At 44.9% G+C, this 142,406-nt stretch overlaps 12 protein-coding genes and 1 pseudogene across 16 annotated transcripts; 5 read left to right on the forward strand and 8 right to left on the reverse strand.

Annotated features, from left to right (window-relative positions):
* Window positions 1-14,769: 14,769 nt before the first annotated feature.
* LOC125524307 (cytochrome P450 89A2) lies at window positions 14,770-33,247 on the reverse strand. The gene is given in 4 exon segments (XM_087531618.1): window positions 14,770-15,101; window positions 15,104-15,203; window positions 15,303-16,171; window positions 33,036-33,247. Coding segments are annotated over 4 exon segments (1,500 nt in total). The 5' UTR covers window positions 33,235-33,247.
* Window positions 33,248-38,781: 5,534 nt separating this feature from the next.
* LOC125520472 (flavonoid 3',5'-hydroxylase) lies at window positions 38,782-44,290 on the reverse strand. The gene is made up of 2 exons (XM_048685411.2): window positions 43,072-44,290; window positions 38,782-39,732 (listed from the first exon to the last, which is right to left on the reverse strand). Exons 1-2 carry the CDS (start codon window positions 43,981-43,983, stop codon window positions 39,103-39,105), a joined length of 1,542 nt encoding a protein of 513 aa, XP_048541368.2. The 5' UTR covers window positions 43,984-44,290; the 3' UTR covers window positions 38,782-39,102.
* Window positions 44,291-51,424: 7,134 nt separating this feature from the next.
* Window positions 51,425-52,152, reverse strand: LOC147957241 (uncharacterized). Its single transcript, XM_087537860.1, has one exon. The coding sequence runs from the start codon at window positions 51,927-51,929 to the stop codon at window positions 51,588-51,590; it is 342 nt and encodes a 113-aa protein (XP_087393986.1). The 5' UTR covers window positions 51,930-52,152; the 3' UTR covers window positions 51,425-51,587.
* A 7,176-nt stretch (window positions 52,153-59,328) lies between these two features.
* LOC125524112 (MADS-box transcription factor 50-like) lies at window positions 59,329-62,270 on the forward strand. Its single transcript, XM_048689185.2, has 6 exons — window positions 59,329-59,531; window positions 60,628-60,706; window positions 61,050-61,111; window positions 61,282-61,381; window positions 61,859-61,942; window positions 62,133-62,270. The coding sequence occupies exons 1-6, from the start codon at window positions 59,350-59,352 to the stop codon at window positions 62,268-62,270; spliced, it is 645 nt and encodes a 214-aa protein (XP_048545142.2). The 5' UTR covers window positions 59,329-59,349.
* Window positions 62,271-73,813: 11,543 nt separating this feature from the next.
* LOC147957242 (uncharacterized) lies at window positions 73,814-74,466 on the reverse strand. Its single transcript, XM_087537092.1, has one exon. It carries the CDS (start codon window positions 74,464-74,466, stop codon window positions 73,951-73,953), a length of 516 nt encoding a protein of 171 aa, XP_087393218.1. The 3' UTR covers window positions 73,814-73,950.
* A 2,170-nt stretch (window positions 74,467-76,636) lies between these two features.
* On the reverse strand, window positions 76,637-80,606 carry LOC125522502 (uncharacterized). 2 transcript variants are annotated; one of them, XM_087535143.1, is made up of 3 exons: window positions 80,333-80,606; window positions 80,000-80,245; window positions 76,637-76,844 (listed from the first exon to the last, which is right to left on the reverse strand). In XM_087535143.1, the coding sequence occupies exons 1-3, from the start codon at window positions 80,410-80,412 to the stop codon at window positions 76,652-76,654; spliced, it is 519 nt and encodes a 172-aa protein (XP_087391269.1). In that variant the 5' UTR covers window positions 80,413-80,606; the 3' UTR covers window positions 76,637-76,651. The 2 variants fall into 2 exon arrangements, with proteins under 2 accessions (XP_087391269.1, XP_048543517.2); XM_048687560.2 differs by lacking the exon at window positions 76,637-76,844 and having other exon boundaries at window positions 79,516-80,245; window positions 80,333-80,598.
* Window positions 80,607-84,863: 4,257 nt separating this feature from the next.
* LOC125522826 (SGNH hydrolase-type esterase superfamily protein) lies at window positions 84,864-88,457 on the reverse strand. Of its 3 annotated transcripts, none has more exons than XM_048687863.2 (8): window positions 88,218-88,457; window positions 87,499-87,653; window positions 87,287-87,408; window positions 87,121-87,198; window positions 86,898-87,035; window positions 86,237-86,313; window positions 85,760-85,924; window positions 84,864-85,290 (listed from the first exon to the last, which is right to left on the reverse strand). In XM_048687863.2, exons 2-8 carry the CDS (start codon window positions 87,581-87,583, stop codon window positions 85,134-85,136), a joined length of 822 nt encoding a protein of 273 aa, XP_048543820.1. In that variant the 5' UTR covers window positions 87,584-87,653; window positions 88,218-88,457; the 3' UTR covers window positions 84,864-85,133. The 3 variants fall into 3 exon arrangements, with proteins under 3 accessions (XP_048543820.1, XP_048543818.1, XP_048543817.1); XM_048687861.2 differs by adding an exon at window positions 88,083-88,143 and having other exon boundaries at window positions 87,287-87,653; window positions 88,218-88,451; XM_048687860.2 differs by having other exon boundaries at window positions 87,287-87,653.
* Window positions 88,458-100,571: 12,114 nt separating this feature from the next.
* LOC125523596 (uncharacterized) lies at window positions 100,572-102,647 on the reverse strand. The gene is made up of 4 exons (XM_048688618.2): window positions 102,492-102,647; window positions 101,190-101,288; window positions 100,886-101,047; window positions 100,572-100,791 (listed from the first exon to the last, which is right to left on the reverse strand). The coding sequence occupies exons 2-3, from the start codon at window positions 101,281-101,283 to the stop codon at window positions 100,902-100,904; spliced, it is 240 nt and encodes a 79-aa protein (XP_048544575.1). The 5' UTR covers window positions 101,284-101,288; window positions 102,492-102,647; the 3' UTR covers window positions 100,572-100,791; window positions 100,886-100,901.
* A 1,569-nt stretch (window positions 102,648-104,216) lies between these two features.
* On the forward strand, window positions 104,217-106,832 carry LOC125518171 (GDSL esterase/lipase At5g62930-like). The gene is made up of 6 exons (XM_087531619.1): window positions 104,217-104,327; window positions 104,431-104,508; window positions 104,612-104,749; window positions 105,354-105,430; window positions 105,774-105,938; window positions 106,531-106,832. Exons 1-6 carry the CDS (start codon window positions 104,217-104,219, stop codon window positions 106,685-106,687), a joined length of 726 nt encoding a protein of 241 aa, XP_087387745.1. The 3' UTR covers window positions 106,688-106,832.
* Window positions 106,833-110,970: 4,138 nt separating this feature from the next.
* Window positions 110,971-112,116, forward strand: LOC125522775 (uncharacterized; annotated as a pseudogene). Its single transcript, XR_015611778.1, has 2 exons — window positions 110,971-111,308; window positions 111,389-112,116. The product of XR_015611778.1 is annotated as an uncharacterized LOC125522775 (transcript).
* A 3,820-nt stretch (window positions 112,117-115,936) lies between these two features.
* LOC125523879 (uncharacterized) lies at window positions 115,937-118,444 on the forward strand. Its single transcript, XM_048688940.2, has 2 exons — window positions 115,937-116,926; window positions 117,029-118,444. The coding sequence occupies exons 1-2, from the start codon at window positions 116,836-116,838 to the stop codon at window positions 117,445-117,447; spliced, it is 510 nt and encodes a 169-aa protein (XP_048544897.2). The 5' UTR covers window positions 115,937-116,835; the 3' UTR covers window positions 117,448-118,444.
* Window positions 118,445-131,337: 12,893 nt separating this feature from the next.
* On the forward strand, window positions 131,338-132,479 carry LOC125520911 (uncharacterized). Its single transcript, XM_048685952.2, has 2 exons — window positions 131,338-131,661; window positions 131,786-132,479. The coding sequence occupies exons 1-2, from the start codon at window positions 131,576-131,578 to the stop codon at window positions 132,216-132,218; spliced, it is 519 nt and encodes a 172-aa protein (XP_048541909.2). The 5' UTR covers window positions 131,338-131,575; the 3' UTR covers window positions 132,219-132,479.
* A 1,560-nt stretch (window positions 132,480-134,039) lies between these two features.
* Window positions 134,040-136,677, reverse strand: LOC125520910 (uncharacterized). Its single transcript, XM_048685951.2, has 2 exons — window positions 136,377-136,677; window positions 134,040-135,445 (listed from the first exon to the last, which is right to left on the reverse strand). Exon 2 carries the CDS (start codon window positions 135,384-135,386, stop codon window positions 134,268-134,270), a length of 1,119 nt encoding a protein of 372 aa, XP_048541908.2. The 5' UTR covers window positions 135,387-135,445; window positions 136,377-136,677; the 3' UTR covers window positions 134,040-134,267.
* Window positions 136,678-142,406: the final 5,729 nt, after the last annotated feature.

The following is a 142,406-nucleotide window of genomic DNA, read 5'->3' on the forward strand; positions in this document are numbered from 1 at the left end:
CGCATGAATTAAGCTATGTGCAAATCTATGTACATATTTTTGTAACAAACGTATGCATTTTTTGTCATATACAGTTTGGTCCCATTGGGGATTGGGCCTGTAGGACTGAAAAATGCCTATGGTCGTCAAAAGAATGAACCGGAAACGCTCGCTGGGAAAGCTTACCACAGCGTAGGAAACGTTCATTGGGGCCTGCCCCTCAGCTGAAGGCAGACAGATATTGCACTCATTCAATAAAGCTAGTCATGATGATTTTTTCTATAAAAAAATTGCACGATAAGACATGTGAACGGCCACCGGCTGTCCGGCTCATAGATATGCTTGTCCAAGTCGGACGGTGGATGAACTGTACGTTCTGTCGCGCGCCAATGGTAAGACCGGACCAGATATAGACTCGACAAGGACGCCGTCGCCATGGATGCATCATCGTCCTTCCCTGCAATGTGGACTGCTGGAGGATTGTGCGTCACTCTCCTTCACCTACTCCCCTTCCCTGGCTCAAAGTGCACACCGCACTACCAATGCAATGCAATGCAAGGTGATGATAGCATTCTCCTCAACAGTCAACACTGCCCGCCCCACACACCACAACCACAACGCGTTATCGATCGTCTACCGGAACCACAACGCCATCGCCATGCCAAAAGCTTTGGACGATGGAGCTTATCACCTTGCTAGTGCAGTCTAAAACTGTTATTGAGGAGGAGTAGTAGTGAACACAACCGCGCCGCCGCCATGCAGCTCGCCGCTGTGTGCACCGACCCCTTCGTGCTCTCCTGCACCCTCCCTCATGTGCCTCCTGCTCCACCTAGCGCTCCGCTCCCTGAACCACCGCAGCTCCCGTCTCCCGCCGGGGCCTCCTGGCGTCCCCATTCTCGGCGCGATGCCGTTCGTCGGCTCGGCCCGCGGCGCTGGCGCGCAAGTACGGCCCCGTCATGCACCTGCGGATGGGCACTTACGGCGTGGTGGTGGCGTCGTCGCCATCGGCCGCGCGGACGTTCCTCAAGGTGCTGGATGCGCGCTTCGCGAACCGGCCGGCGGTGGCCAGCGCGGCGGACATCACGTACAGGCGCTAGAACATGGTGTTCGCCGACTACAGGCCCAAGTGGAAGCTGATGCGGAAGCTGGGGAGCGTGCACCTGCTCGGGCGCGCACGGACTGGCGCGTGCGCGCCACGACGAGGCCAGCCGCGCCCTGCCCGGCATGGTGGAGGCTGGGCGGGCCGTGGTTGTTGGAACTTTGCCCACAGGATCGATCACATCAAATCATAATGAACATACGCGCACAAAAACTTTGGCCAAAGGCACGTGTCGTACCTTGTTTTTCTTTTTTTATTTCTTTTCTATTTTCTCTTCACGATGCAAAACTGCAGCCCTCCACATGTATATATACACGCAGGGACCAGCCGACGCAAAGAGCCTAAATCTATATGGACTAGGACTCCAATCAGTACACGGACACATACTAAACCAAGCACTAGTACGTAGTACGCATTAACTACTAATTCTACCACGACTTGGACACATTTTGTCCAGCAACTACAAGGAGATGATCATGTCGCTGCTGACCGGCGCGGGGCTGTTCAACATCAGCGACTTCGTGCTGGCGCTGGTGTGGCTGGACGTGTAGGGGGTGCAGGCCAAACTGCGGGCTTGAGAGCATTTCGAACACCCGCAAAGCCCTTACACTTGTCCCCGGTTTGTGGGATAAAGTGCGTTCGGACTGCCCAGTGAACCGATACAGGTCCGCATTGGATGACACAATACTTGCGGACAATATGGTTTGAACGTGTGCCGGTGAGTTGAGGGTCTGTGTTGGAGATGCCCTAATGTTGTATTGTTTGCAACACAAAAAAAATATGGTTCAAGCGGCTACATGATTGTTATTACAAACATAACATTGAACTACATCCAATCCAGAGAAAATAACATTTGTTTCCATCAAACATTGCTTCCAGACTTTGTTTCCAATGAATATATTCAATCTGCTTCCAATGAAATTTGATTTTGCTAAGCAACAAGAATGACTTATAAGGATTGTCTGACCAATTTGACGAGACAGTTCACGTCAATGGCCATGGATGGCACAGGTGCATTATTATTGCTTAAAAAAAGGGCACTGGATGCTTCCCAGTTGTATCAGTATTGCTTCAAAATTTGAAGCAGTGCGTGAGGGTAATGGATAAATAGAATAAAATTTTGAGTTGTCCTAGTTGGTTATAGTAGGTTAAAGTAAACTAAGAGGTTAGGATTTCAAATTGTACCTCATGCAAATATTGTTTGAAGGTTAAAAAATAAGAAAAAACGGGCCGGTTTGTGCAACAGGCGGGTGGATCATTTGTGTACGTCTATGTACAGACGTGTCACATACGAAGGTTTGTACTCGGCTTACGCCGGTATAAGCCGAGTGGTCGATAAATGACACTCGGCTTATCCACAAACACAAGGCAGCATATGTTTTCCCTGTAATGATGTATCTTTAACAACCCAACTGAAGGTAGCGGAGAAAAGAAATCTCAGGTAAAAGATCCAGTGGGAAAAAGTGGACAACGATTACAGCATCTACTACTACGTATGACAAACAACAATATAAGGGACAAACACGACACAACAAATGACAACCCGCTTAAAAAAGATAAAGGTCTGTCTAAGTCTCAGTCGACTTAGACTTCGTGAAGTCTCACTCAGCTGATGTCACCTAAAGTAGATTAGGCCCATTTCTTGACTTGCGTCTCTTGGGCTGTATCAGCCTGATTTGTGGGCTTTCCTTGTTCCCGTTGTTTGTTTGTTTGTTTGTTTTTGGGGACTGGGAAATTCCCTTGTTAATTTGTTTTATACACACACAGGGAAAAGAGTGTTGAACAAAAAAATACAAGCCCGTGATAGAGACAAAAATGTGCATGACAAGTGCTTTTTGGCCAGCGATTTTTTATTGCCTCATGATTTTTCTGGGCGCTAATTCTTCTTGAAGGGCACCACTAGCCTACCGTTAGGTCCTTGTACGATTTTCCCATGTCTAGTTTTCTTGTTCATTTCTGCTTGTTTCCTTTTCTTTTTTTCTTTTTTTGTGTTTTTCTTTTATTTTCATTTTTCTTTTTTTCTTTTTTTGTGTTTTTCTTTTATTTTCATTTTCAGTTCCATGTACACTAAAAAGAAAAAAGAAAAAGAAGCACTTCTTTACATTTGTCATGATATTGTGGGACATGAAACTGGCAAAGTCGAAGTTGCAACCAAGTTATAAGACATGTAGTTGTGACCATGCTCGAAGATATGCAGTTGCGTGCCTAGTGTGGGGGATGCAACTGGGCCCCTCTCTCTCGACGCCGCCCCATCCGACAAAACGAAGGTTCCCCCGTTGCGACCAACTTAGAAGACATGCAGTTGCGTGCCTTTTGTGGGACATGCAAGTGGGCCCCGTCTCTCTCGACGCCGCCCCCTCCGACAAAACAAAAGGTCGCCCAGTTGCGACAAAAGTCAGAAGGCATGCAATTGTGTGCCCACTATGGGACGTGAAACTGGCAAAAGTCGAGTTGCAACCAAGTTATAAGACATGCAGTTGCGACCATGCTCGAAGACTTGCAGTTGCGTGTCTCGTGTGGGGCATGCAACTGGGCCTCTCTCTCGCCGTCGCCCCCTCCGACAAAGCAAATGTTCCCCCAAGTTGTGACCAAGTTAGAAGGCATGGAGTTGTGTGCCTAGTGTGGGACATGCACCTGGACCAATCTCTCTCGGTGTGGCCCCCTTTGACAAAACAAATCCCCCCCCCCAGTTGCGACCAAGTTAAAAGACATGCAGTTGCGTGCCTAGTTGGGACATGCAACTGGGGACCATCTCTCTCGACGCCGCTCCCTCCAACAAAACAAATGTCCCCAATTGCAACCAAGTAAGAAGACATGCAGTTGCGTGTCCATTGTGGGACATGAAACTGGCAAAGTTAGAGTTGCAGCCAAGTTATAAGGCATGCGGTTGCGACCATGCTCGAAGACATGCAGTTGCGTACGTAGTGTGGGGCATGCAACTGTGCCCCTCTCTCTCGACGCCGTCACCCCCGACAAAACAAAGGTCCTCCAAGTTGCGACCAATGTTAGAAGACATGCAGTTCCGTGTCTAGTGTGGGACATGCAACTGGCCCATCTCTCTCGACGCCGCCCCTCCGACAAAAAGAAAGGTCACCCGGTTGCGATCAAGTTAGAAAACATACGGTTGTCTTTCCTGGTTTGGGAAATGCAACTGGCCCCTCTCCCCATACAACAAAAAATGAAAAACTCAAGTTGGGACAAAGTTATAACACATGCAATTGTGACCATGCTGGAAAAAAAACCTGCAGTTGCGTGTGTATAGTTGAGCATGCAGTGGGGGCCTTCTCTCTCAACGCCGCCCCCTCTGACAAAACAAAGGTCCCCAGTTGCGACCAAGTTAGAAGACATGTAGTTGCATGCCTAGTGTTGGGACATGTAACTTGCCCCCTCTCTCTCGACGCCGCCCCCTCTAACAAAACAAAGGTCCCCAGTTGCGACCAAGTTAGAAGACATGTAGTTGCATGCCTAGTGTTGGGACATGTAACTTGCCCCCTCTCTCTCGACGCCGCCCCCTCTGACAAAACAAAGGTCCCCCGGTCGCGACCAAGTTAGAAGACAAACTCTGCAAAGCATCTCCTGTGCGCATAAATAAAAAGGCAAAAAACATAAATTTGTGCTACTGATATGCATACATATTCAGCTAAATGATTTTTAGTGCAAAAAAAACTTGTATGCTTCTGAAGAAAAAGGATTTCGTGATAATGAGAATATATCATTGGCGTCGCCGCTGATGAAAAAAAGGAACATATTTGCATTTGCAATGTGGAGATAAAAAGGATGATGAATCTATCAAAAAGACCATATTAATTCATATACAAAAAGAAAAAATGAACATCACATTAATTTCATATGGTTTTTAGCGCGAAAATAAGAAAACTAAAGAAAACATGCTGCTGCTGGAAACTTACTTTCATTAAATCATTCTCTTTTTGACTACGCAAAAAAATGATAGATTTGAACATGCTTCATAATTAAAAAAAGAGTCTAAGAAAAAGAAGAAAAAAACCACTCTAGTGATAGATATCAACAGTAATATCTCCTGTTTACAAAAAGAAAAGATTTCAGAAAAAACATGTTGCAGATTAGATAGTGGTTATGAGAAATAAAATAAACATACCACACTACTGCTAATACATTCAGTAATAAAAAATCTCTCTTGTTTCGAGAGAGAAGATTTCAGCGAAAAACCTAAGTAAAACAAACAAAAGGACTATACAACTCCGAATGATGGCCCAGTCATATATGAGGGGATTTGAGTTTAGAGATAATCCTCAAAAAACATGGAACTGATTTCACGAAAGTAATGTTTCAGCAAAATCCTATTCTTCGACTTACTAATCTCGACTAGAATAAAGCAAAACAAGGGATTGAATCACTCCTACTAATGGTTTCAGTAATGTGTATGAGGGGATATGAGAGAAGCACTTCTTGAGACACTAAAAATATCCCAGTAAAGAACAGTATAAGTGATAGCACTGACCAGATAAAAAAAAGTGTCCAAAAAAAGGATAACTAGCAGAGGTTGATATACTAAAAAACAAAAAAGAATGTTCAACTTAGCAAAAAAAATCCTAAACACACATCTGTCTTGTCACCTACTCATGAACAGAGGGTGTAAAAAAAGTGCACTATACTCTCTGTACAGAGGATGTACAGAGCGTGTAAAAATTTCTCTATAAGTACCTACAAGCATAAAAAAAACATGTTGATAAAAAACTACTTCCAGTACAATCCAGCGGAGAAGCACACTGCATCTCAGTCTCTTGGCCTAGTAAGAAATTTAGTACTGCTGGTTGTAAAATAATCTTTACTGGAAAGAACCTCAAAAAACGCAGCAAAAAAAGCAAAAAAAAATCTGAATGACAAAAAACGGTGACACATAAAAACAGGGCTTTATTTAGCGAGGTAAGTGAATCTAGCTACAAGCAAAGAATCCAGTTTCATCATAAAAAATCCACCACACCGACATTGCCGATAGACACACGAGAGCGAGAGACACTATTGCGCATGAACGCACAAAAAAATCAAACCTAAAAAAATAAGGTCTAAACTATGGGGGTGATTCTCTGCTTGAAACTACTAATCACATATCTGATACAAAACAGAAAAAAAAAAGAACAGGCGTGGGGGAAAAATATAGACATACAAAATCCCATCCACTCTATTGGATACATAGGCGCAGTGACGAACTCCTACAATGTAGCAGACATGAATTTTAGACTAAGAAGCAAAAAGAACTAAACTAACTGAACCTAACTGAAATCGAGAAATAAGGGATCCAGTGCTTCCCGCGCCTCCTCAGAGTTCAGTTGATTCTGGCCGTTCGATGCGTTTCTGTCCGTTGGATCGATGCGGTGAAGGATTCTTCTCCCCCTCCTTTATGCTCCCCTTCTTTCCAGAGCTAGGTACACGGTTGTTTGGTGATATGCTGGTTGTGCATAGGCTGGAGAATACGATCCTTCTATTTCTTGTCTTGTTTCTGATACAACCAAAAGTATCATTCACTTTGTGCAGTGGCTTTTTTTTGTGGTTGCCTTGCCTTTTGTCCCTTCCTGGTAGGGCCGACACTTGTTCTTTTGTGCATGGAATGTTGATGTTTTTGTTCTTTTGTGTATGGATAAGAGTACTTGGGGCTTGGCTTAATTAGGAAGGAAATTCTATGTGGATAAATTGTTACTTGGCCAGTTCTGTTGTTGGCCTCATGTTAGATAAATTTCAGGTTTCGTGCTCGCTTTATGAGCTTGGAGATGGTCACCTGTTCGGTTTTTTTTACTTTCTGCACTGCTCGATAAATCAATGACTTTTGATTCAATATCTGGCCTAGGTAGCTATTCATCTTGCATCCATCTATGTGTAGCTGAAGAATGTTGGTTCATCCATCTTGAGTAGGTTTTCTTGAGCTCAGTAATTAATTTTTATGGAAAGTGTGTTTTGCCGAGTAATAATTATATAGGCTAATGCATGTCCCAGTTTAGGATTGTTACAATTACTCCATTTGCGGTATTCCTGGAATCTGGTGATGTAGTTTCAGAATAGCCTTCTTTTGGTCTGACAAAAGGGGATTTTTCATTTGTACGTTAACAAGGTGTCTGAAGATATATATCTCGGCAAAAGATACAAAAAAAGGGAACGTCATACAGGGAATGGGAACACGATAAGATTACTGATAAATTACTTTGCTTCAGTTTAGGAGGTTCTGATGTGGTGGTCTTGATGTAACTACAGTATTCAGTGTAAAGTTTGAGGTCTGCACCTCTTTTTTTTCTAAAGAGAACAACTATATTTTTTATATCTAAAGAGTTACTGTGACTACCATGGGACTTGAGTATTCAGTCCATGTACTTACAACGTCTACATCCTAAATGAACCAAGCACTAGGACTGACATGTAACTTGAGTATTCAGTCTGTGAAAGGAAATGTAATGCTTGGTCTGAAGCCATTAACAATATTTCTACATGTAAGAAGTTGAGGTAATATATTTGTTTCCATTTGAAAAAAGAATCCTATTGTTCTTGTGGATACATGTTATGTATTCCGTCAAAGCATGTGTGCATGCAAACTTTGTTTTTTTAGTATAGCATGGTTGGGACTGAGGTTCAGAGTTTTGTTTGTGTCCAGGTATATATGTACTTCCCATTTCATCGGCTTCAGTTGGCATGTTACCTGAGGTAAATTCATTTTCCTCTTTGCCTATGCTCTGTAGAGTTGGTCGCCATGCCTCTGTGATCACATTACTTCCCATTTTCAGGGTCGTACTTCCCATTACAGGCCGACGATACGGCAGATTCGGTTAGTGAGAAGATCGTCCAAAAGAACATCTGACGAGCTGACGCAGAGAGGTGATTACTGTTATTCTGCCAGTCGACATCGCTTCCACTGAAAATGTACCCATGTTTGTTGTCTGATATAATTTTTCCCCCTTGTGTCCATGGTTTTCAGGTCTGAACCATCTGTTCCTGTTATTGCCTCAGTGAGTGCGGGCAAGAAAGGCAGGAAGTAGTAATCCCTTCTGTTAGGTATTTATCTTATCTGTTTACCTTGCTTTGATGTGCATGTTACTATTTCCTTGTTTTCCTGTGTACTGATCTGTTATCATTTTACCTTGTAAGAATCACTGCCCATTAATTGATTCTTGTGTCGTTTCAGGACAAACTCGGTATTCTGGTGACGTAAAACTTTTGCAGACGGTTAATGTAGATAGACGGTCTTTTATCAAAATGCCTGTACTAGCGATTTCCCTGCTTGCCCTCGGGCTCCTAGGCACTTACCGCCAAATCACTTGGTTGCTTCTGGGCGACGATGGTTGCTATGAAGACCATCTCGCTTTCCATCCGGACTATCGGGCTATGTAGATAGAGACTGGCATTTAGTCAGGTAAAGTTATACTTGGATTCCTTTCCATTCATTTATTCGAGTTCTCATATTTCCGTAAACTAACTTCTGCTCATTTTGTGCATATTAGAGGTGCGCACCTTATAAGTGCATGTCCTTGACTTGGCGGAAGGAGGTGAAACAAGTTCATCCAATGATGTGCAACATCCTTTGGAGTGCTTTGGGCCCTCGCGTTTCAGTTTACGGAGATATCCGTGTGCAGAGGGTCACGAAGACTTGCCTTGCCTATTTTGCATGTACTTGTGTAGACAAGCTGAACCTGCTGATGACTTTATTGCCTTGCCTATTTAGCATGTACTTGGTGGATATCGATGACTTTTATCAATTTGTGGCTCGGCGGTATCATTGTATCAAATCATGGAGTGCTTTGGGCCCTTGCATGATGTGCAACATCCTTTGGAGTGCTTTGGGCCCTTGCATGTACTTGCAAATAGATTTGACTTTATTGCCTTGCCTTGATACAATGGTCCTATAGATTTGACTCAGGCAATAAATTTGTGGGATTCGGAAACAGTGTGCATTACAATTGTATCAAATCTATTGGCATTTGTCATTATGCTTATTGATATATCTCCTCCCTCCCTGAACTATTATTGCAGCTGCTCGTGGCCAGGGGCGTAATGTACGTGGAGGTGTTCAATAGAGGGGTCATTATGCCGCCCTACAGCATCAGGAAGAGGAACAGCAGGACCGGGCTGCCCTTCACCTATTACGACTGTATCTACCTGAACTCGGTTAACCTGAACTCCATAACTGAGGCTATGTTTATTCTGGTATATAATCTGTCTTGCTCAGATTTCCAGTTGCTAGAAGTTAGCTTCTCTATACAGTCTGATATCGCTAATCTCAAATGAATCATTATTTATTTTTTGTTTAATTAGTGCACCGATTTTCTTTTGCCATGCAGTGCCTTTGAAGATGTATAGCAGTGCGCAGACGCACTGATCTTCCTGTTCGTACTCCTAGATTGCATATCTGAACTTGGCCAAGAATGGACCCCATGCTTCTCTTGCCTCAGAAGCATGGTGACCTGCTCCACCTCCCCCTAATTTCTATCTTCCGCTCCTTTATGCCCTTCTGATTCTTGATTTGATGTGCCCTTCTATCATGCTTCTTGTGTCAATTTACTTAATTTTTGCAGCTCTTGCTTTGTTTACCTCTTTGCTATGTTCTATGTCTTCCATATATATTGGTTATAAAACCCTTCTGATTGTTGCTCTTGATTTGAATTTCAGTTCATATGAAGCAAATAAAAGCATGTAGTGCTTTACGATTTGAGCCGCCGCCCCTCCGGCCTGCCCGCCGGCGGCACACTGCTCTTCCGGCTGCCCCTGAGCCCACGCGGCTTGCCGGATCATGCGCCGCCCCTGAGCAGCGTGCAGCTCTCCGGACCGATTCGTGCCACCCACGCCAACCTGAGATCCGCCTCTGCAGGTATGAACTCCCCTCCAATGTCCTCTTCCCCTCAATCCATTCTTTCTCTATTTTGTTCAACTTGTTAGCCAAAGGATTCAGATTCTTGCCATGATTGATTGTTAGTCTTTGTACATGAATGGATTAAGATGTGATGTGAGATGAGAGCTAGCAACAGATGTGCTTGTTCTACATATAGGTGCACTTCTTTAGCTGATGCTTGTTACAATATTGAAAACCTTTTACTCTTTACTGCACTAGGACGTGATGGCCAGATCGCCGCAAGCCCCTACCCTAACCCCAAGGTCGTCGGCAGCGTCAATCCCGGCGGCCAGGTCATCGTCACCCCCAACCTCGACCTGTGTTTTGGCTTTCGGTTTGTGAATTTTCTCGGCCATGACCGAGATGGCCGAAATTCGGTCATTTCAAATATTCCGGTAAAATCTCGGACGAAATTGTTAAACCAAAATTTGAATTTTGATTGAAATTTAACCAAAAAATTGAAATCAACTGATACCAAAGATAGATGTCCAACATAAATCTGGGAAGTAGAAAATATAATGATTAGCAGACTAGCATCGGGGATTAAAATCAGCATAAAAAGTTCCCTGTACACAGTCCACAACAACAGGTTTCGCAAACAAAGACGTGCAGATCGCCATGGAGCAGCCTTCAAGAACAAACGGAAAAGGAGAAGGTTTGTTAATTGCGTCGACCATCGAGCGAACAAGGCCTCACAGAAAAGACATGCACGTACCTCAGTCTTTAGCAGAGTTAGGGAGGAGTTGCGGACGGCTTCAGCGGCAGCCGGCAGAGGCGTGCGGCAGGGGTCGCGGAGGAGCGAACGATGCAGGAGCAGCAGTCGTGAGTTGGGGGGCCGACGGGGACGAGACATGGACGCGCGGCTGCTGTGCCCAGTGCGCAGCGCCGCCGCCGCACAACACAGGAGGAGAAAATAAGATTGTTTAGGGTTTGGGTGTTCGTTTCGATCGTTTTGGCTGAGGCAAGCGTAATGGGAAGCATCCGGAAGCTGGGCTGGGCCAAAAAAATCCAAACTGGGCCGAAAAATTCAGCTGACAAAGACTTTTACCGGGCCCAAGCGAGACGGCCGAATTTCGGCCGAAATCTGATTTTCTCGGCCGAAAATCAAAACCGTGACCTCGACGCCCAGGTCAACAGAAGGTACATTCGATTGCTGCTACATTTGTTGTCTGAAGGCCCAAAGTTTTTAAATCTAACTGAAACCAAAGCCTTGTGATTTATCCAACTGAAGATCCAAAGCTTGTAGTTAAAATGATAGCTAGGTGGTACAATGACCGGCATCATGTGTACCTCATTCATGTGGATACTAAAATGTGCTCTCATCCGCTATTTTGCTAGGACTTCTTTGTTCTCTTTCTTAATGCAGCCGTTGATAAGATAATTTCTGTAATGTTGTAAGACCATAGAGAACATCATATATACTAATGCAGATTAGAAGTAGATCGGCATAAAATTTGTGTTTTTGTGAAGTTAAATAAAATTGACATCATATATACTAACGCGTAGTTCTGCTACAATTGTGTATCTATGAAAATGTTGCTTCCAAATCTGCATTTATCTCTCTGCAGTATGCTCATTGGCTATATAGTTTTGAAGTTTACATATCATGTATATTTATTATATACCTCTCATGTTTTTTTCCTGGATTTTACTTTATGACGTGTGTGCTACCGTGTAGAGATTGAACGGAATCTGCTTAGACTATTTATTGGGTTCGGCAATAATAAATCATAAATCATGGTTATGAGACTATGGGTATACTTTTACAGTTTACTTAATTTTCTACCTCCGTTGATATAGCATATCCTCTTTATATTATTTCACAGGATTCTTTGCTAGCAGCTAAAATATCCTATATATACAATCTGGAAAAGAGATAACTTAAATGGATGCATGTTTTCTCAAATTAGGTTGCCCCTGCCGTGTATATAAATGTGATGCTTCCTTGCATGACTAAACAAGCCGATGTTTGGTGGATCCTTTATAGTCTTGCATTGTTAAATTAGTTCATGTGTTTTGCTATGGTCAATTCCTATGCATGTATTGTTTTGTTTCTCTGGTTTTAACTTATGTACGCCGATGCAGTGAGAGCTCGGTGTTGTGTCCGCCGGCTGAGCGGCAAGCTGGAGCTGCAGGTCGTTGAACAAGGTGGTCCTACTGTGAGGATCTCATCTCTCCCTCTATGTGTGTATCCCTCAGTCCCGTTCCCCTTTATGGTAATCATTCATGCCTGTAGGGATCACTAAGATGTTTCTTGGTTTTGTAGTTGTGGATTGCTTTGATTGTTACTGCAATAGTGGATCATATATATATACACTTGGCAACTCAGTTTAGGATATCGCTTGGTAAATGCTGATTGTTACTGCAATAGTGGATCATATATATACACTTGGCAACTCTGTTTAGGATATCGCTGGGTAAATGGTGATTAATTGTTAGTGGATCATATATATACACCATATATATACTAATTGTTGATTGGTTCTTCCATTTTGGTGGCAACCTTGCTGTTCCGTGCACTATTGGCTGTTGTTTTTACTGTTTGGTTCATGAAGGTTACTGTTGATCCATGGCTATTCTTTGTTCATCATATGTACCTCCGTTTGAGGCTGTCGCGGCCTACTGTCGATTGCCATTTCATTTTTACCTTCGAGAAGTGGTTGCTGATGGTTCTGTCATTGGAGGAGTTGAGATAGATAAATTTTTTAGTAAACGCGTTGTACGGTCTAGGACATGATTTATCTGGGAAGAAACATTGGACGGGGGTCGTTCTATGTTTGATCAAGCCGTTTTCAGGCGGTGAGCTTCTTACAACGACTGTATGGATTTGTTGTTGTAGACTACAACTACGAGAGCATGTTAGCTTATAGGGATGTTGCCCAGTTGGCTATGGTGGTTGCGAGTGCGCTTGCCCGCTCCGCCTGGCGTGCGGTGCATGCCGGTTGACAGGGTAGTATCGTAGGTATCCATGGACAGTTGTATGTTGTAGTGTCGCTGGTCATATAAAAAAAACTAAAATTACTTATGAAAGATTAAGATGGAAAATGTATGGAGACTCGGAACATTTTTTCCCCAAGGTTTATGCCTCAACTATCCCCTTTTAAGTTTATCGACATGGCCCTATAATAATTAGTAGTAGCCTGCGTTGTATTGTCTTTAACAGTATATCCTCAGATACATAATTTCTTTTTTTTCTTTTCTCTTTGGCTACTGAATTTTATTGCTATTCTTTTACACATACATGTGATGTGGTACATTCTTTCTCTTCATGTTTTAAGAAATTACTTTAGGATACTTCATGTTTTATTGTTATTCTCTATGATCATTAGATTTTCATTGTGCATTGTTATCCTCTGTCATTAGATAGTGTCTTGTAGCCTGTTTTCCTGATGTTTATTTGAATATGTTTTCTTTTATCCACAGATGAAGCCCATCCATTTGTCTGTTCTTCGTCAGGGTCACAAAGTCTTTGTGCCAGGATTCTTCCCTTTGTAAATATGAAAGCGGCTTGTAGGATCTATTCACAGACTTGCTCTGCGGCTTTGTAGCCCAACTGATTATGTACTCTTGATCGTCCTCATGGCATCTGTCAACTCCATTGTGAATCGTCTCTTTATGCTAGAATGATAGATGATATAGTAAATACATCTTTTCTTTTTACAAGGCTCATATAGTAAGGAATGTCGTGTCCTGTGAACCAAGTTCAGTATGTTGTCTATTAAATATATTCCTGTTTCTTGTTCAGAATGTGAAGCTCCAGCTCAGATAATCAGTAGTGCATATTTTGGCTGATATTTCTACTACAGCGCACTTGGTGGCGATGGATAAGTGTCAGACGGGTTGGGTTTCTTGTTTGAAGAGACTTGCATTATTGACTATTATAGCCTTTTTTGTGTAACGTAAGAAGTGTTAACATATTTTTAAAATATTACTATAATTTTGAAATATGTTCTCATGTTTTAAAAATGTTTGTTCAATTTTAGAAGTGTCCTCACATCTATATCCCGCTCCTATCATATTCTTCATTGCATGTCATCCATTATGATTGCATATATTAAAATTGAGTTAACACTAACTTAGCATTACTTGTTTCAAAAACGTTGGGACCGGCACCCTCGCGGCAGGGCACGAACCCGATCTAGTTAAACACTAAAGAGTGTAGTTTACTTGGCGTTACATCTGCAGCACCTAACAAAAAAACAAAAGCAGCCGCTCACTCTGGCCGCCCTTGATGCACTACAAAAACTACCCCAAACCTTACATCCGCATGAACCACAGAAAAAACACCTCTAATCTATTGACTGCCTGAACAATAATGACACGAAAAATAACTAACAATCATGTAGTCGATCATAGAATTAAAGCTATTAATCTTCGCTTGATCCACACAAAAAACGACCCTAATCTCTTCAGATCTATGGTGTACCACCAACAAGAACAGGACAAACAAGAAAAAGATGGAGAAGAATGGTATAGGGGGAAACTCACTCCACGGGGTGGCCGCTTCCCCTTCTTCACTTTAATGCGGCCCAAAAACAAACACAGAAAAGAAACACTGAAACACAGCATAGCCCCAGCCCATCAGCAGCGCTCGTACAGGGGATCACGGGTTTGACAGGGAGAAAACAAAGTGGGCCGGTCCACGTCTTAGACAGGCCGAAACAGGGACAAAGCACTCCCAGCTCGAATCTACAAGCTGCTAAAAATCAAACGGCTAGCCCGTCAACTGATTTTTAGCAGTACCGAAAAGATAACAAAGGCACTCTGGACTAGGCGAAAGAAGATTGGGCCTACCGCAAGTTAACTGAGCACTAGTCACACCGGTAATTATTACTAACTCCTTTCAGCCTATCTTCCTTAGGGGCCCCTCAAGTCGTGTGCTCACTAGGTGAGCACGCAACGGGCGCTTCATGACGGTGAAGAATCCGAAATGCTGGCGGAGATCCACAGCCAGCCCCCCCTCGGCCTCCCTCCACTCAAACTCCTTCACGAGATTGGCCATGAAGTAACCCATGTGGAGCATGGCCACGCCCATGCCGGGGCATCCCCTTTGGCCGGTACCGAACGGCATCATCCTGATCTCCCCACCGCCGCCTCCTGCCGCCGCAATAAGGTTCACGTTTTCCCCGCCTCTACATGCGAGGAACCGTTCTGGCCTGAACTCATCCGGGTTACCCACGCCGTCTTGTCTCGGGCTAAAGACTCCGGCGGGAAGAGCACATTGGTGCCCGCCGGAATACGTCGGCCATCATGAACGACGTCGTCTTCTTCCGATACCTTGTCAGCACAAAATTACAGTCATGAACTCATGATGCTGATTGACTAGGTAGTTAACCTCAATTGAGAGGTTTGTACGTCAGCGGTCTGTTTACTTACCTGCCTGACCACCAACGTCACCGTGGGGTATAGGCGGAGCACCTCCATGATAACAGCGTTAAGGTACTCTAGCTTCCCAAGAACCTGCTCGCCCACCTCCTCCGCGTCCGCGTCCACAGCAGCATCGATCTCGCTCCGGACAGCCGCTTGCATTTGTGGGTGTTTCACCAGGTTCGCCATGATCCACTGCAGCTCCGCGGCAACAGTTTCAGTTCCTGCACCAACGAACTCGGCGCACATGCCCACGAGTTCGCCGTCGGTGAGCCTGCGCTGCCGCCTTCGCTTTCCAGCGTTTCTGCCATAGGCCTTGTGGTCGTCAGGGACCCAGAGGTCGATGAGCGTGTCCACATACGCCGGCAGCTCGCCGGAGTGGCGTTGCCGGTTGCGGCGGGCGTGGATGAGCGGGAGGTACATCTCCTCCTGCTTCCGCCGTAGTGCGACTAGCTTGCTCCACCGTTTGCGGTGGATTAGCCTAGCCACCGCCGGTAGCCTCGCGAAGACGCGCAGCTGAGGGAAGATTTGGACGAACTCGAGCTGGGCGTCCGCCATCGAGCGGATGAGGCCCTTGTCTACGCCGTCGCCGAAGCACATGGTGGCCAGCAGGCCGAACATGGCATTGCGGATGCTCTCCGCCGCGAGGACTAGGCCGTCGGGGTTGGACGTGCACTGCTCCTTGAGGTCCGCGATGAGACCGCACAGCGCGTCGCGCCGGGCGGCAGCATAGCGGTGGAGGCGCAACGGGTGGAAGACGCCGGAAGTGAGGTTGCGGCGGGTGACGCGCCAGAAGGGGCCGTATGGCACCGAGGTTAGGTTTTGGTGGCGAAGGTGCGAGACGAGGGAGGTTGGCACCAGGGATGGCGGGCGGTCACTAGTAGAAAACAGGGCTATGGTCCAGGCCGGCTCAGCCCATTAGTCCCGGTTCAGTGTAGAACCGGGACTAATGTGGGCATTGGTCACCGTTCGTGAGCCCAGGGGGCCGGCCGTACCACGTGGGCCATTGGTCCCGGTTCGTCTGGACCTTTTGGTCCCGGTTGGTGGAACGAACCGGGACCAATGGGCCTCGCTCCTGGCCCACCACCATTGGTCCCGGTTGGTGGCCTGAACCGGGACCAAAGGCTCCCCTTTAGTCCCGGTTCTTGCCACAAACCGGGACCAATGAGGTGCCTATATATACCCTCGCCCGCGAGCAGAGCACTCCAGTGCTCTGTTTTTCTCTGGCCGGCGAGGGGAGGGGTTTGTGGTGCTCTAGCTCACCTCATATGCACATGAGGTGTTCGATGGAATGCCCGAGCCACACTACTTAAACTTTCTCCTCTCGAAGCTCGACCTCCAAGCTCCATTTTCCTCGAGATTTGTCTAGATTTAGCGGTCCGTCACGCCCCGTCCCCGTCTTCACCGCCGTCGATCACCCGCGCTGATCTCATCACCGACACCACCGTGGTGAGCCTCTTGTTCTTATCTTCTTTCTGAAAGGAAAAATATTCTTACTTGTCTGTTTAGATAGATACTTGTATCATTTTCTTACATTTATTATTGCATCTTATATAGTGCGATGGTTTTGGTATCCGCCCCCGTCGGCCCTCGTCCTGTCTATGATTCGGATTTGGTATGTATATTATCTTCATAACTATTGGTTCATTTATTGTTTATGAAAATTATGCCGACCAACGTGACATAGATTTTATTTATCTAGGATGTATGTGAATCGGAAATGCCAACCGACCCTATTGTCGAGAGGTTAAATTTAGTTGAAGAAGAAAACAATTTGTTGAAGGAAAAAATAAAAAAAATTGAGGAGGAGAAGATGATATTGGAGTTGCATGTTGCGGATGTCGTCGATGATCACAAGATCAAGATGGATGCAATGCGCTTGAAGATTAGAAAGATTAGAAAATATGCCATTCATACCGAGGCTTGGTATCATTATGCCGTTGGATCAATTGTTACCTTGGTTGCGATTATGATCGCATTTGTTTTCGCATTGAAATGTTTTACATAGTTTCAATGTATGGTTTAATTAATTAGATGCTCTGGAGAGCTATATGTTGTTAGATGAGAACTATGTATGCACTTTGGTTTTAATGTGATAATGAACTTCTATTAATTTGGACACTTAATTATATATAATGCACGCAGATGAACCGGCAATGGATGTACGGTGACAGACACACCCGCGAGTACATTAAGGGCGTGCATGAGTTTCTCGATGCGGCTGAGGCAAACAAGCAGAATGGTTTTATGTGTTGTCCATGCACTGAATGTGGGAATACGAGGTCTTACTCTAACCGGAAAATCCTTCACTCCCACCTGCTTTACAAGGGTTTCATGCCACACTATAATGTTTGGACGAGGCACGGAGAAATAGGGGTTATGATGGAAGACGGCGAAGAAGAAGAATACGATGACAACTATGTGCCCCCTGAATACGGTGATGCTGCAACGGGGGGAGCTGGTGAAGATCAAGAGGAACCAGATGATGTGCCCAATGATGCTGCCACGGGTGAAGCTGCTGAAGATAAAGAGGAACCAGACGATGTGCCCGATGATGATGATCTCCGCCGGGTCATTGTCGATGCAAGGACGCAATGCATTAGTCAAAAGGAGAAGCTGAAGTTCGATCGCATGTTAGAGGATCACAAAAAAGGGTTATACCCCAATTGCGAAGATGGCAACACAAAGCTCGGTACCGTACTGGAATTGCTGCAGTGGAAGGCAGAGAATGCTGTGGCTGACAAAGGATTTGAGAAGCTACTGAAAATATTGAAGAAGAAGCTTCCAAACGATAACGAATTGCCCGACAGTACATACGCAGCAAAGAAGGTCATATGCCCTCTAGGATTGGAGGTGGAGAAGATACTGTTGGAAATATGCCCTAGAGGCAATAATAAAAGCATTATTATTATATTTCCTTGTTCATGATAATTGTCTTCATTCATGCTATAATTGTGTTATCCGGAAATCGTAATACATGTGTGAATAACAGACACCAACATGTCCCTAGTAAGCCTCTAGTTGACTAGCTCGTTGATCAACAGATAGTCATGATTTCCTGACTATGGACATTGGATGTCATTGATAACGAGATCACATCATTAGAAGAATGATGTGATGGACAAGACCCAATCCTAACATAGCACAAGATCGTATAGTTCGTTTGCTAGAGTTTTCCAATGTCAAAGTATCTTTTCCTTAGACCATGAGATCGTGTAACTCCCGGATACCGTAGGAGTGCTTTGGGTATACCAAACGTCACAACGTAACTGGATGACTATAAAGGTAGACTACGGGTGTCTCCGAAAGTGTCTGTTGGGTTGACATGGATCGAGACTGGGATTTGTCACTCCGTATGACGGAGAGGTATCGCTGGGCCCACTCGGTAATGCATCATCATAATGAGCTCAAAGTGACCAAGTGTCTGGTCACGGGATCATGCATTACGGTACGAGTAAAGTGACTTGCCGGTAACGAGATTGAACGAGGTATTGGGATACTGACGATCGAATCTCGGGCAAGTAACATATCGATTGACAAAGGGAATTGCATACGGGGGTTGATTGAATCCTCGACATCGTGGTTCATCCGATGAAATCATCGTGGAGCATGTGGGAGCCAACATGGGTATCCAGATCCCGCTGTTGGTTATTGACCGGAGAGTCGTCTCGGTCATGTCTGCTTGTCTCCCGAACCCGTAGGGTCTACACACTTAAGGTTCGGTGACGCTAGGGTTGTGAAGATATGTATATGCAGAAACCCGAATGTTGTTCGGAGTCCTGGATGAGATCCCGGACGTCACGAGGAGTTCCGGAATGGTCCAGAGGTAAAGAATTATATATAGGAAGTGCTGTTTCGGGCATCGGGACAAGTTTCGGGGTTATCGGTATTGTACCAGGACCACCAGAAGGGTCCCGGGGTCCACCGGGTGGGGCCACCTATCCCGGAGGGCCCCATGGGCTGAAATAGGAGGTAACCCAGCCCATAGTGGGCTGGGGCGCCAGCCCCTATAGGCCCATGCGCCTAGGGTTTCCACCATGGAAGAGTCCATGTGGTGGAAGGCACCCCTAGGTGCCTTGGGGGGGAGGGAAACCTCCCCTTGGCCGCCGCCCCCCCTAGTAGATCTCATCTACTAGGGCCGGCGCCCCCCCCCCTTGGCACCCCTATATATAGTGGGGGGGAGAGGAGGGACTTCATACCAGCCCTGGCGCCTCCATCTCCCCCCGTTACGTCTCTCCCTCGTAGTCTTGGCGAAGCCCTGCTTCTGTGACGCCCTGCATCCACCACCATGCCGTCGTGCTGCTGGATCTTCATCAACCTCTCCTCCCCCTTGCTGGATCAAGAAGGAGGAGACGTCTCCCGTCCCGTACGTGTTTTGAACGCGGAGGTGCCGTCCGTTCGGCGCTGGTCATCGGTGATTTGGATCACGTCGAGTACGACTACATCATCACCGTTCTTTTGAACGCTTCCGTGCGCCATCTACAAATGTATGTAGATGCATCCAATGACTCGTTGCTAGATGAACTCCTAGATGATCTTGGTGAAACGAGTAGGAAAATTTTTGTTTTCTGCAACGTTCCCCAATAGTGGCATCATGAGCTAGGTCTATGCGTAGTTCTTCTTGCGCGAGTAGAACACAATTAGTTGTGGGCGTGGATTTGTCAACTTTCTTGCCGTTACTAGTCTTTTCTTGCTTCAGCGGTATTGTGGGATGAAACGGCCCGGACCAACCTTACACGTACGCTTACGTGAGACCGGTTCCACCGACTAACATGCACTAGTTGCATAAGGTGGCTGGCGGGTGTCTGTCTCTCCTACTTTAGTTGGAGCGGATTCGATGAACAGGGTCCTTATGAAGGGTAAATAGAAGTTGACAAATCACGTTGTGGCTTTAACGTAGGTAAGAAGACGTTCTTGCTAGAACCCTAATTCAGCCACGTAAAACATGCAACAACAATTAGAGGACGTCTAACTTGTTTTTGCAGCAAGTGGTTTGTGATATGATATGGCCAAAGTTGTGATGAATGATGAATGATCTATATGTGATGTATGAGATGTTCATGCTATTGTAATAGGAATCACGACTTGCATGTGGATGAGTATGACAACCGGCAGGAGCCATAGGAGTTGTCTTTATTCTTTTATATGACCTGCGTGTCATCGAGAAACGCCATGTAAATTACTTTACTTTATTGCTAAACGCATTAGCCATAGTAGTAGAAGTAATAGTTGGCGAGCAACTTCATGGAGACACGATGATGGAGATCATGATGATGGAGATCATGGTGTCAAGCCGGTGACAAGATGATCATGGAGCCCCAAGATGGAGATCAAAGGAGCTATGTGATATTGGCCATATCATGTCACGTTTATTATTTGATTGCATGTGATGTTTATCATGTTTTGCATCTTGTTTACTTAGAACGACGGTAGTAAATAAGATGATCCCTCATAAATAATTTCAAGAAGTGTTCCCCCTAACTGTGCACCGTTGCGACAGTTCGCTGTTTCAAAACACCACGTGATGATCGGGTGTTTTATTCAGACGTTCACATACAACGGGTGTAAGACAGATTTACACATGCAAACACTTAGGTTGACTTGACGAGCCTAGCATGTACAGACATGGCCTCGGAACACAGAAGACCGAAAGGTCGAGCATGAGTCGTATAGAAGATACGATCAACATGAAGATGTTCACCGACGTTGACTAGTCCGTCTCACGTGATGATCGGACACGGTCTAGTTAACTCGGATCATGTAATACTTAGATGACTAGAGGGATGTCTAATCTAAGTGGGAGTTCATTAATAATTTGATTAGATGAACTTAATTATCATGAACTTAGTCTAAAATCTTTGCAATATGTCTTGTAGATCAAATGGCCAACGTAGTCCTCAACTTCAACGCGTTCCTAGAGAAAACTAAGCTGAAAGATGATGGCAGCAACTATACGGACTGGGTCCGGAACCTGAGGATCATCCTCATAGCTGCCAAGAAAGATTATGTCCTACAAGCACCGCTAGGTGATCCTCCCGTCCCACAGAACCAAGACGTTATGAACGCTTGGCAGACACGTGTTGATGACTACTCCCTCGTTCAGTGCGGCATACTTTACAGCTTAGAGCCGGGGCTCCAAAAGCGTTTTGAGAGACATGGAGCATATGAGATGTTCGAAGAGCTGAAAATGGTTTTTCAAGCTCATGCCCGGATCGAGATATATGAAGTCTCCGATAAGTTCTTCAGCTGTAAGATGGAGGAAAATAGTTCTGTCAGTGAGCACATACTCACTATGTCTGGGTTGCATAACCGCTTGTCTCAGCTGGGAGTTAATCTCCCGGATGATGCGGTCATTGACAGAATCCTCCAGTCGCTTCCACCAAGCTACAAGAGCTTTGTGATGAACTTCAACATGCAGGGGATGCAAAAGACCGTTCCTGAGTTGTTCTCAATGCTGAAATCAGCGGAGGTAGAAGTCAAGAAAGAACATCAAGTGTTGATGGTCAATAAAACCACTAAGTTCAAGAAAGGCAAGGGTAAAAAGAACTTCAAGAAAGACGGCAAGGAGGTTGCCGCGCCCGGCAAGCAAGCTGACGGGAAGAAGCCAAAGAATGGACCCAAGCCCGAGACTGAGTGCTTTTATTGCAAGGGAAGCGGTCACTGGAAGCGGAACTGCCCTAAGTACTTAGCGGATAAGAAGGCCGGCAAAACAAAAGGTATATGTGGTATACATGTAATTGATGTGTACCTTACTAGTGCCCGTAGTAGCTCCTGGGTATTTGATACCGGTGCAGTTGCTCACATTTGTAACTCAAAGCAGGGGCTGCGGAATAAGCGGAAACTGACAAAGGACGAGGTGACGATGCGCGTCGGGAATGGTTCCAAGGTCAATGTGATCGCTGTCGGCACGCTGCCTCTGCATCTCCCTTCGGGATTAGTTTTAAACCTTAATAATTGTTATTTAGTGCCAGCTTTGAGCATGAACATTGTATCGGGATCTCGTTTAATTCGAGATGGCTACTCTTTTAAATCTGAGAATAATGGTTGTTCCATTTTTATGAGAGATATGTTTTATGGTCATGCTCCTATGGTGAATGGTTTATTCTTTATGAATCTCGAACGTGATGCTACACATGTTCATAATGTGAGTACCAAAAGAAGTAAGGTTGATAATGATAGTCCCACATACTTGTGGCACTGCCGCCTTGGTCACATAGGTGTCAAACGCATGAAGAAGCTCCATGCTGATGGACTTTTAGAGTCTCTTGATTATGAATCATTTGACACGTGCGAACCATGCCTTATGGGTAAAATGACCAAGACTCCGTTCTCAGGAACAATGGAGTGAGCAACCGACTTATTGGAAATCATACATACTGATGTGTGCGGTCCAATGAGTGTTGAGGCTCGCGGTGGCTATCGTTATGTTCTCACCCTCACTGATGATTTAAGTAGGTATGGGTATATCTACTTAATGAAACACAAGTCTGAAACCTTTGAAAAGTTCAAGGAATTTCAGAGTGAGGTTGAAAATCAACGTGACAGGAAGATCAAGTTTCTACGATCAGATCGTGGAGGAGAATACTTGAGTCACGAGTTTGGCACACACTTAAGAAAATGTGGAATAGTTTCACAACTCACGCCGCCTGGAACACCTCAACGTAACGGTGTGTCCGAACGTCGTAATCGCACTCTATTAGATATGGTGCGATCTATGATGTCTCTTACCGATTTACCGCTATCTTTTTGGGGCTATGCTTTAGAGACTGCCGCATTCACTTTAAATAGGGCTCCGTCGAAATCCGTTGAGACGACACCGTATGAATTATGGTTTGGGAAGAAACCTAAGCTGTCGTTTCTAAAAGTTTGGGGATGCGATGATTATGTCAAGAAACTTCAACCTGAAAAGCTCGAACCCAAGTCGGAAAAATGCGTCTTCATAGGATACCCAAAAGAAACTATTGGGTACACCTTCTACCTCAGATCCGAAGGCAAGATCTTTGTTGCCAAGAATGGGTCCTTTCTAGAGAAAGAGTTTATCTCGAAAGAAGTAAGTGGGAGGAAAGTAGAGCTTGATGAAGTATTACCTCTTGAACCGGAAAATGGCGCAACTCAAGAAAATGTTCCTGAGGTGCCAGCACCGACTAGAGAGGAAGTTAATGATAATGATCAAGATGCTTCTGATCAAGATCCTACTAAAATTCGAAGGTCCACAAGGACACGTTCCGCACCAGAGTGGTACGGCAACCCTGTCTTGGAAATCATGTTGTTAGACAACGGTGAACCTTCGAACTATGAAGAAGCGGTGGCGGGCCCGGATTCCGACAAATGGCTAGAAGCCATGAAATCCGAGATAGGATCCATGTATGAAAACGAAGTATGGACTTTGACTGACTTGCCCATTGAACGGCGAGCCATAGAAAATAAATGGATCTTTAAGAAGAAGACAAACGCGGATGGAAATGTGACCATCTATAAAGCTCGGCTTGTCGCTAAGGGTTATCGACAAGTTCAAGGGGTTGACTACGATGAGACTTTCTCACCGGTAGTGAAGCTGAAGTCCGTCCGAATCATGTTAGCGATTGCCGCATTCTATGATTATGAAATATGGCAAATGGACGTCAAAACGGCATTCCTTAATGGTTTCCTTAAGGAAGAATTGTATATGATGCAGCCGGAAGGTTTTGTCGATCCTAAGAATGCTGACAAAGTATGCAAGCTCCAATGCTCGATTTATGGGCTGGTGCAAGCATCTCGGAGTTGGAACATTCGCTTTGATGAGATGATCAAAGCGTTTGGGTTCACGCAGACTTATGGAGAAGCCTGTGTTTACAAGAAAGTGAGTGGGAGCTCTGTAGCATTTCTCATATTATATGTAGATGACATACTTTTGATGGGAAATGATATAGAACTCTTGGACAGCATTAAGGCCTACTTGAATAAAAGTTTTTCAATGAAGGACCTTGGAGAAGCTGCTTATATATTAGGCATCAAAATCTATAGAGATAGATCGAGACGCCTCATAGGTCTTTCACAAAGCACATACCTTGATAAGATATTGAAGAAGTTCAATATGGATCAGTCTAAGAAGGGGTTCTTGCCTGTGTTGCAAGGTATGAAATTGAGCTCAGCTCAATGTCCGACCACGGCAGAAGAAATAGAAGAGATGAGCGTCATCCCCTATGCCTCAGCCATAGGTTCTATTATGTATGCCATGCTGTGTACCAGACCTGATGTAAATCTTGCCGTAAGTTTGGTAGGAAGGTACCAAAGTAATCCCGGCAAGGAACACTGGACAGCGGTCAAGAATATCCTGAAGTACCTGAAAAGGACTAAGGAAATGTTTCTCATTTATGGAGGTGACGAAGAGCTCGTCGTAAAAGGTTACGTCGACGCTAGCTTCGACACGGATCTGGATGACTCTAAGTCACAAACCGGATACGTGTATATTTTGAATGGTGGGGCAGTAAGCTGGTGCAGTTGCAAGCAAAGCGTCGTGGCGGGATCTACATGTGAAGCGGAGTACATGGCAGCCTCGGAGGCAGCACATGAAGCAATATGGGTGAAGGAGTTCATCACCGACCTAGGAGTCATACCCAATGCGTCGGGGCTGATCAAGCTCTTCTGTGACAACACTGGAGCTATTGCTCTTGCCAAGGAGCCCAGGTTTCACAAGAAGACAAGGCACATCAAGCATCGCTTCAACTCCATTCGTGAAAATGTTCAAGATGGAGACATAGAAATTTGTAAAGTGCACACGGACCTGAATGTAGCAGATCCGTTGACTAAACCTCTCCCTAGAGCAAAACATGATCAACACCAGAATTCCATGGGTGTTCGATTCATCACAATGTAACTAGATTATTGACTCTAGTGCAAGTGGGAGACTGTTGGAAAAATGCCCTAGAGGCAATAATAAAAGCATTATTATTATATTTCCTTGTTCATGATAATTGTCTTCATTCATGCTATAATTGTGTTATCCGGAAATCGTAATACATGTGTGAATAACAGACACCAACATGTCCCTAGTAAGCCTCTAGTTGACTAGCTCGTTGATCAACAGATAGTCATGATTTCCTGACTATGGACATTGGATGTCATTGATAACGAGATCACATCATTAGGAGAATGATGTGATGGACAAGACCCAATCCTAACATAGCACAAGATAGTATAGTTCGTTTGCTAGAGTTTTCCAATGTCAAAGTATCTTTTCCTTAGACCATGAGATCGTGTAACTCCCGGATACCGTAGGAGTGCTTTGGGTATACCAAACGTCACAACGTAACTGGGTGACTATAAAGGTAGACTACGGGTGTCTCCGAAAGTGTCTGTTGGGTTGACATGGATCGAGACTGGGATTTGTCACTTCGTATGACGGAGAGGTATCGCTGGGCCCACTCGGTAATGCATCATCATAATGAGCTCAAAGTGACCAAGTGTCTGGTCACGGGATCATGCATTACGGTACGAGTAAAGTGACTTGCCGGTAACGAGATTGAACGAGGTATTGGGATACCGATGATCGAATCTCGGGCAAGTAACATATCGATTGACAAAGGGAATTGCATACGGGGGTTGATTGAATCCTCGACATCGTGGTTCATCCGATGAAATCATCGTGGAGCATGTGGGAGCCAACATGGGTATCCAGATCCCGCTGTTGGTTATTGACCGGAGAGTCGTCTCGGTCATGTCTGCTTGTCTCCCGAACCCGTAGGGTCTACACACTTAAGGTTCGGTGACGCTAGGGTTGTGAAGATATGTATATGCAGAAACCCGAATGTTGTTCGGAGTCCCGGATGAGATCCCGGACGTCACGAGGAGTTCCGGAATGGTCCAGAGGTAAAGAATTATATATAGGAAGTGCTGTTTCGGGCATCGGGACAAGTTTCGGGGTTATCGGTATTGTACCGGGACCACCGGAAGGGTCCCGGGGGTCCACCGGGTGGGGCCACCTATCCCGGAGGGCCCCATGGGCTGAAATAGGAGGTAACCCAGCCCATAGTGGGCTGGGGCGCCAGCCCCTATAGGCCCATGCGCCTAGGGTTTCCACCATGGAAGAGTCCATGTGGTGGAAGGCACCCCTAGGTGCCTTGGGGGGGAGGGAAACCTCCCCTTGGCCGCCGCCCCCCCTAGTAGATCTCATCTACTAGGGCCGGCGCCCCCCCCCCCCCCTTGGCACCCCTATATATAGTGGGGGGGAGAGGAGGGATTTCATACCAGCCCTGGCGCCTCCATCTCCCCCCGTTACGTCTCTCCCTCGTAGTCTTGGCGAAGCCCTGCTTCTGTGACGCCCTGCATCCACCACCACGCCGTCGTACTGCTGGATCTTCATCAACCTCTCCTCCCCCTTGCTGGATCAAGAAGGAGGAGACGTCTCCCGTCCCGTACGTGTGTTGAACGCGGAGGTGCCGTCCGTTCGGCGCTGGTCATCGGTGATTTGGATCACGTCGAGTACGACTACATCATCACCGTTCTTTTGAACGCTTCCGTGCGCCATCTACAAAGGTATGTAGATGCATCCAGTGACTCGTTGCTAGATGAACTCCTAGATGATCTTGGTGAAACGAGTAGGAAAATTTTTGTTTTCTGCAACGTTCCCCAACAGATACATGCATGCCCTAATGACTGCATCCTCTACCGCGGTGCCTACAAGGATCTGAACGAATGCCCGGTATGCGGTGCGTTGCGGTATAAGATCAGACGAGATGACCCTGGTGATGTTGACGGCGAGCCCCTCAGGAAGAGGGTTCCTGCGAAGGTGATGTGGTATGCTCCTATAATACCACGGTTGAAACGTCTGTTCAGAAACGAAGAGCATGCCAAGTTGATGCGATGGCACAGTGAGAACCGAAAGAAAGATGGGATGCTGAGAGCACCCGCCGACGGGTCGCAGTGGAGAAAAATCGAGAGAAAGTACTGGGATGAGTTTGCAAAGGACCCAAGGAATGTATGGTTTGCTTTAAGCGCGGATGGCATTAATCCTTTCGGGGAGCAGAGCAGCAATCACAGCACCTGGCCCGTGACTCTATGTATGTATAACCTTCCTCCTTGGATGTGCATGAAGCGGAAGTTCATTATGATGCCAGTTCTCATCCAAGGCCCTAAGCAACCCGGCAACAAAATTGATGTGTACCTAAGGCCATTAGTTGAAGAACTTTTACAGCTGTGGAATGGAAACGGTGTACGTACGTGGGATGAGCACAGACAGGAGGAATTTAACCTTAAGGCGTTGCTGTCCGTGACCATCAACGATTGGCCCGCTCTCAGTAACCTTTCAGGACAGACAAACATAGGATACCACGCATGCACGCACTGTTTAGATGACACTGAAAGTATATACCTGGACAAATGCAGGAAGAATGTGTACCTGGGCCATCGTCGATTTCTTCCGACCAACCATCAATGTCGAAAGAAAGGCAAGCATTTCAAAGGCGAGGCAGATCACCGGAAGAAGCCCGCCATGCGCACCGGTGATCACGTGCTTGCTATGGTCAATGATTTACACTACGTAATCTTTGGAAAGGGTCCCGGTGGACTAGCTGTTCCGAATGACGCTGAGGGACACGCACCCATGTGGAAGAAGAAATCTATATTTTGGGACCTACCCTACTGGAAAGACCTAGAGGTCCGCTCCTCAATCGACGTGATGCACGTGACGAAGAACCTTTGCGTGAACCTGCTAGGCTTCTTGGGCGTGTATGGGAAGACAAAAGATACACCTGAGGCACGAGAGGACCTGCAACGTTTGCACGAAAGAGACGGCATGCCTTCGAAGCAGTATAAAGGTCCTGCCAGCTACGCTCTTACGAAAGAAGAGAAAGAAATCTTCTTTGAATGCCTGCTCAGTATGAAGGTCACGACTGGCTTCTCGTCGAATATAAAGGGAATAATAAATATGCCAGAGAAAAAGTTTCAGAACCTAAAGTCTCATGACTGCCACGTGATTATGACGCAACTGCTTCCGGTTGCATTGAGGGGGCTTCTACCGGAAAACGTCCGATTAGCCATTGTGAAGCTATGTGCATTCCTCAATGCAATCTCTCAGAAGGTGATCGATCCAGAAATCGTACCAAGGCTAAGGAGTGATGTGGCGCAATGTCTTGTCAGTTTCGAGCTGGTGTTCCCACCATCCTTCTTCAATATCATGACGCACGTCCTAGTTCATCTAGTCGACGAGATTGTCATCCTGGGGCCCGTATTTCTACACAATATGTTCCCCTTTGAGAGGTTCATGGGAGTCCTAAAGAAATATGTCCATAACCGCGCTAGGCCAGAAGGAAGCATCTCCATGGGCCATCAAACAGAGGATGTTATCGGGTTTTGTGTTGACTTCATTCCTGGCCTTAACAAGATAGGTCTCCCTAAATCGCGGTATGAGGGGAGACTGACTGGAAAAGGCACTCTGGGAAGAGACTCAATAATATGCAGGGACGGATATTCTTGGTCTCAAGCACACTACACAGTTCTACAGAACTCTACCTTGGTGACCCCGTATGTCGATGAACACAAGAACAGTCTGCGCTCCAAACACCCGGAGCAGTGCGACGACTGGATTACATGTGAACACATCAGGACTTTCAGCAGTTGGTTGGAAACACGTCTCAGAGGTGACAACACTGTTTGTGATGAGTTGTACTTGTTGTTCAGGGGACCATCTTTGACTGTATTGACTTACAAAAGATACGAGATAAATGGGAATACATTTTACACGATCGCCCAAGATCAAAAGAGCACCAACCAAAACAGCAGTGTCCGCTTTGATGCAGCAACCGAGAGCGGAAAGGACACATATTATGGTTACATAGTGGACATATGGGAACTTGACTACGGACCTGATTTTAAGGTCCCTTTGTTTAAGTGCAAATGGGTCAATCTGTTAGGCGGCGGGGTACAGGTAGACCCACAGTATGGAATGACAACAGTGGATCTGAAAAATCTTGGGTACACTGACGAACCATTCGTCCTAGCCAATGATGTGGCACAGGTTATCTATGTGAAGGACATGTCTACCAAATCGAGAAAAAGAAAAGATAAGGAAGCGAATACATCATACGATGAGCCAAAGCGCCACATAGTTCTTTCAGGAAAAAGGGACATCCTGGGAGTGGACGGCAAGACAGACATGTCTGAAGATTATGAAAAGTTTCATGAAATTCCTCCCTTCAATGTCAAGACTGACCCAAGCATCCTGATAAACAATGAAGATTATCCATGGTTACGGCGCAATAAGCAAATGACACAAGCAAAGAAAAAGTGAAGACTTTCTCCCGCAATAAGCAAATGCTATGTGGGTGAAATTATGATACCATCCCAACTTTCAACTTTTTCAGAGTTCATTTGAAATGCTTTCATGTCTTATGGTTCGAAACTTTGATACTTCGAAAGTGATTGTCCATTTTGTACACGAAGTGCATCAAGTTTTTGGAACATGCTATGTGGGTGAAATGATGATACCATGCCAACTTTCAACCTTTTCAGAGTTCATTTTGAAATGCTTTCCAATTTCAGAGTCATTTAGCTCAAAGAATGAATTAATAGCAAACTGAATGAACTACAAAACTTTTATGAAAATAAAAACAATCAATTAAAATATTATGTTATGATCAACTAAAATAAAACTATAATATTCTTCAATAGCAAAAAGAATATAATTTGTGTGACCTAAAATCAAACTATAAGTATTTAATTGTAAGTATAAATAAAAAATAATTAGCAAAGAAGAAAAAATTCTAATTTTATAGTAAAGTTATTCATAAACTAGTGATTCACACAAATTTTTAAAAATTCAAATTTAAACTATTTAAAATTTAAAACTAATGGCACTAACAGAAAGTTTATAATTTTTGTGACCTAAAAGCAAAAAGAAATCACTAAAAAAAACTATAAGTATTTAGTTTTAAGTAGAAATAAAAAAAGAAAAAACCAAAAAAAATATAGAAATAAAAAAGATAAAACCAAAAAAAATGCCACCAACTGGGCCTCCACGGCCTGAATACGACTAGAAACCCTACATGGGCCAGGATTCAGGCCCGCAGAAGGCCCGCAGAAACCCTCCTCCTTCTCCGCCTCGTCAGCAAGGGCGGAAGAGACCTGCCGCCGCTCCAGCTGCTCCGGCGCGTCGTAGTCCTTCTCCTCCGCCGCTTAAGCAAGTAAAGAAGACAACCGCTACGTCTGCTCGGTCGGCGTCTAGCAGTACAACCAGAGGCGGGAGGACATACAGATTCGGTCCTTCTCTGAAGACTCCAGAGAAGTTACCATACGAGAGGACCCAGGAGGAGAACGCCGAGATCGCGCGAGAAGAAGTGAAGAAATTCTTTGAAGGGGTGAAAGCAAAGAAACATCCACCTCCGGAGGAGAAGGTAGATCGGGTGAAAGTGAAGCGCACTCTGGCTGCCCTGACAAAAACACCGAAGTCTGATTCGCCGAAAGAAAACTATGACCGCATTATTGGAAAGGAATTTGCCGAAGCGGAGCGGTCGGGAAGTACTGTCAGTGATCAAAGGCTGAAACAAGGACGAGCTGGGAAACAAATTGCCCAGCTCGGCGAACAAGCGAAGCAATCGTGCCCCCCGCTCAAGGTGCCTAGCCACAACGTCGATAATGATCCGAGGATGGTGCCCGGTTATAGCAATCCTGCAGATTACCTGCCCGACGAAGTACATTATGACCCCATGGACGTGCAGATACAAAGATACGAGTACGGGAAGCCTCTCGTCAAAGATGAAAGATCTCTATCAACGATGATGCGAAGATTGCATGATTGGTACTTGAAAATCTACAGAGACTCTAGGGGGAGGAGTACTTTGTATGCGAGAGTTAAACCGGAGCATGACCTCGTTGGAATTGATCTGTTGCCTGTTCCATTTGAGGAGTTCTATCAGTTCTTCAATCAATTGGCCCTCGATAAAGCAACTGTCACCTGCTACTGTCTGTAAGTAGTACTACTTCTGTCATTAAGTTTCTCTATATAGCTTAGCTCTTTCATTGCATGTATTTATAATCATCCTCACTATATTATGCAGATTGAAGATCATCGAATTGAAGAAAAGACAAGTCGGTGATATTGGGTTCATTAACACAAATCTCATAGATGCAACTCAGGTTAAATTTCATGCCGCAGAAACCGAGGCCGGCATGCTAGAATCGTTGATAATAAATCAAAACAAAGATATAATACTCTTTCCTTACAACTTCAAGTGAGTGTTACTGTCTTGTGTGTATTCGGTTTCCCTTATATATTAGTCAAGGTTATACTAATGTAATTGATGAGTTATGCATGCGTGTGCAGTTTTCACTATATTCTCCTACATATTAAGCTTGAGCAGGGACTAGTAACCGTCTTAGACTCAAGACGAAAAGATCCCAAGGACTATACAGACATGACTCAAATACTCGAGAAGTAAGTTAAATCGATCATTATCCACCATATCAGCAACTTTGTTCATTTCCTGATATATCAAGTAATTGTTTTCTTTGTCCGGCAGGGTTTGGAGAAAATTCACCAGAAAAGCTCCGGGACTGCCGAAGGAGCTGCAATTTAGACACCCGAAAGTAAGTACTAGCTATATTAGCATTTTAAGCGCATCTACTAGTCATTCAAGCGCTAGTTTCATCAATACCATTTGGCATTCTTGCTTATCAGTTTGATTAACCTCTATTTCTTGTAAAGTGGTTGTGGCGGCAACAAGGGAATGATTTCTGTGGTTACTATGTTTGCGAGTCCATCCGCCACACGACCTGTGAGCGGGGCTACACTGACGAACAATATGAAGTACGTAAATAACAACATTCACAATTTTATTTTATTACCATCATTTGTGTTGAGTTTCATTCATTCATATATATATGTATTGACCCCCTTCTTTAAATTAGATGTTTCGGAAGCGGGATGAACTTCTAGCACCAGCTCGCATGCGAGGAATTCAAGAGGAATTGGCGGCATTCTTTCTTGACCACGTGATCCCTGAAGACGGAGAATTCTATGTTAACCCTGAGTCCGTATGATTATATTTGTAAGAGATAATTACTGTATATATGTAGCCGGTAGTGTCAGATAGATATACGAGAACTTGTTTTTCGACCAATCTCTCGGAGAAGGAGAGGTGGTCGATATCACTTCTCTCTGTATATATGCATATATGTTCATGACGATCTTCTGTTTCCTTCGTTTGCTTACTAGCTAGCTAGCGTGTCTAGTCCTCTCTATATACGTATGTATAGTACGTAGCGTCGACCAAGCACAGACATAACAGAGGACACTTCTCTCTATTAATTATAACTAGCTAACACAATATATGAAACACCTAAATTAACCCCCTAAAACCCCCAACCCCCCCCCCCCCCCTTCAAAAAAAAACAAAAACCCCAGCCACAGAAGTGCTGACGCGTGGATGCCTATTGGTCCCGGTTGGTGCCACTAACCGGGATCAAAGGGTCTCCACGTGGGCAGTGCGCAGAGCCCAGTCAGGAGACCCTTTGGTCCCGGTTGGTGGCACCAACCGGGACCAAAGAGTCTCCTGACTGGGCTCTGCGCACTGCACCAACCGGGACCAAAGAGTCTCCTGACTGGGCTCTGCGCACTGTCCACGTGGAGGGCCTTTAGTCCCGATTCTGAATTGAACCGGGACTAAAAGGTGGAGGTATTAGTACCGACACTTTAGTCCCGGTTCCTGAACCGGGACTAAAGGCCCTTACGAACTGGGACTATAGGCCCTTTGTCTACCAGTGGGTTGGAGAAGGAGCCGCCGGTGCAGCCACGGACGAGAAGGCGGTGCGCTGCCGCTCGGTCCTTGATTACGACGGCTGGCTGCCGGAGCCGGCGTGCTAAAGCCGACTTGACGCTGGTGGCGAGGCGCGTGTAGACCGAGGCATACCGCAGGACGAGCATGACGACGAGGAGGAGCATCAAGGTGAGAATGAGTAGCTCTTGCATGGCTGACCTGATGGCTTCCCACTGCTACCTACCCTGCTCTCTGTTCTGCATATGGCACGGCACCCTATTTGTAGGCAGAAAATCTCATCGTTGGACGACAAAGGCAGCTGCTCTTTGTTTTTCTCATAGCATCTTTTAACTCTCTAAATAGACATCTCTTCAAATTTCTCCTCAAATATGAGGATTTTTAAAAAAATGTAGTATGAATTTAGATTGCTGAACCCTCAGATTTAACTCTTCAAATTCAAATTGTGTACAAACACCTAATTTGAAACTAGATTAACACCACACAATGCATAACTGTACATAGTAGCCAAGGTTTTTTATTTCGAAACAAAATAATTTCGGACCTCACTGAAATATGCAAAATTTCGGAAATTATTTCAGATCTTGAGATTTTAAATTTCAGTTAATTTTAAAGAAGTAAAACATAATTTAAATTTATTTTGAAATCAGTTTGAATCTGCCTTGAAATTTCAGGGTTAAAATTTTTCGGACCCCACTTAAATATGCGAAATTTCACTGAAATTCCGTTGAAATTTTTAACTCTGGCAACATTATAGTTCATAATTAAAGTAGATTGAACTTAGATAAAGCTAAAATAAGGAAATTTAAGCTAAAATGAGCACTAATCTGAGACAGAGTTGAGGTGTATCACCACTGGCAAGCTGGACCCGCCGCCTCGGCATCGTGGGTGCCCCGCCATGGCATCGGCACATCGCCGGAGTCGACGGTGTTGAGCTCGTTTACGAATGTGCCACACTCGTGGTCCACCACAGTCAAGTACTGGCTGTTGGCCTACACCTCGGCTCGTCGCTCGAAAATTCTCCAAACCCCCATCAACTCGGCGTTGCGGGGAGCCGAGCGACCACCTGAGCGTCGGTGCACTCCACCTCCCGGAGCTCCTCCTCCTTGAGCAGGGCCTCTGCCTCCTCCCATGAGAAGCCGGCGCCGGCGCCACCCTCCTCCTCAGCTTCGTCTGCCAGCTAGATGTTCTCTTCCTCTGCTTCGCCCCATCCTCCTCTTTTGTGCCTTTTTTCTTCTCTTTGTCGGCTCCCGACACCATGGCCGCCGCGAGCTGCGTCGCCTCCCGTTCGTCCTCCGATGATGATGATTTGATGGGGATGACATCCGTCGTCACAACACCCTACCTCTCGGCGCACAATAGGCGGCACTACATGGCGATTCGAGTGGCGGCTGCGGTGATTTGGAGAGAAATGCGGAATGGTGGGGAGGGATTTCGGGTTCGGGTGGGGAGCCAGCGTGAATTTATGGCAGTAGAGGGGGGGGGTCAATTTCGGGTTCGGGTGGAGTTGTTTTTCTTGCGAGTGGAGAAGAAAAAATATTTGAAGGCGGTAGAACTGGTGTTAGTCTCTTAAATTTGAGCCAAAAAAAACTTTTGAAACTTAACCAGTCAATTTTCTTAAGAATTATCGGTTTAAGAGTGCGATTAGGTGCAGTTTAACTCCTTAAAATATGCTGATTCGAGGAGTTATGGAATTTAAGGGTTGTACTGCTACTGGATTAGATGCTCATAGATTCTCCATCCACTTACACGAAGTACGCGCCAAAGTACCAGCGTAGGTCGCGGATCTTGTCTTGGACTGAAAGTGCATGTGGCCGCCGAGCCATCGTAAAACGTGATCGTGTCAGTTAGCTTAAGTATACTATATAGTTTCCCACTTGAGTTACTTTATTAAGCCAGAGTGGGTAATTCACCTACAGTTTAACGTCAAAAATCGTGTTAGAGCTTAAGCTACTCCATATGGTATATTTTTCCACTCGAGTTAGCTTAGTAGTGTTAGACTAATATTATCCATTACGTGTTAATTTTATAGACAAGTATATACAATCCTACCTAATCTTACCATAAATGGGAGATCACAAATATTCGATTCTCCTCAATTTAGGCGATTAGGATTATATCAGGATCCTGTAATATATTAGTCTAACAAGTAGTGTCAGAAAACAACGATCTTAATCTTCTGTGCCAAGATCGTCTGGTATGAGCTCGGTGGATCCGAGGCGGAGATCGTGCTCGATCCATGAGACCTGGGGCGTCCGAGTGGGGAGCTTTTTGGCGTGGCCTTTCTCTGCTGATCAGAGATGTGCATGACGTAGCAATAGACGTGGCCATTCCAGCGCCGCACAAAAGACTTCAGAATCAACCTCGAAGTGGAAGGTCTATGTTAAAGCATCTACAGTCCTATTTGGCAAATCCGGCCTCTCAAACGCCCGCGCACATGATCTGATGCGTCCGCGAACAGTGGCCGGTCACCTCTCAAATTAGCAACTCTGCATCTGCCTTCAGATCCATATTTCATCCTCTAGATCCATACAAAGCATGCAAAGAAATCATAATACTACATATTACGTACTACCCTATTTAGTCCTCATCGTCGGAGATGTCCATGACGATGGTGCCGGGCGCCGGCTGGACGGGCGGGTATGAGGCCTCCGGCTCATCCTCCTCCTACCCGACTTCATCCATGTAGGCGAGCATCTCCGCGGCCTCCTGCACCTCCATCTCCTGCCGGCGAGGTGTTTGGCCTTTGCAGCCAAGTTCGACCGAAGGGAATCGAGGATGGCATGTTGCTCCGCCTGCAGATCCGCGTCGCCAGCGTCTCCCACATCCTCCTCCTCTGGCTCATCCTCCTCTTCCTCTTCCTCATTCTCCTCAACCTCCTCCTCCTCGTCTTCTTCCTCCTCCTCCAACTCCTCCAGATCCACTGCCTCCGAAGGTAGCCCCGCAGCGATCCGGGCTTCGAGCCTAGCCCGGATCTGCTCAAGGAGCTCGAGGCGGCGCTCCGGCATCAGAAATGACTCACTCCTCACTCGGTGGCGTGGGGGCATGGCTACTAGGTGGACGGGTGGAGTGGAAAGTGGTGGAGGCGGTGGACAGGAGGAGGAGGAAAATGTGGATAGATGGTAGGTTTTCGGTGCCACCGGTTGACTTAAATAGTCGGGCTAGGCACGATGCGGCCCGCCGGAGCTTCCCCACGCGGCGCCACCGGCCCGATGGAGGAGACGAGCTTCAGACCAGCGGGTTTCAAGGCGTTTTTGGCTGGGACCCTTTCGTCAGTCCTACGTGACCGGCGTGCCCAGGCGCGCCAGGGCGCCCCCATATCCGCCCCATATTTGGGCTGGATATGAGGGGTGCCAGTCAGTCCGAGCGTTTGAGGGCTGTTTGAGGGGGGGGGGGAGGGAGGGGCGTCTAGGTAAAAAAAATATGACCGGACAGTGATCGGGCGGACCGCCCGGGCGTATGACGGATTTGAGGCGCACGACTGTAGATGCTCTTAGAGATATATTTGGTTTACCTGCAGAATCAACCACCAAGTGGAAGGTCTATGTTAGAGATATATTTGGTTTACATGTATTTGGTAGTTTACAATTTGTAATTCGGCTCCTATACCTTAATTCTAGGAGACGTTTTTCGCCCTCCAAGTCTATACTCCTATATATACTCGCTCGTGAGGTTCAATACAACATCACACACATTACGACACAATCCCTCTCTATCCGTTTTAACATGGTACTAGCCTAGCCAATCCAAAACCCTAGATGCCACTTCTGCTTCGCGCCGCCTCCAGGGCGGTCGATCTTCGTGATCACCGCTAGGGGCCGTGGCACATGTACATGTTGATCGGCTACTCTAGAGAGTCTTTTTTCCGATCCATTGATCCGAAATTTTCTCTCTCTCTCTTTTGCCAGTCACATTGATCGGTATTGTTATTTTAGTTTTCCGCCACACACTTTGATTTAGGTCACAGGGCTCATAGGACACGCAAGCAAGTGGGCATATGGACGAGGCATGGCTCTAACGTGAGCCCGGCATTGTATTGCTACTATTTCTGACATGTACAGCAGTACACATTGGTTGAGGCTGTGTACTGCCCAACCAAATAAGCACAGTTCACTTCATTAACCGGGCAGATACTGCATGAATCTCCAACCAATATCGTTTGATGTGAGCTTACCCGGTAGAAACCCAGACCGCTAGAAAACCACTCTCCATCGCCTCAGTGACTACCGCGCCTACTCCAGCTTCTCGACTTGGCTTCCATGATAACTGCTTCGACGTGAGAGGTAGTAACAAGAAAAATCAACGATGGGGGTGTGGAGGTGAGGGATGGGTGCACGGCGTAGAACTGAGCGATGACATCACACACTAGAATGTGAGCCCATTTATTATTATTTGAAGCAAGATAATTTTTCGATTAAATTCAACATGAGTATTATTGAATTTTCATTTGTTTCTTATTGGCTTTATCTGCGTTATAATCCAGCCAAATCTGAACTGATGAAACAATATTTCTAGAAGTTGAGAGGGACCAAGTGTGGCAAGGGGTACCCAATGTTTTTATATAAGAACAGTCGTGTGTCCTCGCCTACAGCGACGGGGGACCGCTATGACGTGGATGCTATAACACATCTATTTTGATTAGTGCTTGAATTCACAGGTCACGAAAATATTCTAACAAAAATGCACAAAGAGCAGGGCTCTAAGATGTGCCATGAGAGATAAATGGGAACTGTCACCAGAGAGTGCATTCTGCTACACCGGAAATGATTGGCTTCAAGTATTGCTCGATTCGAATCAGGAGGATATGAGAGCTAAAATACTCCTTCTGCTGTGGAGATGCTGGCATTTGCATGATGATTGCATCCATGGAAGTGGGAAAGGAACCAATTCTGAATTCAGTGTTGTTCCTGGAAAGTTATGAGGAGGAATGGTGCAGCTCTCGAGGGGAACTGTCAACGAGCTCGGGGCAAGGGGACGGGCTGCTTATCCAATCCTAAGCCCTATATATCAACGAACAAATGCATAGTGGACGGCGCCGAAGAGCAGAGTTGAAATTAAATTCAGATGCTGCTTTCCACGCCGACAGCGGCCAAAGTTGGGCTGGCGCGATTGCTAGAGATCACAGCGGGCATGTATTCCTGTCAGTCTGCAAAGAGTTGCCGCGATCTACAAGTGTGGAAGACGCTGAAGGACGTGCTGCACTCACCGGATTGTATGCACTTGCAGCAGTGTACATGGAAAAATTCAGTTGGAGGTGGACTGCAAGTGGATAGCAGATGCACTGAAGAAAAATGCACCGAACAACTATGGCCTTATCAGTGATCTGAATGATGCCCTCGCTACGTTCTCTGCTTTCGAGGTGACTCACACCGCGAGGGAAGGTAACAAGATGGCACATGAATTAGCAGTTGAAGCCCGAGTGCGTGGAGACCATACTTTCATGGCGAAAGCCCCAGATAGACTGAATCAGCTAATGTTGTTTGAATGTGTCCAATCCTAGAACTCTGCTGCTCTAGCCCTAAAAAAATGCAATATTTTCGGCATATACTCGAATGATTCTCCTACTTGTAGACTTCTTCAGTTCACACGTGTAAAATTAAATGCCTTTGATTTCAATAAACGAACAACTAAATCAATTGCGGGAATTCTTATCATAATTTTGAGCTACGTTTTGATACAGAGTTCGGTCACAGTGCTGAGTCTATAAATCAACCGGAATTCATCAATGTGTACCACAAACATCAACTAAAAATATGAATTTATTTGAACTTTATGTACTCACAATTAAAGGGGACTTCCCTTTTGAGGAGTAGAGATCCCAACTGTCAGTGAGAGCAAAAGGAAAAACAATCAACAGCATTTTCGGGAACTACTAGTATTCTCCAAAAAGTTGTCGTGTAACAACACTAAAAAAAGAGGCAAATGTACTTTTTGGCAGCTTAAAGCTGGTAATTTTATTTTGCGAGGAGGGCAAATGTTCGAAGCATGCAGCACACAAAGCTTGGGTCACACCCAACATAAAACACTACACTGATCGTCCTGAACTCCAGAAACACGAACAATCACGTGTAGGCGGCCGGCACGAGCCGCGGGGTGACGATGGCCTTGAGCGGGACGGCCTTGGGGAGCGCCAGCCCGAAGGTCTCAGCCATGTCCACCTTCTCCTCGCCGTCCGGCAGCCGCCACTCGAACGCGTGCACCAGCGTTCCCAGGAAGTACTGCACAAACACCATTCCGGCCAGCTTCCCGGCGCATATCCTTCTGCCGGCGCCGAACGGGATCAGCTCGAAGTTGTTCCCCATGGGGTCGATCTTGGCCGCCGGCCCGGACAGGAACCGCTCCGGCCGGAACTCCAGAGGATCCTCCCACGCCGCTGGGTCACGGCCGATGGCCCAGATGTTGATGAGAAGCCGCGTGTTGGCGGGGACGTGGTGGCCGTCCACCTCGCACTCCTCGAAGGAGAAATGGGGCAGGCTGAGCGGCGTGGAGGGGTGCAGGCGCATGGCCTCTTTGCATATGGCCTGCAGGTAGGGGAGGTTGGCGATGTCGGATTCCTCGATACGGCGGTCACGGCCGATGACACGGTCCATCTCCTCCTGGGCGCGCGCCATGATAGACGGGTTGTTGATCATCTCCGCCATTGCCCACTCCACGATGATCGACGACGTGTCCGTGCCGGCCGTGAACATGTCCTGCATGCATGCATATTTACACGGGTTTAAAATTCCAAGTGCTACTATGTTTTTGATGCATTTTTCTACAATCTACGTGTGCATGCTTATATGTGTTCGAGAGTGGATTATCCATCATACCCAATGTATGCATCCACCTTTCTTTCAGTTGTTGAGATTCGTGCCTCAAAATACATGCAAATTATTTCTCTTTCTTTATTATGTATAACCACCTCACCTATCGTGCCTCCTTTTCCATGCCTAGTGGGAGGTGACTATGTCATGTAGCAGTTACGAAATGATTGAGAACACTGTCCTAGCCACTGCCTGCCACCACTAGCCCACCACTCTCAGACTCACTCCATCTCTATCTCACAAATGTCATCACTCTTCTTTTTAGGAAAACAATATAAATGGCTAATAATGTTTTGAAGCATTGGCTGTGTGCATCACAATGATTGAGAGGCTGGGAGTTATCCTCCGTTTCTAAAAAAAAAAAAATGTTTTGAAGCATATGTTTGATTGATATTCTGTTTGAACAATTGTGTTTGTTCTAAAGGAGATATTTAAAAACAGTTTTGCTAAAGCACATCTAGATGTGCAATAAGTATTGCACATCTAAGTCCTATATCATTGATCTTACGTTGAGATTCATGTGGATATTTACTTTTTCTTTTGTTCCTCTTTATGCTTGATTCACTCATCTCGATGTGCCCTAGACACACCCATTTAAAAAAGACTAATGTTGAATATATTATTGGAATGATTTTTCTTACAACAAAAATACAATTCGTCTTTTGACTATTATTTTATTTAATGTTCTCAATGTTCACTCTCTTCTGGGGTTTACCACAATGTTTCATTGTTTTTAAATGCACTTTGAACTTGCATCATGCAAATTAGTTTTAGAGTGTACCATAATATTTCCTTGTGTGTCAGTGTGTGCTACCAAACCAACTCAATGTGAATAAGCTAGTGAGGGTACAAATCTCCAACTCAATGAATGGCCGATGCAAGCACGAGATATCCTGTGTACGGTACTCCTATCCTATGTGTGCATTTCTCCTATGTGTTATGGTCTGAAGCACTAGAATGGCAAGGTAGTAATTACTTACGAAAAAAGCATGCATCGACTCGGCGGCAAAGTAGTAATTACTTACGGAAAAAAGCATGCACTAGAATGGCAAAGTAGTAACTACTTGCGCACATGTAATCATCAACTCTTTGTAATCATCATCTCTGATTATCACTTGACCAGAGGGCACTACTAACGCATCATATTAAACTATATCATATACTATATATGTGTTTAGATACTACAACTTTTACAATGTGTTGTATCTTAATGTTGTACTCCATCTGAAGGTACTCTTATTTAGGCCTTCTTTGGTTTAGAGGAATTTTATAGGAATTCTAGAGGATAGGATTCTTACAGGATTTTTTCCTTTAGAGCCCTTTGGTTCATAGGAATGGATTCCTATTCCTACATAAAATTGGTTCCTATCCATCACATTTCATAGGAAAATAAAAAAGAGCCTAGACTCAATGGAAAAATTCCTTTGGTGTCAACCAAATGACATCTTGTTTCCTATTCCTACTCATAGGATTTGAGATACATGTCATCTCACTTCCTACAAGATTCATATTCTTATGATAATCCTATCCTATGAACCAAAAGAGGCCTTAATGTGTTTTGCGGGTCTAGTTTAAGATGCAATAGAACTCACTTTCCTTATTAAATAAGCCGCCATAACATATTTTACCTAGATGGCAAGTTTTTTATATAGCACACCGTGAAGCATTGGGACTGCCATGAGTGCACTTTGCTTGGCAATCTGATCAGTTTGGTGTACTCAATTATACTATTACCACTAGTCGTTGAGAATGACTTGTGCCTATATCATTTCAAGGGGAATCAAATCAAAGGCAAATTAAAGCTAAGGTACACCAACCGAGTACTAGATAAATCAGTATCACCTTCACTCTTATCTTCCCAACCCAAGTGACTAAAATCAGTTTTGTTTACAAGTGTGAGTGATTGCTATCAAGGGGAGGGGTGAGTGATTGCTATCAACCAATCAAGTGTGGACTTGAGACCGAGAGTGACAGATACGTAACCGTGTTTTCTTCCCCTTTTTTATTGAAAAAGGATGTATCCCGGCCTCTGCGTTTGTTGATGCAGATAGCACACGGTCATAAAAAGAGGAAAACCTCCATTTAGAAAGAAAGATAATCTTTTGAGACTTGCTACAGAGCCAGTTCTCAAATTTGCTCCATATTTCAAGCACTGCTTTTAGCTCTTGTCTAACTATATGGCACGTAGTGGTTTGGTTGCTTAAGTCATTTCTACGATAGCCTAATTCTTATATAATTGCCGTCGCATTCCACCAACAGCAAAGAAATGTGTGACGGCGATTTTCCAACACCAGCTAGCTAGGCTTAAAGTTCGCATATGATTGTCTTGATCTAGGTGGAAGACCGCATACTATGGGTGTACTCAAATTGTTGCATCATGGTAGTACGGTTGCTCGCATTCTGGGCCATCAGCTGTGTATGCCTTGACTGGTTTTGAACGTACTACGATAGCTATTGCTAGCACTCATCATGGTAACGAAACCACTACCCGGACGGCAAATCGTGGTGGTGCATCATTTTTTGAGGTATTTTTTGATAAATCTGGCCCCTTTGAGCGACTTGAGACATATCTAACCCTTGGGCAAAACTAATTTAAAATCTGGCCCCTGGGGTCGCGCCATAGAGCATGGCGTCGACTTGTACATGTCGGCGCTACACTACATTTCGCCGAGACGTACAAGTTTGACGCCATGCTATGTGGAGCCGAGCAAATCTGGCCCTTAGTGTTTCTGTGGGGCCATCTGAGGTCGGCTCCATGTAGCACGGCGTCGAACTTGTACAAGTCGGCTCCGTGTAGTGTGACGCCAACATGTACAGCTTCGGCTCCATGATATATGACGCCGACTCCAGAGGCCAGATTTCAAATTAGTTTTGCTCAAGCGTCAGACATGCCTCAAGTTGTGCAGAGGGGCCAGATTTGTAGAGAAATACTTTTTTGAGGGACTGTAGGAATCGTCTCGGTCTCTTCCCAACCACTCCACTAGCTATGCTCCGACCCCACAATTATATTGCACCGCCACCACAGCAGCTTCACTCGATTGCATGCATTGGGTGGGTGGTTCCCGTGTCGTGCACACGTATAGATGATGATGCGCATCGATCAGTACAAGTTGACGGAGAACCAAAATGTATGTTGAAACTTAAACTAATGGTCGTTCGATTAGATGATGCATGCGGCCGGTAATTAATCAGAAATGGCAGAGGGAATAAAGTGTGGGAGCTTACGAAGATGAGGCCCTTGATGTTGACCTCGGTGATGGTCTCGCCGTCGTTGTCGTCCTCGTCGTTGCTGCTGGCGCGGAGCCTGTCCACGAAGTCGAGCCGGCCCTCCCGGGCGCGCTCCTCGGCCGTCGCCGCGTGCTCCGCCAGCAGCTTGGTGATGAGCCCGTCGAACTGGCGGTGCACCCGGCGCAGCCTGCCCTGCACCCCCTGCAGGTCCAGCCGCGACAGCGCCGGCACGAAGTCGCTGATGTTGAACAGCCCCGTGCCGGTCAGCAGCGACACGATCATCTCCTTGTAGCTGCTGGACTCGTCGCCCTGCGCGTCGAACACCCGCTTGCTCACCGTGATCTGCCCCACGATGTTGGCCAGCGCGCACACCAGCGTCTCCGGCACCACCACGGCCCGCCCGGCCTCCGCGGCCTCCGCCATGCCGCGCAGGGCGCGCCCCGCCTCGTCGCGGCGCACGCAAGCCCAGTCCGCGACGGCGCGCGCCCCGAGCAGGTGCACGCTCGCCAGCTTCCGCATCAGCTTCCACTTGGGCCCGTAGTCGGCGAACACCATGTTCTGGCGCCCGTAGGTGATGTCCGCCGCGCTGGCCACCGCCGGCCGGTTCGCGAACCGCGCGTCCAGCGCCTTGAGGAACGTCCGCGCGGCCGACGGCGACGAGGCCACCACCACGCCGCAGGTGCCCATCCGCAGGTACATGACGGGGCCGTACTTGCGCGCCAGCGCCGCGAGGCCGGTGTGCGGGGCCGGGCCGACGAACGGCATCGCGCCAAGAATGGGGACGCCAGGAGGCCCCGGCGGGAGCCGGGAGCTGCGGTGGCTCAGGGAGCGGAGCGCTAGGTGGAGCAGGAGGCACAGGAAGGTGCACGAGAGCACGACGGGGTCGGTGCACAGAGCGGCGAGCTGCATGGCGGCGGCGCGCGCTGCAGCTGTGCAAAGTGAGATGAAGTCGCGGACTCCTCAATGGCAGCAGTCTTAGGCCGCGCTAGCTATAGGTTGTAGGTAGCATAGCAAGGTGATGAGCTCCATCGTCTAAAGCTTTTGGCATGGCGTTCTTCTTGTGGATGCGGTGAGTGGGGCAGGCAGTGTTGACTGTTGAGAATCATGATATGATATCACCACCTTGCATTGCATAATTTGCATTGCATTGGTAGTGCGATGTGCACTTTGAGCAAGGGGAGGGGGGTAGGTGAAGGAGAGTGACGGACAATCCTCCTCCTCCCCCAGCAGTCCACATTGCAGGGAAGGACAACGGCAGATCGATGATGCATCCATGGCGACGGTGTCCTTGTCACGGTTCGGTACCTTGACTACCTGCTCCAATCGCTGATTGCGAAAGCTCGACTGATTTACATTTGTTATAAAACGATATATAATTTTAAGCTTGTTGGACTTGTTGAACATGCGCATCGCGAGCTATGCAGAGGCCGGGCATCTTTTTAATACGGTTGTATCATTTTGATAGATCAATTCAATGAAAAAATACGCTGGCTGCTCCGGTGTTACGATTTGCCCACGACGGGACTCGAGCAAGCACATGAGCCAACCGGTGACCGTTCACATGTCTCTGCATGCAGGGAGGCACCCATCATTTGGACTCATTTTATTTGATAATGCACGACCTATGTGCGGATCTCTACTATATTTAAAAATAACATGAGGTTCCTATTTTATCTTTCTTTCCATCACCACTTCGTCCAACCTTTCATGTATATGATAATTAATCATCTTAATTCACTTATCTTCTGAATCAATTTCACTTTAATTTAATTACCAAACTTCTAATCAAAATATAGGGTAATTCATGGTCAGAATTTGACAAACATTTATTCACGCAATCACATTATTATTGAAATATAAATCACAAGCAAATGTACTATAATATTTATATCCCGTTGTAACGCACGAGCATTTTTCTAGTGAGTCCAAATGATTGCTAGGGTACTAAACAAAGTGGAATGATATGGCAACTTAATGTCATAAACAATGTATCTAACAAAAAGTTTTTTCAAGATGTCGGGCAGCACTATAGTGCGAATTCTAGGTCACGCTTACTGTGAGACTGTAGCAAGTGTCGCCTCAACGATCAGCGACAGGGGTTGTATGGGCAGTTTTGGCAAGGTTTAACAGTTTTTTTTTTTGAGAAACGACAAGGTTTAAGAGTTGTACGGGCAGTTTTGGCAAGGTTCCTAGGGCCCGTTCCACGAATGTTCCACCTGTTTTGGAAAGGTTCTATGTGTTTTTCTTTCTTTTTTCCTTTCTTTGATTTTCTTTATGGGTTTTTATTTTATTTTTTATTTTCTGTTTTTATTTTTTATTTTTTTAAACACACATTTGTTTGTTTAATAAGCGTTAAACATTTATCGTATATACGTTGACATTTTAAGATACACTTTGAACATTGTCCAAATACATATTATGTATAAAAAATACATAGTGAACATTAAACACACATTGGACTTTTTATAAGTTTTCATTATTATTAAAATGTCACAAAAATTATTTTTAAATATGTAGATATTTTTTAAATTTCATGAACATTTTTTTGAATGATATGAACTATTTTTACAAACTATTTGACTTTTTTTACATTATTACTATAAAGTGTCTTGAAAATCTTAAATGTGCGATGTTTTTCTAAATGTCACAAACATTTTTCGGAATGTCACGCACATTTTATAAAAAATGGAAATAAAAAAATTTAAAAGCAGGGTGAACACATTTTAAAATGTCATGGACTAATTTTGTAAATGTGTGAATTTTTTTTTGAAATGTCATGAATAGTTTTAGAAATCGTGCAAACAAAAAATTCGTTAACATTTTTTAAATGCATGGTGACCGCTTTTAAACATTGAAGTAACTTAATGTTTGTAATATACTCCCTCCGTCCGAAAATACTTGTCATTAAAATGGATAAAAAGGGTTGTATCTAGAACTAAAATACGTCTAGATGCATCACTTTTTATTCATTTTGGTGACAAGTATTTCCGGACGGAGGAAGTATATTCTTTTGTACATTTTGAAATATAAAGAAAAAATAAGGCAGCTAATGGAGATGCTCTCAGCGTTACTAGCACTGTTAATACCAGTGAGCTACACAACGGTGGTTCTCAGTGTTGATTTTGGGTATTGCATTAGGTTTTATTGATTTTCTCCAGAGTCTCCTATCTGTTTATGAATTGCTTTGTATTGTGAAAAATTTGTAGACAGCACATAATTCTTCAGCAGTACTACAAAGTTTCACTGCAGTGCTTGGGAAAAAACGCATACAGGTTTTGCAGCAAGGTTCTTGGTGTTACCAGCTTCTAATCTTGTCAAAGCTTATGACATGACATGATTCTACCTCCTTATTGATATCAAACTGATTATTACAAGATCAGTACGTAAGCAAAGCAAGTAAACGTTACTGATAAGCTGCACTAGTGTGACGCTAGAGTGATGAATGGGGATTATTCTGTTCTACTCCACTGCGGAAGCAGGGGTGGCAGTAGTACTAACTGGCTTACTGAAACTAAACTACAGAGGACTGACTGATCCATGGATCAGAGTTGCGCTAGAAGTTCCTGATGCTGTCGTTGACGTCTGCGTTGGCATTGGCCATGTCGACGGCGGTGGGCCTCTCGACTTTCTCCATCTCCTCCTCCCGGATGAACACTGCCTGGTCCAGCACCGACGCCGCCGACCCCTCGGTGGTGGCCGCCGTGGTCGTGGCGCCTCCGTAGAGTATCGAGTTCCTTCGTGCTTGCTTCATGAACTTTGGGGTTTGTTAAACGTCATCTGTAATTGGGTGGCTATTATGGTGGATTACGGGTTCACGGAAAAGTATGGCAAGTAACAAGATAGCTTAAGATTGGGATTTTTCTCCTCCGGTGATGGAGAGATATTCTCGGACCCTCTCGGTGTTACGGTATCCATAATCGTCTGGCCAGACACCTTGTGATTTGATCACTGGGATGCTGGAATACGGAAACGAGAAAAGAGAACAAAACCGGTAACGAGGTAACTTGCATGGTGGACAAATTGTTCGTCCACGGGGATGCAATAAATCTCACCTCGGGTGTTTGTGACATATCACAAAGCAACAGGAATAGCACACGGCAACTGGAGGTTCACTCGAATATTCATTCGTGTGGGTATAGGAGTCAATATGGGTGTCCACGACTCCGATGTTGATCATTGATCAGAAAGGGTTCCGGTCATGTCTATACTTCACCGAACCTATATGGTCACACGCTTAAGGGTCATCTACCAGCTGAATGCTAGACAGGGAGTCTGAGAGAAAATCACCAAAAAAGTTTCGGACACCGGAGAAGTTTCGGACAGCGGAAAAGTTCCGCAGAGAGAGGTCATCGGTTGAGTTTCGGTGAAACCGAAAAGTTATTTCGGGATATACTATTAAGTCAAATTGTTTTCGGCACATTCTTGATAATTCTTGGAGGGTGCCAGAGTCATTATGAAAACTTTCTGGAATTTTTCGGGATAAAAGCTGAAAATGCTCCGGAGCTGCCGGAACCATTTCATATGCTTTTCACAGATGAAAATCACTAATCCGAAATTGTTTCGGAATGCGTTGAAAATTATTTTAGTGGGTACTGGAAACGTTCTAAGCCCACATAAATATTTTCAGTTTGAACGGACGCTGAAAAATGTCGTCGTGAATAGTGAAAGTGCTTTTTGGGATATTTATGGAAAGCCACCTTTTGGGCCTTTTCCCAAAAGGTTTCTAGAAGGACTTGGGGATCAAGGAACCCCCTTTGGGGGCCCCCATGAAGGTGGGACGTTGGAGGGTGCATCTTCTCCATGGGGCTCCACTTGTCATCCCTTTATGCCCTTTATGTGTGACATAAAGTGTGAGCATTTTGGGTTTTTCATGTGCCCCCTACCCCTTGGGTTTTCCTATAAATAGAGGTAGAGAGACACTCTCCACACTCACTCTTTCTCATATACAAGTGCCATTGCAATGATCTGGCTTCTCTCTTCCTCCCCGCGAAATAGTTTCATAGAGCCGAAAGGCTGTCTGGGTTCCGGTAGGAACTAGTTCTGAACGGCGAAGCCTTGCCGGATAGATGACATCGTATGTGTGCAACTCTGTAGAGAGATCGTAGTTTCGGTCTTAGTTCGAGAGTGCCTCCCGAAGGGCAGTCCGTGTGACCGTCCGAGTTTCAAAGGTCCTCCCGAAGGGTTGTCCGAGTGATAGTCAGAGTTTCGAAGGTCCTCCCGAAGGGCTGTCCGCGACACCGTCCAGGGGACTGTCCGACCACCTCCCGGAGGGCTGTCCGAGGGGCAGATGAGGGTATACATCCTCGCGGATGGGAGGTTGTAAATCCTAGCTTTGGGGATCTGCACCGTCGATCGTCATCGACTCTACTTTCCGCTGCGCTACGAGTCGGTAACGAAAAAGATCAAACCTTGTATGCAGTCTCCATAGTGGTCCTGGGCTGGTGCGTAAGTCGGGAATTTTTTGTTTCTACAGCGTTACCCTACATAACATCATCCTCTGATGATGCTTCCTTCTGCAGCAACACTCTCACATTCCAAATTTGATACATATTTGAGGTAGTATAACTTGAACCAGAGACTACTTCTATGGTTATGTGAAAAATTCATAGCATAGCATATCACAAACAGCTTGAGCTCTTTCCCACTCTTCCAGGGATGGGAAAAATTTGTAATCCTTGCCCCGTTGCACCAAAGTACGAAAGGCTCTTCGAAATTGGAGCGGTGACTCTAACATAAGAAAGGTGGAATTCCAACGCATTGGTTTTGGGAAACATAGTAGAAAATAAAACAAAATCGTCCTACAATCCAACCAAGAACACTATGAAGATGAATTAACGGTTTAGATCTGATCCCTACCAACTCTGAGTTGCAATGGAAGAAGAGTCGGTGTAGATCGTACTTGATATCCCTCGAAGTGATCACGAACGATCCCTTGAAACGAAGACCGAAAGCACTGTCTCTCCATAGTTTGCAAGTGCACGGTCTTCACAATCCGACAGCGCTTTGCCATCCAGAGGTAATTGATGTTGGAAAATTAGAGGGACAAGATAGAACCACATTAGGCTTCTAATTATGAGGACCAGAGAGGATTAAGTCTTGCTCTAATTGGATCAATTAAAACTAGAGAACTAGAGGACGCTCGAAAACTTGTGTCTCCAAACGGCCAAATCCTCTAGTATATATATAGTTTGGTCAAGAGGGAGGGGGCGCCACAAGGGAAGGAAGGACGCCTCCCCCTTGCGCCGTCCATAGGGGAAGAGGAGTCCTCCCCCACTTCAATTCGGCCTCCCCTAGCTTGTCCAATAAGCTAGAGGCGCCTCCTTTTGTTATTGGGCCGGGACCAATAACCTCCCACCACCACTTGGCCTTATTGTATTTTCTTTGGCCCGTCGATATTTAATTAAATATAAAAGCTGCTTAATCATTATTAGAGCTTTTTATTATTAATTTTAACATCTTCGAAAATATTTTTCATCTATATATCAATTTTCGGTATTACCTGGTAAACCCCAAAACCTTTCCCGTAACCCCGGAACGCTTCTAGTTTCTCTCAGGACTATTTCTAATATTAATAAAACTACTTCATAATTATTTTCTCATAACTCTTGCCACTAATACTCAGCAGATCGTGATTCCCTTAAGCTTGTGACTCTGTAAGTTCGGTAAAACATAGTCCTCAACAAAACCTCTTTCATTTAATGACCAATAGTAGAACCGTGGACATCCATATTTATCCTTATGAATACATGAATGACATTCGAGTGGAGCCGTCTACACAGTTTGCACGGCACCCCCCCCCCCCCCCCACACACACACACTTTCTCCACCTTCTCCGCTATCATCCAGCCGCTCTCCACCCCAATTACCATCTTTTTCACTCTCACTCCCATGCCGCTCTCCACCCCAATTACCATCTTTTTCACTCTCACTGCCATGCCGCTCTCCACCTCAATTACCATCTTTATCACTCTCACTGCCATGTGGACCCGTATGAAAAGCTGTCGAAGACGGGTAGATGGAGGATCCGGCAAATGCGGCCACTAAATATCAACTCAACAACACCGCAAGCCCCAAAAAAGAAGGGCGTGGTCGCGGACCGGATGAAGGGCCGGGTGGGTGCAGGGCCGGGCACAGCCCGTTGTAGCATAAGTTTGAGTTCTGAAGTTTGGTTTCAGAGAGTCCCATCTGTTTACGGAATTGCTTTTTTCCTAAATGATAAGTGCCACATGTGCAGTGGCGTAGCTGTAGGGTGGCCAGGGTGGTCCATGGACCACCCTGGAATTCAGCCCATTAGTATACTACTTAGTCTGTAAAAAAAGAAAAAAGAAAAGCAAGCCCAACTCAGCCCATGTACACGTGAAGGATTGGCTCGTTAGTCTCTGCGTCTGTGCGCTGATTGAACGACACGAGAAGACGTTCCTGATTCCCGCCGCCTCTTTCAGTTCGGGAACCCTAGGAGCGAGCGGCCATAGCCATCAGCCATCGCCTAGCGGCCCCCAGCGGGCATCCGCCGGCCTACAGGACACTTGCCGGCGGCGGCAAACAGGCAGCCGGCGAAGCACGCACAATCTAGTTTGGTTGAGAACCAGTTGTTCAGTTTTCCATCCTACTACTCCGATCTAAAGTAAGATTTTTGTTCTCTGTTAATTCATAAATTCAAAGTATAAATTTCTTGCTACGAAGATTTGAACAAGCTAAGCTGAGACCTGAGAGTGCAAGATTTAGTTTTATTTTTTACAATTAATAATTGATAAATACTAGAGTAGAACTTTCATGGTCTTGAGAAGGCGTTATCCCGACAAATAAGATGTGTTATCTTCTTTTATGCAAATTTAAGACATAACCATGAATTTTATATTATTTGAAAGACCTATTTGATATATTCTGTATGCATATGTTGGTTTGTTGAATTTGTGGTGCAATTATTTTTCTTGGCAATTGGACCATCCTGGCATAAAATCCTAGCTACGCCACTGCACATGTGTGGCATGAAACAACACCATCCTGGCATTTATACAACTAAAATTGTCAAAAAAAGAAAAATGAAACCAAAGAAAATTGAAACTTGACATCCAAGTAGAAAGTTGCCATCCATCCATGAGTAACTAAAATTACCATCAAAAACGTTAGGGTGGAATTATTTCATGCCACACATGTGGCACTTATCAGTGTGGGTTTATTATCTTATGCACGGAATACTTCAGCAGTACAAAGTGTTTGGTTAATAAAGCATTTCAGCCAGGTTCTGAGCTATTAACAGCTTTGCTTCTACTGAAATCTAGATAGCAGACTTATATTACTATATCAGTAAGCAAGAAAGCGAAACACTAGAGAAATGGATGGGGATTTATTCTGTTCTAGATCAGTACTAACTGCTTCCTCTGTCTCGTAATGTAAGACTCTTTTTACACTATTACATTATATGAGACGAAGGAGTAGCTTAGTAAACTACAGAGGTTGCTTCATCAGAATAAAACTAAGAGAGATTGATCGATGGAGCTAAGTAAGTTGCACTAGTAGTTCTTGTTGATGTCGTCGACGTATGCGTTGGCATTGGCCATGTCGACGGCGGCGAGCCTCTCCACGTCCTCCATCTCCTCCTCCCGGACGAACACCGCCTGGTCCAGCACTGAAGCCGTCGACCCCTCCGTCGTGGCCGCCGTGGCGCCTCCGAACAGGTGCGGTGGCGCGGGATGAGTGCCGCCGCCTTGGGTTTCGACGTGGGCGGGGCCGAAGACGCCCGTGTCCTGGTCGGGCACCCACGACGCGTCCTCCTCGTCCGGCAGCACCGTGGCGACGTGGTCCTCGCCCTGGAGCACCCGGCGGCCTGCGGCGGTGAGTGCTCGCGCGGCCATGAAGACAAGACGCCGGCCCTGATGTTCTGGTGCTCAAGACAGCACGGATCGCGAAGGGGAGGGGCAGAGAGCACAGTGTCTTTGAGTGTGTGTCTGCGAGAGGCTTTGAGTACAGTTCGAGTAGCGCGAGTTCTTCTTCTTTCCCTGGCTGCACCTCGATGGGCGGTGAGCGGTGGCTTTTATTAACTCATTGCCCCCTATGCAACGCCGGTGCACGACGAAGCCTCGCTGGAGTAAAAAATAAACATGCGGCCGGAGAAATGGTGCGGCGACACGCGGAGCAGCGCCATTGAGGCCGGGGGCAGTGCAGATTTTTTTGCCCCACTTTACATCTCCATTAGATCATTTACCCCCTTGAGAGGCTGCCAGGTGGGGCCGGAGCAACTGGTCATTGAAACAACCCTGAGCCAAATCATCTAACCCCTTATAAAGTGGTGCAAATCATCTAATACCCCATATCAGCAGAGGGTCGGTGAGGATGCGGACGCCACGTGTCCGCATAAAAGAACAAGTTTTTTTTTTAAAATGGCAGTTATCCTACATTCAATAAGTAGAAAAAATTGCTCAGTTAATTAGAAAAACCAAGCAAAAACCAGATTACCCGGTTGATCATGAAAAACCGGACGAAAACCATCACAATCACTGAGCGGCACACACAAGATACCCCACGCACACCACTACAAGAAAGGCCCCACGAACAAGTTTTATTGTTTATTTTTACTTTTAATTTCATTATATACAGAAGAGTCTCATTCCCAGTTTGTATTCAGAGTAAACAACATGAGGATGTCTGCTTTCTGCTATCACACTTGTTCTTAAGCAAAGTGAACATTAATTACTGGTTAGTACTGTCTTTGGTTTATTTGCTTCGCATATTAGTAGTTTATTTACAAAGGGAATAGTACTACGACAGAAAAATAATAGTTTATTTCAACCAAAAATTAACTACAGCAAAAAAAAAGGTGCATATAGCAATGTACTACGACAGAAAAATAATACTCACCCTATAAACTAATACATATAAGGAAGTTCTATATTAACTTACAAAGGGAATTGTTTTGTGGAGAACGGCATTCTGGAGCTCGGCCTCCATGGAGGCTGTTTTTTATTAAAAAAAATCAAAATTCGTATTTTTGGGTTTAAAAAAATTCTGAAAAAGTTTGTTCAAGTATACAAGGATGTGATGTGTATGTGTGTAAAATTTCAGAATGAAATACCTTGAGATGCGATTTCTGCAAAAAGAACAAATTCATAGACTTTCGCGATCAATAGTATCATGTGTTAAAAGGCCATAGATTTGTCTTTTTTGCACAACCCTCGTTTCAATGTATTTTGTCCTGAAAATTTACACACGTGTGTGTTATGCCTCCATATATGTCTGTATTTTTTCAGAATTTTTTGAAATGTAAAAATATGAATTTTTTGGAATTTTGAGCTTTCAAAAACTGGCCTCCATGGAGGACGAGCTCCAAAAGCAATTTTCGATAGTTTTGTAGACAAGCACTACACGTAGGAGAAGTAGGAATCAACAATTCAAAACCTGTACAACTCAAAAGAAAAACTGTAAGGTGGACACATGTGGTGTGAGTGTGACTAGGCAGGCGAGAGGGCTTCACCCAAAAATACACCCGAACATACTTCATCGACAGCACATAGCTCACCGATAGTTTGGGGCAAAATCACACATCAACAGTGATGCAAAAGCTAATTAGAGCATCGGTCAGCACTCATATCTCCCAGAAAGGGATGTAGTATTACCATAAAACAGACTTTTGGAGCATGGGCGCATTGGAGCACGTTTTTTCAAATCCCTAAAGAATTATGCTTAATTTTTTTTCCACATGAATACGTATGCATGTGGTCTATGTAAATGTTTCGTTCAATATACGTTGTATTGTATGCTACAAAAAATGACAAATTCCAGCCCCCAAATCAAGGAAAAACAAGCCCATTATTTGCATGTATTTGTCTTTTTCCTGTCTCTCCCAAGCAAACATGTACATTGACGAAAATTTACACAGTTATTATACACTACTATACCTGCATGCACATAAAATTTTGGAATTTTTCGGGCTGTAAAAATCCATTTTGTTAAACACAAAAATGGGCTCAATGTGCCCGCGCTCCAAAGTCACTATTCGTGTATTACCACCATTGTTTATCTATAACAAACCTACTCTTTGACGACCAAGAAGAGCAATTGGCAACAAAATCAACGAGCATCACTGCAGAAAGAGAGGAGAAACCTCTCGATGAACTGGGAGGTGTTTGGTTCAGAAATTGTAACACAAATGGTAATGGAATCAGAATACACTTGTAAAGGAAATGGAATGATAGTGCAGCGATTCGGCAAAAAAGACAAATTTGAAGTCGGTTGAAAAGTTCACTGTTCATATGTTGTTTTGACTCAATTTGTCTTTTTTGCTAAGAGCTATTCGTATGTCCAGATGACCTGAAATTTGGAGCTCACCTCACACATCAAATTATCTAACATATATAAGAAAATGAATTTTTTTTATTTTTTTATGATTTTTTTTGGCCGGGTATAGATGAGCCTGGTCTCATAAATGGATATTCAACGGAATGAGAAAAACTCAACTTTGTTTGTCTTGTGACTTTAACGTCTGCATATATAGTATTTTCTTCAAATATACAAATTGAAGAAAAATCATCACAAGAACAGCCTTGCGTCAGCGTGAACATTGCAATTAGGGGAGCCAAATCATGCGCTACCATGGACGGCGCCTCGCTGCTTACCGCCGCGTACTGCTACCCCACAGCTGCCGCATCGTCCTTTTGGACCGTCGCCATGAACGGCTCGCCATAGCCGCCGGACAGGTTGAGCAACACCGCTGCGTAGAGCCGCTCTCACGTCCCACGCGTACCTGGGCGCCTCCGCCTCATGCCATCCCAATGGGAGATTTCGCTTCGATGGAGAGATTGAGGAGATAGTGGGACACAAGGCGAGAAGAAACGTGAGATTAGTTTGGCCTGGTATCGGCAACCATTTCGGCAGCGGGGTGGGCGGTATCGGCCGTGACTAGCGATGTAATTGGACCACGTGAACTAAACACGAGTAACACGTGAACTAAACACGAGTAACGTTTTCACGTTACGTGCCAAAATTGAGGAACCAAACACCTCCCATGAGGTTGCTAAAGCTATACACTGAGAGGCCGGCCATCTGGATCCTAGCTGGTGCAGTGTCTAAAAGACGAACAAATCCTTAATCTCCAGGAAACATATTCCGGTATGCTGCGAAAAGCACCAGGTGAAAGTGAACACATCATAAAGATGCAAAAAAGCCTAGTGCAAATGAATGTGCTTACTTGAGATTGACCGGCCAGCTGGGTTGGTTTGGGCATCCTTTCTTTTCTTTGGTGGAACACATCCGATCTATTCATCTTCAATTATGGCAGTATAACAAAAACAAAAAATAATAAAGATTACGTCCAGATTTTATAGGCCACGTAGCGACGACTATAAGCTCTGAAGCAAGCCAGAAGCGTGCCGCTATCATTGCCCCTCCCTTACCAGAGCCGAGCAAAACTTTTTGTAGTAGACAGTCGGGAAGTCGTCGTACTAAGGCCTCATACGACCAACGCACCAGAATAGCAACTGCCACCAACGAAGAGTAGCGCAGATCGGAAGGATCCAATCTGAACACACACGAACGCAGCCGAACGGCGAACAGATCCGCCGGAGACACACCTCCACACGCTCACCGATGGTGCTAGATGCACCACCGGAATGGGGGCTAGGCGGGGAGAACCTTATTCTATCTTCAGGTAGCCGCTGTCGTCTCGCCTTACTGAGTAGAACACAAACCCTAACAAAACTAAAAAAACACATCTAAAAACAGAGCCCTCCCACCGGCAAGAGCCGGGATCTACCGTGCTCCCATGGCCCTAAGGCCACCGGAGACGAAGCGGACCAGCGACGGCGTCGGCAGGAGGCGGAGGAACCCTGAAAATTAGGGGAGGACGTGGCTGCGTGAGCGCGCTGTTTTGGGGTATTCCTTTCTGTTGAAAAGGAGTCAGCTGTCTGCGCGAGTCAACTTCCTTAGACTCTGAGTCACCTTCTTTTAAGCTCTGTTGGACAAAACGACATTCTTATCCTATATGCCAATTATACTTAGGTCTACATTTCCATGATATTGTTCTATGGAGGTGGGTGGTTCACTTTTGTTGTTCAACCAGACAACCCTGCCAAACTAAGTGTATTGGGTGTTTTTATTACCAGGACAAAACAACCTTCAAGTGATACTACAACACAGCACAGATCTGTAATACAAGGTGTACCAATAGAAATGGCCATTCTAGGAAATAATTAGGGGGTATCATGATATATGCCACAACAACATGCTCAACTATTTTGAAGGGGTAAAAATGAACATGATACTTCACAATTCAAAAGTTCAAAACAAAATAAATAGTGAAATATGAGGAAAAGCAAAACTTCCACGCACAGGAAATGCACGGCTCAAACTAGAACATAACATGGCCCAAAATCTATTACTTCACTGGAAGGCCTTCTCCAGATGAATTCCATCGATTTGGGAATGATGAGGGAAGTCATGCGGCATATCTTCAGCTTTGAGACCAACACCTCTCAATGTCTCGACAACTTCCTTGTAGACCAGACCGTTTCCTTCCGGCCTCAGATGCAGTCCGTCACTAGGATATGAGGAAAATGATTATTCTATCAGTAAGTTTAGTGGGAAAAAATATATCAAAGTGGATACAAAAAGAAACTAATAAAGAAACGATATTCTTCGAGCTTTTCTTCTTCACATGGCATTCTGAAGTTTTCAATGTTCTCACAACATTTGTAGGGTCATCACCCACTGTTTAGATCAAATCCTCGGTAACTTTCACATGTGTATAATCATAAACATATTAGTACCTTAATCATTTTGTCATTAATCATATAAACCCGCAAAGGGGGCCCTAGAAGAACTTACATGAGTTGTGAGGCTCGCCAACGCAGGTAGCGACTGCGAAAGCCGGACTATCTCCGTCCTCGACAGAAGATTGAGTTGGGTAACGTGTCGTTGCGATGCGGCGGTGACTATGGAAGTCTCTAGTGAAATCTTGTTTCGCACGTGTGGGCAGTGGGTGATGCACGTCCATGTGGAAAGGATGAAACAAAGTGCAGGAAAAATATCCAATTGCTATAACACCCTTATTAAAAAAACTTCATATTTTAAAATGATTTTCTCACATCTAATGAAAGAAAATTTGCCTCACTCATTTCTCTGGCTTGCTGCCCGCGCCGTGTGGCCCCACCACCGCCTCTGGTCCAGCAAGCTCCCGACCGCCCAATACACGTCCACCACATAGGGGATGTGTGACCTTGTTCTCCCAACCTCGGAAGTGCACACAGACATTCCCCATGGTTATCCGAGTAGTTTCAACATGTCACCGCCGTCCTATGTGGTAACTGGCATTCGCGCCTTGTTGACCCACTGATAGGTGGGCCCTGCATAGGTTACCCTAATTAGCCTAACCTATTGTTAGTGTCCCACTGACTAGTGGTCCCCACCCCCTAAATTACCCAGTTAGGCTCTAACCTTAATAACCATTTAATGACATGTGGGCCCATTTATCTGATTGAGCCACACACAAAAATTAGTTGTGCACGCTATATTAAGCGTCAACCTGGTGGGCTGGATGTACATGCGAGTGTATTATTAGCAGGTTGGGGGTCAAACCTAGGGATGACAATGGGTAGGGTATGGGCGGGTATGACCTTCTTCTACCCAAACCCATACCCGCAGAAATCTTCTATACCCACCCGTTTCAATACCCATGTCCATACCCATCGGGTATCCTCTACCCAATGGGTATCCAATGGGTACAATCTATGGCATTTAAATTTTTAAAAAGTAGAGAAATGAGTCTAAAATTCAAGTGATGATGGGCGAGCAGTATAGTATCGACGCGGCTTGCTTCTGTGGGTGGCCTCTTGGAGGAATCAAGTGAGTATGAGCAATGGTTAGTGGGACCCCTACGCTGTGAGAGGCAGCAATGGGAATTCCGGATCATTAGATGAAGAGATGGACATGTGTTCAATGATGATAAGTCAAAATTTCATCACTTCGAGGAGACACATATAACGTAGGAGGAGTGGCGAACAAGTATGTGTGGCCCTATGTGCTATGGCCGGTTTAGGGAATACAAGATTTAGGATGGGCCATGACAGTTGAGTGTTGACTCCACATATCATAGGAGTTAGTTTCATTTAACATTGTTTGTGGGTATCCATTGGGTTATTCATGGGCGCAATTTCATACCCATGCCCTACCCATATATTTTGCGGGTATGGATACCCATTATCCGTGGGTACAAAACCTCTCCAAGTCTTGCCCATGCCCATTGTTTTCGGGTAGGGTACCCGCAGGTACCCATACCCATGGGAAAAACTGCCATCCCTAGTCAAACCACATCCGCCCCAGCCTTTTTCAATTTATTTGAGGGCTTTTGTGCGGAACTAAAAAGATTGCTAGAGGGTTTTCTGCAAAGAATTTTTTTAAGAAAATTGGAGTGTGCGGGTCACCCAACGCCTCCTACAATCCCAGCCACTGACAGGTGGGCCTCCGCCATGTGGGCAGACCATACGACTGGATACAAGAGAAAGCACCGTATTTGCATGTTGGGTCAAGTTATGTGACCGCACTAATGTATTTTGCAAGTTTTGAAATCAAACTGAAAGTCAAGGCCAAGTTATATGACTCAAGTGATAATATTGATACAAGGAAGAAAACAAGACAGATTGTGTGTTAAATGTTCTTGGCTCCAAACAAAGTTGAAACCTGGTCTTTTTTTTTAAGGGAAGATGCCTTAGACATCGGTGTTGTATAGATCGCGTGATGTGCACCCTCAACACTCTGAGTAAAAGGGCAAAGCCCACAATCCTGCATATGGTACGATATAGAATCGACTGGATAGAGAAATTGTGCACGATACTATAGTAGGACAGCAAGGTCACGGCTGCATGCAGGTGAAGGGAATTGATTCAGGGTGCCTAGCTTTCTTTTTTCTTTGGCACTAATTCAGGGGTCTAGCCTGCTAGTGGCCAAAGGCAAAAATATAATACTAGCTGACGATGCCTGCCCTTTCCCAATTTGGCTCTTTCATTGTAGTGAACAGTCGTCTCGAAAGAAACAAGATACAATAAGAAAAAGAAAAAAGGACATATGCTCTTGGCCTCAGAGGAATAAACCCTCTTTGGACCTCATAGTATATGGGAGGCCTTGTCGTCTCATGCGTTGCATGGTCATCCCCATAAAACGGCCTCTCGCCCAGAGGGAAAGCTTGCCATTTTCGTTGAGTCTCACTCACTTTGCATGCCGTCCTAGCTTAGCTAGTTTTCATTTGGATTAGACATTGTGGTGGTGGGTGGTGGTAGGAGGAAGAGGATGGGGCGGGGGAAGACGCAGGTGAAGCTGATAGAGGACCGGACGAGCCGGCGGGTGGCCTTCTCCAAGCGCCGCAGCGGCTTGCACAGGAAGGCTTTCCAGCTCTCCGTGCTCTGCGATGCCGAGGTCGCCCTCATCGTCTTCTCCCCAGGCGGCAGGCTCTACGAGTTTGCCAACGCCGGGTAATTGTATTATTTTTTACCACCCCTCCTTCCTACTCTTTGTTCGCTTGCTGGCGAAAGAAAAATGTGCCCCATCCATGTAGTCATGGATATTCGCGCCAACTATTTTAGCAGCAAAACTCGCTACTCGCCCAAAGCCCTCTGCAAACAAAAAGAAAAAACAAAATTTGTACTTCCAATGAAATTTAATAATAGATCTAATCCTTTTCGCAAAAAAAGAAGCCCTCTGCACTCCACCGTCACACTACGTCCGTCTCGTTCTATATATCTGGGACCGGGTGCACTCCATCCATTTTTCTATCACAATGCACAAACTCAGGCCACCACACACAAGGTTTATGGCCTCTTTGATTTGCAGGATTTTGAAAATGTGAGAGTAGGGAAAACACAGGATTGGAATGTCATGCTCATCTCAATCCTACACAATTTTGGTTTGTTAGATTGCATTTGCATCATAGGAAAAACAAAGGATTCTTTCTAAGAGATTTGAGTGGATGCTAGAAATTCTATGAAAAGTAATACATAGAAATACTTAGGAAAAATTCTTATAGGATTCAATCTTATGAATCAAACAACCAGCATAGAAAAAAATTCTAAGGATTCTAATCCTCCAAAATTCCTATGAATCAAAGGAGCGCTTACTGAAGACTGGGTGAGAGTTGCCGAGCTTTAGAATTGATGTATACTTCTCTCAATGAAAAGAGCAGATAAATCTTTCTCCGTACGTCCGGTTATTGCCCCAGTTTGAGCTAAACTTTAAACAGAAGGGCCTCCAGATGGAAGGACGGTTAGTACATCTAGGCTACTCATTTCCCTATGGCCTAGATTCTTTAACCAATAGGATAATCTGGGATGGAAGGAAAGCAAAAAATATAGTAATATATAGAATAATAACCAAATGCTACTGGCCAGCCTAGAATTACACGGGACGCACTAATGCTTGTCACAATAGCTTATCTTGAGATCGTTTGCCGTGTAGGAGTACTACGTGTTTGATTATGGTTGTTAACCCTGAGTTGATTAACTGTTTATAGAGTAATTAACTGTTATTGTTGTTGTTATTATTGTATATTTTACATCTTAAATTTAAATTCAGCATGCAGAATACAATTGGACGTTATAATGAGACAAACACAAAGGATAGTACTAGCAACCAGGTACATCAAGATATAGAGGTGCATAGTCTGTGTTTCATACACATAGTACTCCCTCTTTATTACTAATATATAGTGCATATTACTTTTGTCTTGCTCAGCTTTTTAAGCTTTTACCAAGTTTGTAGAAAAAGTCATCAGCATCTACAATACCATTAGGTTTATCATGAAATATTTTTCATATCATATGTATTGGTATGCAAATGTTCATATTGTTCTCTATAAACTCAGCCAAACATTACAATTTTTGACTTCAGAAAAATGTAATATGCACTGTATTTTGGCATCGATTGATAGTAGTACCTTGCGGTTTGATTTTAAATTTGACAAAAATTTCAAAAACGCTATGTGATCTCAACTGCAGAAAATAAAAGCTGATGCAGAGGCCTTGTCAAAGAAGCTCGATGCTCTTGAAGCATACAAAAGGTAACAACTATGAGAAATGAGACTATTCCCTCCGTTCCAAAATAGATGACCCAAATTTATACTAAAGTTAGTATAAATTTGGGTCATCTATTTTGGAACGGAGGGAGTACTTTTTATGCGCTACCAGCCAAATTATCGGTTGGAATCCTCTCTATACTGTTGAGATGCAGGAAAATTTTGGGTTCTAATTTAGAAGAATGCTCTATTGAAGAACTGCAAAGCATAGAGGACAGAACTGAAAAAAGCCTTCTTAGCATCAGAACAATGAAGGTTAGCAAATTCTAACTCAGTCCACATGAAGTTTTAGCAATAACGAATCCATGTGTGATTTAATGATACACAAGACAGGCAATGGAATCTTACACAATAGCTAATGCGACGTAAATTCTTAATTATATTAGAGCAAGTATAATAAGGTGACATAAGCAGATTATAAGAGTTGCCACATCAGATTTGTGGTTAGTTTTTTTTTTTGAGGCAAAGATTTGTGGTTAGTTGGAGGAGGGAGAACAAAAATGGGTCGTAAACTTGCATCAAGCTACAACACTGGCTCCAAAAAGCTTCGTGAGAGAGTGAGGTGTGTCAAGTACTAATGTCTTTTTTCAAAAAGGATGTTTAACCTGCCATCTTTGCATCATTAATTACTTAGTATATGTATATTTATATCTAAGTGCAAAGGTAATAGAAACTTAGCATGCTACCAGTACCAGTGCAAGCTTAATGCTACTCAATTATCTTACATGTCAGGCTCGGCGGTTGGAAGAGCAGCTCGCTAAGCTGAGGCAGAATGTGGTGAAGTTGAGCCACCACAAACAAGAACTATATTTCCAGGTAAAGATGGACAATGAAATTGCCTTCAAGAATGAAACAACCCAACTCTGAACACATATCATGTCCCTCATGTGCATCCCGGTCGAGATCACCACCCATCCATGCATCTAGCAAGCAGCTCAACTAAGTGTAACATATAGGAGTATAATGATCTGTCCACTGATGGGCTTGCCCTCGTTAACATGTGCAGTACCAGAAGGAGCACCACCTTGCGATGGCGGCGGCAGCCTCTGCTATGGCAACCTTCCCAGACGACGATGACCACCACGACGTCATGGATGTGGAGACGGAGCTATTTCTTGGATTGCCTGGCTCAAGTCGTTCATAAGAGAGAGTACATGCTGGAGAAAATGCTCAGAATAAGCTGGAAACGTCTCCGTTTCCAGCCTTAGCAATAGCAGACAACGAATGAATGAGACACTAATAAAGCCAACCGTGTTATGTTACCATAGCTGTTTTTGCTTCTTACTTATGATTATTTTCAACGTTAAATGTTGGTCGAGCAAAGGAAAGCACCGAGGCGTTCGCTTCTCCGAGCATGCAAGCGGTTAGGAAAGTAATCCTGCAAGTAGTATCACAGTTGGATCCGGCTTGCCTGCTCCCTTTCCATACTCCCATCCGTGCTCTCACTTCATCCTACGGTTGTCTTTTTTCCTTTTTTCTTTCTAATCTAATCATCTCCCCCCTGATTTTAAGGGGGTGGGGCCGGGCCTTATTTTGTTCCAATCAAATCAAGCCACATACGCGGGAGCACGGATGGGCACACGCCGGGGGAGCAGACAAGTCTCGTCCATCACAGTTTGAACTTTTGATTCTAATCCATGGAAGGAGCAACTGGCATGGTTGTGCCTCTGCTTTGTTAGTGTTTTTTTTTTTGCGACAAGTTACTGTCTTTACCTTTGCCACTCTCTTCGCCTTTGTTACTTTCTTTATTAAATCTTCATCTTTTCATGCTTTCAACTGGCATAGTTGTGCCTATGCTCCCTGAAAATGACCGTGGGGGGAATCTTCCCTGCTCCAAGGGACGTGCACTGCTACCTTCAAAAACATGTGCACGATTGAGATCTGTCCTGAATCTGTCTGGTCCCTTCATTCTCTCTTCCTGCCGTGGTGGAACCGTTGGTGGTGAAGGGAGATGTGGCGTGGCTACGGTTTTATAGGGGAGAAGGCCTTGCACTTTGTCCTTGTTGGTTTCAATTTTATTATTTGATTCTCCGAGTTCCTTCGGAGTGAAATTCAAGTATAAAATACCCTATGAGTGTCTTTTTGTTAATAAAATAAAAATTAGCTCGTCGGTACTCTTGATCGTACACCTTTATTGACCAAAAACATTTGTAAGGCATGAACTTGCCGTACCCCTGAAATATAATAATGACAAAGAACCAAAAGCCAAACAAATGACACGTATCATTCAAGATATGTTTGTAGCTGTATCCGTATCGTACTTGGATAATTCCAAAATTTGGAAGTCAGTTCGGAATCATGGTAAACAGATCCCTTTTTTCATAGACAACCACCAGTTTGCCCTTGCAATCCCTTTTTTTGGAGTGGCCGGAGGCTCGAGCATCGTGCCGAGCCTGGAGCAGCGAGTGGTCAGTCAATTGGGTGATGAACCGATTGCGACATCTTGACAACCTAGGTCGGGTGGCATGCGGTGACAAGCTACTCCTGCGAGATGGGTGAAGGTGGAGAGGCTGGATAATTAGGCGATCTCCATTGGCACCGATGGGCGAAGCCAGTCCCTATTTTTCATGGATCCAAAGAGGTGGGAAGGAAGGAGTAATTGTGTGTACTGGTACTCCTATGACGTGTTCGTTTTTGTACTTAACAGTTTCTAATGAATGTTGCAGATTGAAATATTATGTTAGCCAAAGGATTACCACCATATTTTAAAAATCGAAACGGTGAGGCTATCGGTTCCAATTTGGAATACTTGAGGTGATTCTTTTAAAAGACCAGCCGGTTGACAAGTATGGCTGGAGCGGGCGCGGTCGATGAAGACGGCGTTGCACGCGTGGTTGTGTCGTGGTTAGCCTGTTGACTCTTGAAGGCGTCCAGACCCTCGCCGAAATCGACCACCTGGGTGTCGAGCTACTTGACCTCCGTGGATAGAGAAAAAAAATATTGCAGTAATTCCTCCAAAGTTTTCTGCACACCCTCCATGGCTTGCAACACAAATTTCGTCTGAGCCGACGGAGTCGCCGACAGTGCCGTTGCAACCGCCCTAAATCGAGCCTAGCCCGCTAGGGATTTCGTGTTTGGTCATCGGAGCAACTGGACACCCTTTGCGGTGGATGTTACAGCTCGATCGCGGGATTGTGGTGCAGCGGTGACTGGCAAAGCTCTGAATACCACGTTGTTACGACCCCGGGAGAGATCGAACAGGCATGAGGAGGAGATCCAGGAGAAGGGGATGAGATCCAGAGGTATGAGAAGGGGTAGGTGAGAAGAGAGTTCAGGATGAGAAGGAATCTAAATTATCTCAAATGGCAACATGCCTACACTACCATCACGGCTACACCTTTAACGCCACAGCCTGGCTCAGGCCCACACGTCATACTCACACATCCTAGTGACAACTATTCCACTAGCTCCTCCAGTGGATCCAGTTCTTCTTCTCCTCCAAGTTCCTATTGCTGCACTTGTGCCTCTCTATCTGCCTCTGCTTCAGTGTGGGGCTTGACTGGAGTGGAGGGCGTGACACGAGCATTGTGCTGAGCCTGGAGCAGCGAGTGGTCGGTCAATTGGGTGACGAACCGATTGCAACATCTTGACAACCTACATCGGGTGGCGTGCGGTGACAAGCTACTCCTGCGAGGTGGGTGAAGGTGGAAAGGCTGGATAACTAGGCGATCTCCATTGGCACCGATGGGCGAAGCCGGTCCCTATTTTTCATAGATCCAAAGAGGTGGGAAGGAAGGAGTAATTGCGTGTACTGCTACTCCGATGATGGCGGCCGTGTTCATTTTTGTACTTAACAGTTTGTAACGAATGTTGCGGATTGCAATATTATGTTAGGATTACCACCATATTGAAAAAATTGAAACGATGAGGCTATCAGTTCAAAATTTGGAATACTTGAGGTGATTCTTTTAAAAGACCAGCCCCGGATCAAATGAATACACGTAGTATTGGAGCCAATCCGTTAATAAATCATAAATTGTTGCTAGCCGAGTTGGTCATTGGGCCTTTAGTGTGCCTTTGGCTAAGGGTAATATTTCCCTAGATTTTACTAAAAGACCAGTGCATCTTTAAAAAAATATAAGGTGTGTGATATCACCTGACATTTTCCCTCTTGGCATTACCAGCTTGCTTCTACTGAAATCTAACAACATGAAGCTATCTTCTTTATTAATAGCAAACTAATTATTGCTGCCTCTGTAAATAAATATAAGACATTTCCTCTAAAACGTCTTATATTTATGTACAGAGGGAGTACAAAATAGTTGAAAATTTAGGTTCTTTATAAGTCAAAATTCCTTAAGTTTAATCAACTATATGGGAAAATATGTTAAGACTTACAAAAAAAGAGCATAGTATGAAAATATCTATATCTATACTGAATAATACTAATAAATGGCACATGCCATGCACGTGTTGTGAAACTCATATTTGGATGGACGTCTGTCAATCATTTTTGTATTTATTAACTTGTTTCTTTCAACTGAGATGCATACACACGCACATAGACAAAAATGATAATAAGTTTGCTAATCTCACACAGTTTCTAGAAAAAGGTATAATTAAAACTATGATGAGCCTATTCATAGAAATCATTAAGTAACTAATGATCAACTGTAAGAATTTTTTTTAAATTATAGCGGTGCATTATTTGTTTTTCACATTTTAAAGTACCAGGGAGAAAAGGTAAATTCCTCCAATGTTTTTCTTGATAAAATTTAATACGTTCTAGACTAAGCAATGTAGAGAGATTAAGTCCCTTATTTATCGTTATAAAACAGATGGTTATTCGAACGACTAAATATGTTTGATTGTTTTTTTTTTGTGATGGATACTCAAACATTGTTTTTTTTCTGTGATGGATACTCAAACATTGTTGATAGAAACAAAGAGAAACCATGTCACAACATTTGTAAAACAATCTATAAGTAAATGTAAAAGATATTTAGTTACAACAGTATATCACATTCATGCTTCTATTTTACCTATGGTTTTTTAGTTTGGTAAAAAAAACGCGTCTTTCCGGAAGCTGTAGCGTCCCATGTCTTCATGTCATTTATCGCAATCTACTATCTCCTACCGTGAGCATGCTACAATTTTCTACTCTCTCTCTCTCTCTCTCCAATGATTGTATTAATGCAATTTAGTAACTCCTACACTAAGCAACGAAGAGAGTACCAAGTCTCTTGTTTATCCTGATAAATCATATTAGATCAATGATTATATATGTTTGTTTGTGGGAAAATGATTATATATACTTGATCAATCCGAATCTTACAAAGAAAATGTTGGTAAAAACAAACAGAACTATGTCACAACATTTGTAACCTAAGTGAAGGGGGTATCGATCTGCTTTGTTTTGGTCTATTTGGAAAAGTAGAAATGGAATTATCTTTGAAAATAAAAGGATAAATGATCCTTTCTCTATAATCAAACTAATGAGTCACTGGTTGGTTGATTGGTCTATCTTGCAGACAAAGGAGCCGCAAAAAAAGGTGTTGGAGTTGGGAGCAAGACTGCTAGAGCGAGTAGCAAGTGAATTTTACATAGCGACGCAGGGGTGGAGAATCAGTGTGGCGAGACTGGAGGGATGAAAGACTCTACCGCCTGCTAAAGCTGTTGCTCATGAACGTTGCTGTGGTGCTCTAGTGGTTTTTCATGATCTTTTGGTGTCCTTTTGAACTATGTAATCCCATGTTGTTGGGGGCTGCAGACTACAGACTCGCTGGTAGTTTGTTTATGTTGCGAGATGATCTATCTGGTAGTTTATCGTTTCTAGTTATCTGTTCTAGGGCGAATACTTTGGTTGATGGTGGTTTTCAGTATTGAAAATCGGAAGGGGGAAGCCCTTCTTTGATAAAAAAAAGAATCTATAAGTGAAGGTAAAAGTATTATTTTTGAGAACTAGGTAAACAATATTTAGTGATGACACATATTACATTCACACTTTTAGGCCTCCTTTGGTTTATAGGAATTTCGTAGGGTGGGTTTTTTAAGGAAATATTCTTATAGAGCTCTTTGATTTGTAGGAATGAAATCTTATTCCTATGGAGAAAATCTTCCTATCCTTCACATTTCATAGAAAAATAAACATTAGCCTAGATTCAATGAAAAAAATCCTATGATGTGAAACAAAGGACATCTCCTTTCATTTTCCTACTCATAGGATTTGAGATGCATGACATCTCATTTTCTATAATTTTCTATTCCTATAATTTTCCTACCCTATGAACCAAACGAGGCCTTATTGTACTTGCAGTTCTCTAATTTTGTAAAATAGTAAATGCGCACGTGCAATGCATGTTAATATTTAGGCAATATATTAATTGCACGTGGATATTAGGTATGCTATTATTTATGTGTTAATTCTATGATTAGTGCAATATTTGGTATGATAATAATTGCACGTTAAACACGTTGGACGCTCGCCATTGGAGCAGTCTAGGTCGTTGGATTGACTTAGTTTGATGGCCGAGATCAATTGGATCTGCCCCTTTAGGTCTTTTTATATTGGTATAGATATAGATATAGATAAAAATGTGTCTTTTTACATAAGATGTACCGCTGCATCTGTTTGCTGGCTTGTTGCTAGTTGTTGCTAGTACAGTAGTACTCTCTCTCTCTCTCATTTGCTTGCAGTTGCTAATACTACTACTTGGGTCAGCATGCCAGAACTTTCCAGAAAGAGATGGGAGAATCACGCGTGCAGCCTATTCAGAGAAGGGCACGCTGCAGCACAGTGGTAGAGTCCACTACGGATCCCAGCAATGTGGACCATTTGATGAGGCTACCAATGGTGCAGTTGTGGCCACGATGTCCCCTGGTTTAAGAGGTTAAATGTGAGCCGTCGGATAAGTATGATCCAACGGTCCATATAAGCTGATATTCATACACTATATAGGAGTATAGAAATGGGCTATTACTTCTGACGGTACGTCAAAGAAATTAGCCCCCGGAGTTGCCTACAAATTACCCACTATGCCATCTGTAAGTGAAGAGAATAATCCGATTTTATTTTAGAGTCGCCATGGAGTTTGGTTCTTATAGAGCGATGACTCCTGATTTCACAAGCATGGGAGTGCCAGCCAGGTGTACCCACTTTTTTTCTCGTCTTTTCTCTCCTCACCGCATGAGGTCATGGGCTGGCCCATGCACGCCGTGTGACGCCCTATTTTTTCCATTTCGTATTTTGCTTTTTTTATTCTCATTTCTTTTTTATTTTTCCTTCTTTAAATTATTTTAGGATTTCAAAAAATTTCAAATTACTAAAAGTTGTAAGTTTTGAAGAAAAATCAACAAATGATTATATGTTTGTGAATTAAAAAAGGCTTGGGAAACCATAAAATGTTCGTGATTTTCAATACCTGTCCGCATATTATAAAAAAAATCGTTATTTCAAAAATCTTCTCACGGAATTAAAAATTTCATGATTTTTAAAAATAGTTGTGTATTTCAATTATATCTGGGAATTTGAAAAACAAATGTCCATGAAATTTGAAAAATACCATCTGAAATGATTTGAAAAAATGGTCGGGGAATACAATAATATTCATGATTTTGAAAAAAAATCATGTATTCAAAACATATTCGTGAATCTGAAAACAGTCCATGAAAATTTAGAAGATGTTCACAAAATTCAAAAACATATCTCAAATTTCAAAAGTTGTTCCCCAATTTTTTTTAAAAGCTCATTAATTCAAAAAGTGTTTGTTGAGTCAAAAATGTTCATAAATTCGAAAATTGTTCATTCATTTCAAAAAATGTCGTCTCAACATAAGAAATTTTTGTAGTAGGCGTTCATTTAGTATTTTATCTCTAGGATTTGATTAGTTTTTAAAAAGTCTTTATATGTCTAGGCGTTGATAGTAGTTCGTGCTCGATGAGATTTGCTTTTAGAGTTTCAAACATTCCGTTGCACGGCACAATGACAAGTGTGGCGTGACGAGGAAAGCTAGTAACCTTGGGATTTACCACATCGAATGCATTGTGCTCATGTGGACATCGCGACCATCATCAGCGAAGATGGGAAGAAAGATAAGTGACAACGGGCCACCATGTTAAAATAGAGGATGCTCACATGTCATGGTATTGAGCCATACATATTTGGCTAGGGCGTAATATTTTTGTCTCCTGTTACAATGCACAGATACGTCAAAGAAATTGCCTCCAAATTTACAAAACATTCCGCACCGATGTCACCTACAAGTGATAAACAAACATTTCACACAGGAAAATCCCAGGGCCGGCCCATGCAGTGGCAACCATCTATACTATGCTCTGCGTGCCGGGAGAAGACATAGCGTGCCTCATCGGCCTGGCCCATGTCCGGCGACCTGTTATTCAATTTCGTTTTCATTACCAATTGAAAAAATTCCTATCACTTAAAAATGAGAATTTTAAACTAAAATGTTTAATAGTTCATAAATGCTTGCGGATTCAAAAAATATTCGCATTTTTTTTGAAAAATTCATGGATTTTTAAAAAGTTCATTTATTAAGAAAGGTTAATGAAATTGTATAAAATTTTACCAATTGAAAATATCCTAAAATTTCAAATTTTGTTCATGACCTACAAAATAGTTTGTTGATTCATAAAATGTTCACTGATTCAAAAGATGACCTTGCATTTAAAAAAATAATAATATTCGGTAATTTCAGAATTAGGTTTCACGAATTTCCAAAAAAATATTCGTCGATTTCAGAAAGGTTTGCCTTTTGAAAGAAAATGTTTCTAAATATGTCCACAAGTTTCTAATATTTTGCATATAGTATAAAATATTCATGTATCCAAAAATGTTTATGATTTTAGAAAATGTTTAAATCTTTAAAAATGTTCATGAATTTAGAAAAATTTCATGATTTACGTTCTTGAGTTTAAAGGAATGTTCATGATTTTTAAAAATTGTTTACGATTTCATGTAAATGAGAGTGAAGTGTATCTCGGTGATACGACAAAATGTGATCATGGTCATTGAAGATTATGATTTTTGGTTCCTAATTGCTTAAAAGTGCAGCTACGCTATCTCGTCGTTTCGAGCGCACCCATCGCTGTCGTCAGATCAAACATCAGCGCGATGGTAGCCAATGACCTGTGCATGTCACGACAGGAGCGTGGTCCCACATTTGGGCAGTGTACCATGCGAGGAGTAATCCAGTTGGAAAGTGTAGGTCTGTATGCATTTATTTTGCATTTTCAAATTTTTTTAAAAAGCTATAACTTTTGAACCAAGCATCGAAATTAAGATCTGTTTTCACCCCTAGGTTTCTCGCGACGAGCTCTTCAAAACCTGATTCCATATGAGTATGTTTTGACTAACTTTTTTCACCAGCAACTTTGGGTGATTTGGAGACAACTTTAATACTATAGAAAAGCAACTTTTTTTTAGTTTGCGTAGTATGACTACATATCATCGAAAATTTCGTTCAAGTTGGCTTCACCTCTAACTTACCTATCATAACTAGCAAGTATTCTATCGTAGCTAAGATTGACCTCCAAGTTGATAATATTATAGACAACTTAGTTTTGAAGGTAGACAAACATTATCATGAGTTGCCAGGCATGACTAACGAGTAGCCTTAACATCATCGTCAATTGCAGGCAATACTTTTTGGTATGTAAGAAACTTAGTTTCATAGATAGGCAACTTAGCACCGGTGGGTGGCCTCTTAATGTATTGTAGGCAATTGAAATAGTAATCACGGGCAACTAACCATCATCGGTGGGCAACTTGATAGTGTTTGTAGGCAATTTAGAAAAACAATGATGAACAACTTCATAATATTGTAGGCAACTAATATTTTAAAATTAGGCAACTGAGCAGCAATGATAGGCAACTAATTACCAATAGCGGACAACTAGACATCAATGGTAGGCAATTTCATAGTATTTGTAGACAACTGAGCATCGACCATAGGCAACTGACCATCAATGATAGGCAACTGAGTATCAATCGTAGGCAAGTCAGCATCAATGTTAGGCAATTTCATAGTATTTATAGGCAACTGAACATCAATCATAGGCAACTAACCATCAATGATAGGAAACTGACTATCAATGTTAGGCAATTTCATAGTATTTGTAGGCAACTGAACATCAATCGTAGGCAACTGAGCATCAATGATAGGCAACTGAGCAGCCATGATAGACAAGTTGGGATAAAGTTAGCAAGGTTCATAGGTACACTTAGTGTAGTGAATTTGCTTGTATGTCGCACTAAAGGCCCCTCATGTTTTGTGTGATTTTCTTGTTTTTACACAAATCAACCTAATAGGAAGTCATACTAGGTCAAAAATAAGAAGTTGCTTTCCTATAGCACCAAAGTTGTCTCCATTCCACCCGAAGTTTCTCATAAAAAAGTTCGTCGAAACATACTCTTATAGGATCTAGTTTTAAAGAATTCGTCACCAGAAACCCAACAGTCAAAACGGATCTGAATTCCAACCTTCGAATCAAAGTTATAGCTTTTTATTTTTTTGGAACATCAATTAAATGCACGTGAGATATGAAACATGGCTGATTTGTTAAACGAGAGTCACGTGAAAAGAGGACCACTTTGTTGGAAATATGCCCTAGAGGCAATAATAAATTGATTATTATTATATTTCCTTCTTCATGATAATCGTTTATTATCCATGCTAGAATTGTATTGATAGGAAACTCAGATACATGTGTGGATACATAGACAACACCATGTCCCTAGTAAGCCTCTAGTTGACTAGCTCGTTGATCAATAGATGGTTACGGTTTCCTGACCATGGACATTGGATGTCGTTGATAACGGGATCACATCATTAGGAGAATGATGTGGTGGACAAGACCCAATCCTAAGCCTAGCACAAGATCATGTAGTTCGTATGCTAAAGATTTTCTAATGTCAAGTATCATTTCCTTAGACCATGAGATTGTGCAACTCCCGGATACCGTAGGAGTGATTTGGGTGTGCCAAACGTCACAACGTACCTGGGTGGCTATAAAGGTACACTACAGGTATCTCCGAAAGTGTCTGTTGGGTTGGCACGAATCGAGACTGGGATTTGTCACTCCGTGTAAGCGGAGAGGTATCTCTGGGCCCACTCGGTAGGACATCATCATAATGTGCACAGTGTGATCAAGGAGTTGATCACGGGATGATGTGTTACGGAACGAGTAAAAGAGACTTGCCGGTAACGAGATTGAACAAGGTATCGAGATACCGACGATCGAATCTCGGGCAAGTATCGTACCGATGGACAAAGGGAATTGCATACGGGATTGATTAAGTCCTTGACATCGTGGTTCATCCGATGAGATCATCGAGGAGCATGTGGGAGCCAACATGGGTATCTAGATCCCGCTGTTGGTTATTGGCCGGAGAGTCGTCTCGGTCATGTCTACGTGTCTCCCGAACCCGTAGGGTCTACACACTTAAGGTTCGGTGACGCTAGGGTTATAGAGATATTAGTATGCGGTAACCCGAATGTTGTTCGGAGTCCCGGATGAGATCCCGGACGTCACGAGGAGTTACGGAATGGTCCGGAGGTAAAGAATTATATATAGGAAGTGCTATTTCGGCCATCGGGACAAGTTCCGGGGTCACCGGTATTGTACCGGGACCACCGAAAGGGTTCCGGGGGTCCACCGGGTGGGGCCACCTGCCCCGGGGGGGCACATGGGCTGTAGGGGTGTGCGCCTTGGCCTATATGGGCCAAGGGCACCAGCCCCAAGAGGCCCATGCGCCAAGAGATAAGGAAAGGAAGAGTCCTAAAGGGGGAAGGCACCTCCTAGGTGACTTGGGGAGGAGGGACTCCTCCCTAGCCGCACCCTTCCTTGGAGGAAGGGCCAAGGCTGCGCCCCCCCCCCCCTTCTCCCTTGGCCCTATATATAGTGGGGGGAAGGGAGGGCAGCCCAACCTAAGCCCTGGCGCCTCCCTCTCCCTCCCGTGACACATCTCCCTCCTCCCGCAGCGCTTGGCGAAGCCCTGTTGGAATCCCACTATTTCCACCACCACGCCGTCGTGCTGCTGGATCTCCATCAACCTCTCCTTCCCCTTGCTGGATCAAGAAGGAGGAGACGTCGTTGCTCCGTACGTGTGTTGAACGCGGAGGTGCCGTCCGTTCGGCACTAGGATCTCCGGTGATTTGGATCACGACGAGTACGACTCCTTCAACCCCGTTCTCTTGAACGCTTCCGCTTAGCGATCTACAAGGGTATGTAGATGCACTCTCCTTCCCCTCGTTGCTGGTCTCTCCATAGATAGATCTTGGTGACACGTAGGAAAATTTTAAATTTCTGTTACGTCCCCCAACACACTTTTTCCTGACCAGGACAGCTAGGTGAGACCTTACGGAGAAAGCTATAATTTTCTATTTAGGTAGGTCTGCTCGGCTGTCTGGTCGCTCGTGCGAGCCGCTTCTTCTTTTTCTGAGAGAGCGCTTGGTGCTGCGATCGGGCGCCTGTGCGCCATCCAGCCACGTCCTTTTTTGTTTCTTCCATTGCAATGCACACTTCGTTCTGGAATTTAATATATTGAGACTAATTTGGTGTTCGAGATATTTAATAGTATATGTTTCTATAGTCTTGTCAAATTTAAACAAGATTGAGTTGAGACAAATCCAGAACTTCAACTATTCTGAAACCTAAAATGCTACACTTACGGGGCTGGGGTTACAGAATGAAGTTACGGGACGACGTGTGCCAATAAGCTAGTTGAAACAAAGGGAGTAACTAGGTAGGCCACTTGTGATTTATTCTGTTCTACTCGACTACGGAGGCAAAGGCAGTACAAGTACAATAACTAGCTTACTGAAACTACAGAGCACCGACTGATCGATGGAGCTACGTAAGTTGCCCTAGTAGTTCTTGATGCTGCCGTTGACGTCTACGTTGACGTTGGCCACGTCGACGGCGGCGGGACTCTCCACGTCCTCCATCTCCTCCTCCTGGACGAACACCGCCTGGTCCAGCACCGACGCCGTCCCGCCCACGCCTCCGTACAGGTGTTGTGGTGGGGCGGGATGCGCGCCGCCGACGTGGGTGTCAGCGTCAGCGTCGGCATCGGCATCGGCGGGGACGAAGGCGCCCGTGTCCTGGTCGGCCGAAGACGCCGCTGACCCCTCCGTGGTGGCCGCCGTGGCACCTCCGAACAGGTGCGGTGGAGCGGCAGCCGAGCCGCCGCCGTGAGAATCGGCGCCGGCGGGGACGAAGACACCAGTGTCCTGGTCGGGCACCCACGACGCGTCCTCGCCGCCGTCAAGCGCTCCGCCGATGGTCTCGTCCGGCAGCACCGTGGCGACGTGCTCCTCCTCGCCCTGGAGCACCTCGACGTTCTTGCGGTTGAGCGCCGCCTCCACCTGCGCCCCCGTCATCGCCCCCGCTGCGGCGCAGCTGCATGCAATCGCCCTTTTCGTCGGATAAAGACGCGCAAAAATCTCCGCTTTATTCCACTAGCGATGCTTTTCGCATGATGTTTTCAACATCTTTTTCTGTCCTGTTCCCTCCATTAAAATAATATAAGATGCAAGTCTTTTTAAAGATTTTAGTATGGACTACATATGCATGTGCATAGACGTAGTTTAGAGTGTAGATTCAGCATTTTATTCGTATTTAGTACATCATATAATCTCTAAAACGACTTATATTTAGAAACGGAGGGAGTATTACATTTTTTAAAGTCAAATTTGTGTATGAATGTATGCTTAGCATTTAAAATTTGTTCACAAACAGTATAATTCTATCTTTCTAATGCACTTTAACGTAAAAAAAATGATTCTGTCTTGTTACACGGTAATCAAGATCAATAACATTTAATACATGGTCTTCTCATTTTCTACATGCACTTATCTTATTGAGGTGGGGTAATTGAAGAAAAGAGAGATGATGGCTTGCACCTTTCTAATGTACTCCCTCCGTTCCGAATTACTTGTCGCAGATATGGATGTATCTAGATGTATTTTAGTTCTAGATACATCCATTTCTGCGACGAGTAATTTGGAACGGAGGGAGTATTTTTTTTACTTCATACTATAATCTGTGCTAAAATTTCTATATTTACACGTATTCATGGACGGAAGGAGCATGCTTGATCAAGTTTTCTCAAAAAATATTAATATCTATAATATCAAATTTATAGGATTAGATCCTTCATGAATAGTATATTCATATTTATTTTATTTGTATTGTGGATGTTGATATTGTAATCTATAATCTTGGTCAGACATATACTCCCATGTTTCTAAATATAAGCCCTTTTAGAGGTTTCGAACTACATAGGATATATATAGACTTATTTTAGAGTGTAGATTCGCTCATTTTACTCCGTATGTAGTCCATATTGGAATTTATAAAAAAAAGCTTATATTTAGGATGTGAGGGGGTATATATTTGGCTTTCACACAAACTGATGCACCTAATATTCTGAATGGAGAAAATATAATAAACACACTGGACCCTGCCGATTAAAAACCCAAAAATGAATTTTGAGAAATGAGAACACATATACCATTTTTTTAAAATCTAACCGACTAAACCTCAGTCGTATATTCAACATATTTGCATCTATAAGCTTTAGGGCATACTATCCGATTTCATTGGTTACTTCACCATGACACATTCTATCAAAGAACATACGCGAGGAGCAAATATACATAATACACATCAAAGGTATTTGAAATCATCATTTGTACCTCCACAAATTCGCGAGGAGCACCACATTTAAGTTGATAAAGTAAGCCTAGGAATCCGCAAGTACCCCTAGATTTGAGTGAAGTGCATGTGAGACAAATATATTAAACACAAGTGTGGAGCCCACTCCACATGTTTAAGTTTAACAAATCTCTCTCGATGTAGATAACTCTTGGAGATCAGGGTAACTAAAACTTAATATTTAAAAGAAGACAACTAAACAGGGTAAATACAAATCGAGAATGAGAAATATATATACAACTAAACAGGCTCTAATGGACCCTAACCCATCACTATATTTTTCAACTATATATATATATATATATGATAGACTGAGTTTGGAATGACTCCATTTTTCATGGCTAGCGCCAAACATTCCGCTTAGGCTTTTCTTATATTTACATCTGCCATGTGTGCTACAAATGTCTATAACTACACCATTCATGGTAGAATTAAATGATCACAATAGTTGACATGTGATGTTTCGTGCAGCAGTGGTGGTGTCTTTGTAAGAAAAGCACGATGTTGGTAACTGGTCGACCTCCTATAAATAACTAGTTTATTGGACAGGTAGCAGATCATATTTACTTGGTAGGGGTAGGGGGTGGGATGAGGATGAAACAGCGTGGGAGGAGAGCACCACTCAAATACAGGGTTAATAACAGTCACAATGACATAGTGCGATCTAGTGAGGGAATTGGATGTATTGGAAATTCAATTTAGGGACACATCAATCAACCAAGTCCAACAAGGAATAGTGAAACTAGTTAGAACTTTCACAATTGTCCATGCACTCTGGCAGTGACACTAGCTAGCTTACTGAAACTACAGGCCTCTGTCTGATCGTGCAGAGGAGGCTACTTTCACCAGCTAGTTGTTGTTGCTGCCGCCGTTGGCATCGGTGAGGTCCATGGCGGGCCTCTCCACGTCCTCCATCTCCTCCTCCCGGACGAACACCGCCTGGTCCAGCACCGACGCCGATCCACCCACGCCTCCGTACAGGTGCAGTGGGGCGGGATGCGCGCCGCCGCCGTGGGTGTCAACGTCGGCATCGGCGGGGACACAACGCGTCCTTTTGGGCCGACCCATGTCCGGCAGCCTGTTATTCAATTTCGTTTTTTATTTTTCATTTTTTTCCGTCGTTGATTTTTTCTACTTTAAGTAATTTGGGATTTTAAATATCCTAAATTAAAAAATGGTAAATTTAAAATAAATTTTTTAATAGTCTTAAACGTCTGTGGACTCACAAAGTGTTCGCAATTTTTAAAACAAATGTTCAAAAATTCAAAAAATGTTCATGAATTTTTAAAAAAGGTTCATGCATTGAAAAAGGTTAATGAAATTGAATAAAATTTCGCCAATTGAAAATATCCTACAATTTCAAAAACTATTCGTGACTTACAAAATATTTTATAGGTTCACAAAATGTTCACAGATTCAAAAGATGATTATGCATTTTAAAAAATATTCAGTAATTTCAAAAATTGTTTCACCAATTTCCAAAAAAATCATTGATTTTTCAAATGTTTGCCCTATCAAGAAAAATATTTCTAAATATGTTCACAAGTTTCTAAATTTTTTGCCAATAAAGTATAAAATATTCATGCATTCCAAAAATGTTATGAGTTTAGAAAATGTTTGAAAATCTATAAAAATGTTTATGAATTTTAAAAATATTCATGATTTCAGATATGTTCTTGAGTTCAAAAGAATGTTCATGATTTCAAAAATTGTTCATGATTTCACAAAATGTGAGTGAAGTGTATCTCGGTGATACGGCAAAATATGATAATAGCCATTAAAAATTATAGTTTTTTTCTTCCGTTGCAATGCACGGGCCATTCTGCAAGTATTTAGTAAAGAATCTATAAAGACTAATTTGGTGTTCGGAGATGTTAATAGTATATATTTCTATAGTCTTGCCAAACATAAACAAGATTTAGTTGATACAAATCCAGAACTTCAATTATTCTGAAACAAAGGGAGTAAGAGTATCTCCAGCCGTTGGCCCCTCAGGGAGCGCCTAAAATCGCCCCCGAGGGTGAGCTAGCGCAAAACATCGTTCTGGGGCTGAGTTGGTCCCCAGCCGCCGGCCCAGGGCCATCCTCAGGCGCGTTTAAAAAAAATAATAAATATATAGCAAAGTTCAAAATTCGACGAAGTTCGGCATATATTACATTTAAAAATCAGGTTTTTATTACATAATATATATAATTAAAAAAGAACTGGCTAAAACCGGAGTAGTCGTCGTCGTCGCTGTTGTCGTTGTTGTCCAGCTTCTCCTCCTTGACGCGGCCGTCCCTGATGGACCCCTGACCGACGTCGCCTATGCGGGCTGGTGGCGGCTGCGCGGTGGCGTCGTCGATGTCGTCGATGACGACGATTCCTCCTTCGTCACGGCCCCGGCGGCGCTGCGCGAATCGCCGCAGGGCGGCGCACTGGCGCTCCCTCGCCATCTTCAGAGAGTCCGCGTGCGTCCATTCTAGGGCCGCGTTGTCGTCGAGCTCGACGTCGCCGCCGTGCTTCATCTTCACTGCGGGGAGGCCCGGCTCCGTCTTCACCGGCGCCAGGCCCGGCTCCGTCTTGGGCTTGACGAAGCGCGGTGGAGCCGACAAGGGGGCGCGCCGACCGCTCTCATTGATGACGATGCCGGCGCTGCGAGTGCATCGGCCGAGCGGCGTCTCCGCCGCGGGCTCAGCCTTGACGTCAAGCAGCGCTGGAGCGCCGGACGAGTGTGAGAAAGAGCGGGAGGAGGAGGAAGAAGAGGAGGCACCGAACCTCCTGGGCAACCATTGCCTGTCGCGTCGGCGGTGAGCCGTGGCCGTGGCGGCCGCCCTCGCCGGGGGGTATGCCAACGGCGGGTCGTTGCCGCCTTTGAGGTACGTCAGAACGCCCTCGAGGGTGCGGCCGGGGACACCCCACCACAGGTGACGTCCCTCGCTGTTCTTTGACCCGGCCATCACCGGCGCGATGTTGTCGGCGGCATACTCGGGGAGGGCGAGCTGGGCGTCGGTGAGGGAGGCGCGCACGACGTCGACCTCGTCGGCGAAGTAGCCCGGTTTCGCCACGGCATCGGGTAACGGGCAAACGGACACTCCCCCGTTGCTGAGTCTCTACCCTGTTGGCCGGCGCGCATGTCTGGCGGCGCCGAGATGTTCGCCTGGAATAGGAGCCAAGACTCCTGTTCGCGGAGCGAGCGGCGGCCGAAGCCGTTCGCCACGGCCTCCTCTTGAGGAATTGCTCGGCCATCGGGAAAGAGAGGGAGGGGGAGGAAGGGCCCGGTGGCAGCGCTCGGGAGAGGTAGACGGCGGCCTAGGGCTGGTGTGGCCAGAGGTGAGGGAGCCCACCGTCTTATATAGCGGCGCCGCCCCGTGTGTACGCGTGCGAGGGAGGAGAGGCGTCGGCGCGCCGCCCCATGACGCGCCGTCCGTAAGGAATCAATGATAAGGCTGACCGGCGGCAGCATTGCCATTGATTTCCCGCGAGAAACCGAGGCGTTCGGGGACGAAGCGCGGCGGGCCCACGTCTCTTTCATGCCAAAACCGCTTGCCTCGGCGCCCCCGAGCACCCTAGCGTGCCGGGTTCGGCCTAGGTCCGCCGACGCTAAATTCGGTCCAGGTCGATGAAAATCGGGCTTCTGAATGCGCGACTGGGCCGATTTTTCTGCGCCGGCGCGAAAAAATCGTCTGGGGAGGCCTTTCTAGGGACGCGGCTCTGGAGATTCTCTAAATAGGTAAGCAAGCAAGTGAACGTTACAGGATAGCTTCACCTGTGATTTATTCTTTCTACTCCACTAGGGAGGCAGGGGCAGTAGTAACTAGGTTACTGAAACTACAGAGCACCGACTGATTGCTGGAGCTAAGTAAGCTGCACTAGTAGTTCTTGATGCTGGCGTTGACGTCTGCGTTGGCGTTGGCCATGTCGACGGCGGCGGGCCTCTCCACGTCCTCCATCTCCTCCTCCCGGACGAACACCGCCTGGTCCAGCACCGACGCCGTCCCACCCACGCCTCCGTACAGGTGCTGCGGTGGGGCGGGATGCGCGCCGCGGCCGTGGGTGTCAGCGTCGGCATCGGCATCGGCGGGGACGAAGGCGCCCGTGTCCTGGACGGCCGAAGACGCCGCTGATCCCTCCGTGGTGGCCGCCGTGGCACCTCCGAACAGGTGCGGTGGAGCGGCAGCCGAGCCGCCGCCGTGGGCGTCGACGTGGGCGGGGCCGAAGACGCCCGTGTCCTGGTCGGGCACCCACGACGCGTCCTCGCCGCCGTCCAGCGCGCCACCGATGGTCTCGTCCGGCAGCACCGTGGCGACGTGCTCATCCTCGCCCTGGAGCACCTCGACGTTCTTGCGGTTGAGCGCGGCCTCCACCTGCGCCCCCGTCATCGTTGCGCGCACGTCCTTGTACTGCTCCTCCTCCCGCCGCGCGCTGGCCGTGGCCGAGGAGTGGTTCATGCTGGCTCCGTTCCTGCGAGCACACAGACATGACGATGCCGCCATGAATGACCGAGAGTTCGACAACAAGCAGGGTAAATAAAGCTGAGTAGTTAGTTACCTGCAGGAGGCGAGAAGAGGCGCCGTCCTGGTCCGGCCGGCCACCCGGCGGGCGGCGGCGGTCAGTGCTCGCGCAGCCATGGTCGAGAGAGGTCGATGCGGCACCGGCTTTCCTCCTCGCGAGCTCAGTACACAAGATCGTGAAGCAGAGTATGTGTGTGTGTGGGAGGGAGAGCAGAGCACGAGCGGTGCGAGCTTATCCACGCGGAGCTGAGACTTGAGATCGGGTTCTCTTCTTCGTCCTGTACCTCGACGGATGGGCGGTGGCTTTATTAATGAGTTACTGCCCCCGAGGCAAGCCCGGTGCAGGACGAGTAGTGGTGCGGGGAATGGCGTGTGGACACGGGAAGAGACGATGGTCGGTGATGGATGCGGTGGACGGAGACGAGCGGAGACACGCGCGCTGCTGCATGCGACCGCCCTTTCCGTCGGAAATGGACACGCAACAATGGCCTCACAAAATTCCCGCATATATTCCAGCAGCAGGTGCTTTCCAGTGATGTTTTTGACGTATTTCCGACAAAATTTTAGGGTTACTTAATCGCCATGCATCTCTATCTCTTCTCTACTAATGAACAATCAAACATAAACTTTTATAGACGCACCCCACAAATATAAATAAACCCATTACCATCGCAGGATTAGGCTCATCAAATTTAATCCAACCACTAGTCTTGATCTAATCGGTTTTTTATGTGCACTTAGCAATTTATCTTGACTGACTCCGCAACCTCTCTTCCGTGATTAGCGCACATCTTTTCCCTCAGCCCACCGCATAACAAATTCCACGCCCGAGTCCTCGACCCCTACAATCACGCACGCAAGGCAACTAGCGGCCATCAAGCAACGAAACAAACCCAGAGTATGAGGAGTCTTCGTTCTCAACCGCCGCTGAGATGGATTTCTTCAAAAGGGCCGTCGGGGGCGAGAGTGGAGCCATGCTGTTGGTGATGAACCGGAGCGTGCGGCGCTCAGCCCGCGACGGCGTGGCCCTTGTCAAGCAACGATGGCGGTGTTAGCGTTATTCCTAAACGTACGAGCAGCGACGGCGGACGACTAATGGTTGTTAACGATGACAGGCGACGGCGGCGTGCTCCGTCCGGCGGGGGCCGGGCGGTATGAGGATGGTCGAGGCGGTTCACCGTGGAACTCGGGCTCTGCGGACTGCGGGCATGGCACGGCCATGAAGGCAGCGGGTCCTGGGCATGCCTCGCGCGACACGACGGGCAGCGGGTGGGACGCTGGGGCGATCGCGAGAACGCGTATATGTGTGGCCAGGAGGCCGGGCTCGGCGCATCAGCTGCGCAGGCGCATGGCAGCGGTAACTGACAGCGCGCTCAACAAGAGACCGGCGGCGGACATCGGTGCCGGCGACGGCGGCCAGCGCGCGAACCAGCGCGTCGTGGCGACACGCACGGCCAGCATGGCCAGGGTGCCTTGCGGAGCAGTGGCTGCCCGACGAGTGGTGGCGGTGGGCGGGCGGTGGCCAGCGCGCATGGGCGGCAAGCTTGGCGACAGCATGTGTGTGGTGCGCAGGCCAGCTCAGCGTGAAGCACACGGGCACGAGGTGCACATCCGACTGCTACTACTTCACTACTGTATTTTGTAGTTGTTGCTACGTCTGGAACGAAGTAAGCCTCGACATGAGCTTGGTGCTGAGGAACGAAGTCAGCCTCGACGCAATCAAATGACTCCTGACTGCAGAGCAGTGCCGTCAAGAAGTCAATGGTGAAGTGCATTTTAGGTACAAAAGTCAGGTTTCAGTTGCACAAAGTATTGCTAATGGTGAAGTGCATTTGTATTATCTGCATTTTTATTTGAAGGCAATACTTTGTAAAGTTTTTCACTGCCCATGTACATATTTGCAACTTTTTCTAATAAAACCAAAGTTCAGATTATATTTGGGCAGCCAAAACTGAGGTTTATAGAGTACCCTGCCCATGAGGCCAACATGCTCTCCAACGTATTCACATTGACGCAGAGATGGAAGGAGAAGTCAGCGTTGCTGTGCAGCTAGCGTCGGGTGTGGAATGAGATGATATAGAAAATGCGATGTTTTGATTGTATGCAACTTGTTTTCTTATTTTTCACCTAATTTCCAGTCTTCTTTTCTGTTGCAAGATATAGCATTTTCCTTCTCACCACTTCCCGTATGAACATATTTGAAAAGAAGCGGTGCTCTGAGTTGGTGATACGGTATTGTCATTACTGCATAATAAAAAGATACGGTATGTTCTCATTTACTTGTATTTGTTCTTCCATACTAACAGAGTTGTTGTCCATTAGAATTCTCTGTGTTCTGTAATTTAAAGTCCTGCCATGGAATATGAGGTTTGAGTACCGTAGCTGTTGAACTGAAGTTAATCCAGCTACAAATAATAAAGTTTCGATACGAAGCATGAAAATAGCTAGGTTCCTGTTATGAAATGAAAATGCTCTATGGTTTCCACATTTTCATTTTTATATGTGAATCTTAGGAAGTTTTCATCTTATAGCGTGATGTACATCCATGTTATGCATCTGCATTATCTCTCACTGAACTGGTACCTCCACAATGACACCATAGTACAAGTTACTTACTTATGAACAACCATGTCATGGGTTCATCTCCCATGTCGATTTGCTTTCCTTGATGGTTGCATGTTAGAACTCAATGTTGCAAAAGAGGTTTTTCCCTAACAAAAAATATATATTACTTATGTGGAAAAACACCTTGCTGTATAGAGAAAGTGGAGAAGTGATAACTACCCTTGGTGCTTTGTCTCAACCTGGCCAATGCATGCAAATGGTTGATTTTCTCTTGCAGTAACATTGTAAAATATATTATTTCTATTTTTCTTGTATATAAGGATCGAGCATGGAGGTTTCATTTCTACATACGAGTGTTTATGACATTCCAACTTTTGACATCACTATATTTTTTATAAGCCCAACACCTGATTAAGATCTTCTTTTGACAGTTTTTGACATCACCAACTTTTGACATGTTTTATAACCAACTTTTGATATCACTGTATATTATTTTACCATTGTATAGCTTGTGCACATTCGAATCGGCACATCTTGAACACGGGTAAATATGAACCCTCTTTTCAAAAATGTACTTTAAACACATTTTGTGATGTCAAAAAAATTAAAACAAAATTGTGTGCATACATGTTCGCAAAAATATGTCCATAGGACAAAGTTTATAAAAAAGTCTTTTATTTTGTCCCAGCAAAAAAGACAAATTTTAGTACTTCTAAATAGCGTTTTGTGACACAATATTTTGTTGCACAGGTCACAAAAAATTGTCTTCCCGTGAAACTTTCTCAACACACGTAGAATATGGAGATGTCCACACGCACCTTTTTTCTGAATATTTTGACATTTCAAAATGTGTTTTTCAAAGTGGGTTCATATGTATCTGGATTCATCCATACACTTCCCATGCATATTCGTTCATATTTCGGTATATCCTTCGCAACATTGCAAAATCTATCTAAAAATATGATTTAAGAAGATGCGTCTAGGTATGATCTAATTAACAACTGTGTTTATTTAAATAATTGTTTCATGACTAAGATGTACAAGGAAGTTTACTTTTACGCACGACATTCGTGCGTTGCATGTGCACGCTTACTAGTTGATCTAAGAAACTGAAACATACACGTAGTTACACAAAGGAAAAAAAAGATCCATGTAATAAATATTTTGTATTACTACACAACTATTAGCAAACGAAAAACTCGTATTACACGGCCTAAGATTACGAACAATGAAGCAATGGACAACAAATAATTACTAGCGACACGTGTTTTGTGACCAAAGTTTCCAACAGATTTCAGCGACCTCAGCCTCATTCGTCGACGGCAGCATGCAGATGCTGTCGAGCTCATGAAAAAACCAACCATCAAAAAGCAAATCACAGATGAACAAGGATATACAAAATCTAACCAGAGGAGAGCCAGCCGCCAGATCTCCCCGAAAGGGATGGGTATTTTCTGCCCTTTTTATCTGGAAAAATACTTCTTCACCAACTCTTCGGCAAAAAATTTTTTAAAAAAAATTAGCGAAAACCTTGTAAAAAGATACTCTCTCCGATCCATATTAAAAGCCTTTGACAAAATGGACCGAGCCTCAGCAGCGAGCATCTCTGGAGAGGAGAATGAGATGCGTCTCGGAGAACCATGAGATGATAGCTACCAAGTGCAGCTAAAAGGCACAGCAGCTGTACCCTGAGAGAGAGATGCCATCTGGGTCCTGGTGTAGAGTTAGAACAAGGGCCTAAAACAGATTCCTCTAGCAAATTCTCAAAACAAAAAAAAAAATCCTTCAACAAGGCACATATTCCAGTGTGACTAGCAAGCCACAAAGAAAAAGTAAACAAACAATCATGTTCCCGCAATCAAAGATGACAAAAAGGTCTAAAGCAAATACGCTTCAGGTTCTCTTCTGTTCTTCACAAGAAAAGAAATGCACCAAAACTATTTCAAAAGAAATGCACCAAACAAATGCAATTTCCAGTGCAGGTACTCTATGTCGCCGCACTATGAAACATTAGCCACTGCGTTCCTTGTATTGTAAATTGTACTGTAGTAGTGATAATCTGAGCAGCAATCCACGTAAAGATCATGCCATCTACTTACAATTTTTTTATGGAAAATGGAGCACACCCAACTATTTCAACGGGGTGAAAAATGGATGTGAAATTTCACAGTTCGGAAGTTTCACACCAAAAGAATAAAAATTTAAAACACAAGGGAAAGTAAAACATCCAGCAAGCGGTTCAGAACTTGGACATCACGCTGCCTGAAACCGCTTCACTGGAAGGCCCTTTCCGGGTGAACCCCATCGATTTTGGAATGATGGGGGAAGTCATGTGGCATGTCTTCAGGTTTCAGACCAGCGCCTCTCAAGGTCTGGACGACCTCCTTGTGGACCAGAGCGTTTCCTTCCGGCGTCAGATGCAGTCCATCACTACGAGATGATATAAACAGTTATTTAATTGATCGATCAGAACGAAAGCATGCAGTAATGGATGCTTCTTAACAAGCTTCTGTTCATATGCACAGGTTGCAAACAGCCACTTCTGAGGTGGTCTCGAACGACTAGGCTGATTCGATAACTTTCTTGGAAAAAGTTATTGTTGAAGCTTGCCTGGTTTCCCAAGTATCAAAAAAAGATGATTAATGCACCCATGTTATGTTTAATTCCATCGTAAACGCACGATATACCAAAGCGGATGACGTTGTCTAAAATTTTGAAGTTGTCAGTATTGTAACAAAAATAGCCTTATCTTGCCTTGGTGAGAAAAAAATGCTACTGATTAAACTCAATATTATTCTAAAATAGAGAACCTAAATAAAAATAACTTAATTTTTTAAACCATATCATTCGTTCTATAAAAATTGGTAACAGGGAAAATCGAAATTTGGACAGGCATTACCTTAAGTAAAGTTTCTGCCAACCTTCAGTGGTTTGCATCTTTGACCAAAGATCAACACACTGTACATCCATTTCTTTGGCTAGTTCTATGCACTGACCTGCATAGACACCAGCCATTTCATTTGTCCTTTCTGGGAGCCTCCTTGCATCTTCTCCGTACAGTGATCTTGAGCAGAAAATGTAATGAATCAACAACAAATAGATTACATGTTATCTGTTCAGTAAAGCTTGTGGAGAGTGAAGCATGTCTGTCACTGCACATTATATGAATGACCAATAACAAGTGAATTATACTATTCCCTAACTCCATTGTTCCCACAAAAAAGGACTCCAGTATTTAGTAGCGCCAAAATACGGACAATAAAGAGATTAGGGCTGCGTTTCGTGTTCTTCACTCTCATTATTTATTTCTGCACCAACCAGTCACTAAAGTTTTTAGATGAAAGATGAATAGTTCAGGAAGAGAAGTGATGCCAACCGTGCATATCTTTCTCTTCCATCCTCATCAATAGGAGGTGGGGTGATAAGCAAAATCACCATGGACTTGGAACAATCCTGTTATTGAGATGGAATGTCAGGTTATATATAATGTGAGTTGATACTATTGGCCCAAAAAAATACTACTGAAAAACATAGCACTGCAATTGTAAATTTAGCTTAGTATGACTACTTTAACTAGGACATACATAGATCATTTTTTTAACAATGCAACACATTTAACTATATGACAGACCGAGAGACCCCGAAGTCGATGCTGCTGTAATATATCAACAATGATGTTTTCTATTCCTACAGTACTAATTACTAGGTAAAGACACTTCGAGAAACAAACAAGTTAAAATGACCTGGTGTCATTAACTCTGCAATGCAGGTTGTATAACTTTGTATGACAGATAGCAAGCATGATGTGAATACTGCCTCTTAATCTCCCTAGACCTATTCATAAAAATCGGTACTCTGGCAACCTGTGATTCTAAGCAAATCAATCCACAGCTTCTAAGATATATACCTCTAGGCAGGCAGAGTTACAGCTAGTCTGAAACTGCTTCAAGTAAGAGTTCTGAAAGAAAATATAAGCTTTCCCCTTTTATACACTTCAAACTAGTTATGAACATTACTAATTTTTTATTCAAATTTACCTTCAGATGATTAACAATCGTTTTGAGATTCTGTTTATACTCCTCAACCGGAACATGCTGCCGCTGACTTGTTCGTCCTGGAAGCGCCGCATCATTAGCGCCAAAGAATATAGTCGTCGCAACGGGTGGCAAGCCAACCTGCATAGGGAGTATTCATTCCCACAGATCAGTGTGATGATCCCATAATTTAACACCTGAGCAGCTGGATGCAAGCCGTTGGTACCAGGGGGAAAATGCGCTGGATCAGGAACAGAGCCCATCTTGAGTTGTATCCACCATAGCCTCTGACAACAACATCGGCCTGGAACACCAGGAAAAAATCACTGGATACCGGCACGGACACACCAGGAAACGCAAGGGATTTGAGATTCGATGGGGTCTGGTTCAACCTTGCGGGAGTAGGTGTCGGCGAGGGCCGCTCCCCAACCGCCAGGGCGGAAGGACTGCTCGGTGATGGAGTCGCCGAAGAGCACCAGACGTGGCCGCAGCATGTCTTGGGATCCCGCTCCCCCTGCCAAAGCCAAAAGTGGGAGAGCTATGTGAGAGGGACTGGAGTTGGCGGGAGTGTGCGGGGTGAGGGTGGGAGAGGAATGCAGCAAACCAGCTGAAGCGTCGGTGAGGCAGATGGGAGGGTGGCCGGCAGATGGAGCCGCCGTTGTTGACGGGCAGGATCCGGGCATCGCCATCGAGGCTGAGCACCTACTTGCAGGCAGGAGTATCGAGAGGCCCCTATAATTTTATCTTTCCCCTCCTAACCTGCAAGAGGAAAAATGGCAGCTATAGTTAGAGCAGAGCAGGTGTCGTAATCACCATACAGTTTCAAAGGAGTGAGCACACAGACACAAGTTCATTCGACACAAGAGCGCCTAAATGGGGGCATACAAAGAACCGATGTGCCGGCTGACCAATTAAAGGAGATGTGTATGTAGATATAACCACACAACACAAGTTGCATCAAAGAAGAAAGGAATCACAAACATGCTTGCGATCCTACCAACCTACATACTAGACGGACGTTTGATGCAAGCAAAAGCTGAAATCGTTTTGGAGTTGCAGGTAGCAGTCGACAATATTGAATCCTGATTCATAGCTAGCAGCTAGAAGGAGAATCTTGGTCTAGTCCATTGCTGAAGGAAGGAAGGACGGCATGGGAGAGCAAAGGAATCGAGACGCCGCTCCCCTCACCAGCTCAATGAAGAAGATCTGGGGCTCCTACTGTCGATCTAGAAGCATCTGACGTTGACGCCTAGATCCATACACGCAGAGCAAACTAGATCAGGGGATTGGAGGGTGAGGGGAAAAGAGTGGATCGGATCGAACCTGCTCTGATCAGGTCATCAGTGATTCAGTGGTCGGCCTCGCTGCGCGGGGTGGCGGAGGTCGGTGGGCCTCAGGGGGGCGTAGAGGGAGCGCCGCCGCGTTTGATTCCGCCGGCGGCGGGCCGCCTCGCTCCTGTCCTCCACGGGATGTGCGCTGAAGCTCTGCTGCTAACACAAGGCCAACCTAGCCTTTCATCTCTGCCTGCAAAGCAGATCCAACGCCCATGATTTTACAAAAGCCAAAACAGTACTACTAGAATAAACTATAGAGTATATGTTTAAAAGCCAACTGCCAATTATTGTTGAAACTTTATTGGAGCAAATATTAGCATACTTTTTAAGAACACACACGAAATAAGAGTGGGTGCATGACCGTGTTTTTCTTAAACCGCTTCAAGAAATTGTATGTCAAATTGTTGATTATTCGAAAGAAGGCGAGACAGCGACGGCTCTCTGATGACATAGTGCAAACAATCAAATCGGCAAGGCTGTCGGTTCAGTTTTTTACCGGTTAGACCGCTGGTTCATCAGTTCGACTGTCAGTTTTTTAAGCAATAAATACACCAATCAATAGATAAAAAAATGTGTAATGGCATGACAGAGTAACCAATAACTACATGTTAATATCTAATTCATATACTTTATAAAGAAAATGTGTTGTTACTGCCGCGTAGAGCTGGAGCGACGAGGAAGAGACGGGGTCGCTGCGCCACGGCGCAGAACAAGGGTGGCAGGGGGCGGCGGCGCCCGATGGCTTTGTCTTTGTGGACAAAATCGAGAGTGAAAGCTCCCAGTTCACCAAAATCATACCAAAAGATGGTGTGTGTTTTAACTTTACCGACTCTACCCTCAACTTATATGCACAAAACAAGTCGACCGAGGGGATTTCCTGACATCAACATCGAACTGTCCAGTTTTATGTGAACCGCCCAGTTCACTAGTTTTTCCAAATACCGGCTGATTTGACCGGGCTTTTCCAGTTTGATTGCTCCAACAGTCCACCAAGCTTAAAAAACCGCTTTGGATCATTGGTTCTGGTTTTTTCCGGTCAGAACATCGGCCTGGTCAGGTTTTTTAAACTATGCATGAAGATGGAATAAGGTTCTCCCCGCCTAGCCCTTGTTTCAATGATGCGTCTAGCACTGTCGGGGGGCGTGTGGAGATGTGTCTCCGGTGGATCTATCTTTTGTGGATCTAAGGATTTGTTCGTTGTTCGCCTATGTTCGTGTGTTTTTGGGTTGGATCCTTTCGATCTACTACTCTTCATCGACGAAGGTTGTTGTTCTGGTGCGCTGGTCCTATGAGGTCTTAGCACGACGACTTCCCGACTGTCTACTACAACAAGTTTTGTTCGGGTTTAACGAGGGAGGGGCGATGACGGTAGGTGCCTTCGGTTCGCTTCAGTTCTTGTAGCCATCTCTACATGCTCAATGAATCTTGATGTAATTTTTATTATTTCTGATGTTTGTTATATTGTCATGATTAGAGATGAATAGACAGGAAGTTAAATTTGTTCGTCATTCTTTGACAAAATTAGGTTTGTGCTATTTCTTTGAGTGTAATTTACTTGTGAATTGGCTATGCTGGGTCGTTCATGATGGCAGCACGTACGTATACTATAGGTTATGGCCAAGTGCAAGCAATCTCATGTAGTCACTCACTACACATTGTACCTGTATCAGTATGAACCAAATGTACGAGCGATACACAATAATTGTCTACTAAAGTCACTCCCATAGTCCCATACTCATAAATGTACTACTAACCGACATGAAATCAGTGCAGGAAGGTAGATACCCTCATCGACCATGTTGCACCATGCTTCGCGCATACATAATGCTAAACCTTCGCTGCAAGCTTGACGATCTACCAGTTGATACAACTAATATTGCTGCTATCAAGAAGCAGCCTATCTAGGGGATGCATGCATGCAAAAAGAAGAAAATTAGACAGCAGGTGTGTGATGCGTTCGGGAATGGGAGACTTCGGGAAAGAAAGTGGTACTATCATGCGGGGTTAACTACGTCTGATAGTCCAATTTGGCTCGGTTGTTAATTGAGGGATCCCTTGCCCTGGCATGCCGAGACACACAACTAAGTTGCAGATGGACCCATCATGTCCTCAAGACCACAATGAAGGAACCATTTGCTGACTTACTTGGTGTGTGGTTAGACATGCGTCTACAACCGTAAAGGCCAACATCAAGACCGTCTCACGTACCATCTACCCAAGCAACTACCATTTGCACCTTCTTCCAAGTTGTTCATCAATGACTTGGAGTGGGTTATTGGAGCCTAACCGCATGCTCTTGACTTCCGTCATGCTTTCAACCATACTAGCAAACAGTCCGACATTCATGCCTTCAACAGTGATCTTTGGTGCAGCTTGATGTGGAATGCTCTAGCATAACTTGTAGTGTAGAGAAGGGTGCGGAAGCGTGGCAGGTGTGGAGTTGATTCATTTTGGGTTCACATTCAAGTGCGCAGTTGCCCTAGGAGCTTACAAGCATGGATCGTCTAGGCGAACATACGTCCACATGGAAAAATCAAAATTGGTTAATTAGGACATTCAATTGTGGCATTTAACTACGAATTAATGCTTTTCAGGACAATTAAAATGTCTTGTCCTTTTTGGTCACTACCTCTGCTAATACAAGGCCAACCTAGCCTTTCATCTCTGCCCTGCAAAGCAGATCCAACGGCCATAGTTTTACTAAAGCCAAAACAGTACAAGAACAAACTATAGAGTACTCCCTTTGTTCGCAAATATAAAATGTTTTGGATATTTCAATATGAACTACATATAGACTGAAATGAGTGAACAAACACGCTAAAATGTGTCTGTATATCCTTAAACCAAAAAAGAGTCAGAACATCTTATAATAGTGAACCAAAGGAGTATTATATAGAAGAAAAAACTAAAAGAATGCACACACCATTTTTGAACAAAAAGAAAAAACTAAGGAGATCACATGCAACATTTAAGGGCCAGTTCTTTTGAGGCTTACAGAAGCTTAATGCCTCGCCCACAAGGTGTTCGGGCTATTGCCTACAAGCTATGATTTGTCTTACAATCAAATTTACATTGAGATTTGACTTTCTGCACATCAAATTGAGATGTCAAATTGATTGATCCATTTTCTGTATCCTATTGCTGAGTATTTGTGAATAAGGGTTTTTATCTACCAGACAGTAAATTCTTATGATATTTGTACATGTAAGTATTGTATGTGAACATTTCTGTTGCTGGTATTGAAATGTGAGATAAAGAAACATTGTTCTATTTAATGATTTTGTGATATTGGTGTCTAACACTTTGTGTGATATTCGTATGCAAGACAATGATGCTCATAATTGAGATATCATAGCAATCACTTTTATGTTCATATGTGCGACAAAACACTATAAAATAACTTCATATCATTAAATCAGAACGGAATTGAAGTCCAAAGGTATTATAGACTATTCACCAGACATATGAGAAAATAAGCTAAATGAAATAACCTAAAAAGAACTGGATGGCTTATTCTCATGGGATTATTTCCACGACCACTTCTACACACATGTCTTCTGATGTTGAGGAAAAAGTGTGTTCCCTGGTAGTGATTGAGGATTCTCATGGCATCAATCAACATACATGTCTTGTAGATGTTGCTATGGAGGTTAGGAAGTGTCATCATCATTTGTAGTGTTTATTGGGACATTGTTTATACTCTTGCCATTATCTCTTGTTGTACCTGAGCCCCGAGAATGAACAATAATTCCCTTCTCGTAAACTAAGAAAGGTTTAGGTATATGTCTAAAAACCAACTGATGTTTATCATTGTAACATTATTGAGGCAAATATTAGCATACTTTTGAAGAGTAGTCACGAAATAAGGGTAAGTATACATATCGTCGTGTTTGCTTTTCTAAACCACTTCCAGAATTGTATGTTAATTGCTCATCACATTTCTAATGAATGTATTACGTATTTAGTTTGCGTGTGTCTTAGCCATGTTGTATTGTTCATGATTTCAGCATATACATAGGCTATAAATTATGGACGAGTGAAAGTAATCTCGAGATCGAATCACTAACTACATATTGTACCTATCTGAACCAAATGTACGAGAGATAGACAATAATACTCTACTAAAATTCATAATTTGCCTTCCAGTCAATTAATACGCGTTAAAAGCCACCCCCATGCTAAAAAATGTACTGCCTACCGAACAAAATCAGTGCAAAATGGTACCCGTCCCCAACAACCATGTTGCACCATGCTAATATCAATATGTTGTCCGCATATATAAAGCTAAATCTCCCCTATGGAAGCAAGCTTGAAGACCTACTAGTAGACACAAACTTCTACTGCTGATATTAAATAGCTCACAAGAGAGGAAAGCAGAATAAGAAGCAACCCTAGGGGATGCATGCCCGAAGAAGGAAATTAGATAATGATCGTGTGATGTGTTCGGGAATGGGAGACTTTGGAAAAGGAAGTGGTACTAGTTTGTGGAGCTACCAATGTTTAATACTGTCAGGTGGCTTAGTTGTTAATTGAGGGATCCCTTGCCCTCTCGTTTCTAGTCACGCAACTCAGCTGTAGGTGGACACATCATGTCCTGTAGACCACAATACGTGAACCATTTGTTTAATTGCTTGGTGCGCAGTCAGACATGCACCTACAACCCTGAAGGCCAACATAAACTCCTCCTCCCGTACCTTGTGCCCAAGCAACTGCCATTTGCACCCCCTTTCAAGTTTCGCGACCGGGTGTGGATCTGATTCGTTTTGGGTTGACGTTCACGTTCTACTGCTCTTCTACATTGAGGAGAAGAACAGGACACACCATCGCGCTAGCAGACGGGATGCCAGAGCTCAGCAAGAGTCTCCCCGCAAATCACATGTCAACCCTGATGCAAAAGCTAATCAGAGCGGGGTCGGCCGTCAGATCCCCGGAAAAGGCAGCGTTTCGGAAATATTTTATTTCTGAAAGAAAATCATTCATTCCGTAAAAATGGTAATTGAGAAAATTAAAATATGCACAGGCGTTTACATGTGCTTAGTCAGTTAATAGGAAGGTACAAGTTCAAAGATCCAAATATTACTTGTGTAAGGTTGTGTATATTGACCGTCTAAGCTTTCCTAAACCGCTCCAAGAAATTGCTTGTTAATTGCTCTTCATATTTCGGATGAAAGTATATATATGTTTGTACTATTTTGTTATAATTAATTTACTTGTGTCTAGCCATACTGAGTCATTCACGATTTCAGCATGTACATAGGCTATAAGTTGTGGCCAAGTGAAAGCAATCTCGAGAATAAATCACTAACTACATATTGTACATGTTTGAACCAAATGCAGGGGAGATACAGAATAATTCTCTACTAAAATTCATGACTTTCCTTCCAGTCAATTAATACACGTTAAAAGTTAATGTACTACGGAATCGGTATGGAATAGTACTCATCCCCAACAACTATGTTGCAACATGCTAGTAATATCAATAATGTTGTGTGCATATATAATGCTGAGTGTCTCCTATGGCAGCAAGCTTAACAACCTACTAGTCGACACAAACTTCTATTGTTGTTATTAAATAGCTCACAAGCGAGGAAAGCAAAATAAGAAGCAGTCCTAGGGGATGCATGGCCGGAGAAGAAAATTTATTAGATAACGATCGTGTGATGTGTTCGGGAATGGGAGACTTCAGAAAAGAATGTGGTACTAGCTGTGAAGCTACCAACGTTTCATAAGATGGCTCAGTTGTTAACTGGGGGATCCCTTGCCCTCTAATGCTGAGAGACGCGCTACTCAGTTGCAGCGGACAGATCATGTCCTCTAGACCACAATACATGGACCATTTGTTTACTTACTTGGTGTGCGGTCAAACATGCACCTGCAATCCTAGGCCAATATAAACACCGCCTTGTGTACCTTGTGCCTAAGCAACTGCCATTTGCGCCTCCTTTCAAGTTTCTTTTGATTTGTCGTGGGTCATTGCAATTTGACTGCATGTTCCAGACTTCCGCCATGTGTTCAACCATACCTAACACTTTGGCATTCGTGCCTTCGTCAATAATATCTTGTATAGCTCGATGTGGAATGCTCTAGCACATATTGAGGAGAAGAGCAGGATGCGGAAGCACGACAGGGTGTGGATTTGATTCGTTTTGTGTTCACGTTCACGTTCTATTGCTCTTCTACATTAAGGAGAAGAGCAGGATGCCATCGGCACTAGCAGACGAGATGACAGATCTCGGCAAGAATCTCCCTGCAAATCACAGTTCGACACTGATGCCAAAGCCAATCAGGGCGGAGTCAGCCATCAGATCTCCTGGAAAAGTTAGCATTTGTACCTGACAACCCCACCCCCACCCCCCAACATCAGCTGAGGTCGAAAGAGAAAAGAAGCCTCTTGATGAACCATGAGTCTAAAACGAATGATCCTTAAAAAAAGAATTGCTAGGAACATATTCCGATATGCTGCAACAAGCACAGGGTGAAAGCGAACGCATCATAAACCTTCACAGTTCCCAAGTATGTGAAAGATGATTAACACACCCATGTTATCTATCATGAACGCACAGTAATACACCAACCTAAGAAGCAGCAAGTTTAGTGCTACAAAGATATATCAAGGCGAATGTCGCAGCCTGAACTTTTTGAGCTAGTTTTGTTACAAAAATAGCCTAATCTTGGTTCGGTGAAAAAATGAATCGAACTGATCAATATCATTCTAAAATAGAGAGCCTGAATAAAAATAATTCTATTTCTGAAACCAAATCATTCATTCTGTAAAGGGTGGTAACAAAGAAAATTAAAATATGCACAAGTGTTTACATATGCTTGGTCAATTAATAGGAAGGTATAAGTTCAAAGATACAATTACAAATATTTTTAAAATCCAACTTGATTGATACTCCCTCCGTCCGGAAAAGCTTGTCCCAAGCTGGTCTCTCAAATGGATGTGTCTAGCACTAACTTGATGCTAGATACATTCATTTAAGGGACAAGCTTTTTCGAACGGAGGGAGTACCATTTAGAGAAAACGTAAATAAAATTCTCATTTTCAAAAGGTAAAATAAACCTGAGAAAGCATTACCTTAAGTAACATTTCTGCCAACCGTCGGTCGCTTGCATTTTTGACCAAATATCAACACAGTGTACATCCAGTTCTTTGGCTAGTTCTATGCATTGACCTGCATAGACATTCCATTTCATTTGTTCTTTCCGTAGCCTCCATGCATATTTTCCATAGTGAGAAAATACAAAAAATCAACAGCCAAAAAATTACATGCAATGTGTTCACGAAAGCTTGTGGAAGATGAAACATGTTAGTAACTTCACATAAAATGAATGACAAATAACAAATTAATTATAATGTTCCGTAACTGCATTGTTCCCCAATAAAGTGATTAAAGCTGCTTTTGGCATTGCAGTGGATTTATCATAATCCCGTTTGCCCCACCTGCTGCTTCCTTCTATTTTTCAGCAGCACATTATAAAATAAGCGCATCACAACATAGTTCAGCAACCGCAACTGAGCCTAAGTAGAATTGACAGGAAAGGTATTGGCTTTCTTCGCTCTGATTTATTTATTTCTGTGCCAGTCAGTTACTAAAGTTTCTAAAGCAAACATGAATAGTTCAAGAGGAGAAGTGATGCCAACCGTGTGTACCTCTCTCTTTCATCTTCATGAATAGGAGGTGGAGTGATAAGCAAAATTACCAAGGACTTGGAACAATCCTGTGTTGAGATGAAATGACTGATTACAAATAATTTGAAGGACTGACACTTCATATTGAGCCTAAAAAATACTACTGAAAAATATAGCACTGCCATTGTAAATTTATCTCAGTGTGCTTACATTAACTAACACATAACTTAGATCGATTTTTTAACAATGCAACACGTACATTTAACTACATGACATTGACAGACCACGAGACCCTGAAGTTGATGCTGCTGTAATATATCAACATTGTTGTTTTCTATTCCAATAGTACTAATTATTAGGTAAAGGCACTTGGAGAAGCCAATGAGTTAAAATGACTGGCCATCAACTCTTAAATGGAGGTTCCATAATTTTTGTATGACAGATAGCAAGCACGATGTGAAAACTGCTGCTTAATCTTCCTAGCTCTAGTAATCACAATAGACACTCCAGAAACCTGTGATCCTAAGCAAGCCATATTCACAGTTCGACGGATATATGCCTCTAGGCAGGCAGAGTTACTGCTAGTCTGAAACTGCTCTAAGTCAGAGTTCCAAAAGCACATATATCTTATTTCTGAAGAAAGTATGCATATATTATTTCCTTGTATTAAATTTACTTGTTTCTTAGCCATGTTGGGTCATTCAGGATTTTAACATGTACGTGGCTATAAGTTGTGGCCAACTGAAAGCAATCTCGAGAACGAATTACTGCCTACGCATTGTACCTGAACCAAATGTATGAGAGATACACAACTAAAATCCATGATTTTATTTTCAGTCAATTAACACACATTAAAATTCACTCCCATGCTCATAAATATAGACTTACTGATATGAAATCAGTGCAAAATGGTACTCATCCCCAACTACCATGTTGCACCATGCTAATATCGATAATGTTGCGCACATATATAATGCTAAATCTCCCATATGGCAGCAAGTTTGATGACCTACCAGTTGACACAAACTTATATTGTTGCTATTAAATAGCTCACAAGCGAGGAAAGAAAAATAGGAAGCGGCCCTAGGGGATGCATGCCTGAAGAAGGAAATTAGATAATGATCATGTGATGTGTTCGGGAATGGGAGACTTCGGAAAAGGAAGTGGTACTAGTATGTGGAGCTACCAACGTTTGATACCGGCAGGTGGCTCAATTGTTATAAACACCGCCTCGCATACCTTGTGCCCAAGCAACTGTCATTTACGCCTCCTTTCAAGTTTCCTTTTAGTAACTTGCAGTGGGCCATTGGAACATGACCGCGTGTTCCAGACCTTTACCATTTGTTCCATCATACCTACACACACTTTGGCATTCGTGCCTTCATCGATAATGTATAGTGTAGCTCGATGTGGAATGCTCTAGCATGCATTGAGGAGAAGAGCAGGATGCGGCAGCGCGACATGGTGTGGATTTGATTCGCTTTGGGTTCATGTTCTTGTGCGCAGTTTCCCTAGGAGCTTATAAATCTTGGCTTAGCTAGGCACGCTTACGTCCACATAGACAAATCAATATTGATTAATTAACATAATCATCTAATTAGCATCATGGACCATGGCATTTAGCTAGGAATTAATGCTTTTATGGGCAACTACAACTTTTCATCCTTGTGATATGCAAAGGGAAAATTCGTTTTATCGATATAATGCATACTACACAGTATGTTTGTGTTCCAAAGCATCATGGCAAACCACATTCTTGCTAGCTAGTTTGGTCAGTACCATGTGTTTCTAGGATAACTGTTGAGTCAACACAATCGTGTTTACATGTCAAAGCTATAGAACTTCGTATGAAGGCATGAACCAAGATGTATTGCTGAACACGTTGAGTACTTGTGAAAATGACAAGATGTATTGTACAATGCAAATAACCGATAGGGATAAGTATATTTTTCATCCCTCAACTCTTTCGTAAGTGTAGCAATGGTTCCTCAACACCAAAACCAGCAAAACTAGGTCCCTCAACTTTTAAACCGGATAAGTTTAGTCCCTCCGGTGGTTTTCGTCCAGTGTGAACAGTACACATAAGAATAGTAAATTCGGAAAAATAGCAAAAAAAATCAAAAGATTCTGAAATTTTATGACGCCGAAGATACTCAAGTGCACAAGGTGCATGCAAAATTTAGTCGTGTTTGCACGTTCAAGCAGCTCGCGGCAAAAAAATGAACATAAATCTGCTCTATCATAAACAGTAAATTAAAAAATAACAAACTAAATAAAAAACCTGAAATTTGTCGGAACCCAAGATGATTGGGTGAGCAAGGCGTGTGCCAATTTTTGGGGGTCAAATGATATCCATGGCGCTCGTGGCAAAATAAACAAAATAGTGTACGTGTGCGTGCCATTTCGGGTGGTTTCCAAACAGCACGAGCTCCTCGGATGTTATTTGACCATGAATTTATGCATGGACCTTGCGCTACCGAGCATCTTCAACGGCAAAAAAAAATCAGATTTTTTAATTTTTTTTAATTTACTGTACATTGTAGAGCAGATTTACTTTTGTTTTTTGCCTTGAGCTCCTCGGACGTCGAAACAGGACAAAATTTTGCACGCACCTTGCGCACCCAAGTATTTTCGATGTCATAAGATTTCAGATTTTTCTTAATATGTTTGCTAATTTTTTGGATTTTTTGTTCATCGATGTACTATTCATGCCAGGCGAAAACCGCCTGAGGGACTAAACATATCTGGTTTTAAAAGTTGAGGGACCAAGTTTTGCTAGTTTTGAAGTTGAGGCACCATTGCTAAACTTCTGAAAGAGTTGAGGGACGAAAAATATACTTATCCCTAACCGATATAATCTTATGTTGTCTCAAAAGAGATGAATTATACATTCCAATGACTCATTAGCTAAAGTTGAAATCAACATTTCAAAGCTTTGCTTATAGTAACATGAACACACTGCTGGAACTAACTAAAGTTGAATATATTCGCTGAACACATTATACGATCCCCACAAAGTAAAGAAAACACTAGTATATGAAGTCATCTTTACAAACAGTTAAAGTACGATATGGGCTCAATATGATAAATATTGTAGTACAATTTTTTTTTTGCAGAACTTTTTGTTTTGTGGAACATGATACAACAACTTTCAACCATACAAAGGTACTATATGCACTGAGCTATTGGCACAAATAAAAATAATCATAAAACACAGAAGAGTATCACGAAGATATACCGATAACTCGCACACATGATGTACAATAAATAGCAGTAAGGTCTTCCATGCTTGCGTGAAATCTGTGGAAATGAATGGCAAGCCAACCCCTCTCGTCGTTGTACTATTCGCCTAAATAGGCATCATAAGCTCCATCCTTCCTCCACCCATGGAGAACATTCGACAAACTTCTGGTATCGTATAATGTTCTTGAAATTAGTAATACTTAGAAATATGAGACATCAGGAAAGTTCTACATTGTACCACGCGGCTTCATCGAGCTAGTTTTTTTGAGGTCACATGAAAAACCACAAGAAGAAGCACAGCAGCCCTTTGGCGAGCAATGTGGCCTTAAAAACGATGTTGTTGCCATTGTTTGATTGGCTCCGTCCACTTTACAGAACATGTTGCAATTCTCTATGATTTAGAGAGAAAACCCTTAGCATATGGAAAATGGAAAATACAAAATCCATATGACAACACAACGAAAAACTATAGTAGGACTGGAAATCATTGGGTGCTTAGGCTCATGTAGCATCCAAGTCTTTGTGTAATAGATATAGTCATAAAATTTATCACTAAATGACTAACTTTCAGTGTATTTCTCTTAATTACCGGTTGAAATACATTTTGGTGCTTATGGTGTGTTCGGATCATAGTCTTGTTTCTTAGCACTGAAATAATATCCAACATTTGCCAAGTCATTCAGCTGCATTCTCTCTCTTTTGCACATAGCAGAGCAATGTTGATGGACCTCTCATCCTTTCTGCCGAGTGACACTTCGGCTGTGCTGATGCGTCGACAAGTTTGATCCATCTTCCCTCTTTCCACAAGCTTTTTTGCAATTTCATCACATAGCTGTGTAAGGCATCAGATAAACAATGTTTTTCTTCATGCGACCCAAACACGCGACATGCGCACATGTGAGCTTTGGACTTGCTGACAGAAAAGCAAATCAACTAAAAGTACATGTTGGCAGTTTAATACAGATTGCAGATCTTTTACACGTACCGCTGACAAGCTGCCCCTCGCATCAGTACTAATTTCATTGAAAAAAATTCAGGCCACGAACTAATCTATGGTTGGATGGTGTTTTTTTAGATGTTCTTTTTATTTGGATGGTTAGAAGAACAGTGGAATCCCCAATCCATCAGGGTTTAAATCCTGGTGCTAAAAAGTTTCAGGCCAGAAACTGCACCTGAACCTCCTTCACAAAAACTGCCAACCAATCATCAATCAACACCAATGCAAAAACTAACCAGAATAGAGTTAGCAGTTCAATCTACCTGCACTTTTTCCTCTCACAATTTTGTTAACCGAATCTTTAACAAAAAAGTTTACCAACGTAAGCAATGAGCATCACTCAAGAGAAACCTCAAGACCAAGGCGATCTGGATCCTAGTCTAGAGTTAGGAAAAGGGTCTGAATTTGCAAGGCAAGGAAAAGGGTCTGAATTTGCAAGGCAAGTACTCCGATGCTCTGACAAGCACAAATTGAAAAGTAAACAGATGTTTATACAAACGAAAGATGACAAAAAGTATGCTTTAGGTTCTCTTCTGTTCTTCAGAAGAAATATAACCACGGTGCCCTACACAATAGTGTTGTTTTAATTATTGCGACAGACAAAATAGCCTCGAGAGTACAGCCAGAACACATAGGTAGATTTAGCAACAGGCATCGCCATCAGGGTAAAGGTTCCAACCGACCGCAAACCTGAAACGAACGTGTGGAAGATCTAGAATCAGTGCCATGAAAAATGGTGCGGAGGTTTAGCGGGCAGCGAGTTCAGTCTAGATGGCTGCTCTACCTTAAGATCTTGAGCCTCAGGGGTTGAGGTCCTTGACGATGAAGTTCTGGCGGCTGATGGGGTTCATGATGACCGGCGGCCCAGCGACCCGGGGCCAGGCCTGGAACCTCTGCTCCGTCGCCTTCAACCACTCCTTGTCGGACACAGTCCCTGGGATGGTGCCTGATCAAGGAGTAACAGCATGGTAAGAATAATTAACACAAATGGAAATGGTTTTTGAACACTTCTCTTAGCACCAAGAGTGTAATGCTGACTATGCTGTGAATTCACAACAGGAACTACAGAGACAGGACACACTACATACCACCGAAGATCTTCTTCTGAGAAACGATGTAGTCACAGGCATACGAGATGACACAGGAGCCGACGAGGCCGGCGACGATGTACTTGCCAGCCATTGGAGCTGCACAGTTCAGTACACAGAAAGTTAGCAACAGAAGGCAGGAAACTTGTACAGAACGTTCAAGGTTTAAATCATCAAAGTTGCCAAGCTTGGAATGAAACATTTGCAAATAATGAGAAGGTTCTACCAACTACATCCGTCAGTAGGCCCTTCAGGCTTCAGATGACCAAAGTGATGTTTTACCATAGTAGTACCGTGCAAATAATGAGGCAAAGCTGTTATCTGTCAATATACTTCATACATCATAATTATATATGGGCATTTCCCAAGCTCATTCAGTATAAAAATTCACCCTTGGGGATAGGAACATGCACAAAATCCCTCCGGCTTTTATCCTTCATTAATAAAAACTGAACCCAAATGCAAACAATCCATGAGCCCCAATGAGTCACTGATAACACGGAAATGTGACCTAACCTAAAACTAGGCTCATTCGGTTGCAGGACTGAGGCACTTGCAGAAAACATGGTAGACCAAACCAACAATCTAGCAACACATGGCTACCTGCTCGCTTTTCTCATTGTAACAAGCAGAAATGAGAGCCATTTACTGTCGCAGACAGGATACACTTGAGAGCAGTTTTAGCAAGACCGGAGACGCATTCAGCACTTGAACCCTGGGGAGCAGACCAACCTAGGGAGAAGAGAAACATCTCACCCTTATCTATCAATTGGAAACTAGCGAGCTATGCAGGTGCACGCTGCTCCGGTCAAGATCCAGCAACCGTGCCCCTCGTACAGCAGGCAGGGGCAGCGAACCAACCTAACCCATTTCACAAAGGTCAAGGCGCCAGTTTGGCTCATCTCCCCCCATCCTGGGGGCTGCGCCCGAGGTACGCGAATCCTACTCTGGATCTGCTGTTGCCGAGCAAGAAACCCGAGCGCAAGCAGCAGCTCGCGGCGCGAGCTACAGCCGTAGCACGGGGCACACACGCACGGCGCGAGCCTTTTCCCCGCCGACGGGAACCCGGCGCGCGAGATCCAGACGGGGTCTCCCGCGAGAGCAAAACCTAAGCTGGTCTCTCGACTCCCAGAGCTCCTAATCCCCGAGATCCAGCTCGCGGAAGCTAAGGACGGAAGGGGAAACCAAGAACGCTGCTGCCAGATCCAGAGCGGGCGGCGAAGCAAAGTAAAGCAAGCAGCTTGAGGCTGCAGATTCGGCGCGCGCGGGCAGGTGAGGATGGAGCTGTGGGGCGGGGGTTACCTTTGGATCCCTTTTGCCGGGCGGCGGCGGATTCGTTGCTGCTCCGAGGTCGAGTTCTTGCTGTTCTTGGTTGGTGGAGAGAGCGAGAGGGGAGAAAGATTCTGGAATGCCCCAGACAGAAGACGTGGGGTGGGGAAGAAGAAGAGGCCGGTGTAGCTGGGCCGCCTCGGGCTCGGAACGTGGGCCTGTTAGGGATGTCTACCTGGGCTTTTTTTCCATCAAACCTGGGCCTTGAATTCTAGGTTTTTCTTGTGGGGTAATTCTAGGTTTGTTCTAAGTTAAACTTCAACTATAGCCCTAAAAAAGGTTAAACTTCAAGTTTGCCAAACTCTAAAGATAAATATCTTATATATCTTTGGAATTGGAAAAATAAGTTATATAGATTTGGTCAAATGTAAAGATGTCTGAATTATGAAAATCCTAAAAATATAATTTGTAACAGAGAAAGAATTTACAATAATATGTACAGTCAATTCAGTCCTTTTTTTTGAGTCTGTCAATTCAGTCTAAAGCCCCTTTAGATTAAGGTGCTTGCGGTCGTACATGTCTGGTTTTCACCAAGATTTTTAGTTTCCGAAAAAACTAACGTCGTATTTTGACATAAAAATATGTTAATCAATTTCAAAAAACAAAACTAATCCACTCTCGTCAATGTATATATTTCAGTCAATTATTTTCAAATTTTAACGTGTAGAAAATATACTCATATGTTAAAACTATTTATGCATTTTGAAATAAAAATATTTTTAAAGAATGGTTGTATAAATGTATTTTCTTCCCATGGTAAACAAATCATGTATGACAAACATTATATTCGTGCATTTAGAAGTTTGCATATGTCATAAAAAATCATGACATTTAAATATGCATGACATATGTGAAATAAAAAATATTTAACAAGTCTTTATAAAAATCATGTAGAAAAACATTATAGAAAAACATTTAAGATAGACCAATTCAAAGAAAATGAAACAAAAAATCTGAAAAAAGAGTAATAAGATGAATGAAAAAAATCGGTTGCAAACCGGAAGAAAAGCCTATGAGGAAAAACGAAGAATACTAGAAATGATCGAAAAAATGCATCAAGGATTGCTAACTATTGTAAATAAGTAGGCATGTTTCTCTCTCACTTTGCACTCTAGTACTCCATCCGTCCCAAAGCAAGTATTTTTGATTTAGTACGATTTTGTATCAAAAATATTTTAACTTGTGTGCTTAGCACCAGCGAAAGGCATATGGAGGTGTGTCTTTGACGGGTTTTCTAGGATCTAGCCGGTTTTTGGTCTCCGGTGGATCTGTCTGGATTGAACCGACACTCGTGGTCTTCTGAGTTTTTACATGCCGTTTTCGACGGGATTTTCCTCCGAGACAACTTCTACAAGATTTTGGGTTTACAAGATTGCTCCGCTGGGACGGAGGGCCAGAGGCAACAACAAGTTTTGCTCACGGCGCACTATTGATGGATCCTGAAGGAAAAGGACGCCTTTAAAAAAAGATGCAGTTTTTAAAGAAAAAATAAATAGCATTTTCACTAGGCCACCAAAAGAAAAGAAAAAATATTTACAGACTTCAAGTAAAAATGAATGCACCTGGAGAAGCGAGACGGCCGCCGCCGGCCGAACTCGTAGCGTCGGCGTCCCCTCGAATCGACCGTCGGGTCACCTTGCCCCCATTTATAGGGGCCGCTCGGCACTCCCGCCTGCAAGTAGTAGCTGAGCGGCCTCGATGGCGACGCCCCGTTCCCGCCCCTCGGCGGCGGCCCCGCCAGCCGGCACGTCAGGAGGTCTAGCTGCTGCATTCTCCTCCCACCGCCGATCCCATCCCAATCCCTCTCACGTAGCTCCTCCCACTTTAATATTTCCATTGCTCGCTCAAGTTCTTCCGACCTCACAAATCCCTTTTTCTTGCTTGCTTCATTCAGTGAATTTTTCTGTATCAGGCCGATGTTGTTGTCAGAGGCTACAGTGGGTACAACACAAGATGGGCTATGTTCTTGATGCAGCGCGTCTTTCCCCTGGTACGAGTACGACCGGCTGCATCCCGCTTCTCAGGTGTTACATTTATGGGATCAGCACACTGATCTGTGGTGAATTGATGAATGCTCCCTATGCGCTATGCAGGATGGCTTACCGCCCGTCGCGACGGCTGTATTCTTCGGTGCCAATGATGCGGCGCTTCTGGGACGGTCATGCGAGCGAAACCATGTTCCAGTTGTGGAGTTTAAAGAGAATCTCAGAGCCATGGTTAATCATCTCAAGGTAAATTTGCTGCGAAAAAAAACATTGTTCCTAACTAGGAGTAGTTCGAAGTGTTAAGTGTACAAAGGGGAATGCATATATTTGCTTTTTGAACTCTGACTTGAAGCAGTTTCAGACTAGCTGTTACTCTGCCTTAGGAGTTAGGATCACCGGTATAAATATGTGGAACTGTGAATTGACTTCCTTAGGATCACCGGTTACTGCAGTAGTGTCTTGTGATCGCTAGGGCTTGGGAGAGTAAGAAGCAGTAATTACATCGCACTTGGTATCTATCATACAAAAATTATGGAACCTCCAGTTCAGAGTTGATGGCCAGTCATTTTTAACTCATTGGTCTCTGGGTGCCTTTACCGAATAACTGGTGCTATTGGAACAGAAAACATTAATGTTGATATGTTACAGTAGCATTGACTTCAAGGTCTCTCGGTCTGTCATATAGTTAAATTTGCTGCACTGTTAAAAATGAATGTGAGTTATGTCTTAGTTAAACTAGGCATACTGAGGAGAATCTACCATTGCAGTGCTATATTTTTCAATAGTATTTGTGGGGCTATATGTTGTATTAGTCCTTCAAATTATTTTCTTACATTTCATATCAATACAGGATTGTTCCAAGTCCATGGTGATTTTGCTTATCACCCCACCTCCTGTTGATGAAGACGGAAGAGAAAGATATGCACGGTTGGCATCACTTCTCTTCCTGAATTATTCATGTTTGTTTTATAAAATTTAGTGACTGAGAGAAAGGGAGACTGAAGAAACGCAACACCTTTTGTGCCATTATACATAGTTTGTGGTTGCTGAACTGTGTTGTGATGTGCTTACTTTTTCCTTAATATAATCTCTCTATTGTCTACTATGGAGCTACTACATACTGGAGTAACTTTTTTCTGTGGGAACAATGGAGTTACAAAATGTTATTTTTAAAGTGTGCAGTGACTGGCATGTTTCATTTTCCACAAGCTTTACTGAGCACATTACATGTAATTTGTTAGTTTTTGATTATTTGTGTTTTCTCCTCAAGATCACTTTATGGATACGATCCAAGAAGGCTCCCAGAAAGGACAAATGAAATGGCTGGTGTCTATGCAGGTCAATGCATAGAACTTGCCAAAGAAATGGGTGTACACTGTGTTGACATTTGGTCAAAGATGCAAGCAGTTGAAGGTTGGCAGAAACTACACTTGAGGTAATTCTATCTCAGATTTTATTTACCTTTTCTGAATGGTGATTTTGTTTACTTTTCTCTACATGGTATCAATCAAGGTGGGTTTTAAAATATTTGCCACTTGGATTTTTGGATTTGTAGCTTCCTAGTAATTGACTAAGCATACATTTGTTGAATAGATGATTTTGTTTCAAATATAAATCTATACTGAAGTTCTCTATTTGAAATTAATATTGATTTTAACCGGTTGCATTTTCTCTCTCATGGATGCTAGATAGTAGCTCAAAAAACCTAAACCACATCAACTGCATTAATATTATATCTTTCTACCACTAAAGTTGATGCGTCGTAGGGTGGTGTATTACTGTGCCTTTTTGACAGGATTTAGGATAACATGGTCGCATTAATCATCTTTCATATACTTGGGAATTGGGAAGACTTAATTTAACCAAAAGTCCTTCCAAAGAAAGTTGTCAACGAACCATCTTAGCTGTTGGAGACCTCACAAGTGGCTGTTTGTTACCTGTACATATGAACATAAGCTCCCTAGAAAAATACATTACTGCATTTGTTTTGATAGCTAAGAGAAATAACTGTTTTGGTCATGTTCTAGTGATGGACTGCATCTGACACCGGAAGGAAACGCTCTGGTCCACAAGGAGGTCGTCCGAACCTTGAGAGGTGCTGGTCTGAGAGCTGAAGTTATGCAGCTTGACTTCCCTCATCATTCCAAAATCGATGCAACTCATCCGGAAAGGGCCTTCCAGTGAAGTTAAGTGGTTCAGGGCTGTCTAATGTTGAAGTTTGAACTGCTTGTTTCCGGTGTGTCTGGACTCTTGGAGGTTTCAATTTGCTCAAGTTTAACTTCTCCTTTTGTTGCAAACTTTTGAATCGTGAGGTTTCGTGTCCTCTTTTACCCCCTCAAAGCATGGTTAGTAGTACAGCCAGCTGATGGCTATATTTTTTTCGAAACGGAGCTGATGGCTATATGGTGTTGCAAACTTTTGAAGGCGTCTTGTACTGATTGTACTTGGACCATCTTGCCCATTGTCCAACATCACTGGATTTTGCCTGATTCATGGCCCAACGCAGGATGTCCACTAACATTGTGCCCTTGGTTGGGTCTGGATTAGTGTCTTCAGCTTGTCCGGCATAGCCTTCTTCATCGCCGCACCAGCCTCCTTGTGCATGTCATTGATGTTGCTGAAGTTCGAGCACAAGGTGTGCTCGAACTTCTTGCGGTCACCGAGCGAGCACTCAAGGAAGAAGGTCCCCCATCCAATGCCCCAGGGGGAAAGGGTTGGGTTGGAGTTGGAGTTCATGGCTAGGGAGAGGTGAACGAGGAGAGGTGGTGAAACAGAGAGGTGGAAGAGGAGAGGTGGTGAAATGGAGGGGATTTGAGTCCGGTGCTGGGTTAGTAGGGTGGATTAATATAGGAGCGTTAGGCCGATATGAATGAATGTTGGCCATTGAACTGATTGTTGTTCATAATGTAGATGGATAAGGGCAAGGAGGTCGTTCCACCATTGGAGAAGGGCAAGGAGGTTGTGCCTCCATTGGTCTAAGTGTCGGGGCAGGATCACCCAAGCCCAATCGGAGGAGCTATGGCCAGTACCATCAGGAGTTAGGACCAAACCAATTCTGCAAGGCTATCCTTGCTCCAAAGCTGTAAAGTCTGGCATGGCCTCTAGACTTCATAAAGTACTTCCCCGCCATCCCTACAGAGTTTAAGCTCAAGACGAACACCGGCTGCGCATGGAGGGTGACGGTGAGGGTCATCAATGACAGGGTCACCCTTGATCAGGGTTGGGCCACCTTTGCCGCCGTTCACTAGATCATGCTCGGGTACATGCTGACGTTCAAGCTGCTGACCCCTGACACCATGAAGGTGATCGTCTTCAACAACGAGGGCGTGGAGGTGATCACCAAGTTCAAGGAGCACGACAACGCCTTCGCCGTGACCGCCTGAGCTCCTGTCGCCCGTTCCATGTTGTTTCTTGATTTAAGACTTGGGGTTTCGTTTAAAAACTTATCGTACTATGTTTGTTTAAAACTTGTGATGAATGGTTAATACTTGTGTTTGTGCCTAAGTTTGTTATGTCTAGTTTAGTTCTTTTCATGTGTGCCTCTGGTAACCTCACCACATTGAGGAGGAGGTTACCACACAACTGCACTGGATGTAACCAAACAACCCGACTTGTGTTTCCCCTCAAACAACTCCGCAACAAAATACCAGGCATGTGGTTTCGGCACATGCAGGCTACAGGGGATGCAGGCAACCAATCGACATGCAAATGTTGGTTTTTTCATGCAGATGCTTAGCCAGGCCCAGTTGGGACAAGTATGCAAAGTGCCTAAGATCAATGCAGGTAACCAAACACATCCTTGGTTGCAGACTTGTTTGAGGGGAAACACAAGTCTGATTGTTTGGTTACATTTAGGACGATTGTGTGGTAACCTCCTCCTTGATGTGTTGAGGTTACCAGAGGCACGGATGGAAAGACCTACACTAAACAGAACAAACTTAAGCACAAACACAAGTCTAAACCACGCATCACAAGTTTTAAACGAACATAGTACGATACGTTTTTAAACGAATTCCAAGTAAGAACCAACAAGGAAAGAGCAACAGGAACTCATGCGGTCACGACGAAGGTGTTGTCGTGCTCCTTGCACTTGGTGACTACCTCCACGGCATTGTCGTTGAAGATGATCACCTTCATGGTGTCGGGGGTCAGCAGCTTGAACGTCAACATGTACCCGATCATGATTTGGTGAACGACGACGAAGGTGGCCCCACCCTGATCAAGGATGACCCTGCCATTGATCACCCTCACCGTCACCCTCCATGCGTAGCCGGTGTTCGTCTTGAGCTTGAACTCTATAAGGATGGCGGGGAAGTACTTTGTGAAGTCCAGAGGCAATGGCGGACTCTCCAGCTTTGGAGCAAGGATAACCTTTGCAGAAGTGGTTTGCTCCTGACTTTTGATGGTAGTGGCCATAGTTCCTCTGCTTGGGGCTTGGGTGATCTTGCATCGACACTTCGACAAATGGAGGCACAATCGACCTCCTTGCCCTTCTCCATTCGCATTATGAACAAGAATCGTTCAATGGTCAGCATTCATTCATATCGGCATAACACTCCTATATTAACCCACCCTACTAACCCAGCACCACACACAAACCTTCTCTGTTTTACCACCTCTCCTCTTCCACCTCTTTGTTTCACCATCTCTCCCTCGCCATGAACTCCAACCCCAACCCTTTCCCCTGGGGCATTGGATAGAGGGCCTTCTTCCTTGGGTGCTCACTCGGTGACCATGGAGGTGTGCTCGAACTTCAGCAGCATCGATGGCATGCACAAGGAGGTCGATGCGGTGATGAAGAAGGCTATGATGGACGAGCTGAAGACGCTGATTTTGGACCTAGCCAAGGGTGCAATGTCAGTGGGCATCCTACGCTGGGCCATGAATTAGGCAGACTCTAGCGACGCATCACAAGTTTAAACCACGCAACACAAGTTTTAAATGAACATAGTACGATAAGTTTTTAAACGAATTCCAAGTAAGAACCAACAAGGAAAGAGCAACAGGAACTCATGCGGTCACGGCGAAGGTGTTGTCTAGCCAAGGGTGCAATGTCAGTGGGCATCCTACGCTGGGCCATGAATCAGGCAGACTCTAGCGACGCTGGACAACGGGCAAGATGGGCCAAGTATAGTCAGTGGAAGGCGCCTCAAGACCAGCGTGCCACGCCGTACTGGAGTAGGACGTTCGAGTCACCGGAGGCCGACAACAATGAGGTGCAGGTGGTGGCTATGGCACTGGCGGCAAGCGACCGTGCAAGACCCATCGTTCTTGACCAAGACGATGAGGTTCGCCGCGGCTAGACAAGAAACTTTGTACCGCAATCCCCACCCTGATGTAATCAAAAAATAGCCTACGAACCCTAGTAGACGTCGACGCAGAATCGATTGATGGCAATCCTCCACCCCGATGTGTTCAGTCCCCTCCCTAACTGTTCAATTGCGTGCTCTAATCTAATATAGCCCGAGTCGAAAGCAGTTAATCAATAGAGAGGACGAGGACATACTGCCACTGGCGGCAAACGACGTGTCTGGAAACAACTTCTCGGGACCGCACCCGCACTCATGCGTGCAACTACCAACGCCCACGTGTCTAGGGTTGCATCGCGCGGGCCTGGCTCCACAAAAACGGCCGATTTGAGCATTCCTCTGGATGCAGGCCAAAGATGCTTTAATGTTCGTGCTATGCGGGTAACCAAACGGGTCATTTTCTTTCCGGGCGGGCCTGGCTGAGGTATATGCAGCCTACCAAACGCGTCCATCTTGCTGATACCAAACTGAGAGTTTGCTATGAAGCTCGGATTTGCACACATCTCTCAGCCAAACAATACCCTTCAGCAAGTGGCAAATGGACAGGTGCTATTATTTTGCTTGAACTGAACCTGAAGCATATTTTGCCATCTTAGCATGAATGGGCATGATGTGTTAACTTGCACTCTGAGCTTGTCGTGGCATCCGAATATGTGCCTTGCAAGAAGGGATTTGTATGTTTTAGAATCTTCCAGACCCTTCTTCTAGCTTTGCACTAGAGTAGCTGGCGTGCAGATGTCCTCTTGGTGTACAGCTGCTGTGCTTTTAGCTCACTTGATAGCTAGCATCTCATGGCTAATCTTTTTATTTTTTATATGTCATCAGGGAGGGAGCCAGAAAGGTCTCATGGCTAATCTCAAGAGGCTTCTCTTCTCTTTCTTCTCCACAGATGGTGCTTGTTGCTGAGGCTGATGCGATTTTGTCAAAGACATGCTGATCTTTCCTTTTTTAGCACTTGGTACAATTTTGCCGGAGAGAAAATGCATAAGATAACGGCCTCTGCTCTCATTAGCTTTTGCATCGATGTTGTTTCGTGATGCTGAGATTTTCTTGCTGGGATGTCTGCTGTCGAGTGTCGACGAATGAGGTTTACATGTAGTTTCTTTTCACAGGAATATGTCAAAGACATCGGTCTCAATACACGTGTCGGACTACAAAGGTTCCACCCGGCTAGCCAGTACATGTGCTTCGTAGGGAATGGAGAAGAGTTTATTAGTTTAATACTATTTTTTAGAGCAAGACTAATAAGATACAGTCAGCGGCGGTAAGGACTAAAGTATATTTTGCTAAGTTGGATGATAGAGGCTGGAGCTCAGGCTCAGACCACAGTGCGGATAAGCTCGCACTCGTACTTCTCCTGCTCTGCTTTTGTCCACTCTGTATTGAGCTCACACACCATCGATCTGAAGCTGCTCTGCTGTTTCGACCATGGCTGCTTCGTAGGGAATGGAGAAGAGCCTGACCAGGCCGACGCCGCCTCTTCTTGCCTCCTCCGGGTAACCAGCTTTATCATGCTGCTTGCTGCTTGCTCTGCGTTGCCACCTTCTTTTTTTGCCTCACCACTCATTCATGGCAGCATCGATCCTGTGTGTTTCAGGAGCGGGGCCAAGAGCCACTCCTCGGCCAGCACGCAGCGTGAGGAGGAGCGCAGGGACGTCCACGGCCCGGTGGAGGCCGCGCTGAACCGCAAGAACGTCGAAGTACTCCAGGGCGAGGACCTTGTCGCCACGGCCACGGTGCTGCCAGATCTCCATGAGACCGTCGGCGGGGCACTGGACGGCGGCGAGGACGCGTCGTGGGTGCCCGACCAGGACACGGGCGTCTTCGGCCCCGCCGATGCCGAGGCCGACGCTGACGACCGCTGCGGGGGCGCGCATCCCGCCCCACCGGACCTGTACGGAGGCGCCGCCCTGGGTGGGTCGACGGCTTCGGTGCTGGCTGGATCAGGCAGTGTTCCTCCGGGAGGAGGAGCTGGAGGACGTGGATCTGACCGATGCCAACGGCGGCAGCAACAACTAAGCTGCTGGTGCAAGTAGCTGCATCGATCAGAGACCTGTAGTAGTTTAGACTCCGTGGTAGAATAAATCCTATGGATGCATCTCTTGAAGTCTGTACTAATAGAAAAAAGCTTTCACTGCTGCTAATCAGCAGGACTAACCTTCACTTGCCTGCCTCCTGATCTAATGATGATAATCAGTTTGATGCCAACGGCGGCAGCAACAACTAGGATTACCTGGTGCGTCGATCAGAGGCAGAGTGCATGTACTAGTAGAGTTTCAGTAAGCTAGCAAAGTGTCTCTGTCAGACTCCGTGGTAGAATCAATAGTTAGAATAGACTCCTTCACCTGCTTGCTTACTGATCTAGTTGTGATAATTAGTTTGATATCAATAAACAAGATGATAAAACAAAAGATTCTATGCAACCTTTTTGTTAGCTTTCAGTAAAGGCTAGCAATGCCCAGAACCTGGCCTATAGTCGAGCACTCAGCACCGGAATTGATGAACAGTCGGACTCTGCAGACACCATCCTCAGAATAAGGGGGCGAAAAATTCAAAGAAATTAGAATTGGGATAGAGGAGGCAATGCACATTCAAACCAAATGCTAGACCCAAAATCATTAACTGCTGCAACACCAAAAAATCAACACTAGAAATCAGGTCACTTAGAATTACCGGTCGTCTTCCAAAATAAATAAATAACTGTAGGAATTAACAGTTCTAGTCATGCTAGAATAATTACTCGGTACATATTTTTTGCTCTTCTACACTTAAAAGCATCCTCAGAAGTTGCTCTGCTCCAGATAACCAAACAGCAGCCATATGCATCAACACCTTCAGATGCATCAACACCTTCAGCCGACGGAGACACCAGGAGAACATGCTGGGGACTGGGGACAACCCACAGCCATTGTACATCAACCAATCAAGCAATGCATGTTTCCTGTATGTCACAGGCTCTCGGTTTACTTCACTAATAATCAGTATGTATTTAGTCACTTTCAGGGAACATATGCTACATTTTGTCTGTACACCATATACAAATGGAAATACAAGAAACAAAACAAAAGATTCTATGCAGCTGTGTAATGCTCAGAAATCATCTAAAATTACATACTTTATATGCAAATCTGTAATGTCTGGGCCTACAATAAGAAACAATTCATTAACAGACAGGACTGTTTGGAGATAGGACATTAAGATTTGGCAATATTTGAAGAAATCAGGATTCGGATGTTCAGAAGGAAAGCACATGAATGGAACACCAAAAATCAAACATTCAAAATCAGCAATGTGTAGCACACTGAAATTGACAGTTCCAGTAATCAGTTTCAGGATTTGAAGCACAAACTGGGCAGAAGCAACAAAGCATACAGCTGTCTCAAAGATAAACAGAGCATTAGTGACTAACAGCAATGTCATGAATTGTGAACCATCAGGCAATAAATTGAGTACACAATATTGCCATACTCCAATTATACCAGCAGAGTAATGACAAACATAATTACATAATTATCCCTGTCGATGTTTCAGAACATTCTTACACACTCTTATAGCAGAAGCTGCTCAGTTGGATCGCACTGACTGAGCATAAACCCTGCGAGTGTTACCCCATTAAAGTAATGAGAGACACAACTGTGAAAGTTCTAACTAGTTTCACTATTCCTTGCCGGACTTCGTTGATTGATGTGTCCCTAACTTGAATTTCCAATACATCCCATTCCCCCACTAGATCGCTTTATGTCACTGTGAATGTCATTAACCCTGTATGCGAATGGTGCTCTCCTCCCACGCTTTTTCATCCTCCTCCCACCCCCTACCAAGTTAATAGAATCCGCTATCTGTCCAATAAACGAGGTCGACCAGTTACCTACATCGTGCTTTTTTTCCGAAGACATCACCATTGCTGCACCAAACATCACATGCCAACTATTGTGATCATTTAATTCTACCATGAGTGGTGTAGTTGTAGACATTTGTAGCACACATGGCAGATGTAAATAAGAAAAACTAAGCGGAATGTTTGGCACTAGCCATGAAAAATGGAGCCATTCCAAACTTAGTCTATCATATATAGTGACGACTTCTTTAATGAAAATATAGTGATGGGTTAGGGTCCACTAGAGCCACATGTATATATATTGCTCATTCTCGATTTTTGTGTTTACCCTGTTTAGTTGTCTTATTTTAGATATTAAGTTTAGTTACCCTGATCTCCAAGAGTTATCTACATCGAGAGAGATTTGATAAACTTAAACATGTGGAGTGGTACTTAGGAGCTCCACACTTGTGTTTCGTATATTTGTCTCACATGCACTTCACTCAAATCTAGGGGTAGTCGCGAATTCCTAGGCTTTGTTTATCAACTTAACTGTGGTGCTCCGCGCGAATTTATGGAGGTACAAATGATGATTTCAAATACCTTTGATGTGTATTATGTATATTTGCTCCTTGCATATGTTCTTCGATAGAATGTGTCGTGGTGAAGTAACCAATGCAATCGGATAGTATGCCCTAAACTTATAGATGCAAATATGTTGGATATACAACTAAGAAGTTTAGTCGGTTAGATTTCATAAATTTTAATTTGGTATATGTGTTCTCATTTTTCAAAATTCGTTCTCGGGTTTTTAATCGGCAGGGTCCACTGTGTTTGTTATATTTTCTCCATTCCATAATATTAGGTGCATCAGTTTGTGTGAAAGTCAAATATATACTCCCTCCGTTCTTAAATATAAGCCCCCTTTTTACAGATTCCAATACAAACTACATACAGAGTAAAATGAGCGAATCTACACTCTAAAATAAGTCTATATACATCCTATTTAGTTCATATTTTTTTCGGAAAAACTTCCAATCTATTCATCTTCAATCATGACAGTACAACGAACACCAGAAATAAAAATTACATCCAGATCCGTAGACCACCTAGCAACAACTACAAGCACCGAAGCGAACCGAAGGCGCGCCGCCGTCATCGCCCCTCCATCGCCGGAGCCGGGCACAACTTGTTGTAGTAGACAGTCGGGAAGTCGTTGTGCTAAGGCCTCATAGGATCAGCACCCCAGAACAGCAACCACCGTCGATGAAAAATAATATAGATCGGAAGGATCCAAACCGAACACACGAACGTAGATGAACAATGACAAGATCCGAGCAAATCCACCAAAGATAGATCTGCCGGAGACACAAGATTGATGCATCAGTACAGTTCTGAAGATGGAGCGGCGGCGGTTGGCGGCGGCGACCTCTGAGAGCACGCCGGACCAGTGTGTGCCCCAGACCCGGCAAGTGGCTAGGTTGGGGTCTCAGGTCTTAGATGTTAGGCTTGGCTGCGATGTCTGTTTGGTATTAGGTCTAGGCTATATGCGCCCCTTCATCAACTGGATAGTGTAGCGACAGTTTGTTACTTAGATGGCGGCTTTAGTCTTACCGTTGTATGACTTTGGTCTTGTGAGAATAATTAAGAAAGTGGCTGTATGCATCGCCCAGATACAGAGGCCGGGGATCATCCTCCTTTTCTAAAAAAACACCTCCACATGCCCACCAACGATGCTAGACGCACCGTCGGAACGGGGGCTAGGCGGGGAGACCTTTATTCCATCTTCAGGAAGCCGCAGCCGTCTCGCCTTCCTGAGTAGGACACAACCCCTAACAAGATTGAAAAAAACGACTAAAAACCGAACCCTCTCGTCGGCCCTTATCAGGATCCATCGCGCCTCCATCGCCCTAGGGCCACCGAAGACGAGGCGGACCTGTGACGACGCCGGCTAGAGGCACGAACCCTAACTTTCTTTCTTGGAGGAGGAGGCGAAGCCCTGGCTCCCTCTCACAGAAGGTCTCGCTCTTCAGGTCATATTAAAACCTCTAGAAACACTACAAACGAGGGAGTATATCTGACCAATATTATAGAATTCAATATCATCATCCGCAATACAGATAAAATAAATACAAATATACTTTTCATGATGGATCAAATACTACAAATTTGATATTATTAATATTAATATATTTTTTAAAACTTGATCAAGCATGCTCCCTCCGTCCATGAATAAATATAAATATCAAAACTTTAGAACATATTATAATATGAAGTAAAAAAATGCATTGAAAAGGCCACCGCTCCTGCTCTTTAATTATCCCACCTCAATGGCTTTTCCTTCCACCGCATGCATCGCCGACCATCAGCTCTGCCCTGTCTCGTCAATGGCGCGGCGACCCGCGCCGCGGCCCGCGCTCTCTTGCCACTGGTACTTGTCCGGCACCTGTACTGCATCGGGGAAGTACATAAATAGGCCACCGCTCACCGAGGTTCAGGAAAGGGAGTAAGAACTTGTTGGCGCAGCCTTCTTGCAGCGCCGCTTCTTCTTCTTCCTCACACAACTCTCATTTATAGTTTCTCTCAAAAATACATACATAATGAGAAAACTCAACACATACATACGCACATGACAAGGAAGACACCAGCACCAGCTTTGCCGAGAGCTCTTCTCCTTGGTCACACAAACACTACATTTTTGCCCAGCCCTCTCGGCTGCTCTTTCTCATTCACCTGATCACCTTAAATACCAGTATAAAAGACTCACACACACACTGGCCAGCCGCCACACTCGGCTGCTAACTCCTACTAATCCAACTAACTTGCATGCAACCATGCACGCACGATCCGGCCAACACACCGGCCACTACTCCATCGTAGTGGTTATCCTCTAATGACCAAATCCACTCACAACTCCATGCACAAAGCTAGCCAATAATTTGGACACATCATGCCAGCCAACCAACTGAATATGGCCCGACTAACTTACCGTGATCCATGCTCCTGTATGCATGCGGCTAACAATCTATACATGTTAAGATTACTACTAACAGAACTCAATCTCAGGCTCAGACCATAGAGCGGATAAGCTCGCACTCGTACTGCTCCTGTCCTGCTTTGTCCCCTCTCTCTCTCTCTATTGAGCTCACACGAGGAGGGAAGGGAACTCCACCGATCTGAGAGAGAGCTGCTCTGCTGTTTCGACCATGGCTGCACGAGCACTGACCGCTGCCGGCCGCCGGGTGCCCGGCCAGAGCCAGGCCAGGCCGACGCTACTTCTTGCCTCCTCCAGTCCAGGTAACCAGCTTCGTCCTGCTCCTTGCTCGGCGTTGCCACCTTCTTTTTTGCCGCCTAGATGTAGAACTACCACTTATTCATGACAGCATGGGTGTGTTTCAGGAGCAGGGCCAAGGACCACTCCTCGGCGTGAGGAGGAGCGCAGGGACGTCCATGGCCGGGCGGCGGCGATGAACGGGGCGCAAGTGGAGGCCGCGCTGAACCGCAAGAACGTCGAGGTGCTCCAGGGCGAGGACCACGTCGCCACGGCCACGGTGCTACCAGATCGCCACGAGACCATCGGCGGCGCGCTGGACGGCGGCGAGGACCCGGCGTGGGTCCCCGACCAGGACACGGGCGTCTTCGTCCCTGCCGATGCCGGCGCTGACGCCCACGGCGGCAGCGGTGCGCATCCCGTCCCACCGCACCTGTACGGAGGCGTGGGCGGGTCGGCGTCGGTGCTGGACCAGGCGGTGTTCGTCCGGGAGGACATCGAGAGGCCCGCCATGGACCTGACCGATGCCAACGGCGGCAACAACTAGCTGGTGCAGGTAGCTGCATCCATCAGCTATGCGCCTCCTCACAAGTGGAATTGGCTGTTCCCGGTGTTCGCTGGCGCTTGAGGCAGGCTCGGCTTGGCGGCTGCACGGGTGTCAGATCCGGCCTGACCGGGGTTGTGCTGCTAAAGCCGTTGGATCCGGCTTGGCCTAGCGGACTGCTCCCCGGTGGTGATTGCCTCAAGGTTGGAGCTGGAACTGTGTGGCGGCACCGCCGATCTTTGATTTGTGGGTTGTGGTGGACACTGATTGTTCCTCTGTCCATAATCATTGGCTGCTGCTGGCAACTAGCATTGGTGTGGTTGTGGGATGCAGCCGGAAGGCTCCTTCATGAGTTTTGGCCGCTCTCACTTCGGTCAGCTTGTTTTCGACGGCATGATGCAATCTGTGGATGATGACTTGACGCAAAGGGATGGGTGTGCAGCGATGACGTTGTGCTTTAGCGCATGTAATTGCCGGGATCATGGAAAGGTGATGGTGACAACACAATTGACTTCGATTTGATGGTGCTTCTCGAGTACCTAATATGGAGCTCCGTGGTGAAAACCAAGGTTTGAACTGAGATGGTTTTACCTGGCAATGACGATGCTTTTGCATCGTTATCTTGTTGAAGGCATTGTTCGGAGCTTGGACTTGTTCTTCAGGGTGAAAACTTAGAATCTGGCCTTTGATGGTTGGATCAGGTGATGATGACACTGAGTGTCGTTTCCTTCATGAAGGCGTTGTTGAAGAACTTTTCTCGTCGTCAGGGTGTGTCAAAAGATGTTGGTGCGGATAAGGTCATTGTTGTAGTTTGTCAATCGCTATCTTGATCGGTTTGGGATTCTTTTTTTTTTCCTCGCTTAGGCATAGCTTTGGTCTTATATGACTTTGCCATTTGTCGGCGTGTTTATGTGTGTGTGCGTTGGTGTCGGCTGTGTGCATCTTAGCTATGCAGAGGCCGGGTGTGCGCTCATTGTGTTTGTATCTTCTTGATGCTTCATTCTGAGTCAATAAAATCCATCCTTTATTGAAAAAGCTGCATCCATCAGACAGAGGCCTGTAGAGACTGTAGTAGTTTCAGTAAGCTAGCTAAGTGTCTCTGTCAGACTCCGTGGTAGAATTAGTAGCTAGAAAGAATAAATCCCATATATCGGATGCATCTTTTTTTCGGATAAAAAGCATTTTTTATTAACTTAAAATGTATGGTGAAGTAGATACAAAGCATGAGCAGCTCGTGGTCTCTGCATAACATAGATGTACACATCCAAATGATTACAAACTGACAAAAGATTAAAAAAAACTGATATGTCGACAACAGTAGTCATGCCTAGATTGGATGTGGTAGACCAATCGGAAGATTATGTTACCACACATGTTGGGTAAAAACCTATTGAGAAAATTCCTTGTTTGACACTGTCTTAAAATCTGGTTCCTTATTTGACACTGGAAAAGTTTTTCTTCCCTATTTGACACTAGTCCTAAATTTTATTCCCTATACGACACTTCCGTTCATTTTGAGTCTAAATGACACCTGAAAAGACGATTTTGCTCCTCATATGGTATGTGTGCGCGCGTGCGTGTGCTGTTGCGTGTGTGGGTGCACGCGCACATGTGTGCTGCTGCTGCATGTGTGTGTGCATGTGTGCTGCTGCGTGTGTGTTTGCTACTGCGTGTGTACGTGCGCGTGTGTGTGTTGTTGCGTGCCTATGTGTTGCCTGTGTGTGTGCTGCTGCGTGTGTGTGTATGTGGGTGTGTGCTGCGTGCGTGTGTGTTGCTGTGTGTGTGTGCGTGTGTGTGTGTGCACGCGCGTGTGCGTGTGTGTGCGCGTGCGTGTGTGTTGGTGCATGTGTATGTGTTGATGCGTGTGTGCTTCTGCTTTCGCACTGATGCTGCGTGTGTGCACTATTGCCCCCCACACACATACCACATGAGGGGCAAAAGAGTCTTTTCAGATGTCATTTAGGCTTAAAATGGACGAAAATGTCATATAGGGAATAAAATTTAGAACTTGTGTTAAATAAAGAAGAAAAACTTTTTCAGTGTCAAATAAGGAAGCAGATTTTAAGATAGTGTCAAATAAGGAATTTTTTCAAACCTATTTAGCCATATACATGCCGCCTTGAACAACTCATTTCTTCATAGATCGGATGTGGTATTCCGTTTGGTGATGCCTAGATCATGCACGAAAGCGAGTGATACAACGGGAAATAACCTAATTAAATGTCTAAATGAGAGAATTTTGCTCTCAAAAACCAAATCATTTCTACATAGACAAAGCGCCTTTTCAAAACAATAAGATAAGGCAAATCACCTATAATAAGGAATGTGCTTATTAGCATTCTTAACTTATTTGAAATACCATTCAACCAATAACTACAAATATAGGAAACACTTGTGGGTGGACATAAATTGGACGCTATTTAGATGTCTGACCACGTAGAACGCACACATTTGTATTAAAAAAAGTGGTGTTTGATTGTCTCGCCATGAGTACAAAAACTACACATCTTGCTTCCTTGCCAATTGTGATGCGCAAGATTATCTTTGGTTAGCAATATAATGCAAATATATATATACTAGCTTCTACGGATCATATACACATCTCCTCAAACCCAAATTCTTCATTATAAACTATAAGTTGTATTTGCAATGGCTTCATTGTCATGGTTTGCTAGCAACATTCTGCTCAGGGCTTCTCATATTTAGATTCACCATGAGTGCTATAAATGTTGTTAACTACACCACTCACTTTAGAATTAAACAATCACAACAGTTGGCATGTGATGTTTGGTGAAGCAATGATGATGTACTGACCTCACACAATATTGGTCACTCGGTGACCTCCTATATAAACTAGCTTAGTCCTCATATAGAGGGATCACATTTAGTTTGTAGGGGGGCTGGTAGAGGATGGCAAATCATGGGAGGAGATCACCAAACATAGAGCGATCTAGCAGGGGAATAGCACTACCGGTCACATAGAGCGATCTAGCAGGGGAATGAGATGTATTAGAAAATCAAGTCAGGGGCTGATATAGAAGCACAGTCCGTTGGTACGCAGTGAAACTAGCACCCACTGAACAAGGCATGATGCTTATTACTTTCCGAGCAAATAGATATGGGCTCTATGTTGACAAGTAAGCATATCATGTATGAGTCTCCTATGCCATTGTGCCCATGTAATCCTGAATGGTCTCATGTAGAATACACAGAGTACCTGGAGAGGCAGAGTCTGTGATTCAACAAACCGGCTGGTTACCAGCAGAACATGAGGTACACATGGTTATTGCTTATAAATAAACAGCTGTTGATTGTTTGACCTCGCCCACTTCATAGGACCCTAAAATAATTTATTTTGCGGGAATTTATGCTTCCTTGATCCATTATTCAGAAAGATCTTTCAGTTAATATTTTTTCCAATATAAGATCTTTTGAAACAGAGTGAAATCTACGGGTCACCTTTACAACACCACAAAATATGATGGGTCATCCGTGTTTCTTCCCAATCTCAGGGACTCTCAGGCTCTATGTTGTTTTGTTGTGTGTGTGTGTGTGTAGTATACTAGATGATCCATTGCATCCTTGGTGCGAAAATTAAATGCAACCAAAAAAGTGAGGTGAACTATTAGAACCCTTTTTGCCAAACTATATGCAAAGTACGATGACCCATTTTGCCCTTGCTGTGATGAAAAAACACAACACTGAGAAGGTTCGTAGGTGCTGACATTTGAATGCCCGAAACCACAACATGCATGAGCGGGGCTATATCAATTTGGCCGAGCAGAGCAGCAGAAGCAAAACCGATAGCTGGTTCGAGCACCGGCGCAATTCCTTGAGTCGGGGCCGATAGTTGCTCGGTGCTGGCGCCCATCCGCGTACACATGCACAGAAGACCACTTGGCTCGTCCGCAAAAGCTCTAACTCATGGCCTGTGCAAGCTCTTTGTGGCCTGTACACATATCATATAAAAACCGGATGAAATTCATTACATTTTGAACATTTTTCATATAAACCAGATGAAATTTATTACATTTTGGACAATTTTAACTAAACCCTACTCTAAACCTTATCTAAATGATCGATGGCGCTCGTTCCCTATGTTCGGCCATGAGCCCTGAAAACTGAAGCTCTGGCTCTTGCCTTCGCCTTCTCCAGTTCCGCCTCGGCGCTCTCCAGTTCTTCCTCCGCAGCCTTTGCCACCACAGCCTAAGCAGCTAATCAACCGATGATGATCAGGCCACCAAGCTTGGCTTCATCAGGAGGAAAGGAGCGGAGGCCTTCGTCGGACCTGAGCGGCTGCGACCTACCATGCACTACTCTTCCTCACCGCGGGCGGCGCCCGCATACGTGTCGGCTTCGTGGTCGGGGTGGCAGGGCATGACCGTGGCAGAGTTGGCAATTCGTCCTCGTCGTCGCTCTTGCCGAACATCTCATCCTCCACCTTGTCAATCTCCCTGAAGGCGGGCTCTAATTCCGCCTGATGAAGGTGGTACCACCAGCAGTCGCGTCAGATATCGCAGGCGGAGCAGTAGGAGTCGAGCAACACTTTCTGCTCCACCACGTCCATGTCCGGCATGATGCTCGTGCCGGCGGCGAGTTGCTCCCCTGAGGCCGGAGTTCATGGAGGAGGCTAAGGTTGTAGGCCTGGTCGGCCTGCGCCTGTCCGAATTTGGCCTCCTGCTCCCCCCGCAGCAAGTCCGTGTAGTGAGCACGGGTCTCGCCGATGGTGAGATCGGCATGCACCGGCGAGGAGGCTGGCGCCAGCTTGGCCTCAGCTGAATCCTCCATTGGGACATTATCAGCCGCCGTCTGCCTGTCGGCCTTCCAGCAGACAACAATGGCGGCCATCTCCTTCTTCTACTCGGATGAGAGGTTGTCCTTGAGGGCTTTGGAGCCGAAGGAGGCCACGGTGGGCGTGGTGCGGAGAGAAAAAAGGGACCGGAGGAGGATGACTACAACTATGGCTACAGTTGGAGTTTACATAGCGGGCGGATGGCAATGGGCGGTAGAGGACAGACGGGTGGCGTCGAAGTAGGTTCCTCGGCATCCGTATATCATTAATGTAGGGTGACGGAACAATGGGGTGTAGTTTAAACGCGGAGCAGTCGCATGGACCGGGAAGCGTTACGAGCGGTGCTCTCTTGGCCGGCGCGCCGCTTCTATGCGGGCTGCAATGAGATGTGTGTCCGCTCTGGCCGGGCATGAATGCGGCACTGGCTCTCTGGAGCGGCATTGACTGCATTGGGCGGGAAGCGCGTGCGAGTGTGGGAGGGGGTTAATGGCGGGACAAAGCATCCAGGAGCGGACGTGGCAGCGGTCCGGACGCTCGCAAATCCCCCCCCCCCCTCATTGTCTCCTGTTTGTGGGGGGAAATGCGTCCGGACAGTTGAGCGGACGGATACATGGCCGCGTTGGATGGCTTCCAGGGTCCGGGCCTATGTGGGCGGTTTGAGGGTCCACGCCGGAGATGACGTGATAGTTCATGGAGATCGTTGTATTGTTTATAACCATGGAAACACACTACATTTTAAAGATACAAATTTTAGTTACGCAATAAACCATCCTAGTAACTGACTAAGCACACATGTGTAACGCTAGTACAATGTTCAATTTTATCTATTGCCTTTTTTTGTTGAAAAATGATTTGGTTTCAAAATTAAGTTTATATTCAGTTTCTCTATTTTAAAAGAATATTGAGTTTAATCGGTTGCGTTTTTCCCACTAAAGCAAGACAAGGTTACCAAAACAAGCTTAGAAAATCTAAACCAAAACAGCATCCACCTTAATATGTCTTTCTACCACTAAACTGATGCGTCGTACTGTGCTGTACTACTATGCATTTACTGGAATTTACAGTAACATGGGTGCGTCAATCATTTTTGACATACTTGAGAACTAGGACAAGTTGTTCCAAGGAAGTTTGTCAAAAATTAGCTTAGTTGTTGGAGGCCTCAAAAGTGGCTGTTTGAAACCTGTACATATGAACATAAATCTTCTCGATTACTGCATTCGCTTTGGTTGATTAACAAAATAACTGTGTTCATTTCATCATTTCATCGTCTGGTGATGAACTACGTCTGACGCTGGAATGAAATGCCGTGGTCCACAAGGAGGTCGGCCGAGAGGTGCTGGTATGTGAGCCGAAGTTATGCTGCTTGACTTCTCTCATCATTCCAAAATCGCCGCAATTCACCCGGAATGATCCTTCCTGTGAAGTTAAGTGATCTACGGCCGTATGGTGTTTAAGTTTGAACTGCTTGCTTCCAGTGTGCCTAGACCCTTGGAGGTTTTGTTATTCCTGGAAAAGAAAAGCTTGTCTGCAAGTTAAAGAAATCTCTTTATGGATTGAAGCAATCCCCTAGACAGTGGTACAAGAGATTTGACACCTTTATGCTCTCTCAAGGTTTCAAAAGGTCTAATTATGATGGTTGTGTTTATTTGAAAACTATCAAAGGTTCAACTATTTATTTGCTCCTTTATGTTGATGATATGCTTATTGCTGCAAAGAGTATGCCGGATATTAATGAACTAAAGAAGCAATTGAGTAATGAATTTGAGATGAAGGATTTGGGTGCAGCAAAGAAAATACTTGGCATGAAAATATCTAGAGATAGACCATCTGGAAAAGTATATCTAAGTCAGAGAGGATATATTGATAAAGTTCTTCGTCGTTTTAATATGCATAATGCCAAGCCAGTGAGTACTCCGTTAGCTGCACACTTCAAATTATCATCAGTTTTATGTCCTAAGTCAGATGCAGATATTGAGTACATGTCTAGAGTTCCCTATCCGAGTGCAGTTGGTTCACTTATGTATGCCATGGTTTGTTCTCGTCCGGATTTATCATATGCATTGAGTGTTGTCAGTAGATACATGGCTAATCCTGGAAAAGAGCATTGGAGAGCAGTTCAGTAGATTTTCAGATACCTGCGTGGTACTTCTAATGCTTATTTACAGTTTGGGAAATCTAGAGATGGACTTGTTGGTTTTGTTGATTCTGATTTTGCTGGTGATTTGGATAAGAGAAGATCACTCACAGGTTATGTTTTCACCATTGGTGGTTGTGCTGTGAGTTGGAGAGCAACTTTGCAGTCTATTGTGGCTTGTTCCACTACTAATGTCGAGTATATGGCTATTTCTGAGGCATGCAAAGAAGCTATCTGGTTGAGAGGTTTGTACACTGAGTTTTGTGGAGACTCATCTTGCCCTACCGTATTTAGTGACAGTCAAAGTGCTATATATCTTACAAAGAATCCAATGTATCATGAGAGAACAAAGCACATTGATGTCAGATATCACTATATTCGAGATGTTGTTGCTGAAGTTGATTTGAAGGTATGCAAGATAAGTACTCATGATAATCCTGCTGATATGATGACAAAGCCAGTTCCGACCAATAAGTTTGAGCTTTGCTCAGGCTTAGTTGGTATTTCTCACTAGTCCTATGGACTTTGACGCACAAGGTGTTTAAACTGATTTGGATGGAGTTATTCACTTTCTTCGACTACTGGAGGGAATTTGGCTCAAGGTGGAGATTGTTAAATTGTGATCCAAATTCTAGTACCGTATTGGACTAGACGTAGTACATACGGTGTGGGCCTTTTGCGTTGGTACCGACGCGTACGAGTACAACTAGTTTACTTGTCCTACAAGGACTCCTATGTGTTGCCCCTCATATATACCCCATGTAGTCGCACCTCAGATGGCATGTCGTCTCGTGCTTGTAATACTCCTCCTCATAGTGATTTCGCCTTCGTGCGTCCATGGTTTTCTCCCGCAAGGGTTTCCACGTAAAAATCCGTGTGCTCTCGTGTCTTGTTTTATCTCGTTAGTATCTAACAATTATGCTCTTCTACATGCCCCAGACTTCAATTTCCAATACATCCCATTCTCCGCTTGATTGTGCTATGTTACAGTCCATGCCATTATCCATGCTCGTCATTGTTGCTCTCCTCCCACACTCCACTCTCCTCTACTCGCCCTACCAATTATATGCAATTGCACTACACGAGCAATAAGCTAGTTATTTATAGAGGCCAGCTAGTGAGGCCAACACGGTGGATTTTCATATAAAAACCGGATGAAATTCATTACATTTTGAACATTTTTCATATAAACCAGATGAAATTTATTACATTTTGGACAATTTTAACTAAACCCTACTCTAAACCTTATCTAAATGATCGATGGCGCTCGTTCCCTATGTTCGGCCATGAGCCCTGAAAACTGAAGCTCTGGCTCTTGCCTTCGCCTTCTCCAGTTCCGCCTCGGCGCTCTCCAGTTCTTCCTCCGCAGCCTTTGCCACCACAGCCTGAGCAGCTAATCAACCGATGATGATCAGGCCACCAAGCTTGGCTTCATCAGGAGGAAAGGAGCGGAGGCCTTCGTCGGACCCGAGCGGCTGCGACCTACCATGCACTACTCTTCCTCACCGCGGGCGGCGCCCGCATACGTGTCGGCTTCGTGGTCGGGGTGGCAGGGCACGACCGTGGCAGAGTTGGCAATTCGTCCTCGTCGTCGCTCTTGCCGAACATCTCATCCTCCACCTTGTCAATCTCCCTGAAGGCGGGCTCTAATTCCGCCTGATGAAGGTGGTACCACCAGCAGTCGCGTCAGATATCGCAGGCGGAGCAGTAGGAGTCGAGCAACACTTTCTGCTCCACCACGTTCATGTCCGGCATGATGCTCGTGCCGGCGGCGAGTTGCTCCCCTGAGACCGGAGCTCATGGAGGAGGCTAAGGTTGTAGGCCTGGTCGGCCTGCGCCTGTCCGAATTTGGCCTCCTGCTCCCCCCGCAGCAAGTCCGTGTAGTGAGCACGGGTCTCGTCGATGGTGAGATCGGCATGCACCGGCGAGGAGGGTGGCGCCAGCTTGGCCTCAGCTGAATCCTCCATTGGGACATTATCAGCCGCCGTCTGCCTGTCGGCCTTCCAGCAGACAACAATGGCGGCCATCTCCTTCTTCTACTCGGATGAGAGGTTGTCCTTGAGGGCTTTGGAGCCGAAGGAGGCCACGGTGGGCGTGGTGCGGAGAGAAAAAAGGGACCGGAGGAGGATGACTACAACTATGGCTACAGTTGGAGTTTACATAGCGGGCGGATGGCAATGGGCGGTAGAGGACAGACGGGTGGCGTCGAAGTAGGTTCCTCGGCATCCGTATATCATTAATGTAGGGTGACGGAACAATGGGGTGTAGTTTAAATGCGGAGCAGTCGCATGGACCGGGAAGCGTTACGAGCGGTGCTCTCTTGGCCGGCGCGCCGCTTCTATGCGGGCTGCAATGAGATGTGTGTCCGCTCTGGCCGGGCATGAATGCGGCACTGGCTCTCTGGAGCGGCATTGACTGCATTGGGCGGGAAGCGCGTGCGAGTGTGGGAGGGGGTTAATGGCGGGACAAAGCATCCAGGAGCGGACGTGGCAGCGGTCCGGACGCTCGCAAATCCCCCCCCCCCCCCTCATTGTGTCCTGTTTGTGGGGGGAAATGCGTCCGGACCGTTGAGCGGACGGATACATGGCCGCGTTGGATGGCTTCCAGGGTCCGGGCCTATGTGGGCGGTTTGAGGGTCCACGCTGGAGATGACGTGATAGTTCATGGAGATCGTTGTATTGTTTATAACCATGGAAACACACTACATTTTAAAGATACAAATTTTAGTTACGCAATAAACCATCCTAGTAACTGACTAAGCACACATGTGTAACGCTAGTACAATGTTTAATTTTATCTATTGCCTTTTTTTGTTGAAAAATGATTTGGTTTCAAAATTAAGTTTATATTCAGTTTCTCTATTTTAAAAGAATATTGAGTTTAATCGGTTGCGTTTTTCCCACTAAAGCAAGACAAGGTTACCAAAACAAGCTTAGAAAATCTAAACCAAAACAGCATCCGCCTTAATATGTCTTTCTACCACTAAACTGATGCGTCGTACTGTGCTGTATTACTATGCATTTACTGGAATTTACAGTAACATGGGTGCGTCAATCATTTTTGACATACTTGAGAACTAGGACAAGTTGTTCCAAGGAAGTTTGTCAAAAATCAGCTTAGCTGTTGGAGGCCACACAAGTGGCTGTTTGAAACCTGTACATATGAACATAAATCTTCTCGATTACTGCATTCGCTTTGGTTGATTAACAAAATAACTGTGTTCATTTCATCGTCTGGTGATGAACTACGTCTGACGCTGGAATGAAATGTCGTGGTCCACAAGGAGGTCGGACAGAGAGGTGCTGGTATGTGAGCCGAAGTTATGCTGCTTGACTTCTCTCATCATTCCAAAATCGCCGCAATTCACCCGGAATGATCCTTCCTGTGAAGTTAAGTGATCTACGGCCGTATGGTGTTTAAGTTTGAACTGCTTGCTTCCAGTGTGCCTAGACCCTTGGAGATTTCGCTTTCCTCAAGTTCAACTTCCCCTTTTGTTGCGAACTTTTGAATCATGAGGCTCCGTGTCATTTTTTACCCCGTCAAGATGATTGAACATGTTGCTGCTTCTTACATCTAAATAACCCCTAATCATTTTTTGACACTTTTCATGAAAACTATGACTTATTCCTTCCGTTCCTAAATATAAGTCTTTTAGAGATTTCAATATAAACTGCATATTGAGCAAAATGAGTGAATCTACACTCTAAATTATGTGTATATACATCCGTATATAGTTTATATTGAAATATTTAAAATACTTATATTTAGGAATGGAGGGTGACATAACTTGGGTGGATTGCCCAAATTATCACTAGTACTACTACTACTACTACTACTACTACTACTACTACTACTACTACTACTACTACTACTACAGTTTATTAAATACAAGGAACATAGTCATTATATTTATGTTTCTTCCTTTTCACAACACATTCCGTTTGCTGATACTCCCTCCGGTCCTTTTTACTCTGCATATAAGAATTGTCTGAAGTCAAACTTTACGAGGCTTCACTACAAAGTTTGACCATATTTATATGAAAAAATATCAATATCTACCATGATAAAGTTATACAACATGAAACTTCAAATCATGACGCATCTACTAGTATTAATTTCACATTGTGAATGTTGGTATTTTTTCTATAAAGTTGATCAAACTTTACGAGGCTTCACTTCAGACAAATCTAATATGCGAACTAAAAAGGACCGAAGGGAGTACTAAATTGAGAGTTTGCTTAAGATGAGTACGAAGCTGGGATTGGTGCACAACTCTCAGCCAAACAAACAAAATACCCTTCCATTTTCTGATGGAACTTCACCAGCAAGTAGCACATGGACAGGTGCTATTATGTTGTCTGAACTAAACTGAACAGAACCTGAAGCGTATTTTGCCACCTTTGCATGGATGAACATGATGTGTTAACTTTCACTCTCATCTTGTCGCAGCATCCGAATATGTGCCTTGAAAGAAAGGATTTGTATGTTTTAGAATCTTTCTGACCTTTCTTCTAGCTCTGTAGTAGAGTAGGATCCAGATGTCCTCTTGGTGTACAGTTGCTGTGCCTTTAGCTCACTTGATAGCTAGCATCTCAAGGCTAAACTTTTTTTACATCATCATCAGGAGCCGAGTATTTAACCAAAAACTACCACAATTCATGGAAACGTGTCGAAAAACTACCACTTTATGATTTTGTGCCAAAAACTACCACTTTTGTCCTAATCTGTTGCTAAAAACTATCAAGTATGAAAACTGCTCGCTTTGGCTCGTTTATGATAGTGTGGCCCACATGTCAGGACGGAAAAAGTCAGCACCGTTAACTTTGCCGTCACAGTAGAAAGAGATCGAGACGGCGACGGCCTTCACCGAAGGCGGAGAAGATGAACTACTACGGCGGTGCGTCCGGATCTGCAGGAGACGGCGCGACCTGCAGGCGGCGCTCCTGCGCGAGCGGGGCGGCGGGGAGGTCCGGGGGAGGCGGATTCGGGGCGGCCGTGTTGGAGCTCGTGGTCAAGCAGCCACGTCAGGAGGAGCATGGAGGTCGGTGATGGGGAAGCCGGCGCGAGCGGAGCCGGCGGGCCGGGCGGAGGCCGGGCCAACTCGAAGACGGCCGAGGCGCGGAGCCGGCCAGGCCGGGTTGCGCGGAGGGCGCGGGAGGCCGGCAGCGGAGGACCCAGCACGGCGCGCGGGGCGGAGCCGGTTGACGGCGCCCGGAACCGGCATGCGGGCGCGCGGCCAGACGGGAGCGGTGCGAGGCAGCACAGCAGCCGTCGGAGCGGGGCAGCGCTGGAGGCCGGGCCGGCCGGAGTCGGCGACGGGAATGAGCGGGCGCGCGGAGTTGCCGAGGGCGAGCGCGGAGGCGCCTGTACCGGAGTGAGACGGCGGACGAGCGGGCGCTCGAGAGCCAGGGCGGCGCGGACTGGAGCCGGCACGGAGCAGAGGCGATGCTCGCGGGTCGGGATGCGGGCGCGAGCTGGCCAGCGCGGGAGCCGGTCAGCGGAAGGAGCAGCAGGGACGAGCCGGCACCCGCGGGAGGAGCAGCAGCACTGCCGGGGCAGGCGGAGCCGGTCGTGCGTGAACTTGGCGAAGACGAAGGACGGAGCTGGACGGAGGAGCGATGGGGCTGGAGCTGACGGGGAGCTGCAGGCCACAACGACCCACGGGGTCGGAGGTGAGCGGCACGCAGCGGCAACAGTCCTGAGTGGCAGGAGAGGAGCTGCAGCGAGGCAGAGCAGCCCGCAGGGGCGGCGCAACTGGTCTCGCCTCCGATCCAGCCACGGCAGACTATGGCCATTATCTGGCTTGCATCTAGCCGGTGTACAGGCGGCGTTAACGGCTGGCCATGTGCGCTTCGCCACGCTGGCACCTAAACAGTGAGGTCGGGCAGTCAGATTCGGGTTTAATCCAGTCAAAGCGCGCAATTTTCACATTTGGTAGTTTTAACAACAGATTAGAATAAAAATGATAGTTTTTGGCACAAAATCGTAAAGTGGTAGTTTTTCGACACGTTTTTATGAATTGTGATAGTTTTTGTTAAATACTCTGAGGAGCCAGAAAGGTCTCATGGCTAATCTCGAGAGGCTACTCTTCTCTTTCTTCTCCACAGATGAAGAAATTTTGTCAAAAGACTTGCTTGTCCTTTTTCTTTTTTGAAGACTTGGTAAAATGTTGCTACATAGAAAATGCGCAGGATAATCCATCCTTTTCCGGGAGATCTGACGGCTGCCTCTGCTCCGATTAGCTTTTGCATCAATGTTGTTTCGTGGTTTGCTGTCGAGTGTCGATGAATCAGGTTTAGGTGCGGTTTCTTTTCGCTGAATCTGTCAAAGAGGACAGGTACGTGTCAGCCTATGACAGGCTCCACGCGGCTAGTACATGGCCCGCTTCGTAGGGAACGGAGAAGGTTAATTTTTCTTTAGAGAAACCGAGAAGGAAGCATGCACCGACCAGAAAGTAACCACTTCATCAGCTCGTCACCGTCACACTTTAGAATATAACTTTGGCACACTAATGCTGCTATAAAGGTGTTTGTGATGATTTTGTTAATTTTAAAATAATGTGATGGCTCGGTCTTTCGAAGGTGCTCATAGGGTTAGAGTATACGGATGAGTGTATGCGTATGTATGGGTATTTGCGTTTGTACTGTGTTAAAAAAACAGACATAAATAAGTTTCAATTTGGAAAAAATGATACTCCTTACGTTTTATAAACGGGGGAGCAGGAAAAAAGAAAATGTTGAAAACGTCCCCAGAAAAGCACCGGTGCTGAAATAAAAGCGGAGATTTTGCGTGTGTCTTTGTCCGACGAAAAGGGCGGTTGCATGCAGCTGCGGCGTGCGTGCGTGCGTGTCTCCTCTCCCTTCTTGTCCTTCCACCGCATGCGCATCCATCCATCACCGACCATCTGCTTTGCTCTACCCTGTCTCGTCAATGGCGCCGTGCCGCGTGTTGCCACGCCACTAGCCGTCCCGCACCGGCATTGCTGCATTGATAGAAGTAAATAAATAGGCCACCGCTCACCGAGGTTCAGGGGAGCGACGAAAAACTCGATCTCAGGCCCAGACCACACAGCGGATAAGCTCAAACTCGTACTCGTACTGCTCCTGCTCTGCTTTGTCCCCTCTCGCTCTGTATTGAGCTCACACGAGCAGGGAAAGGAACTCCATCGATCCGATCTGAGAGAGAGCTGCTCTGCCGTTTCGGCCATGGCTGCACGAGCGCTGACTGCTGCCGGCCGCCGGGTGGCCGGCCAGAGCCAGACCAGGCCTACGCCTTTTCTCGCCTCCTCCAGGTAACCAGCTTTGTTCTGCGGCTTGCTCTGCGTTGCCACCTTCTGTTCTTGCCGCCAAGAACTAGAAGTAGAACTACCACTCATTCATGGCAGCATCGATCGATCCTGTGTGTTTCTGTTTCAGGAGCGGGGCCAGCATGAACCACTCCTCGGCCAGCGCGCAGCGTGAGGACGAGCGCGGGGACGCCCATGGTCCGGCGGCGGAGGCGATGACCGGGGCGCAGGTGGAGGCCGCGCTGAACCGCAAGAACGTCGAGGTGCTCCAGGGCGAGGAGGAGCAGGTCGCCACGGTGCTGCCGGACGAGACCATCGGCGAGGGCGCGCTGGACATCGGCGAGGACGCATCGTGGGTGCCCGACCAGGACACGGGCGTCTTCGTCCCTGCCGATGACGGCCACGGCGGGGGCGCGCATCCCGCCCCACCGCAGCACCTGTACGGAGGCGTGGGCGGGTCAGCGTCGGTGCTGGACCAGGCGGTGTTCGTCCGAGAGGAGATGGAGGACGTGGAGAGACCCGCCATGGACCTCACCCATGCCAACGGCGGCGGCAACAACTAAATTAGTTATCCATGGTAGAATTACTAGCTAGTAGAAGAATAAATCCCATGGATGCATCTCTCGAAGCCTGTAGTAATAAAAGGATCATCTGATGTGGCACCTCTTATAGCCAACTTATGCCCCCCTATTATACTTGCCCTTACTGACCTAGTGATAATCAGTTTATTATCAGTAAACAAGATGATAGAATTTTCAGTAAAAGCTGGCGATGTCAAAGCTGTATGCAATTATAGTCGAGCACTCAACACTGCAATTGATGAACACAGTGGGACTTCTGGCACTCTGCAGACACCATCTTCAGAATGGGCGAAAAATTCAAAGAAATTGTAAATGGGATAGAGGAGGCAATTCACATCCAAACCAAATGCAAGGATCAAAATCAAAACTGCTGCAACACCAAAAAAAAATCAACACTTAGAATTAGCGGCCATCTTCCAAAATAAATAAACATAAGTAGGAATTAACAGTTCTAGTAATCCTAACATAATTACATATTTTTTGCTCTTCTATACTCGAAATCATCCTCGGGAAATTCTTACAGCGCATGTTGCTCCGCGTCATATGCATCAACACCTTCAGTGAACATCATCGCTCTGCAGTGGCCTGCCGAGCTCTCACCAATGTACTGTACAGTATGTCACAGGCTCTCAGTTTGCTTCATTAATAATCAATGTGTACTACTGTAGTATTTACTTACTTTCAGTGACCTTATGCTACATTTTAATAGAAGTTGGAACAAGTGAAGTGTTTTGTCGGTCTGTAATAAACATATATAAAAATGATAACATCTAAAATTATATATTTTACATGCAAATATGTAATGCCTAGGACCCACAATAAGAAACAATTCATTATCAGACGGGCCTGTAGTTTCAGACTGCTAGACACCGTGGTAGAATTAACAGTTAGAATAAGTCCCATGGATGCATCTCTCGAATTCTGTAGTAACAAAAAGCTCTCAGTTCACTGCTGCTAATCAGTTTACTTGCTTGTCCTATCAAAAAACTAAAAACCTTCACTTGCCTGCTTACTGATCTATTGATAATCAGTTTGATATCAAGAAACAAGATGATAAGAGTCATGCTGTTAGCTTTCAGTAAAGGCTAGCAATGCCGGAACCTGGCTTATAGTCTCAGCACCGGGATTGATGAACAGTGGGACGATTCTAAAAATAGAAGGGCAAAAAATCCAAAGAAATTAGAATTGGGATAGAGGCGGCAATTCACATTCAAACCAAATGCTAGGCCCAAAATCATAACTTCTGACACCAAAAGTTAACACTAAAAATCAGCTCACTTAGAACTAGCAGTCATCTTCCAAAGTAAATAAATAATATGTACCAATTAACAGTTCTAGTAGTGCTAGAATAATTACTCTGTACATAATTTTTGCTCTTCTACACTCAGAAATATCCTCAGAAAATTCTTACAGCAGAAGTTGCTCTTCTCCAGATAATCGAACAGCACCCATATGCATCAACACCTTTAGCAAACACAGACACCAGGAGAACATGCTGGGGAGTGGGGACAACCCACAGCCATTGTACACCAATCAACCAATGCATGTTCCATGTATGTTTCATTAACGTACGGGACTCTTTGGAGACAAGGCATTCAGATTTGGCAGAATTTGAAGAAATCAGGATTGAGATGTTCGAAACAAAAGCACATGAATGGAACATCCAAAATCAAACATTCAAAATCACCGATGTGTAGCACACTGAAATTGACAGTTCCAGTAACCAGTTCAGGATTTGAAGCACAAAATTGAGCACAAGCAGCAAAGCAAAATATTGAGTACAAAAAACAGAGCATCAGTGCATTAGTGCCTCACAACACTGCCATGAATTCTGAACCATCAGGCAAGAAATTGAGTACAAAATATTGCCATGCTCCAATTATACCATCAGAGTAATGACAAACATAATTACATAATTATCCCTACCGATGTTTCAGAACACATTCTTACACACTCTTACAGCGGAAGTTGCTCAGTTGCTCCAGCCAGCAGTAATAGCCGATGCCTAAACCAAGGAATGCATCAACATCATCAACCATCACCACACTGGGAGAACATGCTAGGGACAACCCACGTAGGTTGCACTACATTGCTAGAGCTTATGAAAACAAAGCTGTTTCGGCTGGAGGCAGGCTTTCCCAACTCAAATGCAGCCCAGTGTTCAGAATCATGGGAATAGTAGTACACGCAGTTGCTCCTCCCTCCCCACCTTTCCGGGTTCATGAAGGATAATGGTTGGCTTCTCTTGTCAGTGCTGATGAAGATTGCCCAATTCTCCAACTCCTCCACCCTCACCCACTTTGCATGTTCGGTCGACTGGTCGAGGCGGAAGGCTTCGAAGGAATCCCCTCTTGCCGGAAACGACCCCCGACACCCGACCAAGAGAAGCATATCGCCACACGCAACCAGGTATAGGTTGGCAAGATGACGCGTGGAGATTTCCCCCCAACTGACTCCCATCATCCGTACGCGAATCCGAGGCACCAAGTGCATAACAAAGAGCATGCCACCAGAGTCCATGCCAAAGACCTGGCCTTTGAAGGTGACGATCTGCTTGACCGTTCCATCGCAAGGACAAGCTCTCAACCAAGAGTGACTACCAAGACGCCAAAAGTAACTGTGAGATCCGTTGGTGACAAGGAGATGTGGGTTGGGTGACGCTAGAGGAGCCGTGAGGGCACCGTAGTAGACCTCAGTGAATTCGTCACCCGGAATCTGTGGTGGTGAAAAACTAACACCTGTAAACGCATCAACAACGAGACATGATCTGTTTCTGGAGAAGATGAGATGGCCATAAGAAGCGCCCAGGAAGCAAAAGCTGCCCAGAGGACTCTGGGGGTAACGAGAAAGGTTAACTAGGGGAATCTGACAACAAAGGCGTGAGTGTTGGCTGGCTGGATCAATGACCTGACATGGACGTTTATCACCAAAGGGGTGGTGACATGGAGAGCGCCCGGGGACATCAGGTTGCAGGAGCACAGGCGGGAAGATCGTCGAGGAGGCAGACTTTGATGGAAAAGAGAAGAAGGCCTCACGCCAAGAGCGGCAGGTGCAAGCCAAGGCAAGGAGGTCGGAGAAGGAGCCTGTCAGAGCAATGATGGAATGAAGCAGGACATCTGGTAGATCTGCCCAACCTTGATGCACAGACATGGCGGAGGCACAAACACAACAACAGGCCTTTCTTAGTTTTGCGGATCGCAGCTTCTGATCTGCGAGAGGCCATGAATTCAAAGACAAACATTAGAAGGATGACGTGGATGCTAATTAAAAAAAGGAAAAAAGAATGGGCGCTGATTAAGAAACATGACAGTGCACTGCACACAAGGTTCCAGAGATGCTGGTTGTAAGCACAGAAACACGCTGCATTTCAACATACAGTACAAAATTTCAATTACACAGATAAATTGTCAACATTTTTGTTGGCGAAACTAAATTATCAACATATCGATAAGATTGGATTGAATGTGCCATTGGCAGAAGCAGGATTAAACTGTTTTTCTTTTTCTGGATGACACGGCTAAACTGTTAGAACAGTGGCTTCTCGCCGATAGCTCGTAGCCACACAGTTGATTTTTTTACCCAAGGAGTATGTGCTCGTATGTTACAATTCCTTGCCCGCTCTAAGAAAATCATGCAGTTTGTTCTTTCATCTGTGGATGTCACGAATCGACGTATGTTTGGGTCGAATTTTGCAGTTTGGCATGTTATTACATTAAAAAAAATCGGACACTTTAATAGCATAGCACATTACATCCACTACTTGTAATTATTACGTGCTCCCTCTGTAAAGAAATATAAGAGCGTTTCGACCAGTAAGTGGTGATCTAAACGCTCTTGTATTTCTTTACGAAGGGAGTACATCTTTAAGAACTTTCAGATGTTCAAAACAGAATTGCAACACATGTATGCTATTAATATCAACATAATACAGCAATCACTATGCGCAGGGACTGACTGTGCAGGCAGAGTTATAGTCACGCTGGTGTTAGCTTCTGTGTGATGCGTGAGTGTTACTACTACAGTAACACTAGTACTAGTTAGCAATGGAGGTCGGAGCTTCTCCATGCAGTCTAGCCAACAGCTAGCGAGACAACGACGAAGGAATCAAGTAGTAGCAGATTCAGAGCGGGGAGTACGAACCTGGGCTGCTGCTGCTGCTGGCCCCCGATAGATCTCCGCCGCGCCGGTCCTCTCCTCCCTCTGTTTTCCCCGCCCCCAACCCCCTCCCCTCCCCTCCCCTCCAATCGATGGTCTCTGGGGCTCTGCCGGTCCACGATCAACCAGCCGACCGCCGCCGCTGGCGCAGCCGCGTCTCCCAGATCCGCCGCCGTAGCGGAGCGAGGGAGCTGGGCAGGAGTTAGCGGCCGGCCGATGCTCTGGTTTCTGTTTCTTTCCTTTTATTATTTTCTCCCGGGATCTAGAGACCGAAGAGATTGGCACTGCAGGCTCTTCTTGTTGGCCCTCGTGTCGTCAGTCGTGTCGACACGCACGGTGCCGGTGACCACTGCCTTCCGGCTGCAGGCGTCATCCCCATCGTGTCTTTTACCGCCCGTCATATTCCAATCATCGACGGCTAGGTGGGATCGTGCTCCTCAAGGCCCGGCTCGTTAAGCTTGCTATTAAGTTTAACAAGCTGAAAACCTTGCTTGGCTCGGCTCATTCGAAGCTCGTTAAACTTGCGAGCGCTCGTTAACAGATTATAATGTGTTGCGATATGCATGATGAATGTGTAGGTGTGGTTTTCAAGATGAAATATGGTGACTACAAAAAAATACAGTAGTTTGTTGCCTCATATGTCGATTAGATTGAATAGATGCGCTGAGGTGCTATAAAAAGTTTGTCACGTAAGATGAAAATATGTCTTATGCTGTTACTAACGAGCTTAACGAGCTACTCGTGAAACTCATTAGCTCGCTCGTTAAGCTTAACGAGCTGAAATCTTTGTTTATTAAAAAACGAGCTACGAGCTTAACGAACCGAACTATTGAGCGTTCATTAAGCTCGCGAGCTACGAGCTTTTGGTCCAGCCCTAGGATCAAGACCCACTTTAGTCTAAGTGGAGTATTTTTTATAAGATTTATTTATTGCCAGATCCTTATAAATTGGAAACACTTGCCTTCAGCCGGTGGATCGTGATCCGTTGCCTTTTATGTGTGAAAATAAAGCCAAAAAAAGCTGCAAAGATTTTTTGCAATATAATCTGAGTTGTAAAATTTTCTTCCATGATAAAACACATGTTGCAGGAATAGTGAAGAAAAAAACGCAACATCACCTATAATGCAAAAGATTTACGTAACATAAGCTTTGTTGTAAAGGACTGTGCAAAATCACCCTTGTTGCAGTGACGAGGATGATATATATTTGGACACTGAAGAACTCTAGATCTAACGGGTGTCAACGCAGTAGATCTTTTAAGAAGATTCGCTGGCCGACACATAGCATGTCCCTTACATATTCTCCTAAAAAAGATAAATCCTTCTAGTTTTTTTCTTGCATTGGTCATTAAATTTATATTATACTCTCACTGGTGCAAAATATAAGATGCATTAGTTTTTGTCAAAGTCAATCATGTCCATGTTTAACCAATTTTTTTAGGAAAAGTAGGACCGCGCTATGGAAACGTGAGCTCTCGTGGTACCCTGAGCGACGTTTTGTCCCCCTGGATGGATGTAACGAGCGAACGTCAAACATCCCCTTGAGCATTCGCTTCGGCGTTTCTTCCGCGTGACCGCAAACTGGCCTAGACTATAGGAAGCGCGAAAAAAAACATGATAGGCCTAGGTAGTTGCTTTTTGCAAGAGGAAAGAAAGTGGCATAAAAACATAATTTTGCCAGTTAGCTGCTTTTGCAAAAGGAAAAAAGTGAAAAAAAACCTATTTTCTTTGAACCTAACGTGACGCAATCTGTGGTCATGGGATGTGTGGTGGTTATCGGCGTCCTTCAATTTATGTGAACAAAAGGAGCCCTTCATTCGAAAAAAAGGAGGCCGTATAGGAAAGATGTCTCAGGCCTCCATCAGAAAAAAGAAGGCCAATAGATTTTACCGTTTCTTTCCTATCACTAGTAGAAAACAGGGCTATGGTCCAGGCCGGCTTAGCCCATTAGTCCCGGTTCAGTCTAGAACCGGGACCAATGTGGGCATTGGTCCCGGTTCGTCAGCCCAGGGGGCCGCCCGGGCCACGTGGGCCATTGGTCTCGGTTCGTCTGGACCTTTTGGTCCCGGTTGGTGGGATGAACCGGGACCAATGGGCCTCGCTCCTGGCCCACCACTATTGGTCCCGGTTGGTGGCTTGAACCGGGACCAAAGGCTCCCCTTTAGTCCCGGCTCATGTCACCAACCGGGACCAATGAGGTGCCTATATATACCCCCTCGCGCAAGAGCAGAGCACAGTGCTCTGTTTTTTCTGGCCGAGGGGGAGAGGGCTTTGTGGTGCTCTAGCTCACCTCCTATGCACATGAGGTGTTCGATGGAATACCCGAGCCACACTACTTAAGCTTTCTCCTCTCGAAGCTCGACCTCCAAGCTCCATTTTCCTCGAGATTTGTCTAGATTTAGCGGTCCGTCACGCCCCGTCCCCGTCTTCACCGCCGTCGATCACCCGCGCCGATCTCATCACCGACACCACCGCGGTGAGCCTCTTGTTCTTATCTTCTTTCTGAAAGGAAAAATATTCTTACTTGTATGTTCAGATAGATACTTGTATCATTTTCTTACATTTATTATTGCATCTTATATAGTGCGATGGTTTTGGTATCCGCCCCCGTCGGCCCTCGTCCTGTCTATGATTCGGATTTGGTACGTATATTATCTTTATAACTATTGGTTCATTTATTGTTTATGAAAATTATGCCGACCAACGTGACATAGATTTTATTTATCTAGGATGTATGTGAATCGGAAATGCCAACCGACCCTATTGTCGAGAGGTTAAATTTAGTTGAAGAAGAAAACAATTTGTTGAAGGAAAAAACAAAAAAATTGAGGAGGAGAAGATGATATTGGAGTTGCATGTTGCGGATGTCGTCGATGATCACAAGATCAAGATGGATGCAATGCGCTTGAAGATTAGAAAGATTAGAAAATATGCCATTCATAGCGAGGCTTGGTATCATTATGCCGTTGGATCAATTGTTACCTTGGTTGCGATTATGATCGCATTTGTTTTCGCATTGAAATGTTTTACATAGTTTCAATGTATGGTTTAATTAATTAGATGCTCTAGAGAGCTATATGTTATTAGATGAGAACTATGTGTGCACTTTGGTTTTAATGTGATGATGAACTTCTATTAATTTGGACACTTAATTATATATAATCCACGCAGATGAACCGGCAATGGATGTACGGTGACAGACACACCCGCGAGTACATTAAGGGCGTGCATGAGTTTCTCGATGCGGCTGAGGCAAACAAGCAGAATGGTTTTATGTGTTGTCCATGCACTGAATGTGGGAATACGAGGTCTTACTCTAACCGGAAAATCCTTCACTCCCACCTGCTTTACAAGGGTTTCATGCCACACTATAATGTTTGGACGAGGCACGGAGAAATAGGGGTTATGATGGAAGACGGCGAAGAAGAAGAGTACGATGACAACTATGTGCCCCCTGAATACGGTGATGCTGCAACGGGGGGGGGGGGGCTGGTGAAGATCAAGAGGAACCAGACGATGTGCCCAATGATGCTGCCACGGGTGAAGCTGCTGAAGATTAGGAGGAACCAGACGATGTGCCCGATGATGACGATCTCCGCCGGGTCATTGTCGATGCAAGGACGCAATGCATTAGTCAAAAGGAGAAGCTGAAGTTCGATCGCATGTTAGAGGATCACAAAAAAGGGTTATACCCCAATTGCGAAGATGGCAACACAAAGCTCGGTACCGTACTGGAATTGCTGCAGTGGAAGGCAGAGAATGCTGTGGCTGACAAAGGATTTGAGAAGCTACTGAAAATATTGAAGAAGAAGCTTCCAAAGGATAACGAATTGCGCGACAGTACATACGCAGCAAAGAAGGTCGTATGCCCTCTAGGATTGGAGGTGGAGAAGATACATGCATGCCCTAATGACTGCATCCTCTACCGCGGTGCATACAAGGATCTGAACGCATGCCTGGTATGCGGTGCGTTGCGGTATAAGATCAGACGAGATGACCCTGGTGATGTTGACGGCGAGCCCCTCAGGAAGAGGGTTCCTGCGAAGGTGATGTGGTATGCTCCTATAATACCACGGTTGAAACGTCTGTTCAGAAACGAAGAGCATGCCAAGTTGATGCGATGGCACAGTGAGAACCGAAAGAAAGATGGGAAGTTGAGAGCACCCACTGACGGGTCGCAGTGGAGAAAAATCGAGAGAAAGTACTGGGATGAGTTTGCAAAGGACCCAAGGAATGTATGGTTTGCTTTAAGCGCGGATGGCATTAATCCTTTCGGGGAGCAGAGCAGCAATCACAGCACCTGGCCCGTGACTCTATGTATGTATAACCTTCCTCCTTGGATGTGCATGAAGCGGAAGTTCATTATGATGCCAGTTCTCATCCAAGGCCCTAAGCAACCCGACAACGAAATTGATGTGTACCTAAGGCCATTAGTTGAAGAAATTTTACAGCTGTGGAATGGAAACGGTGTACGTACGTGGGATGAGCACAGACAGGAGGAATTTAACCTTAAGGCGTTGCTGTTCGTGACCATCAACGATTGGCCCGCTCTCAGTAACCTTTCAGGACAGACAAACAAAGGATACCACGCATGCACGCACTGTTTAGATGACACTGAAAGTATATACCTGGACAAATGCAGGAAGAATGTGTACCTGGGCCATCGTCGATTTCTTCCGACCAACCATCAATGTCGAAAGAAAGGCAAGCATTTCAAAGGCGAGGCAGATCACCGGAAGAAGCCCGCCATGCGCACCGGTGATCACGTGCTTGCTATGGTCAATGATTTACACTACGTAATCTTTGGAAAGGGTCCCGGTGGACTAGCTGTTCCGAATGACGCTGAGGGACACGCACCCATGTGGAAGAAGAAATCTATATTTTGGGACCTACCCTATTGGAAAGACCTAGAGGTTCGCTCCTCAATCGACGTGATGCACGTGACGAAGAACCTTTGCGTGAACCTGCTAGGCTTCTTGGGCGTGTATGGGAAGACAAAAGATACACCTGAGGCACGGGAGGACCTGCAACGTTTGCACGAAAAAGACGGCATGCCTCCGAAGCAGTATAAAGGTCCTGCCAGCTACGCTCTTACGAAAGAAGAGAAAGAAATCTTCTTTGAATGTCTGCTCAGTATGAAGGTCACGACTGGCTTCTCGTCGAATATAAAGGGAATAATAAATATGCCAGAGAAAAAGTTTCAGAACCTAAAGTCTCATGACTGCCACGTGATTATGACGCAACTGCTTCCGGTTGCATTGAGGGGGCTTGTACCGGAAAACGTCCGATTAGCCATTGTGAAGCTATGTGCATTCCTCAATGCAGTCTCTCAGAAGGTGATCGATCCAGAAATCGTACCAAGGCTAAGGAGTGATGTGGCGCAATGTCTTGTCAGTTTCGAGCTGGTGTTCCCACCATCCTTCTTCAATATCATGACGCACGTCCTAGTTCATCTAGTCGACGAGATTGTCATCCTGGGGCCCGTATTTCTACACAATATGTTCCCCTTTGAGAGGTTCATGGAAGTCCTAAAGAAATATGTCTGTAACCGCGCTAGGCCAGAAGGAAGCATCTCCATGGGCCATCAAACAGAGGATGTTATCGGGTTTTGTGTTGACTTCATTCCTGGCCTTAACAAGATAGGTCTCCCTAAATCGCGGTATGAGGGGAGACTGACTGGAAAAGGCACTCTTGGAAGAGACTCAATAATATGCAGGGACGGATATTCTTGGTCTCAAGCACACTACACAGTTCTACAGAACTCTACCTTGGTGACCTCGTATGTCGATGAACACAAGAACAGTCTGCGCTCCAAACACCCGGAGCAATGCGACGACTGGATTACATGTGAACACATCAGGACTTTCAGCAGTTGGTTGGAAACATGTCTCAGAGGTGACAACACTGTTTGTGATGAGTTGTACTTGTTGTCCAGGGGACCATCTTTGACTGTATTGACTTACAAAGGATACGAGATAAATGGGAATACATTTTACACGATCGCCCAAGATCAAAA

The sequence above is a fragment of the Triticum urartu genome, chromosome 7A (genome assembly GCF_056163025.1).
Source record: "Triticum urartu cultivar PI428250 chromosome 7A, HENAU_Tu73, whole genome shotgun sequence".
Taxonomy (NCBI): domain Eukaryota; kingdom Viridiplantae; phylum Streptophyta; class Magnoliopsida; order Poales; family Poaceae; genus Triticum; species Triticum urartu.

Bases quoted from the DNA above. Each gene is read 5' to 3' on its own strand.
- LOC125522826 (XM_048687860.2), bottom strand. From the start codon at position 87,583: ATGGCGATGCCCGGATCCTGCCCGTCAACAACGGCGGCTCCATCTGCC. The intron at 87,036-87,120 runs GTACCAACGGCT...CTCCCTATGCAG, and splicing joins TCCAGCGCATTTTCCCCCTG to GTTGGCTTGCCACCCGTTGC. The intron at 85,925-86,236 runs GTTGGCATCACT...TTTCTGCTCAAG, and splicing joins GGAAGAGAAAGATATGCACG to ATCACTGTACGGAGAAGATG.
- LOC125524112 (XM_048689185.2), top strand. From the start codon at position 59,350: ATGGGGCGGGGGAAGACGCAGGTGAAGCTGATAGAGGACCGGACGAGC. The intron at 60,707-61,049 runs GTGCATAGTCTG...TCTCAACTGCAG, and splicing joins AGGTACATCAAGATATAGAG to AAAATAAAAGCTGATGCAGA. The intron at 61,943-62,132 runs GTAAAGATGGAC...TAACATGTGCAG, and splicing joins AACAAGAACTATATTTCCAG to TACCAGAAGGAGCACCACCT.
- LOC125522502 (XM_048687560.2), bottom strand. From the start codon at position 80,412: ATGGCTGCGCGAGCACTGACCGCCGCCGCCCGCCGGGTGGCCGGCCGG. The intron at 80,246-80,332 runs GTAACTAACTAC...GTGTGCTCGCAG, and splicing joins CCTCTTCTCGCCTCCTGCAG to GAACGGAGCCAGCATGAACC.
- LOC125520910 (XM_048685951.2), bottom strand. From the start codon at position 135,386: ATGTCTGTGCATCAAGGTTGGGCAGATCTACCAGATGTCCTGCTTCAT.
- LOC147957242 (XM_087537092.1), bottom strand. From the start codon at position 74,466: ATGACGGGGGCGCAGGTGGAGGCGGCGCTCAACCGCAAGAACGTCGAG.
- LOC125518171 (XM_087531619.1), top strand. From the start codon at position 104,217: ATGGCGACGCCCCGTTCCCGCCCCTCGGCGGCGGCCCCGCCAGCCGGC. The intron at 104,328-104,430 runs GTAGCTCCTCCC...TTTCTGTATCAG, and splicing joins CCCATCCCAATCCCTCTCAC to GCCGATGTTGTTGTCAGAGG. The intron at 104,750-105,353 runs GTAAATTTGCTG...ATATCAATACAG, and splicing joins CCATGGTTAATCATCTCAAG to GATTGTTCCAAGTCCATGGT.
- LOC125520911 (XM_048685952.2), top strand. From the start codon at position 131,576: ATGGCTGCACGAGCGCTGACTGCTGCCGGCCGCCGGGTGGCCGGCCAG. The intron at 131,662-131,785 runs GTAACCAGCTTT...TTTCTGTTTCAG, and splicing joins CCTTTTCTCGCCTCCTCCAG to GAGCGGGGCCAGCATGAACC.
- LOC147957241 (XM_087537860.1), bottom strand. From the start codon at position 51,929: ATGGCCGCGCGAGCACTCACCGCCGCAGGCCGCCGGGTGCTCCAGGGC.
- LOC125523596 (XM_048688618.2), bottom strand. From the start codon at position 101,283: ATGGCTGGCAAGTACATCGTCGCCGGCCTCGTCGGCTCCTGTGTCATC. The intron at 101,048-101,189 runs GTATGTAGTGTG...CTCCTTGATCAG, and splicing joins TCAGAAGAAGATCTTCGGTG to GCACCATCCCAGGGACTGTG.
- LOC125520472 (XM_048685411.2), bottom strand. From the start codon at position 43,983: ATGCAGCTCGCCGCTCTGTGCACCGACCCCGTCGTGCTCTCGTGCACC. The intron at 39,733-43,071 runs GTAAGCTCCCAC...GCATGCATGCAG, and splicing joins ACATCAAGGGCCTCATCTTC to GACATGTTCACGGCCGGCAC.
- LOC125523879 (XM_048688940.2), top strand. From the start codon at position 116,836: ATGGCTGCACGAGCACTGACCGCTGCCGGCCGCCGGGTGCCCGGCCAG. The intron at 116,927-117,028 runs GTAACCAGCTTC...GGTGTGTTTCAG, and splicing joins TCTTGCCTCCTCCAGTCCAG to GAGCAGGGCCAAGGACCACT.